The 144,179-nt window shown below is 34.6% G+C and overlaps 6 protein-coding genes and 1 long non-coding RNA gene across 10 annotated transcripts in view; 3 read left to right on the top strand and 4 right to left on the bottom strand.

Moving 5' to 3' along the window:
• Positions 1-5,218: 5,218 nt before the first annotated feature.
• Positions 5,219-5,734, bottom strand: LOC145670219 (uncharacterized). Its single transcript, XM_081738597.1, has one exon. The coding sequence runs from the start codon at positions 5,732-5,734 to the stop codon at positions 5,219-5,221; it is 516 nt and encodes a 171-aa protein (XP_081594723.1).
• Positions 5,735-17,423: 11,689 nt separating this feature from the next.
• Positions 17,424-44,436, top strand: LOC145670540 (uncharacterized). 3 transcript variants are annotated; one of them, XM_081739341.1, is made up of 4 exons: positions 17,424-24,263; positions 28,186-28,345; positions 29,760-29,878; positions 42,243-44,436. In XM_081739341.1, exons 1-4 carry the CDS (start codon positions 24,261-24,263, stop codon positions 42,258-42,260), a joined length of 300 nt encoding a protein of 99 aa, XP_081595467.1. In that variant the 5' UTR covers positions 17,424-24,260; the 3' UTR covers positions 42,261-44,436. The 3 variants fall into 3 exon arrangements, with proteins under 3 accessions (XP_081595467.1, XP_081595468.1, XP_081595466.1); XM_081739342.1 differs by lacking the exon at positions 42,243-44,436 and having other exon boundaries at positions 17,424-20,547; positions 24,089-24,263; XM_081739340.1 differs by lacking the exon at positions 42,243-44,436.
• A 2,194-nt stretch (positions 44,437-46,630) lies between these two features.
• On the bottom strand, positions 46,631-47,104 carry LOC145670220 (zinc finger MYM-type protein 1-like). Its single transcript, XM_081738598.1, has one exon. The coding sequence runs from the start codon at positions 47,102-47,104 to the stop codon at positions 46,631-46,633; it is 474 nt and encodes a 157-aa protein (XP_081594724.1).
• Positions 47,105-47,122: 18 nt separating this feature from the next.
• LOC145670221 (zinc finger MYM-type protein 5-like) lies at positions 47,123-47,875 on the bottom strand. The gene has a single exon (XM_081738599.1). The coding sequence runs from the start codon at positions 47,873-47,875 to the stop codon at positions 47,123-47,125; it is 753 nt and encodes a 250-aa protein (XP_081594725.1).
• Positions 47,876-55,272: 7,397 nt separating this feature from the next.
• Positions 55,273-87,453, top strand: LOC145670541 (uncharacterized). Of its 2 annotated transcripts, none has more exons than XR_014128332.1 (4): positions 55,273-56,791; positions 58,855-58,989; positions 81,986-82,203; positions 83,195-87,453. It is a non-coding gene; the product is annotated as an uncharacterized LOC145670541 (long non-coding RNA). The 2 variants fall into 2 exon arrangements; XR_014128331.1 differs by having other exon boundaries at positions 58,858-58,989.
• A 29,241-nt stretch (positions 87,454-116,694) lies between these two features.
• Positions 116,695-136,608, top strand: LOC145670222 (uncharacterized). The gene is made up of 3 exons (XM_081738601.1): positions 116,695-116,710; positions 120,551-121,508; positions 136,425-136,608. Exons 1-3 carry the CDS (start codon positions 116,695-116,697, stop codon positions 136,606-136,608), a joined length of 1,158 nt encoding a protein of 385 aa, XP_081594727.1.
• Positions 136,609-136,946: 338 nt separating this feature from the next.
• LOC145670542 (uncharacterized) overlaps positions 136,947-144,179 on the bottom strand; it is a 25,617-nt gene continuing 18,384 nt past the window's right edge. Inside the window, exon 2 of the mRNA XM_081739343.1 lies at positions 136,947-139,950. Coding sequence (XP_081595469.1) covers positions 138,588-139,950 — 1,363 coding nt within the window. The 3' untranslated portion in view covers positions 136,947-138,587. The remainder of the gene's footprint in view (positions 139,951-144,179) is intronic.

Consider the following 144,179-nt stretch of genomic DNA (forward strand, 5'->3'; position numbering starts at 1 on the left):
TTTTTGATCTTTGTTTTTATTATTAATGCATGCTTTTCTTCTTTTAATTGTTTCTGGAAGTTCTATATATGATGATCCATTCATTGCTACGTATTTGTTAACTCTTAGCTCGAGATAGTCGACAGAATGCAAAGTCCAACCTGAACCCTTACCTTGAAACTCTTCCATCTCTGCCCTAATTTTTATAGTTCCATTTTTATAATATTCATTTAGATCGGTGAATTGAAGTATAATTTCATTTGACGTTTTAAAATTATATTCTCGAATCTGCTTATCTTTTTTGAAGCTGCATGTGAATGACATATTTACCTTAAGTGCATTAAAATATTTAAATCCATTTTTTATCATACTTCTAACTGGCTTGCTAATTGAACGTAGGAATTTGGAAGGATCTCTATATCCACATGTGTTTTTTATTTTGAAAGTATGTAATCTATATTTAAATGAAGTTTCTTTTAGTTCAACATTTATATTTACTATTTTAGGCTTCGGTTCTTCAAATACGTCTTTTTTTTAAATGGGAACAGTTTTAAAGCTTTCTTCCAACATAATCTCTTAGATCTTGGTTTTTCAAAAATGTCTTCTTGAAAAGGAAATGTTTGGTTAAAGTTTAATCTGTTTTGTTCATCTTCATGTTCAATAAGTTTGTCAATAAGTTCTGCTTTTCTTAATCGGGAATATCCTTTTATTCCCTTTCCTTTACATAAGTTTTTTAATTCAATTACAGTATGTTTAATTAAATTCATTATTATTCTATCACTTTTTATTACATAAAAAATAATTTTAATCATTTTCGTTTTCTAATACAACAGTTAATATTCATGTGACCTAGGAAATCTCAATGTCTATTAGAATATTGTATTAGAACAAGGCTTTCATGGTAATAACCCATCAAAGCTACTATTGATCTAATGGAAATTAATTCATTTTTTAACAATCTAACTCCTCACTATCATTTGTAGACTCAAGTTCTTTGTCACTATTCCAATTTGATTCTGATGTAAATCTTTCTAGTGTCGCATTCTCTTTTTTTAATAACATTTCTTGATCTTTTAATAATATTTGTTTTTCTAGTAGTGCTGTTACGACTTTAAGATCTTGATGAATATGGGTAAGCTTATTTTGTATCAAATCACAATGTGCTTCCATATTTATTATATAGAGGTTTAGCAAAAATGATTATTATTTTTTTAATTAATATACAAAACGAGACTATGGAGAGGAAAACTATTCCCCAACTTAAACAATACTGCAGAGAGAAAGGAATACATGGTTATTCAAAGCTTAGGAAAGCAGAACTAGTAACCTTAATCAACGAGCACAGAAATAAGTCTCTAAGAAACAACTACAACAAATTCACAACAACCAAATGAACAAGCTAAAACAACTGCAGTAAATTCAAAACAACTAACTGAACTTATAAAAGACGTGATTCAAAAATTAAATCCTGAACATATTGTAAATTACTTTCAAAATCCGCTTTGTAGAAATATAGTTATAGATGTACTTAATAGTCGAAATTTTGAAGAATTGAAGCAAATTTCAGAAATAAAGAGCTTATTCAATGACTTTCTACATACTTTCAAAAACAAAGTACATTGGTGTTCAGTTACATTAAACCATAAACTATCACTTTCCTTTATTGAAAGTCATGAAGAACACATCGATTGGGTTAGATTATCAAAAAGAAAAGACTTCCTTAAACATGAAAACATCATTTACAAATATGGTGATAAACTTTCCTGGGACAAATTGTGTGAACCAAAGTATAGATCAAGGTCTTATCCTCATTCAAAACCAAAATTCGTATTAAAACATAAAGAACATACAAGACAACATATTCATTGGGATTACTACACGTACGAATATGCTCAACAAATGATTGAAGATTTTTTTAATGAGTTTAAAGAAGAGATTGATTGGCTTGCGTTCAGTGAAAAAAATAACTGGAAAAAGTATACACAGAAACAAGTTATTAAGTTTTGTACACAATTCAGAGAATACTTACATTGGGATATAATCTCATCATTCAAATTTGTTCAAACTTGCGTTCCTAAGAACCTTTAAAGATAAACTCCGTTGGAATATGGTTTCTAAAAGGTGTTACATTGAAAGAAAGGGACTCACAACCTTCTTGAGCGAATTTATTTCTCTTATCGATTGGCGAGCTATTACACCACAACTAGATGAAACACATGTGAGAAAATACCAAAATAAAGTTTATTGGCCAAAAGTTAGTTTAGATGATAAAAGCGTAAAATTCATTCTCGAGTTTGAAAGAAAAGGCTTAGATTTAAGCAAGATAGTATATACTTGTTGGAATAGGAGGTTCTCTGAAACTTTCTAATTTCGATCAAAGACAAGATCAATATAGTTCAATTCTTAAGCATAAATAAGCATGTTAGCAATCCCCTTAGAAACAAACTAATATTACTATCATCAGGTTTACACTTAATACAAAACTCAGAAGAATGTCCAATATGCAAAGAAACAAAAACTCAGTTGTGTAAAACAACATGCGAACATGTGTTCTGTGTTGAGTGTATGCTTACCTGGTTAGGAAATAATAACACTTGTCCTTTGTGTAGAGCGGTTATACATAACAACGACAACAATAACAACGATATTGAATATTCTGCAGAACTTGATTTTGATAATCCGGATTATTCTAGATATTCTAAAAGTCCTGATATTGATAGCACATTTTTTATGAAGAAGAAGACTGGAATTAGGTTAGTGTAGATTAATGTTAAGTTTTTATGAATAATAATCATAAAAGTTATATTTAAAGCTCTTACGTAGTATTAGATATTAACCGACCATATAAACCATCAATTTTTTTAACCAAATCTTCTGATAGGGATGTCCAAAACTCATTACCCTTACCTTTACGAATATCTAGTACTTGCTGCATTAGGTTAAATAACTTAATACTGTTGGGATCTCTAAACTTTTCGTATATTATCTCATGATTCGGATATTTTTCCTCTGCTTCATTAAGAGGCTTATATAGGCTTCTCTTTTGACATCTGATAGCATAATAAGGGAAAGGATCATTAAGTTTGTTCTTCTTGTATATGATTAGGCAATTATATTTTGAATTATCGTCTGTATATAGTTTTTCAATTTCTTTTAAGCCCTCGTTTTGAATTTTCAATTTCTCCATTGTTTGTTCTATTTTTCTTCTCTCTTTTGCAACTCTTCTTGATCTTCTTGAATTTGTTTAAAGCTAGAAACGAAATAGTCTTAGATAATATCATAGCAGTCTTGTGATATCCATAAAGAAATAGCAAGAAACATTTTTCTATATACATATGTTCCTGAGATAATTGATGTTGTTTCTTTGTCTCCTCCTTTTATTAGATATGTGGAGCCTCAGCCAGAATTCCGGAAGTTGGTTTTCTCTTTATAATACCTTATTAGTTCTTTTGATTGTTTATTTTCTAACCAATGTTTAAATTCTTTACCACCATCATTACATAGTTTTGTAGCATTAAAGTATCCTGTACTCTTATCTATAATCACTTTGAAATCACCAAAAATACCATACCAATAATTGTCTTTAATTTGTTTGTAGCAAATATCGTTTAAACTAAGAGAACTATCCATAGTACCCATATTTATTGTTTAGAAAATAATTTTTAACTTATTTTTCCTCGCTATCTGCAAGTTTTATTTTGTAAGTTGCTTTAATAAAGTTCCTAGAATTAGAAGGATAAAGTTTTTCGTTACTGTATAAGATGAGTTTTCAAAGTAGTCAGAATTCGGTCCACTTAGTTTGTTATTATAATATACTAGCCTTTTATGGAATAATAACCATAAAAGACAACATTTATATTTATATTACAATATTACTTTTATCTATCCAGCTATTATGTGAATCATCAAATCCTAACCATTTAACGTATACTTTGTTACCTTTCTTTCTCAACACCTTCTCCACCAAGTATTCATCTTTGTGTTTCGTCTTTAATAGTTCTGGTTCGTAAAATCTCCCTTGTACATCCTCTTCTTCTAATTCTTTATTTCTATACGTAGGTGGATTAGATGGAATAACTTCGCTAATAACAAATACTTCTGTTGACCAATTAGGTGTATATCCTTTCTCAAATAATCCTTTCGATTTACTTATACGAACATGATCACCTAATTTGTATTTGGGTTTAACACGCTTATATTCTTTCTTATACACTTTCTCCAATATTGTCCACTCATTCTTCTTGTTAACTTCTATAGGCTTCAAACCAATTGTTCTATGCTGCTGATTTTTATATTTGCTAACTAGTGTTGGTAATATTTCTATCCATTTATAATTTCCATGTGTTGTAAACTTCTTCCACATATTTTGTTTAAGTGTTCTATTGAATCTTTCGACAACAGAAGCTTTCTTACCGCTATAGGTTGAGTAATGATTAATCTTATTTACCTCCATCAACTTCTTAAATTCCTTATTGTAAAACTCTTTGCCTTGATCTGTTTGTAAGTTATTAGGTTTTCTAATTTTTAATATTGGTTCAAATGCTTCTGTAACATTTTTACCACTCTTATCTTTAACGGGAACAGCAAAAGCATATTTCGAAAAGACATCAATAATCGTTAGCAAATACTTATAGCCTTTATTTAATTTGGAAACACCTTTTAATACTCCGCTATCCGTTTCTAAAAGATCTGCTTGCCATAAATCATCTATACCTTTAACAATAACACTTAACCTAGGGTAATTCTTTCTGGAAGGTTTGTGAATTTCTTGTATTATGTCTTCTCTAATACCTTTACCTTCCTCTAGTCAATCTTTCTTTTTAACGAATTGAGATTTAGTAACACTACATACAGAACAAATACCTTTCTTTATATATCTCCCATTCTTTGTTCGCTCTATCCTAATGGTATCTTTCTTTGTATCTGTTGATTTCTTACACTTAACACAATACATCCTATCTATTGTATAGAAAATCATTTAAGTTCTCTTTCTATGTACATAATAACAGTTAGTAATTGTCCTTCTTCGAAAGTTGAATTTTTATCTGCTTGAAACGTAATTATATCACCATTTTTAACGTCTAAAAGGAAAGCTTCAACTAAAGTATCGTTCAAAAATATATGTATATAGTATTTACCTAAACTTAATTCCATATACATTATTTTCCCATTATAGAGAAACTTATAACCATTCGATAGATTAAATATTCTAAAAATTGGATCTTTAACATTTTAGTTCTCAATCGACGGCTGATGCATCGAAGACGGGACGTATTTTCGTCGTGCTGCTTTCCTTGACTACATGGTGATGAGGTAAATAATGCCCTTCTCTATCCTTTTCTTCTGGTGGAACTTCTTCTATTACGCCATCATATTTCCATTCATTCAACACCTGTTGATAGTCTTCGTAACGGTTTTCCTTCTTCAACTTAGCAATAAGTGTATTCAATCTTCTTTTGGACATCTCAATATTACTAGGAAGTGTAGGATGTCGTTCTATCCAAGGTAATATTACTTCGTACCTCTTCTCCTCATTAATACCTACGGTCTTATTAAAGTAATTCATTACTGCTTGCTGAGCTTCCAATTTTGTCTTCTTTTCCGCAGAATCTGTGATACCAAGAACATCTAACCGCCATAAATCCGCTATAGATACTTCTTTACAAAACATGGACATCGTTGCCATTGACGAGAATTTAACATCACCACGTACTTTAACTTTGCCCATTAAAACCCAACCAAGCAATGTTTCCATAGCTACCAATCCGGACTTCAACACAATTTTTTTCCCAGTAAAAGTTTTCCTGCAATGTCAGAACCAATTAAAATTTCTATCGCGCCAGGGTTCCTGTCGTAAATTTCTACACCAAATTTTTCTATCTCCTGTATCCAAGGACCTTCAACTACTGACGTCACATTGCTACATATTGTATCTTGGTTCAGCGCTTCAAAATTTCATACATAATCTCCTTTCAGACTATACAAAATAACTTGATAACAACTATGTTCATAAGGTGCAGAAGAAATACCTCCGAAGAGTGCATGCGTAACACTTTCTTTTTTAACAATTTCGTATCCCATTTCCAATGCGGTAGCTGTTCGAATGTACGATCGTTGGGAACCGGTATCAATAATTGGTCTTACCTCCCTTTCTGTCTCTTAACCCCTTACTTTGACAACTAATGTTTGCAAAAACGTTTCAGCATACACGTTATTAGTTAATGTATTTTCAAGAACCGGTTTTGTTACACTTTGTTTCACTGTACTGTCGTTTTCCTTGTTACCTTTTGGTCCCTTGCACATAATGTATGAATGTTACCCCTTGCACTTGGCGCATTTTCATTTTACTCTACATCTACTGCTAACGTGCCCCGGTTTTAAACATTTGAAACAACAACCCTTTGCTTTTAACACCTTTGTTTTTTCCTCAAAAGACCAGTTATGTGCCTTCGAACACTCTTCGGTAACATAAAAATCACTACAAAAAATACATTTCTCTGGGTCACCTTTACAATTTACTAACTCTGCCGCTGTTGGAACAGTTTCTGTGGGACTACTTCGATCCTTCCTTTTCTTTATCGCACTGGAAGTATCTTTCAAATCAAAGCCTGCAACTGCAAGTGCTATCCGCTCTTCACTTTCAACTTCTTTTCTCACAAACAATATTAAGTTTTCCAGTCTATTTTCCACTGTAGATTCTCCATAGTTCGTAGTTCCCCTTTGCCATGCTCGCAAAAGTTCCTCAGGTAAACACGATTCCACTAGTGGGTACAGCATTGCTGCGCATTTCTGTCGTCACTCCTAATGTACTTAATGCTCGTAATTGTGACTCAATTTTGTCGTACAAGGCACTGAGTTCTAATTGCTTATTACTGTTCAAATTCCTTAACACCAGTTTTAAAAGTTTCCTCATATACACTTCTACCAATGTATCTTCACGACCGAAACGTGACTTCAAACCTTCAATCACTTTCGGATAGTTTTCTTCACATAACGGGAAACTTTCAACAAATTGGCGTGCTCTTGAACCGGATAGAGTGACCTGAACTAAATACTGAAATTTGTCACTGTTTGCAATATTCGTGTCCGCATCGATTCGATTGAACTGACTCCAAAACGGTAACCAATTCTTTAAGTCATCATCAAACTTCTTCAATTCATTTACCGGTAACTTAATACCCCGTTTCTTACCTTCTGTCGAAACACTGTCTGTATCACGAGTTGAATTTGATGCATGCTTATCGATCAACTCTTGACCTTTCGTACGAAGACTATAAGGCCCGCTATACATTATAGGATAGATCCTAGGAAATCTCTTACGATTTGTTCTAGAGTCAAAATCTCAACGTGTATGGCAACATATCGCATGTCATTTCCTGTGTTCTGAACGATCCTATGAGATTTCTCTTGTTTAGAGCACGCTCTATTTTAGAAAGAAAATTCGTAAGATTTCGATTTAAGCGACATCAGGTGAGAGAACGTGAAAACAAAACAAGTGAAAACACAACTGATGAGATATCTTCTGATCGTGCAGGTTTACTTTAGGTGTACTACTGGAAATAATTGTTGAAAAATTATAATTTGTCACTGTTTCCTAAATGATTTGCGTTGACCGACATGAAAATATCTTACATAGCATAGATAAAATCCCTTAAGGGGACCATGAAAAGCAATGTTTATAAACTGCAATTCTTTTACGATTTGCGTACAAATACGGGGGCCGGATATATAGTATAAAAACTATAGTGCAAGAAACGCAAACCAAGTTGTTAGGTGGTTTCTGGAAAGTACGAATGCTATCCGGCACTGTTTCTATTCTGTAGAAGAATATCTCGCCTGTAGTAAATAATGTTTAAAATATATATATATTGTATATCTATAATGTAAGGTTTTATTAACTGTTATGTTGTTTTATATCGATGTATGTAAATTAGAATAATGAAAAATTGTACCTTTTTTGTTTTATATAAATTCATACTATTTTAATATTGCATGTAGATTTAAATCTATACATATGTACACATTCAGTGTTCTTATGACGTGTCCAACTCATACGTTCACGTTGTGAACAATTTGTATGAAAAAGGATGAAAATAAATACAATACAATACAATACAATATCTAACCGAGTCATCGCAGGGCGTAGCGGGGGCCGGAGCGTCAGTGAGGGGGTGCGAGCGAAGGAAGCAGGCGCTTCAGTGAATGTAGTGAAAACGAGTGGGTTTTGGCAATGATACGAGTTTGAATAGCACTTGTCATGGTATCATAGTAGTAGCGCTCCACTTGTAAACATAAACTATAGCTTCTGTAAACTATGCAAAAATACACCGGTGATGGAAATTAGTATCACCGGTCATCTTTCATATGCACTCACTTAGGTAAATGTTTCGCAGAAGGGGTCCAGAAGTAGGCAAAACATACAAAAATTTACAGGAGAAGTGGAAAATGCAAGTACTTAGACCTAACACAACCTAACCAAATCTACCTAATGAAATTAACTTACTTAAACTAACCTAATATTAATAGAAGTAAGCCTAATTTTATAGCTTTTTGAAAATTGTACTGGACCCATATACCAATATAATCTAACGTAACATAAGTGTAACTAACCTGAACCAACCTACACTAAACTATTGTGAATAGAAACTACCGAAATTGTAACATTTCTTAGAAAAATTAGCTGGACTCTTTCTGCTAAACATTGTCTCTCACCTATTTTATCCGTCGTTAAAACATTTATAATGATTTTACACTAGTAACCCTAAGTAAACATAAAATACAGCTGTATTATTTTGTATTTAGTTATGTTGCTTGCAAAAAATTTGTTCCTTATAAATATGCCTTTTCATGCAAAGTATTAAATTTTACTTGTAAATCTTCTAAAATGTGGTGCGCCAAAAGTTTACGAGCACCCTTCTGACTTTTATGCTTTTTCCTTTTTTTTTTTTTTTTTAGAGGCATCCAATTTAACAATAGCGCCTGAAATTAATGTCAGTAGGATGTGCAGTCTGGTTAGCATAATAATTCTTCAACTTTGTACTTTTATTAAATAGAACTACCGTTGATAAACGTCATTCTATCAGACAGGAAAACTCTTCACGTGTATGGCACAAAAGGGTAGGATTTCCTACAAGATATGTCATAACATTTTTCCAAAGATAAATCCTAAGATATTTCCTAGGATTGATCTCGTTGTGTATAGCCCGCCTAAAATGTCAGAACATATTTATCTTGTGCTTCTGTTTCCTGAACCAAATCTTCTTCGAATTCTTCTTTTAATAACAGTTCAATGTATTCATTGTGTGCTTCATCAACTGCCCTGTATTTATCCTCCAATAATTCAAAGTTCACTTTAATTTCGTCAATGTTCACATTCGCGGCATTACAACACTGTTCCACATTTTTTGCGATTTTTGTAAATACAGCTCTCGCCACTGTTCTAACTCTTTTAGCTTTCTCCATTATTTAAGTTGTCTCTCAGTCGTGTCACGATCGCCAGATGTTACAATAAAACGTTAATGTTATATTATAGAAGGCAAAAAATACTATTTTTATTCTAACATTAGCACTTGCACTACAGCTGATAGAAAACGAGCGAAGGAACAAAAGAAAAACAAAACTCGGTACAAATGTTGCCATAACAAACCCAACAGGGCGTATCAACGATGGTGGTTACGCGCGTGTGCTACCTTGGTTCGAATTCATTTTGGTTTGTGATCTGATACGATCCCTCCCACGATTTCTGGCCACTATTATACAGGGAGTGGGGTACTTGATCTTTATAACCACTGATTCCACTATTTATATCCCAAGTTCATTGCCCGAACACGAGAATCGAACCCAGGCGGGTTACAAAAATGGCCCACCTAACAGCGACAGAACTCCTGCACCGTTAAACCAAAAGTAGTGATTCATGCTTAGAAACGTAAAGGTAAAAGGTAAGTTTCTGACTCGTGTTTAGAATTTTTATATAGTTGTGCAGAATGGATGAAAGTAATGTTAAGTTACTCTAGGACGCAGTTAATGCAAGTAAAGCTGAAATGCAAACTTTGCACGAGTCATTAGAAACTAAAATTGCTGCTTCTAACAAAGAAATGCAAAATTTACGCGAATCATTAGAAAACAAAATAGAAAGGGTCAACGAATCGTTAGAAAGTAAAATTGTGGAAGTTAGCGAAACAACAAAAAGCAAATCGACGATAAACTTGAGGCACAATTAGAAATAATAAGAAAAGAATGTGTGGGCAGAAATGAACAAATATCTAAGGAAATAGACTAGAAATGCGAGAAGGTAAATGATAAATGCGAGAAAATATGGGGGAAAGCTGTTCAGAACTGTCAAGAACATGAAAATATGTCGATTTGGGAAAATGTGAAGAAAAGGCGGACCGAGCATTTGAAAAATTGCATCGCTCGAGGAGTCTGTAAATAATATTGAAAGTAATTTAGAAAATAAAGAAAAGATGCTAGTGGGATTAAGTGATACGACTCATAAATTAGAAAGAAATGTCACAATATTGCATCGTAGGGTTGATAGTTTGTCAGAGAACACGAATCCTCAAGGTATTGATGTGATAAACATGAATCAGAACATTGCTTTAATAAGCGATATATTGTCAGGTTTAGAAATAAAAGTAGATGAAACTCAAACGAAGTTAACCTCATTAGCTGAGAACGCTACCAGAGAGGGGAGTGAACGCAATTGGCGTACATCAACTATATCGGGTGACGATAGGAGTAGCCATAAGTCAAAATATAGCAAGGAAGAAACCAGTAGTTTCAACCAAACAGATTCTAGTTCCTCGACAGCAAGTGAGATAACAAAATTAAAGAAACGAATTAAAGTAAGAAAATTAGACAGGGGTGACGTGAAAAATGCTAAACGACGAATATTACATCATGGTAACATTGAAATGTTTCCAAAGTTTTCAGGTTTAGAAGATGATGAGTCACCAACTTCGTTTTTAAAACAGTTTAACCTCGCGGCGCACGCTATAGATTTACCTGAATCTCAATATTTAGATGTATTAGGATTTGTTTTTACCGGTAATGCTCGTGAGTGGTAGAAATCAAAATTAGGTACGTTTCGCTCATTTGAATATTTCACTAAAGAATTTAAAGCTCAATTTGCTTCTGAACAAGTTATTGCAAGTAAATTATCAGTATTGCAATATCAAGCGTTTAATCCAAAAACTAATGGTAACGTTACCGATTTTGTTTACAAAAGATTCAACAAGATACGTGGTTTGTCATCTGGTTTACCGGATACTTTTATTGTGAACACGATTAAACAGCTGATACCTATTTCTTACCGACGACAGTTAGCGTTGTTCCCAAATTTAGATTTCAATTCATTTTAACTGCCATACAAAATCTTGAAGCTCTGTATTATGATAGTAGAAATATTAATGACAGGAACAATTTTCATGGTAGAGCTGTACGTGTTAATCAGGTAGATGAAGTGCAGGGCAATTATGAGAAGTCCAACAAAACGGGAAATTATGGTAATGAAAACCGTGAAAATTCACGTAAACGTAAGTTTAAAGGACAAAAAAGGAAGGGAAATCCGAACAAGAAAAGTTTTATTGGAACAAAGGTAAGAATAGCCATACTGGGAATAATGATCGTAATGAGGGCCAAGGTAATAATTGTAGTAACTACGAAGACGATCATGATTATGAAACTTTGAATCAGAATGAAAGAGTTAATTTTGTAAACAGTAACTATGATGAAGTTGTGAACCGAGCACAGCCAATGCCTATATTTGGTCAATCTGCACCACAATTTCCATATTATAGCCTAAGAGTTATGTTCCCACAAAATAAAGATAGAATTTAAACTAATGTTACTCTCCAACGCGAGTGCGGTTGGCAGAGTTGGTAATGTAAATGGTAATTTAGGTACTGAAAGTCGAAATGCGCTCATAAATGATTCGCAATGCGAGCTTGTTGTGATTGGAAAAATGTAGGGAATGTTGTAAGCTGGGCACCGATTCACCTGAGAGTAGTGATGAAGAACAAAAGCTTAATAGTCAATGTAGGTCAGCTGAGATAAAGGTACAGATTTTAAATCAAACAATAGTAGCCTTGTGGGACTCTGGAGCTTCAGCTAGCCTTTTGTCTTTAGAGACATGGAAACGAGTAGCGTCAGTAATCTCCCAGAATCACTTGCGACCAGCTCCACATATTTTGTTGGTGGATTTTTCACGTAAGAAAAAGAAACAGGTGCAATGTGAAACTATATTGTGTATTGAAATAGATAAAATTTGTTTTGACGTAAGTGCGTTAGTTGTCTACGATTTAAATGCTGAATGCTTATTGGGTAGAAATTTCCTTACTCAATCCAAGCCAAAGATAGATTTCTGTAATAGTTCTATTCCGGTTGAAAAAGAAGGGGAAATCGTTAACGTACCTATGTTAGGTGGTCAAGCTGACCATGTCAAAGTTACAAAAATTTTAACTAAAGGTGATGTACAGCAAAAGGTAAATTTTGTGTCTCAAGCTGGTAATGAAACTAATATGAATGTTATTGGCGACAGTGATGATGAATCGGAAATTTTATTTGAGATTAGAAAAGTATATGTAGAATGTCCCACAGTAAATAATTTGTTAAGTGAAAGGTGTAAAAAAGAAAAAGAATGGGTTAATCATGTTATTCTTTCTGACCAAGCTTACGATAAAATTCGAAATTCATGTAGTAATAAAAAAGAAATGAAAGTGCTAAATTTAGAAATCGCCAATGAAGATAAATTTTTGTTTGATTACTATTCACAACAGATTTCAGAGATCGATTGTGAGATCTAAAAATCGCATTGTAAATCGTTAGATAGAGTTGCAGTCTATAATACACTTGATAGCAAAACAGAAAGTGAATTTTTTTCAATTTCAGAAATACGGGAAAGGATAAGAAGAACAACTGTCTGATTTTGAGAAAGAAAAATTGTTCAAATTGTTGTTGAAACAGAAAAATTTTTAACAATATTCCCGGACGTTGTAATAAATTTGAGTATGCTATTGAAGTAGATACTGGTCAACCGTTAGTTAAAAGGCAATATACATTACCATATAAATTTAAAGAACATATTGATTCACAAATTGATGAGTGGTTACGATGTGGTGTAATAGAACCTTGTGTATCAATCTATTCACACCCAATTTTCTGTGTGCCAAAGAAAAATACTAGTAAGATGCGTGTAGTAGTAGATTTGATGGTTTTGAACACACATGTAAAAATAAAACAAAGGTGAACAAGATAGATGATTTGTTGTTAAAGTTTCAGGGTGCAAAGTGTGTATCAAATATTGATTTAGTACGAAGTTACACGCAAGTTCCAATGTCTGAAAATTGTAGAGATTACACAGCATTTTCATGAAACGGAAAAATATATAGATTTACATCCATCCCTTTCGGATACGCAAATGGAGGCGTAGGATTAATGGCTTGTCTTTTGGTTGTGTTAGGTCATGCATTATTTGATAAATTAGTTACGTATATTGAAGATATTTCAGTACCAACTTTTTCTTTTGATGAACAGTTAGAAATTTTGAATTTGTTGTTTACGAAATTAAAAGAAGCTAACATGACTGTATATTTAAAGAAATCTTCATTTTGTAATACGAGTTTTCAATTTCTTGGTTTCGTAGTCACCTAAAGGCGTGAAAAAGGATCCATCATACGTCGAAACAATTCGAACATTGCCACGTACCAAAAATGTAAAGGAACTTAAGCGAGTGTTAGGTTTGTTTGAGTGGTGTTCTAAATTTGTATATCATTTCGCTCATTTACCCAATCCGTTGTTTGAACTTTCGAAAAAGAATAAAATGTGGATTTGGACTGACGAATGTTAGCAAAGTTTTGTTAAGCTGAAAGAATCTTTAGCTGAAGAAGTGTTGTTAAATCACCCGTTGTTAGATCATGATTTTTGTTTAGTGACGGATAGTTCGCTGGTAGCAGTTGGAAGTATATTATTTCAAGAATTCAATGATGAAAAACACATACTTGGTTTTTACAGTAAGACTCTGAATTGTGCACAGCGAAATTTCACTATCACCGAATTAGAGGCGTATGCGATTGTTACAGCAATACGTAAATGGGGACATTTATTATATGGCCACCACGTGAAAGTTTACACAGACCATAACTCATTAGTGTTTTTAAATAAAATTCGCCATTGGAACTCCCGTTTGGCTCGGTGGAGTTTTGAATTACAGGGATTTAATTTAGAAATAAAGCACATTTCGGGGGTGAGAATGTTGCCACTGATGCACTGTCAAGGATAGTTTTCGCCCCTCCTAGTAAAATTTTGGACATAAACAATTTAGAAGTCCTCCCTTCATTCTTCAGAAATCTCACACCAGGAGAGTTAACCGAAAAACAGTAAAATTATTAAATTTTTAGAGAAACCGAACGATCCTTACAGTAAGATTCAAAATAGAAATGTAGAGAAATTCTACAAATTTGGAAACGGAATTTTGTTGTATAAGAACTTTCATTTTCCTAACAGTTGGAGGATCTGCATCCCACCACCTTTAGTAAGTTTGGTAATTGAAGAAATGCATAACAACCGTGCGCATTTCGGATGTGAAAGAACAGTAAGTTTTATCAGTGAAATTTTTTATTGGAAATCTATGCGGCGAGAAGTGATGAATTATATTAATGACTGCCTCTAGTGTAAACGAACTAAAGTTGATACTCGACCCCCAGCTAGAGCTTTAGAAACCATACAGGTGAAAGACCCTAGGAGACTGATTTCAATTGATATCATTGGACCTCTCGTACCATCTCCTTCAAAATGTAAATTTATACTTTAAGTTTTGGACGTTTTTACTCGCTACCTTGTACTTTATCCAATTCGGAACGCTACTAAGAAGTGTGTAGTTAAATGTTCGGAATCATTGTAATTTGTGCATTTAGGAATACCTTCAACTATATTGGCGGACAATGGTAGTTTTATTTCTAAAAATTTCAAGCAGAAAATGGAAGAATATGGCGTTAAAATATTTTATTCCACGCCGTACCATCCAGCGTCGAACGCGGTCGAGAGAATCCATCGGGAGACGAACAGGTTATTCAGATTATTTTGTAAAGATGATCATGGTTCCTGGGAGAAATTCATACCACAAGTTGTGTTACTGAATTATTCTATATCAAGTAGTCTTGGCGCGAGTCCAGCTAGTTTACATTTGAACATTCAGGCTGAAAAACCTATCTTCGAACATTTTGGTATTTTTACGAATGATACAAGTGAAAATGATAATGAAAGTTGGGACAATAAATTGGTAATGGCAGATTTTAAAAGAAAAGAAGTGATTCGAAAGCGAAATGAGAGGTACAACTCATTACAGGAGAGTAAACACAAAATACAGGTGAATGATTTGGTTTTTTTGAAACAGACAAACTTAAGTTCCACAACAGATAAGAAAATTTCAAAATTCTTTAATGTGTTCAAGGGGCCTTATCTTTCTGTGAATAAACCATCAAATTCAGAAAAGGTGTTCGAATTGTTAGATCCTTTAACTGGCAAATCAATTGGCTCGCATTCTGTAGATCGACTTACGGTGTGGAATCCTAAGAAACAAACTCGAAAGATTTGGTTAGGTTTAGCTGTAAAACATAGTTCTGAAAAATATCAGGATGTAATATCAAGTGAATTTAAAATTCAGATTTAGAAAGTAGTGTTGAAACTGTTCTTTGCAACGCACTAACAACAGTACCGGTATGTTTGTCTCAAAGTGTTCAGACGAGAAGTAATAATAAACGAATACACGAAATTTTAGAAAAATTGTTGGATGTTGATTAGTATTTGAATTTTCTGTACTGTAAAAATCTATGCTCATCTGATGTATTGGAATTTGCGTTGGTAAACTTACAAAATCCTTATGTGTTATTGAATGAGCGAGTACAAAGAATGTAAAAAATGTTATTTGATATGATATAAGCAGGCATCTGTGATCAGGGATGTGACTTACAGATGGCCGTTGATATTTTATTTTCCAAAAAAATGGAAAAATCAGCAAAGATATATGCCAAGTCATTGAGATGAGGTTTCCTTCCTATATATTTTGGGTAATATAATATTTCTTTAAAGCTCGGAATAAGCAATTTTGGTAAGTCGTTCTTTATTATTTTAGATTTTAACCTTATATTCTATATTCCGGCCTCATCTCGGGATGGGAAACAAATGATTTATTGTGGGTAGATATCTTCCAAATTTAGCAAGGCAGACCCTGTCGAATGGTCAGAGAGAAGCACAACTGAATTATTAAATTGTAAAAATTTAGCTGTGAATCTTGAATGCGCCGATGAATTTTATTGAATCTCGACAAAACTATATTATTCAACATTGTGTTGAAAATAAAGTTTTTAATATGTAATGTGTTTTAAAAAATTATTTACTAACAAGAAAATTTATTTCATAATCTCATGTTGCCGTATTATTGCATTGTATTTAACGTTAACTAATAAGTTGATATAATGTTTAAATGTTGCATTTTAAATATTTGGAAAATGAAAATAATATATTATTAAAAATTATTTTGAAAATCAGTTATAAGTAAGTACATATACGTATAAAAATGGTTACCTTTGCATTTTATGTTTCATTCTTTTTAAAATGTTGAAAATTTTATATCCAGTGTAATACAATAAGAATGTCTAGTGTAATATGTAATAACAGGAGTCAGACCCAAAAAATGTTGAAATTTTATGATTCATATGTAATGGTAAATGAAATGAAATGAAATCTTTGAGTTTTACGTCCCACGGTTATGCCGGTTAGGCTAAAGGAGACGGTGATTATGAGAGATGAGTGAAATGGTGGAATGATGAAAGTGGGAGGAAACGGGAGAACCCCGAGAAAACCCACGAGCACGGTGTTTGTCCACCACAAAGTTCACTTGGCGGGGGCTGGGATCGAACCCGGGACCCCAAGCACCAAGGGTGAACGCTCTACCACTGAGCCACCGCGCCCCCAATTCATATGTAATGGTGTACGAACTATATAAGTCATTTAGTATGAATAAATATGATATGAAAATTAATTTTATATATATATATATATATATATATATATATATATATATATATATATATATATATATATATATATATATATATATATATATATATATATATATATATAAAATGAAAACATAGCTATAATTAATGTTATTCAATTTGTATTAAAATATTGTGTTATGAACAGATATAATCTTGTACAAAAAAGATCCATTTAAAATGAAAAACCCATCTACGTTTGTGTAAAATGTTACTGAATCATTGTATACCAAGAATTAATACTATAAGAAGGAAGAGGAGTAATAAACAAAATAATATACATTTAACCCTTAACGAGTTTTCGTAACCATTTGGCTACACATGTTTTGATCTTGCCTATTGCGTTTGAAGACTATTATTTTTAGGTATTGTTCCTTGTTGCTATTTGTGTACATGTTTTCCGCAATCCAGAGAAGCTATTGCTTCCTGGTGACAACTCTGGTAAATTTTACGCGGAAGGTAGTCTGTGGATATATTGTTTTGCAAGCAGTGCCGGAAACAGACAGAAAATATAGTGAACCGTTAAGGGTTAAAGAAGAGGAATATTTCAAGATTCCAGGATTCTGATAATCTTCGAGGAAGATCATCGTCCCTCCCGCGCGCCATATATGTAAGCGTGTATTCCCCCTCATTCCCATTCCATTTTAAATTCCTCAGTTAGTCTCATGTGAAGTGGAATAAGGCTCTATATTCGTTGACGCAAACCTTTCAAAATGGTCCTGTTTGTTTTAATGTGCTGGCAACAATTTGCATGGGTGACTTGCATTACATACTTAAGACAGCGGAAAGTGAAATGGCAGCAATCTCCCGAGAAATAATCCTGTGAATTCCAGTGTAATCGAAGTTTAACTTTGCTACTTTTAGCACTTTGGTTTAGTTGTTTGAATGGCAAAAGGGTGTAAAACTCGTCAATATGTATATCACTTGTAAAAGAATATTTCGGATCAATATTTTTAATATTTCTCTTTCTTGCCAACAAGCGTAAGAATACAAACGCTTGGTACTGAAGGCGCGAATGGACACTTCTACACCATGGTATGATGCAAAAGAAAAGATGTAAATGAAGCGTCAAAGAAATCGACGATTAAGTTATTAAACTTTCATGTTATTGTGCTACCCAGTGAATTAATCTTTCATAGAACGAGCGTAATTGTATTACATTTGTATGTTGGGGTAAAACAGTGAAAATACACCAAAATAATTTAACTTGCCAAAAATTAAGGGAGAACACGTTGTGATAATCCATTGTGAACATGTCTGATCGAAAAGAAAAATTAATTTTCGTAGTGATTTATGTCCATATTTATTGCAAAATGATAAAAGTAATGTAATAGACAGATCTGCTTCTTGACTCATTAATTTGTTGTACAGTAAGTAAATCCATTGACAACTACTCAGTCGGAAGATGTAAAATGGAAGTGATTCAGCAAGAGCCTTGAAATCTACACCGGAATGAAAAAAGAAATCTAAAGGATTGCCCTCCTAAAATTTAGATAACCTCCCTTGGATCTTCCGTAATTAAAGTGTTGTGCAAATAAGTGTTTAGTGATTAAAGTGTGCAAAGTAATCGTATATCACCAACCTCATAATAAGCCGGCTCCGACGATGTATCATATTATTTTGAATTAATCCATCATAATTCCTTTATTTTTAACTTTTCATATAAAATTACATGGGCTATAAAATTTATATGAATTGAAATGTATCTATAAAATTTATATTGATGAAACGTACAAGTAAGTATATGCAAAGTGTACAATAATATTGTTTGAGTAAAATTAATCTCGTGTACTTGTTTTGTTTTCAGTTGTTTTATCCAAGTTTCTCACACGAATCCCTACAGGAACGGTTAGGATTAAGTACAAGGATTTATACGAATTCTGCAGATGCGAAGTTGGCGTATCAACGATGGTGGTACGCGCGTGTGCTACCTTGGTTCGAATTCATTTTGGTTTGTGATCTGATGCGATCCCTCCCACGATTTCTGACCACTATTATACAGGGAGTGGGGTACTTGATCGTTATCACCACTGAGTCCACTATTTATATCCCAAGTTCATTGCCCGAACACGAGAATCGAACCCAGGCGGGTTACACTGTGTGTTTTGAGCAAACTTGTCTATACAAAGAGTTATACATAAGTATAAAAGATCAACAATAATAACACAAAACTAAATATGAAATTTCTTAAGAGTAAGATACAATGTATACGAACATCGGGAGGTACAGTACATCAAACTATTATTTTCTATGTGTACCATGGGCTTTAGGAAGTGTAGGGAATTATCGAGGCCTTTTGGTAACAAGGCTATTGCAAAATGCAACCTGTATTTCATGGAGTCACACCCTTATTATCTGTTCCGTGAGTTTCATTCTATTCGAGGTAGTTGTCTGTTGAGTCTTCTGCTCATATTGATCCACAAATTTACAATTGGATTCATTTCAGGTGAGTTTGGAGACCACACGGGTCTTTGAATAGTCATATTCTTGAATCACATATTAACGATTTTTACTCGGTGACATGAAGCATTATCGACCTGAAAAACGAAGTAGTCCATATTTTCTTCAGAAAAGTAATATTTAGCTGTTGTATGAACTTTGCGTACCAGAGTTGGAAGAGATTTTCGTGCATCAAATGATACTTCACATATATCCATTGTTCTGACGTTTTTAGCGGTGAAGCAAACCCATACCATAGCTCAGTAACTGAATATTTGCATCTCTTAAACAAAATTCTTATCAAGTTCCTCATTCGTTCGTATCCACAACTTCACACCACCATCGTTTTCCACTATTCTAAACTTTTTCTCAGGGAGAAAACGACGTGCTTCAGTTGTCATAAGTCCAAGAAGCATATCACCTGTCAAACCTACGTGTTGAAGTCCTCTGTGTTTTTGTCAGTTTCAACTTTGTACGCGGTTTCTTCTTCGTAATATCCTCTTCATATAGTCAACATAATACAGTTATACGAGTAACTTCAGTTTGAGGATCATCTGAAATTATAAAAACGACTTTTGGGGAAATCATTCCTTAATTATGCAGCGCTATTGATTTTATTTGGCGATCTGCTCTGGGCGCCCATGTAACAAAAATGGCTGGGCCAACGTTAAAATATGGTTGCGTTGATTATTGGTGACAAAAGCAACGTTGGTCCGGTGTTATTTACTCCTTTATTTGGAACCAACCAAGTCCCAGTGTTGGCCCAACATCATTTTACGTTGAAACAATAGTTGAATTCAAACAACCTTTTTGCAACAGTGGGCCATTATTGATTTTTGGGCGTATTTTTTTATATATATATAAAATATGTATTAATGGAAAGTAAAACAAATATTAAAACAGAAGAAAACACAATTACGTAATTTAGATATGATATTTTTCAAGATGAAATTATCAGATTTTCACGTCTAGTTCATACTGTGGACGGTAGGAGGCAGGAGTGATTCCTACCCAGAGTGCATCAGGTGAATCGCCAGACGTCCCCCCAGCAATGGATTCCGTTTGCTGGATTTCGGTAAGTTTTCATGCAATTTTATAATTATTTCATGTCATTGTAGATATGTTCAGTAACTTATGCATGCGTAACTTATATATAATAAGTGGTTGTAGTTCAATACGCAATTCAAACTTTCGGCGTACATAAAATCCCGTGTTGTGCTCGCTAGGATTATAAACAAAGCGGCAGGTAATTCTATTGATATATGATTTTCTATAATAGGTGTACGTAAATTTAAAAACGGGTAGAGCAATGTGGGAAGCGTTGTGTTAGCTGGTCCTCCTTCTTCACAGGTTCGTTAAATTTATGTGAGTTTGTTTGAGAAGTGGTAAAATAAACACACATGGTGTCAGTAAAACTTCTAAAACTACCGTGAGCTTAGCACGATATGCGCCGTTAACGCGATTGTACCAAGTAATTTCGGAACAGATTTGCTTTATTGAGTACGAATCTTTAAAAAAATGCGATAATAAATCAGATTAGCTCCTGTTGCATATCGTCGGCTATGGTGCAAATCATCGTTATTTCATTGCTAGTGATGTGCATAGTGCTAAAAAGGGTGGTATGCAGTGTGCGTGTATATGAGCACAAGGGCAAACATAATTTCGGCAATGTGTCCTTGCGCGCAAAAGACAGCGATGGCTATTTTGCAAATTATTGTTATTTCGTTGCTAGTAACGTCCACAGTTCAAAAAGGAGATATAGTGTGTGGAGTTTTGAGTGCAAGGTCACATTGCCAAAAACGTTTATGTGCCCTTGTACTCAAACACACACCCTCTTCATCACCCTTTTTAGCATTGTGGACATTACTAGCACCAAAATAACGACAATTTGTACCATAGCAATGCTGTATGACGAAAGGAGCAATTCTGGCCACTTCTCTCATATATGTAGCTTATGATACAAATCAGTGTTATTTTGGTTGCTAATAAATGGTTGCTAAGAACAGAAAACACAAAGAACAAACCTCAAAAAGGCTGAGGAGAGGTACCCGCGTCTTACGAGCGCACTATACCCAGTCCCGCTACTCCCAAATAGCGCTATTTGGTTATTAATTATGTCCACAACCGTGCAAGCATCAGTAACTACCAATTTGGTGTTAGTTTACAATAGCCTCTTCTCACCCTTGTACAACGCTAGTTGGCGTGAGGCTTTTCAGCGATTGGAGTTGCTGGTTAAAATGATCTACCTTTATTTGATTACCTCAGACAACTCTGTGAACGAGAGAAGATGATTAAGGGTCTTATAAGGGTGGGTCCTTAGAGGGCGGAGACGCGGCAAGGTGATGGACGTGTTTGTGCGCTTTTAATACGTTCCTTTCCTTCCACAATGAAATTATTGATCTTTGTAGGATTATAGACATAAGTAATAACCAAATAACACTATTTGGAAGTATCGGTACCGCGTATATGGCACGCTCGTAACCCCCCCCCCCAAGTGCCTTTATTGAGGTTTGTTCTTCGGGTTTTCTGATCTTAACATTATTAGTAACCAAAATAACATTGATTTGTACCGTAAGTAACATTGTATGAGAGAAGTGGCGGCCATTGTGCACAAGTTGGGGGCCAGTTTTTACGACAGCAATTGTGTTATTTTCTTTACATAATTTGTCATTTCCTTCTATCAAAGTTATCTTAGGATAGGATAGGTTAGGTTAGGTTAGGTTCTGGTTGTTTCACTATTTCCTACTTACCTTCATGATTTGTACAACTGCTCAGTCTCTCTTCCCACATATGTAAGCACGAAATTTAATATTGAAATATTGCACGATATGCCAGATTCGGCAATTTAGGTACTTATTCACGGCTATATCGCGATTCGCTTTCATTTGTTTCTCTTATCTCTCGCTAAATTCGTTTAATTTTTTTTCACAATTCACTGACAGTTGAATTACGATTCAGTGCTATTAACATATTTCTCCTGTAAATCTTTCTATTTTTGGCTAAATTTGGACCCCAACTTTTGCACGAACTCCGAAGCGGCTAACGTCAAATATTACCCAATCGTCTACATTCTAATAATATACCAACAAGAGAGAGAGAGATAATAGCTCCATAAGCAACACTGTATAGGCCTAAGTTACTAATCGTAACAATTACCGCTGACTGTTAACGACCCATTTTCAAGTATATTGGCACCACCGAGTAGCTACTAAGCGTGTCGTACGATAGAACTAATGAAGATTGCGATGTATACAATTAAAGTAAATTCGGCAGTTACGTTATCTGGTCCTCGATACATATTACAGACTTCATGCTAGATAAAGTTAGGTTAGATTGCATAAAAATTGTATAATGTTGATATGAGGTTTTGGGCCTTGTGCTAAATGAAATACCATATTTAATGTCACACACAGTGGGGGGGGGGAGTTTTCACAGGGGTATTCCAAATTACAAAACCCTAAATTGGTCAGGGAATTTCAGAAACATCTCCCGCTTGCCACCCTGTGCTGTATTAACACATGAGATACATAATGTACTAAATTCACTACAGCACCAGTACTACAGTTCAATTTGATATTTATGTCAACAATCCACACACCAAATGAGCTGAACATTTGCGTCGATAAGGACGAGGTTCGCGTGTTAGAAAAATTGAGATACGTGAGTACGCCAGAAATGAAATGATAGGAAGTATGTAAGATTAGTAAGCTCCACATTAGAGAATAATAATGTTCGTATTTCACACAGTTATAAATGAATTTTAAAAATAGGCCTAATTGTTTTGCAAGAACAATTTTTAATTAAATGGACATGTTACAAAATATAGAATGATTTTCTTATCTAAATTCTCCACAAACATAACTGTGAAATACATATGAATTAGAACTGAACTTTTACAAAACAGCTCACTAAATAAAAAGGTTTAAAAATTTGTTTGGTTAATCCATCTTAAAATTTGAGAAAGCTTGGTTGGTTTGTATCAAAAACGTTTGAGCCTATTTCTGTGCGAGAAATGCTTTTTTTTTTCCTTTGTCCATCCATAGTCTAGTCTGAGCTGTTGGGCACAAGTCTATCTACATAAAAGACGGAATTCCCTTGAAATCTCGATTCGTGACAAGTAAACACGACAATTATTTTTTATTGAATCGCATTTCCTGTACGTGAAGTAGCAAAAATCTTATTTAAAAAAGAAGTTTTGAAAAAGAACGCTTTATTCGACAATTTTTCAACCGGATTAATTATTCCCGAAATTCAGAAAACCAGTAATGTAGTAACCCCCATGCCGTAAGAGTCGCTGAAAACCAGTGGGCCACTGACAGGGAAATGGTCGATTCGTCGCCACAGCGACGTATCGAAAAGTATCGCCAGTGGGCCGCTGGCAGCGGAGTTCCGACAAATCGGATAGAGATATGAAGCAGCGGCATAGTGACGGTGCCACCACGTGACAGCGTGTATTTCGTTGCAGTCCGCGCTTCTTCGATTCGCCGAGGAAGGAACGCGTCAACATCGCCGCGTGCATGCGGAAGGAGGACTTCATTTGTTGTTTACATGCGGGTCTCAAGTGTGGCGGGCAAGTGGCAAGATGTCAAATTATTTTCTGTTGTTTTATTTATAAGGAAGAAGATACATTAGCTACTATTCCAAACTGTTGGATATCTGAACACGAAGGAAAAGAAATTGCAAGATGGCCATCATATGTTGGAACAAAACGACGAAGACATATTATATTCCATGATGAACCAGATGAGGGAACATGGGATACCTACGAAGTGGCAGTAAAATACACTGATGGTAAGATTTTTAAATTTACTTCTATACTCGCTAGAGCAAATCGAGGAAAATTGTAAACTTTGCGTAGAATAGGGTTTAGAAATGTACTAAATTGTTTGCAACGTACTAGTAAGACACTAAAAAAAGTTATAGCCTCGAAATAAAAATATGCACATACCTCCTGTATATTATGAATCAAATAAATTCGAAGGGTGTAGATGCCCGACCCCCATATAGGCTACATAGTACTGGCTTTAGGTTAGGCAAATTTTAAAAAGTTTAGTTTACAAATGATAAAATGAACTCCTTTATAATGTGAAGATCATTACCGTAACACATTTAGGCCCTTGTACTTCGAAAACTAATACAATTCGTACTCGTGCATATATGGGGTCAGTTTATTTTACACCCTTGTCAAATAAAAGTGGTCAATGTTCCGTTAAGGGGGTCCAGTGCCTTTGACACCACTTCTATTGATTTTCGTTTGATTACATAATAGAACGTTATATTAGGTTAGGTTAAGTTAGGTCAGGTTAGGTTAGCTTAGCTTAGTTTAAGGGGGTCCAGTGTAGTTCTGGACCCCCTTAACGGAACATGGACCATAAAAGTTAGTTAAAGCTGTTCTAGAACGCAGACCACTTATTATAAACTCATGAAAAGGTTATAATTATGGTTCGCTTGTCTTACGCAGGAGCGTTGACCAATTGGACCTGTGTCTTTCTGTATGCAAGGACTATGAGAATTCCAAAAAAGGTGCTAAACCAAGTGAAACGTGAGTGAAAGGAGAGGATGGAGAGTGTAATTCCCTCCTGTTGCAGCAACCCTTAAAGGGAAGGGGCATTACTCTACCAAATTTTCACACTTTTATTGCATTTTCCGATTTCTTCTTGCAGAGCATGCACTAAATGAGGAGCTAATGCTTAAACAATGAACAAACTTGTGCTAGGTGGCCACTAAAAGTACGAATGCCATCTAACCGAGTCAGTGCAGGAGCGCAGCAGGGCGGCCCGATGGGTACGTCTGCAGGGAGCAGGCGTGTCAGCGAAGGGGGGCATACGCATAAACAAGAATGGAAAAATACATAAAATGTCCGCAATAATTTTCACCTTCAAAAACACTTAAATAATCGAAATAACTCTTACTTTCAAAACGGCTTCACTGGTTTCCAGGGTACAAATGGTCCCCTGCGAGGAGAAATTCGTCTGTTTTGAATTTTTACGTCTTTTCCACACTTCGCATAGTTGATTTTACGTTTCAACATACCATGACGCTGCAAAAACTTTATAATATGGTGCTCTTTATCACACAATTCTTTGTAATAAAATAGTATGTTTGCATTATATTCATCGCAAATTGACCATTGCTAACACGAACAGAACATTCCCGCCGCTTATTTCCACCTTTTTCGCATTCTTGTATTCTTCCCCTTCAGTAAATAGTTACACTTATAATACGTTCACTCCCATTCAAAATGTATTTCAATATGGTATCTAATGGCAGAAATTACTTATATTCATACTCTACTTCGTTTACGAAAAGTGTTTGACATCGTATTTTACCTATAAATTTTGTTTTTGGTAGAACCGTCTGCTCGAGTGAACCCAGGGAATGTTCTAGATCACTGGTCCGCAACACCGTCACAAAATTGCAGTCCGTGCAGTGTTCGTTGAAACTGCTTAAAGTTACCTTTTGGACCTGTAATTTCTACTGTTTTGTTTTGAGTTTTTTTTTTACTTCTTTCTTTCTTCTTGGAACTCTTAATTTTGAATTTCAACATAATGGCGAGTTGCCACAATGTTGTATCTTCATTAATAGCCGATACATTTTTAAGAAAAAATACGTTAGCGCCATTTCCTTAACTTATGTCCGGAGACAGGTAATATCCTCGGATCGTTCTGTAAGAATTCTAGCTTGAAAACAGTTAAAATTACGTTCGTTTGCTTTAGTAATCGTAAAATACAGTTTCTTATAGTGCGAAAAATGGGATTTATGCCCTTGTACTTTAATTACACTTGCATATGTACACAGATAGGGACTCATTCGGACACGAGTGCAGATTTTGTTTAGCCATGATAATGTTATCAGACAAGAATGATTTTTATATTACTGGATTGGCCTTGAAAAGTGCAATTCACAGCAGTCAATACCGGACAGCAATTGTTCGGAATACAGACATGCGTATCGGGCTAATAATATATTTTTTTTTCCGTCAGCAGGCAACAGTGTCCAAATAATGGATATTAGTTTCCAACATACGTTGTGTATTATAACGGTACTTAGGTGCTATGACTGCCGTTATGAAAAGTTAATTATGCATCAGTGGGATGCCTGTCACGTAAATAAAAGATTAAAAGGTTGGTTTTTATATTTTATTATAAAACAGATGATGATGATGGTAAGATGGATGATTAAACTGAAAGATCCGGAGTTCTTTAAACAAAGGGGAAGAATTTAAATTTCTGATTACACCGGTCTACACATTGACCAGAAGGGTCTCGGTTTATGACCGGGTGTCTCGTTAGCTGAAGGCTAGATCGAGACGGGAAAGTTAAAACATGCCAATGCAAGGCTATGCGTAGTCATAGAGTGATGACTTCCTTTTTCCTCAAATGAACCTCTTTGAGAAAACAATTCAAATATGGTTTTGTCTACTCACGTATATCACTGCCTGATGCTGTCCAAGGAACTGGCTACTGATTGCGAATCTGTTATTGCTTTTTGGAACGTTTATGCGACGCACTAACACTTGTCTTGGGTTGACGAGGTCCTTGGTTCAAACCCGCCGGGGAAATTGGATCCTCTTCTTCTTTCCTCAATGGCGTTGCCTCGCAGACTCGCTGATCTCGCTGCTCGGCTTGGAACCTTGTAGTCCTGGGTTCGAACTCGGCTGGCGGCTGTCCTTTGGCGTCTACCTTCAGCGGATCTCGACTGAAACCTTGGAGTCCTTCCTGTAGGTCGTCCTGGGTATAGACGTTCTGGACACTCGGACTGGCCGGATCAGCTACCTGGACCTCTGATTCTTGAATTTACATCCCTGAAGACTGGCGCCGGGTCCTAAGGGTCCTCGCGCAGAGCGACGGCGTTGACACACTATTCACTCGTGTGAAATGGATAAGACTGGACGAGTAAACTTTCTAATTCTGGGCTTATATATGAATAAGCATCCTGGTTTACTCATATAGGTTTTTAATTTTAATCTGGGGAAAGTGTGTTACTGTGACATCTCCGTTTCTATTTCCAGAATAACAGTTTGTACTGAAATCGTACTTGATGTCTACAGCTTCACTCAAGAAATGTGAATTTCTTGATATTCAAAGATGATTGTTAAAATAAACGTATAATTCACTCCATTTTATTCGCATGTTCGCTACAGTATACATCAGTGGATGTATTGTAAAGTGGGTTTCCTCGTAATCTGATACTTAGCGCAATTGCCTTCAGTGCACGTGGTCGCGAGTTGGATTCCCGCTGGGAGCTCACCGTGAATGGAGTGGTTCGAAACCCACTTTAAACTGTAGGTTCACGTCTTATATGGCTCTCGCTGCAAAAAAAGGGGCGAATTTTTGGTGTTGCACTTGCGTAGCTGATTCCACTATAAGAAGTACACGTTCCTCAAATACGAAACTTCATTAATATTTTTGTTCCAGATTTTTGCAAGTAAAAAGTCATTATTTGCATATCTCGTTTATAGAGTTAGAACTTTTTTTTTTTTTTTTTTTTTTTTGCGTCTGCACAGTCTATTTAGTTATTAAGGATTTGGAATTGATACATTACGTCCTCAATGAGTCTTCCTTGTTCTAGGATTTAAAAAAATAATGTGTTTCTCGGCTACTTGCTGAATTAAATTTCTGTTTATAACCTTTCTCTAACATAAGTCAGAAAGTTGATCTGTACCTTACCAGTTTGAATACTTACACTAAAACGTTGTTTGCTTGTGTTTCAGATTCGGTTGTTGACCGCAGTGGGTGGAGAAAATGTGGAACAGTGTCCAAGAAATGCTCTGAGGAAATTGATGACAGACGAAGCAGCTCTGAGAGTTAACATAACTGGCAGTAACGCCAAGTTTTCCTTTGGAAAATCTTTGTTGGCTGAAATTCTTCGAGGTAAGCAAAAAAAAAAAAAAAAGTCTCAAACCATTGTCACATTTTAGTATTAATTACGTCTAGTGTCTGTTAGCAGGTCCTACTGTTGATGGTAGGTAACAAAGAGATTTTTAACTAGCTTCTGCTCTGTCGTACAACAGGAGGGGGAGGGTGAAACTCCCTGTAGAGGGGTAAAAATATAGAAAAACGAGCATTTTTATTAAAAAGTACTTTAATGGATTGTTCTCTGTTATAAGAACCTTATAAATGTGCAAATATAAATTGAAGATTCCGGGATATTGGTTGGGAAGGGGGGGGGGGTATCGGACAAGATGAAGGCAGAAAATGAAAGGGAGTTGCTCGAACAATAGATTTTGATGAATCTGAACGACACTTTCAAAGGTTTATCGCGAGGTCTACTTTTCGAAGAACCTTAATACTAGTAATAGTAACTCGTGTAACGGAATGAGCTTAGTAGCCTACTTCAGTGCCAGCTGTTAACAACTATAAGGTCAACACTGCGTGTCACTATCTGATGGCAAGCGAGCGTACCCATGATAGTTTACAGTCGGGGGAAAATGGGAATTCTCTGAATATACAAGAAAGTTCGGGAGAATTTTTTATTACTGGTTTAGGCTCTGAAAAATTACTTTTTGATGTTGAATGAAGAGTTCGTGGTTGGCAATATATAAATTATTTCCAGAAAAGGTGCATTGCATTTCCTAACACAATACCTGTAGATTGGTACGAATTCTCTTTCTTGTATGTTGTGTTTCGGATACCCTTTATTAGTATACATGGATGAAATTTTGTAATTGTTTGTGTGTTTTCACATAAGACATAAAATAACTACTATAAAGGTTCTTCGAACAGTAGACCTCATGATAAACCTCTTATGACATAAAAAAATCCATTTAAATCGTTTTTAATATTTTTTCTTTTTTCCGCATGTTTGCCCCATAGTTTTTTCTTTTTTTACCCCCTTCTCCTTGTCCGATTTTCTTCTCCAACGAACTTGTACCTAACATAGTTTTGTGAGCATTGATGAAAATATCCTGCAGTATTTTCGAGATTTTACTTTAGCTTTAGTTCCCTTTCAGGGACATTTTCGAGGAGAAAAATAGTAATTGGTTTCTCGTGTTCAAGAAGTACAGCATGGGTAAAAGCATTAAAAGAGCTTTGAAATATGCTTCATCTACCTATTGTACCTATATTAAATCTCTCCTTGATAGTCATCGGTAAGTTCTTTGGACCACTTTTAGCCAATTGCATTTCTGGTGTTATTTTGTCTGAAAAGCTCACTGGAAAGAGAACGAAAATAAAAATGAATACTAGAAAGTGATTATCTTTTACTGTTAGTCAATACTAATATTTTACAGTGCGCCATTTTTGCTCCACTTTTGTACTTCTAAATCAAATTCTCTGCATTTTCCAGATGTTGTCGCCTCAAACTTCCCAGTATATAATGTCACAACACACCGAATTATACACATTACCCAAAGGTGGTTAAAAGGTGCGGTGGACAGGGACGGAGGAAGGGAAAGAAGACGTCAGGTATACTTAAGCAGTATATTTTCTAACTCTTTAGTCTGTAAAACATGCATAGCTCAGAGCAGTAAAATTAGTTACTGGTCTAGTATTTTTAAAACTAGAAACATTTGTCTTATTTTATTCTCCGTTTGGCTCTAAGCTTAGAGTTCTTGTTCACGCTGCATTACATTTAAGCTCTCTGTTCAAATGTTTGTATATAGGAAAAGAGTACTTACGAATATACACACGAAGATATTGGAGCAAGCTTTCGGTATAAGAAACCAGAATCATGCAGACGAAAACCCTTAGGACGTAGAGCCTCAGTTGAGAAGTTCCTTGTACTCTCACCGGGAATGGAACACATGTCTCTCGATTAGCAGTCGGTCACTTTACCGACTAGATTACATGTTAGCCCAAGGTCAGAAAACAGAGATTATAGATTGCTTTATTATTATTTTTTTAAAAATAAAGAAGCTTTTTTGGGGAAGAATTTAAATGTTGGTAACTTAATTTTTTCCTTTGCAAATTTACTGGCTTATAATGTCAATCTTTTTTTTTTTTTCAAAAACTGCCCTATTCAAAGAAAAAAAAACAGCTTTTGGCACAAGGCCGCAAAGGATAGGTAGATTTCTTTCTAGCATGTATTTTATTCATGCGCGACCTATTGCACGGACTTCTCTTGATAGATTGAAATATACAAATACAAGGTTTTCATAAAATCTGGACGGATTTAATTTGCTTATAATTTTCATAAAAATGCTCATAATGAAATCAAATAAAGTGCAAACGATAGCGGAAGGATTAAATTTTTAGTTGGCAACACTGTTAGATAAGCGGCAACTCTGAACACGTTGAGAGAGGGAGAGGGAGGGCATGGCCAATTCTGGTGTGTCGAAAGTTCACCAAAGAGTTCAAAAAGCGGGCACCGACTGAGAGTGCAATCCGAAAGTGGCATGCTAAGTTCTTGGAGAGAGGAAGCGTCCTGGACCGTCCTCGATGTGGGAGGTCGCCAACATCGCCTGCAACAGTGAGCAGGGTAAGGGAAAGCATCATCAACAGCCCACAGAAGTCGATTCCTAGACGGTCCTACGCGAATGTGTGGACGTAAATGGCGCCCTGTTGGAGGTGTGGCGGTGAATGAACTGAGTTGGTGCAGATTACAGGTAAACATTTAATCCTTCCGCTACAGTTTGCACTTTATTTGATTTCAATATGAGCATTTTTATGTAAATTATAAGCGAATTAAATCCGTCCATACTTTATGAAAACCCTGTACTGAGAAAATATCTTCTTCCCTCGCGTCACAGTTTCCCGAGTGGAGATACCTCGGTGGTCGTGTGGTTAAGCGCGTTCGGTTGCTGTTCCCTGGCTGTGGGGCTCGTGGGTTCGATTCTCGCCTTGGGCTTGGGTGTTGCCTAGTGTCGTGGTTGTTCTTGTGGAATGTATTAAGCCGAAATCAGTAATCGGTAATCACAAATCAGTATATGTGGTATGAGTGTGTAAGAAAGGTCGGCGTAAGGTGTGTAAGAATATTAAAAAAAAAAGTGGTCTAAGGCATAGGTTGAGTAATGCAAGGGTCACTAGTTCGATCATCGTTCACGAGAAGATCGCTTTTTTTTTAATTTTGCTTCTTTGAACGGCCGCCACTTTGAAATTTTCTAACGGTTCGTTCTGATTTTCACACACATCTAGTATATTGTTAACCTCGACATTTCGTTCAAATAGGGTGCAGATCGGTTCATAATTGTAAAAAATATGAATTTTTCGAAAGTTCAAATGGCCGCCGTTTTCAAATGTTTCATCCGATCATTGTGGCTAACGAACTCATTAATACGACCAATTTTTGTGCCAAGTTTGGTTTCAATCCGTGAAAAATTGCGGCAGCTAGAGCATTTACAATAAACGTTATATATATATATATATATATATATATATATATATATATATATATATATATATATATATATATACATTGGAACTAAGGGTGGTTTTAGTGTCAGGGAGTCATGATCGGCAAAATATATAGCAATTTTCCGGAAGTGCCGACATGAGAGTCTCTGCAATAGGCTGTAACCGTCCTGAGTTCGTGTCACTGTTCGGGCGAACATTTATTTGTAATCGCCTGGGTGTCAAGTCGCTGTTCGGGCGGCCATTTATTTGTAACCAATCCGTGTAATCCGTTCGCTGTCCGTGGCTCGTGGTACTACCAATAAGTATACTCCTGATACTTTAACTTACCTGGACAGGACGATGAAGGACCTCTCCAAGAAAGGTTACAAACTGTTTCCATAAAGCTCGTCGGTCTCAATAATGAGATGAGCATTAGGCGCCGAGAGGTTCGGGTGTCTCGTCTCGAAAACCTCACGGACGATCAGACGGTCATCCAGACCATAACGCACACAAACATCACTCATACAAACAACGAAAACACACTAGATTAAATAACACTATACTTATTTATTAGAACACTATTTAAAAACAATAACGAAGAGGAATGGACACAAATGTGAACACTAGATAAATATAATAATTTTCGTCGCTGAAATCACGCTTTGCCCTTTTCGGGCAATATAGCCTTATATATATATATATATGATTATAATTCAAATATCACTACAAATGCTTCTCACACACCATTGACACACTTGGGGGGTTAGCACTGGGGAAAAGTTGTCCGGATCGTCCCACGATGAATCCAGTTGTTACGCTGAACAGTCATGCAGCGTAAAGGTGAATCTTCAGCAAGTTAAAAAAAGAAGATCTCCACAGTGGAATACTTATATTGGAGGGCGCGTATATAACTTTTTAAACGCACAAGGTCTGCGGACCTGGGATTTCACTTCTTGGGGCTAGCCGTAAGAAATCGTCCTTCACCGGCTAAATAGCTTGTGCCCCTTCACCAAAAGTCGTATCTGAAGCTCGACATGAGATGCGCGGGTTACGTTTCCAGACCTGGAGTCAAACTCCTTGAGCACCCAAGCTCAAGGTACGGGTTGCGATGGTCAACTGAAAAGTGTTGGCAGTTCATTTCAAAAATCACTCTGTTAACTCACCTGTACGCACATACAAACAGAATATGGAAAACAATTTATGTTAATTTTAGTCAACTGCCCATAATGCACTAGACACGGCGATAACACTGGCGTGAGAAAGTACAGATAACGGACTGCAGAACAACACAGTTGGTGCCACTTTGGCCACTGGGACATCTGGTCAGCCCGTATTTCTCTAATCTATTGTAATGTTTCCATAAGCGATTAAAGAAAGCACTTAATTCAGTTCCCAATAACTATAGAATATATACTGTGCATATAATAAGTCAGGGAGAAACACTGAAATGGTTAGTCACTAACTGAAATGTTCTCAGCAAAAGCAATGTTTGAAATATATATATGAGAAAACGATGAGAGACTTCTTTGTCCAATTGTGTGGGAAAGAAGTAATTCCCACCAAAGAAAGAACTTATATGCGTTGCAGAATAAAGTATAAATCGAAAATAATAATCACTGTCTTCACGAAATATACAGAGTGTCCACAAAAAATCCTTCTATAACCTGGTAGCGGTTATATATGGCGTCTGAAAGTGGAACGACCTGTCAAGTGCACACGTAGACAGGTTGAGAACCCTTGGCCGTTTGACGAAATATGAATAAAATTAGGTTTTTCACCAAAAATTTGAAATCGGTTAGTTGGCAACACTGTAATATGGTGTGAGACTTATGTGCATAGACGATGAATGGTTTTTCACCTGAAAAAGGGCTATTTAAAATAGTTAAGTAACTTGTTTACTCACTACAAAGTGATGAGGTTCCTGCATGAGCAATGTCCAATCCAAGTGTTCCCTAAGGTAATAAGATCCTCTTGAACAATTCGTGCAGTTGGGTTTCCTTATCTTCCGTTTCTTCACATATTGAAACCATGCTGTCTTCCTGTGTGAGTATCCTCCATGGTTCTCCAACGATGAGTTGATGAGGGGGGAAGGGGAGTTTAAAAAAAAAACACTGCTGTGAGAAACGAAGTATGGTTATAACACCTGTATGATAACTTCACTAAAAATGCGCAAAAAGCGTTTGTAGGGCTATTAAAATTCTTACCTTCTTTTTTTAAAACTGTAATATATATATATATATATATATATATATATATATATATATATATATATCTTTCAAACACTTATAAATACTTTTCGTAAAATGTTTAAGTGTTCCATTTCGATCACTTTATTTTGTGTAATATGAGGTAAATATGTTATAGGGCTTTTTAATTCTTACCTTTTTTTTTTTTAATACAAATACTTTTCGTAAAATGTTTAAGTGTTCCGTTTCGATCACTTTATTTTGTGTAATATGAAGTAAATATACACACTCAATAACTATTCAAGAAAACATCGACTTAAAGAAAGAATTATCAAACATTTCAATAAAAATTAGCAAATATACTGATATCTGTATTTAAAATATCAAAATGTGAATGAATAAGCAAATAGCAAAACATGTTAAAGGTACTAAAATATTAAAATTATTGTTAAAGTTTCGATATCACTATAATATGTTGGAAAAATACGAAAATCATTGAAAAAGTAAAATAATTGAAAATGTAAACACATAATGAACTGACAATATACAAACAAAATAAGATTTTCACCTGTATGTCCTTTTTTTTACTGTGCTTCGTGTTGTTTGGCAGAAAAAAAACGAAAAATCGTTTTTCAAAAATAAAAAAAAATAAACTTAAGTGTCAAAAATGACGTTCATAGTGATTCCAAGAAACAAGCATGATTCTGCATATCAAAGAAAATATTGTGATTTCGTTGACATGTATGAAGAAAATTCGGCACGCCATAAGATCAAATGCCATCTGCTCATCGTGAAAATCGAGAATTTAATTCAATAATGCTCAATACAACAAATGGTTTCGTTCTGAAACAAAGTTATTATTAGCTTAGGCCTATAATAATGGTCGTTGTTCACTTCCAAAAACGTAAACATTGTAGGGTTACCAGAATATGTGGGTATTATCTGCAAAAAAAATTATTAATAAAGCGTTGAAAACTATTCAATATTGATCCAAGTTTTTCAAAGGTCTGAATCAAGGAAGTTGACTCACTAGTCCAAACATTCCTGAAAATAAATGGTCATTACGCCATGAATTGACCAAAACCATAGGTGGGAAAAATGTGTAATACTACACGTACTTACACACACAATATGCAATCGTTTCCAACGATGCAAACTAGAAACATGAAAAGGCCTGCAACCATAGGCACTTACAAAATGTTTCTGTACAAAACTGAAATATAAACATTAATATTCAGTAAACTACGCGTATGTTCCCTGGAACATAATATACGTCTTCCACCTAGAAAAGATGTGTAAACACACAAAATACAAATGCTTTCGTAGCATCGTAAAATATGTCTCTATAAGACAAAACACGTGAGACCTATTAAAAGAAAAGCATGAGATACAAACAAGAATATAGTCAACGACATTACAACTTTCTGGTCGGTTTGAAACATCAAGATTAAATTCCCTACAAAACGGTTGTCAGTCCACGACAGTTAAACTTTCTTAGGCATCTTCGCTGCAAAATATTTAAACTGGTATTAATAACGCATTAAAATTCAAAGTCATCGAGCATACGAAATAATTGACAGAAAATAATTTTCATAAATCATTATGGCTTCATGCTATTGGAAAGAAAATAAGTTTATTTTTCGGGATCTATATCGAATTCGAATAGTTTCTAGGACATACTAGAACTAAAATATACTTTTCACAAAATGAATAGAAAACATTACAACACATTAGCATACAAATCCACTTAATAGAATTACGGTTCATAAACATTAAAATATTCACTGAAATGTTACTAGACATCAAAATATACTCAAAAAATCTAACCTGAGAATACGCATACTTAGTTAAGAGTTACTACAAAAATGAAAACGAAAATCTAAGATTAACACTTAAAAAGAAATTTAATATTGATTATAAGTGTAAAGTTTCATATTCTACGCATGAGATTACATACTAAGTTTCAATGACAAATATACAAGTGTACATAAATGAATAACTAAAAATTTTCTCTTCCTGGGCATCTGGATGCATTATTTTAAAAAAAATCTAAAAAGAAATCAAACATTAATCGTAAATAACATGTAGTAACACATTTGAGAATTTCGAAAGTGGGAAGGGATCCTAAAAAGGAATTTAAAATTTTAAAATACTGTAAAATGTATTATAACGCCAAAATATCTTCCCACTAGCTGGGGGTACGGAAATCGCGCCAAGATTTCAAATTGCTTTTAAAATACAATTCCCCTACGTATGTGATACATTAATTATTTACTAAAAAATCTAAATTCAAACATCTGGAATGAAAACAAGAAAAATTAATGACATTAAACTAATAGTAAGTCAGTGATAAGGTTTGCAACACAAATGCACAGCTGACTGCGGTATGAAGTGCTACACGGAGCAAAGACAAAAAGAGGAAAAGAATGAATCAGCTGTGTATCACCCGTTATTCTTCGACATAAGCAGGTGGTCGGAAATACAGCGACTATTTTATCAAAATAAAGAAAGAAAAACGTGTTATCTGCTCTTTGCTGAACAGTTAAAAGCTAGAAGCAAAAATGAATTTTAAAAACAATGCGTAGTTCTCTTTTCGTATCCAGGTATTCTCATCAAAAGCTAAAAGCAAAAAGGAAGAAAATGAATACATGTTTATCGCTTAGAAATGCGTCGCTCTCCTAGAGAAAAATTTGTTCAACACACAAAGTCTTGGTTACTTACTTTTTTTTCTTTTTCTATGATTACTATTTCTACTTTGATAATTACGGTTTGTTCGTCTATTCCTACAATGATTACTACTACGTAAAAAATACTCTTAATGATGTCGCACAAGTTGCGGTTCCTGTCTAGTTTATGATAACTCAGGTTACGTGCCGTGATTTACGACTCCTTTTGTTTCTGTTACTGCCTTTTCGTGTACGATCTTGGTTCTAATTCCCTTTAAATTTCGTATTGTTTAACATATGGTCTTGGTATCTTTGCTTGTTGCAATAACTATAACCTAGTTTGTGCTTTATTACTCTGTGGTTTGTGACAGCTGTTGTTGTGCGCTTACGACCTTTGTCGTCTACGATCATATGTTCGTGGATTTCACTACTTCTGTTACAAGCGGCGTCACTAGATTCTGAATAGATAAAATCGTTGCCAGATTTGTTACGAGGATGGTTTAGACTACCTGTCTCTGGTTGGAGTTCAGATTCCTGCGTTTTCTTTTCATTAGGAGTATTAGTTTCTAGCTCAGGTTTCAATTCCAAAGTTTTGTTTACACTAGGAATATCAGTCACTAACTGAGGCTTAAATTCCGGTGTTTCGTATCCAGTAAGAACATCTGACTGTAACTGGGGTTCACATTCCGGTGTTTTGTTTTCAGCAGTTTCCGTTTGCTGACTATTTTCACGAAACACGTCCCATAAACCGTCTATCTTTTGACCTAACTCACTCTTTAGCTCTCTTTCTAATTTATCAATATTCTCTTTGTTTCTTTGTTCTAATCTAGCTAGGGTTTCTTTATTCTCAGCACGGGACTCTTTACTTTCTTTCTCTAATCTAGCAAAATTCTCTTTAAAAAGTGAACTTATCTTAGTAATCATATCTACTTCCTGTGCCATCTTGAACAAAAATAAACTTGAAAAAACATACAATTAGAATAAAATATTATGTCACAAGATATGATTAAAATCACCTGAAAGAGATTTTTTTTTTTCAGATTACTGGTACTAAGCTGAAAGAAAAATCGTATATTAAAATATTGATCTAATAATTATATTCGAGCACCAACGGTCTCGATTCGGGTCGGTAGTTCGGGCGTCATTTTATTTGTAACCGGCCTGGGTGTCAGGTCCCTGTTGGGGCGCCATTTATTTGTAACCGTCCTGAGTTCGTGTCACTGTTCGGGCGAACATTTATTTGTAATCGCCTGGGTGTCAAGTCGCTGTTCGGGCGGCCATTTATTTGTAACCAATCCGTGTAATCCGTTCGCTGTCCGTGGCTCGTGGTACTACCAATAAGTATACTCCTGATACTTTAACTTACCTGGACAGGACGATGAAGGACCTCTCCAAGAAAGGTTACAAACTGTTTCCATAAAGCTCGTCGGTCTCAATAATGAGATGAGCATTAGGCGCCGAGAGGTTCGGGTGTCTCGTCTCGAAAACCTCACGGACGATCAGATGGTCATCCAGACCATAACGCACACAAACATCACTCATACAAACAACGAAAACACACTAGATTAAATAACACTATACTTATTTATTAGAACACTATTTAAAAACAATAACGAAGAGGAATTTATAAGAAACTACCTAAAAATCAGGGGGAGGGGAGGGGGTACAAAGAAAACTTTCCCTAGTACAAACTAAGAAATTCTTCAAATATCTTTGTTCATGTGTCTGAGACTTTCTAGAACATGCTTAAGAAAGCTCATGTGCACAATTTCTCCTAGTGTGTAGTAAGAAAAGCTTTCTTTTCATCTTCCTGAAATTTCGTTTTTGGGCAATGGTTATTACTATTATTATTATTATTTTAATGCTACGTCCTGGAGGAAGGAGTTACGTAAAGGATTAAAATATTAGATGATGATATGATGCTGATACCGAAAGGTAGCTACATTTTCTTTGTGAGCATATTCATAAAAGGTATTTTCCCTATTTGATTTACCAATTTGCCTTTAGACACCTTTCGTTTTTCTGTATTGTACATATATGCAATTTTAGAAACAGTTTAAAATTTTCCTTTGGTAATAATTGTCCAGCAGTTAGTAAGCGCAGACAACAAAGAAGTATGTATTAAATGAGTCAACGAGACAGATGCACGGGTTTGTATCCTTTTTTTCACAGAATACCTTCTAATTTTTCAATACCACAGGGATAGTCTGAATCCTGGTTAGCCATCTGTAGTTCAATCAGTGGCGGCTCGTGGAATTTAAAAGTGGTGGGGCACATCCAAAACACCTGCATACTAGGGCGTCATATATATATATATATATATATATATCACATCAATAATCTACTACACGCTATATTGTAGGTTATAGGTCTTGGTGGGCCTAATTCTTTTGCTAAAATACGATCTTGATAATCTAGATTTTTAGTTCGTAAGTATCTTACCTGATTCATCTCACATGAATTATGACACTACACAAAATAAGCACACTACACTGACACTGACTAGGCCGGAATAAGCGCTAATAAGACCATAGTTTAAAAAAAAAAAGCCCGCTCACCAGTGTCCGCGGTGTCTATTTCATTGTTAAGGGGATGGCAGTTTCATTCGGTCGGGTGCAAGCCATCGCGAACACATTTTAAAGCAGGTTAAAGGTTGCCATGTTATGAACAATTGTTAAGATGGGGGGGGGGGAGAAAAGAAAAAAACTACTGCAACAGTAAACGACTACTAAATTTCTAACAGAAAACAGAGTGACCATTCTCTTGAATCCTGCCATCGTTGAAGATCAGTAGCGTGATATTCAGGGACGTATTTAACATTTTTGCCGCCTTCGAGCCATTATAAAAATACCGCCCCGTCAATAACAATAAATTAAATACCAGTATAGAAATTGTGAGACAGTTGCTGATTATGAAACGAAGTTGATGAGATCAGCCAAGTTCATGAATAATAATACAACATTGAAACATTCAAATTTCTTGCGTTGGCGGCTCGGTTGACATGTTTGAAAACTGTAGGTAATTCTGGAAGTTTATCAACAATCAAGGGCTCCCATCAGGGGCAAGGTGGGGCGCTCGCCCCCCTAGAGGAAATTGTACTTCGGAATATCAAAAACCCAATAGAATTTTTACATTAGTTACAGCAAAATTTGAACCCATATTTGAAATGTCGCTTATACTTGCCCCCTCCCTTGGAAACCACAATATGGGCGCCCTTGTCAACAATGGAAATGTTTTAAAATTACGATAAAAGAATAAGGTGTCAGCAATACGAGAGGGGAAATAATTGATGTAAATTAATAACTGGATTGTTAATTACTTACTTCTTGCCAAGCAGATTCTTCTTCTTTTTGATATTTACAAATGCAATAATCCCGTGTCATACCGCCATAACTATGCAAAATAAATAAATACATGAAATGTCCAAAGCTGGTATTTAAAAAAATGGTCTCAGAAAACACGCCGTCCCAGGCCATGACCCATGTTGGCCCATGTGTAAAAACGCCCCTGATTGATATTTTCGGTAACGAATTATTTATTTGTTTTCAACAACAATTTGTTTCAACTACTATAAGTCCATTTCCTTCAATTATGTGTGGTTTCTTAATTACTTTTCTGGGAAACATTATATGCGTAAAGTGTAGCTCACTATTTGAAAATACGATTGCAGATGCCGATTGGTAACTTATGCGTGTAAATTTTAGGTAAATGTATTGTAAATGAACTCCACCATGGTGGCAACCCTTAATATGTCATTCGCTACACTCGGAAAGGCCAAGCATAAACCTTTTCCATCCCCAAATTCTGAAAATGGCTTGACCCTCCTTCCCCCTTCCCCCTCCATACGTTCCCCTCTGTACAGAGTTGAGTTTCCTTGTCGCGACCTTCTTACCTCTGTATGTTCCATAAGACAGAGCACAGCGCCTCATGCGACAGGTCTCAACATTACTGTGCCCATTTTCAATGGACATAGCCATAACATCCCCTGCCACCCTGATGATAGGGCTACTGTCAAAGCATTGAGATTGTAAGTCCGCAGCCAAAAAACAACCGGCGCTGTGTTGTCAAGTTTCGTCTATCCTACGAGAGCGCATAACCACAGCCTCCTTCACTCGCAAACACGGTTGTGGCAGAACAAATACAAACATTACAAAAGAAAAAAAGAAAAAAAGAAAAAAGCTTCTGTTAATGTATTAGTACGGATTTAATAATTGCAGTCAGTTCTATTTAGATCATGAATGGCAGGGCACGTGACTGGGTGCCCCTTAAACAGATCCGCCGCTGAGTTCAATGTATTGTTGGTGTTCGTGACCAATCATGCAGGATGTAGAAGAAAGATAGATTAACTCAGAGTCATCACTATTTATATGTACTGGGATATTTTCCTAAGAATGACATAATTTTAATATAATTTTAATTCGATGTATAATAATAAATCACAGCCATATTCGATCCACTACTGGATGAGGCCTCTCCCCAGAGGGAGGAATTGGTTCACTGCTCCCACGCTGACCAGACGGGTTGGGAGAGGAGAGCCGAAGCTTTCATTGTGATCGTCACTATCTTCATTCATAGCAGCTCCCCAATTGCGTTACGATGCTGGGTGGGCACCGTTCCAGACCCACGCCTTGGAAACCATCGCAGCGCCTGGGATCGAACCCGGGAGCCCTAAGTCCGTAGTCAGCGATGCTAACCACTAGACCACCGGGACGGTCTCTCTCTCTCTCTTTCTGAGAGAAAAAGAGAGATTCTCACCATTCGGTTTATTTGATAATATATTTTTAGTAGTTTTACTGCTTAAGCACCAGGTTGTAATTGAAAACTCAAAATGTACTGTTTCCTGAGAAAATGGCTTCTAATCTTGCTAAATGTCTAAGTTTCTCAGAGCTTTACTTAGTTTCACCAAATCAGTGTTGAAACACTCCTTACAATTTTTTTTTCTTAATACTACATTCTTAATCATTGCAGAGGAAAAATAGCCTTTTCTGAAGTACCCATGCACGATAGAACTGTACAAACCTCAGTCCTGTTCTTAAAGGTTGTAAAGCAATTTCAGAAATGTCCAACAAACATTTAATAATACTATTTTAGCCCTAACTACTTTCCAACACTTAAAATTGTAACAATACATTTCTGATACAAAAATGACAATTTGATTGCGAAAATAAGACAAGTAAATTCAGCATTGTTAATAAAATTAACTTTTGCAGCAACTCCAGTAAAATCTTATGATTTAGCACCAGTGACACCATGATTTGAAAGGGCCCATGGTGTAACAAATGAGGGCACTTATCCAATTTGCCAACCCTTTTTAACATTATTTTTCATTTCTTCGTGATTGAGATATTACAAGTATTAGTTTTTATTCCGATGTGGACTCCCATCTTTCCGTATACGTATACGTCCATGTAACGGCATTCTATCCTATTTGTTCTAGAGTCTGCAGCACTTGCTGCCAGTGCTGCTGGCTTAAGTGTGGGTTTCAGACTTGTTTGAATCAACTTTTATTCCCTTAGATGATTTAAAGAAAAAGTTCTAATACACAGAAATTGCAAATATCTGGTCTTGCACGAAATTTGTTGCTAAACTATCCTTAATGGAATCTAGAGTTAATGTGTAATAGAAGCATTTATATTTCTTTTACAGAAAAAAAACTCCTATTGAGTACAGATGCCTAAAAGTCACCACCGTGTTTTATCTTCAACTGCATACAAAAGAATAAAGAGAGAGGTCAACCGACAGTTTGAAGATATAGTGGCAAATGTTGAACTCTCTAGGAATAATGAATCAGACAGTACCATTGTTTGTGACAAAGATGATTTTCATTCCGTACAAGAAAACAGCACATGTACAACAGCACGTGAAGTCAGTGTTAGTGACATCGTGAAGTCGTTTTATTTTGGCATATTTAAAGTAAGAGAGCTTTCAAAACTTTCAGTGTTTCAGGTTGAGAATAATGTAAAGAAATGTGTTATTTTGCCTACAGACTGCAACAGCTTTGTATGCATTCCAATGTGTCATGAAATGTAAATGTAAAGGTATTATTGACAATTGGACTTTAAGGTGTTGTCATCATTGCGTACAAAAATAGCTTAATTGTACTGAAATACTATAGTGGATGGATGTACTTTGCTCACAATATGTACAGATTTACGTGTCTAGAATGCGCATTTTTTTTTTTAAGATAGCGAGATGCGTGCTATATACAGAGTGATTCGAACAGCGTTGTCCTAACGCGTTTTTTTCTATATTCCATATGTTTAACATGCAGATTTCGACATGTTTCACTACAGATGACATGTACCATTGGTTTAGATCTGCTTTTGTCTCGACGTTTGCTTAAAATTATGTTTAATTCCGGTTAATACTAAATCTTAACATTATTCAATTTCGTGTGGGGTTATTTCTCTTTCTCGCGTTCATGCACTACTCTGAACATCGTTTTTAACATTTGGACTATAGTTTTGAATTTTGGCATTACACAGGAAATTACAAAAAGCATTATACGTTCTTAAAACAAATGGAAAGCACTGGTATTTTAAACAATGCTGCGCGATATATATTCAAGATACAATTTGTTTTTCCGACTTTACCGTAGCACAGCCAGATAGGCATATGCATGCATATGCACGTTCTACACCCGTAAATCTTGTATTATTTTTTCAGTCGTAAAGGGCCCTGCCCTTTTCTTATGGAAAATGGATCTCGGTCAATTTATTATTTCTAACTGTGCCACTGTTCCCACCCACCTGGAAAACCGGGAAAAGTCAGGGAATTCACCTTATTCGTGAAAAGTCCTGGAAAAGTCAGGGAATTCCATGAAAATCTGACAAAACCTGAAAAAGTCAGGGAATTTCAATATGAGTTTATAACTTTCAAATCTAATTTTTAACGTTTTATAATGCTAAGCAGGAATTCCTTCTGGTTCATCGCAAGACGAGCCAGTAGTTTAACATTTTTTTAAATGATGTTACGGCATTTAAACGATGAATATAAATGTACATGCATAGTATACCTCTGGTCCGAAGAAATAAAGTTGCTTTTTTACATTATCTGTAACCCTGGAAATTTATAAATTGTGTCCTGGAAAACCTACAAAAGTCAGAGAATTCGTGCTTGCCAAATCAGTGGAAACCCTGTATGCACAAACGAAAGGTCTTGATGTGTAGGTAAAACGTCTCTATGGGCACAAATCTCTAACAATTATATTTCTCGAGTTATGTGGGTTTAAAGTCACGCGATGTCGTGAAAACCGCGTGATACATTATTCGTCAAAAAAACTACGTCGGAGGATACAGAGCCAATTAGTCAATGACATCAAATCTAGCAGAAACTCATAATGGCATTGGCTAACTGGCATTCGATCCCCTCGAAACTGCATTTTCGCGAATAATGCATCACGCGGATTGTCGAAGTAGCTTGTAGTTCACGATGCGATCACAGACGTTGCGCAGTCCCTCGTCTGTGGCCGTATTGTGAACTGCAAGCACTTAGACTAGGTCAGTCCACTCATGGGCACATTACAGTCTTATTTCACGCGGTTTTTATGACATCACGTAAATGTAAACCCATATAACTCGAGAAATATAATATTTAGAAATTCGTGCCCATGCAGTCTTTTTATCTACACTTCTAGGCCTTTCGTTTGCGCATAGTTAGAAATAATTTGACCGAGAGCCATTTTCCATAAGAAAAGGGCGGGGTCCTTAGAATTAAGCACATATATTTTCCTTGTGATATAGCTTGAAAATATTGACCATTTGCACTTTTCTTTAGATTTCCTCTTGTTTTGTGTTTATAAATAAGCGTTTGTTTGAATAAAGTGAGATTTTAGTTTTAATTACTTTTTTTGGTTCTTTCCAGATTTTATGCCTTCGTATATTTACTTTAAAATTCATTATTAACTTCTGTAACACTCTCGTACTGATGCACAATCAATGCATTGTTTTCTAATAAGGCTAGTTCAATTTGCCACACAAATGGATGTGAGAACTGGTGGTTCATAAGTACAGGATCTCTCATAATTTATATTTACAGTTTGTGCACTTTAGTCTCTACAGTCAAACATTCCAGCAGGTAATAGCTTACCGACATGTATATCTTAAATCTAAAATCGAATGATGTGTGTCACGATTGAAAAGGGTTTATTTTTTTAACTCTGCTTGGCAACACATGTCTTAATTCTTATCTCCTTGATGTATTTTTTACACTTATTTGTTGCTTCAACCAAGATCAGTTAAAGAAGTTTAATTGTTGAAACTTTGCATTCAAAAATAAGAGCAGAAGTAAAAAAAAATATATATATAAAAATGAAACATCAGACAATAAAAGCAAAATATAACCTTGTGAAATTCACCATGTCTGACAATTTTTGCATTCTCGGTTGACATTTTTATCGACAGCGACGAATTATATTTTAGAGTAAAAAATACATTCGTGAGATAGAAATATGCAGGAGCGACGGAGGAACGCCTATATAGGTTCATTTTTGTCTTTATTGGATCTTTTTAATTGGTGTCCAACAATTCCCCAATATCCTGAATAGTATAAATAATAATTGAATTATATTTTGCTTCAAATTATGTGAAATTCTTTGTTTATCGTTAATAATTGTCAAAACTCCTTCGTCAGTTTCAGAGGCGGCCTTAGTAGTATGCGGGGCCCCGGGCGGGGGGGTTCGTTAGGCGAAGCCCCCCCCGAAGCCAGGAAACATAGGTGAAATTTTTGAGGGGGTAAGGGGTTCTTATGGCATGGGGGTCGATATAACTTACGACATTAATGGTTCGGAAACATTTTACATGCATGCAAGATCAACAAACTAGAACACATAATAAAACTATCACTGACTCACGAAGCAGCTGCTTTGACGGTCACAGACGGAAGTCCACTTTCTGGTTTTTCGCTGTGCAAAATCGTTGATAAGGTCCTCGTAGTCCATTGTTGAGGCAACTTCCTTTTCGATGGACAAAATAGCTAAACCGCACAATCTGCCTTGCGACATTGTTGATCATAGATAGTTTTTGATAAGTTTCAACTTCGAAAAACTTCTTTCCGCGCTGGAAACTGTAACAGGAATTGTCAACATAATTCTGTATGCAATAACGATGTTGGGAAATGAAACTCGAATGGGCCAAACGTACTGAAGACACTCTTGGGCGGCATTGATGTTATCAGGAAGCATTTTTCGAAAAATCTTCAATTCTGCGCACAAGTCAATTCCATCCAAATCGCGTGAATCTTCTACGCGTAACATGTTGTCCAAATCCATGCAACACTTTAACAAATGATCATCGTTCAATGACCGCAAACCCTTCAAGTTGTATAGAAATCCAAAGATTGAAGCATACTCTTCCAGTTGTTCGAATCTTTTTTCCATTGAGGTAAGTGGTTGATCCACTATTCATAAGAAATATCCTGTTCTGAAGGACTCCTCCGACTAAGATGTTTCTTCGTCGTTACCCTCATAATCGAATTGTTTTTTCTTGCATCTGACTCTTCGTTCCTTGAATTTCTGAGCTACATTCATTTCGGACACAATTTCCTTTGCTGCGATCATAGCATCGGAGAATCCGGTTTGCCGGTACTTTTTCAAGAAAGTAACAAGGCCTTTGATTTGCTGTATTGCCACATCGAGCTGCATGTCAGCTAATTGCAGAGTTTTGCTGACAGCAATCACAGCAAATAAAATGTCATACCATATGATTAAGCTCAGAATAAACTCGAAGCTTTCGAGCTCATAATTTTCAAGACATTCGGCTTCACTTTTTACTAGCGGATCATTGGCGGTATCTGCGACAGTCGACAGTGCCTCCCTGACTTCTTTCGTCTGATAACGCAGCGCTTTCACACTTTCCAGGCGGCACTCCCACCGCGTTTCTGAAAGTGATTTTGTAGTCATGAAAGGCACGGTTTCCTCCAAAATTGTCCACGTTTTAGCCGAGGCAGCAAAGCATTTATATATTCTCTGTATGACACCAAAAAACGTCACTGCTTGGGAGTTGCAATTAGCCCTGTCTCCTAAAACAATGTTCAAATTATGACAGCCACACGGAGTGTAAAATGCTCGACTGTTCATGCGAAGAATGTGCGCTTGAACTCCTTGGTGTTTTCCCTTCATGTTCGCACCCCTGGCCACGGCAATCGGCGATGTCCAGACCGAGGTTCGGCAGTGCGGCAAGCAGAGCTTCAGACAACCCCTTTCCTGTTGCGTTGTCCACATCCAGAAATTCGATGAAGTGCTCCACCACCTTCACTTCCGGATCTGATACGTCCACAAAACGCAATATTATGGACATCTGCTCTTTGTGGCCAACATCAGGCGTGCAGTCAAGGATGACGGCAAAATATTTAGCAAGTTTCACTTTATCAATAATTTTCCCCTTTACTTCTGACGCCATCAGATCGATAAGCTCGTTTTGGATCCTATGCCCGAGGTAATGGTCGTGAGCCTCGTCGTTCTTAATTCGGCGGAGATGTTCTTGCATGGTTGGATCGAATTTGGCCAGCATCTCACCTAAGCCTAAAAACTAACCATTGATCGGCGCATAAAGTTTCTCCGTTCTCCCACGAAATGCGCTGTTGTTTTCGGCAAGGTACTGTACAATCGCTAGAATTCTTGTTAACACTGCGCGCCAATTCTTTTCTTTTCTAATTCGTTCTAGCATCATGTTATCTATTGCTCTACCATTGGACATTCTCCGAGCTAATTCCAACCACGCTGTCATGCACTTAACGTGATTTACAGAAACTTCGTGGTGCTGAAGTTTATCGCCAAGATGCTTCCAGTCGCAGCAGCCTTCGTTTGCTAACTGGCCTCTAGTAGCTGTCGTGCCAAACAACTTACAAGGAAAGCAAAATACTCTGTCTCTGATCTTCGAATAACTTAGCCATCGCCTATCCACTGTTTCTCCGTTCGGCATCCTCCGTGTAAAGAAATTGTTCGAAAAATGTATGTTACCTTCGTCCTTTGGGTATTCACAGTAACTTAGCCTGATTGGACCCTTCTCCACTAACATGTCACGCACTTCACTGTTAATATGTTTCCAATTACCTGGATCGTATATGTCCTCGAACAGTGTGCTCGTCGTTTGAAGAGTGTCAGAAGTATGCAGAGGAATGGTCGCACTTTCACAGGAGAGGTCACTTTCTGGGTCTGTTGCAACAACGTTGTCCCCAGAAAATTGCACCAGGTTTTCATTGTTGCTTGTGGGACAACAGGGCGTAGAAACAGTTTTGTTGCCGGCTAGTTTGTTTTCTTCGTCGGACGCAAAACTTGGCATCACAACCTGGTCTGTCGCATCACACCGGTCGCTCAGTCACAGACAAACCATCATCCGTGTTCTCAAGTTTTTGGTGTTGATCCGCTGATTTTACCGCTACAACAAACTTGTCCAAAGATCCCTTTTGCTTCTGAATGAAATCTTTATATTTCCGTTTCTTGGCTTTCGCAGACCCACTTTCGTATTTACGGAATTTGTCTCTGTCTCTACCACTCATGATGGTCACTTATTCTTTGCCCAATAAACGAATAATCGGAAGACACCCACGCACTAATCATAATATTACGTATCCACATCTCACTACGACTGCGCGGTCCGAATTCCGAAGCCAAACTGAGGTGCTACACAAGGCGTGCAATAGGAGCTATTTCTTGGAAGCGATGACTCAGAGGTGTCCGTAGCAACAGGACCACTCTTCTGATCCAAAAGCAACAAACAACATGACTTCTCACTCTATTTCGACAACAAAGAAAAGTTGAGATAATGCCATTTAGAGCCACGTGCATGGTATTAGCGTCGCCTTGTTTGCTGACCCATTGTTAATCCGAAACTCAAGGGCGTAATAATTACGATACTTTAAAACTAAAAATTTCATGCTAAACGCTTTCATAGTAATGGCGTAGATTTTGGGAATTTAAGGCTTCTAAAAGTAAAATATTGAGTAAGAAGTTCTGGTTTATGTAAACTGGTTTCCGAAGAAATTCACCACACCGTATTATTAGCCAAAGTATTCACTTTAACTCTAAGCTACGGTACATTAGAATGTTGCAGAGGCCCCGCATATTTGAGCTGACTGTGACAAGAGAATATTATATCGCGGGGCCTGGGGCGGGTGCCCCAGTCGCCACCCCCAAAGACCGCCTGTGGTCAGTTTGTTGTCCACGTCCTCGTCCCACTTGCCATTTGTCCGCCTCCTTAATTTTCCACCAATTAGCAGGAGGCTTCTGCCAACACAGAATACTGTACTTTGTAGCCCAAAATGCCTGATGTGATTTAATTTGTTAAACAATAACTATACTAAGAATAAAAAGAGAATTGCTTGTTCTTAATGCAATTGTTCTATGCTTATAAATGTTTATTCAAATGCACTTTCTCCCATTTTTATTCATAGAGATTTTGACTCAAAATCTGCAGAAACGGAATGAAGCAATTGATATTCCTGCAGATTTTGAGCCAAGGCTGTGAAACCTCTATAAATAAAAATGAGAGAAAGTGCATTTAAATACCCATTACTTCAAGAACAAGCAATTACTTCTTTTTATTCTAAGCTATGGTTACAATAATTCAATCACATCAGGCAATTTTTGGGCTACTACATACGGTGTTCCATGTTGGCAGAAAAAGGATCTGCTAATTGGTGGAACACAGACGTTTCGTCGCGGCGGGACCGCCGATTTCTGTCACTGATGGGCCAGCCAACAGTAAAATTGAAAAAACGGAAACCGGGCCGCCCGCGAGCGTCGCCACTGACCCACCAACTTCTAGCGACGCGTCGCTGGTGGGCCATCCAACTGTAACATAACAAAAATATATAAGCGGGCCGCTGGCGATTATCGCGGCGGGACCACCGATTTCTGTCGCTGGTGGGCCACCCACCAGTAAAATTGGAAAAACGGCCACTGGGTCGTACGCGAGCGTCGCTTCCGGGCCACCACTTCTTAGCGACGTGTCGCAGGCAGCCCATCAGTGGCCCACCGGCGTTTACGGCATGGGGACTTGTGTCCTCGGTGGTTTAGTGAATAAGATCGTGGGCTTCTAGTCAAGGGGTGCCCGGTTCGATTTCCGTTGGGGACAGGGAGTTCGGATCTCTCGTTAAACTGAAAGTCCCGTCCTTAGAACGTCATCATCCCATGGAAGCCAATGGCAAATCACCATGTGTTCACCTTTCGCAGGGACATTGCCCCCGAAAGACCTGCCTTCCGGCAGAATACCACATTATCATCAGAAGTAAATTAAATTATCGAAATGTTAAGAATAAAGAATGACATTAAAATACTGCAAATAAGTTAAATCAGAAGAATTTCAAAAAGGACATTTCTCGCTTTTCTACAGGTCTTTGCAAGAGAAAACAACAACTATTCGAGAAACAGTACTGTCCTGTGAAAATCAGTACGTCTGGCCACTCTACTCTAATCACAACCGCCCTCCCCCTGTAACCACCTACAGAATGCCCAATTTGTTTTAAATTTGGTTTCCGCACCTAAAAAACATGCCCATTGGGTTTATCTGCCCAATTTATTACAGTTCAACTACATGTATTCAGAAAAGTTAAGGTACCGAATAAAGTAACCGTACTAGAGTTATTTTCTCTTATCATAGGTTAAGCTCATTTTAATAGTGTACCCCGTGGATGAGTGTATCGCTTGTCACTTTGTAACCAAGGGTCTTGGGTTCGATTCCCGACGGCGGCACAAGTGTTTCAGACCCCACTTAAGCTGTAGTCCCATCTTTAGGACGTCATCATACCACGGATGGCAATGGCAAACTTCCATTGGTTCACATTGTCCAAGGACCTTCGGCTCAAAGGACCGCCTTTGGGCAAAACACCACATCTTCATCAGGCTTTTTCGGGACTTTTATAAATTGTGCAAGTGTCCAAAAGTTAGATGTTGGAAAATTTTGAAAATTGTTGTATAGAATCATCTTAGCACATACATGTTACGGTTAAAAAGTTAAAAAGGTGAATTTTAGTATGTTTTAGTGTTTTTTTTTAAATTTATTTTTACATGTATAGAAGTAGCATATACATATTTCATATTGTTGACATTTTGTGTCAAACAAAATGTCTCGTGCCAGAAAATTTCTTAAGTTTGAAGAGGTTTTGGGCATTCTAAGAAAATCTCACTTCTTTCCGAAAAAGAAAACATTAGAAACGGGATTCAGTGTCCTCAAAATTCAATATCTCCTATAGAATACTAGTAACCTAAAACTCACAATTTGCTCCACGACTGTAAGCTTAATGAGTAATAAGAAAAGTACTGTAGGGTTGCTGAGGAATATATATATAGAAAAATCCGCGTTTTTGCGTACACCTTAAGTTCATGAAACCAGAAATAAAGACCATGCTAGTTAGCTCTGTTGAATTCCTATTCGGGAGATAATGAGTTTGATTCCTACGGCCGACGATCCTAACCGGGTTTTCCAGAGTTTCTCTCAGTCCTATCAGGCAAATGGTGAGATGGTACTTGTCAAATAGCACTGGTCGGCCCCTTTTTGTAGTTAATGGTGTAAAATGGCATTAAGGCATATCTCGTGTTTGTTAAATTAATTAAATCAGGTGGTATGATTTTTCATTATATTTCTTCCTAACCACCCATAACACCAATGGACTCACATATTTAGACTCTATCTGGTTTAAATGTGTAAATAAAGTTCAGGTATGCAGGAAAATATCCCCCGTCCCTGTTTCATCCTCCATAAAAAGTTCAATCAGCGTTCCCACTGATCTGAGAAAGTCGCGCAATTTGAAGTCCGGATTTATATTTCTCAAACCGTTTTTACAGCGTTATTTTGCTACAGCAGGTTTTTCTTTTGATTCGTCTTGCGACGAGCCAAAGGTTTCATATTTCCACTTTAAATTAAATGTAACGGCATCTTAACGCCAAGTACACATGTACAGATACAACTGTACTTGTATAATCAAATTTTGCTCGGAAAAATAGACCTGTTTTTTTTTAAAGTCCTGGAATTGTGCAAATAGTGACCTGGAAAAGTCAGGGAGTTCGCGGTGGACAAATCAAATAACTGGGAACGCTGACTATTATATACACTGATATTTTAATTATCGTCTGTTTTTCATTAAATATCGAAGTTTGGAATTTGATATATATATATATATATATAAAACAATAAATATATATATGAGGATGTAAAGACATATTTTTGTACTTTTCAATGTATACATTTCTAATTTTTGGTGCAAATCCGGGGTCTAGTTTTCACAACCTGGAAATGATTGTCTAAATATGTCATTATTAGATAAGTTCGTTTGAGCAATGTAAGTTGTAGCACCTGGCGATTAGATATATGATGCGGCTCGTGCCATTTTATGATAGGTTTAGTAGCACTAGTTTGGCCATCACTGGGATAGATGTATGTTTTCAGTTCGGTTAGGTTCTGAAGCTAGATACCGGTTTGAACTCTCTCCCTTCGAACTGATCATAAATTAATCGAAAGTGATTTCAGATTTACTAAAATGATAATGACAATCATTAATGTATTTGATTGTTTCAGTGTACTAGGTAGGTTCCAGAGCAACACCTTTAAAGAGGAAAATGAAATTGTCGTATCATCTTGTTGAGTTTAAAGAAGACAGTTGCGGAGGTGTCGGGATCGTACACGAGTCTTGGCTGACTCCCAGGAAAAGAGACACGTAGTGGCCACCTCGCACGTTAATCTTTAAATATAATAAACTCTTAGCGGAGAATAGTAGGTCTACGGAAGATTGGGCTCTACACACAACCTCTACATAGATTGGCCTCTACACAGATTTTTTTTTTTATCACACAGGCTTGTTCTCGTTATCTTTGTCAGCGATATGGAAAAACAAAATGTAGATGTTATTGAAAAAAATGTTAGTTTGTTTAATGAGATAATATTAACGCGATAATCTTCGTAGCTGATCTTCGAGTCCCCCCTATGCCCTTCTTTTGTGGCCGAAGTTTAATGTTCAGTTGATATTCAAATTTGTAGAGAATGAAACGTAATAGCCCATTACCGGGTTCTGTTCGTGCGTATTTGTTATTTTCTTTATGATTGAAAGAGTTTTATTGTTAAATGTATAGGAGGCATTTCATACGAATTCACCAGAGGCATGTTGCTTCGTAGTCAGATTTGGCTGATATTTATATTACTGAAAGCTAGTGTTAAATAGGTAACAGAAATGCAATATGAAATTATTCTATAAATATACCACATTGACTTGACACCTATTCTTCCGTTTCAGGCGCTGCTATCGGCTGAAGAAATTCCACTCTCTTTCGCTAAGATTCTCTCGCTTAGCAATAGCTGAACCCTTATTGCCTCAACGCGTGGGTGTGTCGGGGTGTGAGCTTTAGTTCGCATTTTTGCCACGGCTCAAGACATTTTGGCAGCACAATAACAGATACTGCAGAAAATACAGGGTGTTCAAAAAGTGATGAATCTTCCCGAATTGGTCGTTTCTAAAACACACCCAAGAACAGGAAAAGAAACACATCTCAAAAACTATATTTGGACAATTATATAATGATTTTGGTTTTATTTGAAAGCAAAAAACTTCCAGTTTTACGTCCCACGCATATGCGGGATAGGCTAAAGGAGACGGCATATTTAAAAGCGAATGATCTATGTAAACTAAAAATGGAGTTTTTGCACGTCAAATCCCAAAAATCCGAGAAAAATATTGAGCAATATACTAAAAATATTGCCCCAAATTACTTCCGAAGTGAGACCTTTTTTACTGGTGAATCCCGGGTGGTAGAACAAAATAATTTAGTACATCACATTATCTAGACATACACAATAACATACACAAAACAACAGATAAAAAAATTAAAAAGGTAATCTCTCTATTAACTGTTCTTGAAATTTCTAAATGCGAAAGCAGATCACGGGTTAAATATTATGAGTAAATTAACAACATTCTAAAACAATATATCATGAGCCGTCAAGAAAAATGTATATCAAACCGTGAAAATATAGGGCAAAAACGAAGCCTGGGGTCCGTCCGGACCCCAGGTATGTGTTATTAGGTTAAAAAGTACCTTTTGAAATATTCAAGGTCAAATATTATGTTACATGGCACGGATAACAAAATCCTGTTTAATATCATTATGTTTATTTTTTAATGAAAGAGTAATGTTTTGGCTTTAAAATAATCCCTACACGCCGTTTGTGCCGTACCTATAGCCAAAGTTATGCAAAGTTTTCTTCGGCCTTGCATGTTAAAATTTACTTAACATTTCAAGGTTGGCAACTCTGCAACATGAAAATTGTACGTTACTGGGAGTTGTTATTTTGGAAATACTCTTCTCTCATCAAGTACTTATTATATCCAAATGTCATGAAATTTGGAGATGGCGAGGTTGAAAAGTATATTTTTTTGTGATTTGTAATGGTAGTTCAAGCCACGGAATGCACTCTGTCTGTGTATGTAAATGCCATCAAAAAGTCAAGTGGATGAAGCAAGCCACCCACATATAAGATTATAATGGTATACTCGATATATTAGTTCCAGAGAGACGAAAAAAATGGTCTTCGTTGAAATATGGACAAAACTTGTGCTTCAGACTGCAACCACGTAAGGGTATAGTAAAATTATAATAATTTCATTCTTTAGAAATAATACATTTTTAATTTCTTGATATGTCATTGTGTATGTCTTATAATGTGATGTACTAAATTACTTTGTTCTACCATCTGGGATTCACCATTAAAAAAGTTCTCTCTTCGGATGTATTTTAGGGTACTATTTTTTGTATAATGCTGAAGATTTTTCTCGGATTTTTGGGATTGGCTTACACAGATCATTCGCTTTCAAATAAAACCCAAATCATTATAACTGTCCAAACAGTTTTTGAGATCTGCTTCTTTTCCTTTTTTTGGGTGTGTTTATAATTTTGAAGATGCATCACTTTTCTGAACACCCTGTATTTTCTGCAGTATCTGTTAGAATAATTTCATATTGCATGTCTGTTACCTATTTAACACTAGCTTTCAGTAATATAAATATCAGCCAAATCTGTGACTATGAAGCAACATGCCTCTGGTGAATTCGTATGGAATGCTTCCTATACATTTAACAATAAAACTCTTTCAATACTCTGTGATTACTATAGATATTCAAGGTATAAGTGAAGCGATTTCCACGAAGTAGGAAAAAATCGTAACGGATACAATTGTTTAAAGTGTTATGGAGTTGAAATCTCTTGCTGGATGGAAAAATTAATGTATATTGAATTAGCTAATACTTAGAGTAAAAGCATATTCCTATAAGTCACATTAAATAGGCTACTTTTCGATTTTAATTAGTTTCCAGTCGAGTGTAATAGGAAATTATACCCGTTTCAATTAATCGTTTTGCGTTCAAATTCGTTTAGTCAGGATGAGCGAACAAAATGCAGATATAACAAGTCTCATCGAGTTGTCTCCTTGTATGTCTTGGAAACTTACGTTAGTGTGTGTTTCTTGTTTATGTTATATATATGAATTGTTGCTTTCTGTTTTTTTACTTTTCCTTTCTATCGAAGTTTCTGGTCTCCCGTTTCAAAACGTCCACGACTTTCTGTAGTCGTAAACTCTGTTTGAAAGGTGTCAATGTTCTTCCTCATGAACAAAGCCTTAAATTCACAATCACCGTGTATGTGTGTGTGTGTGGGGGGGGGGGAGTTTCGCCTAAGGATTGTATCACTCACCGTATTGACTTGTCTGTGAGATACCATCCTTCGGCGAACCTTCCCCCATACACGATGATTGTGAAAGAACATTGAAAATTTTCAAAAAGAGTCTACGGCTGCAGAAAGTCGTGGACGTGTTTTAAAACGGGACACTAGAAAGTCAATAGAAAGGAAAACTACAAAGCAAAGAAAGCAAGATGTGTGTGAAGGAACAGCCGCAATGTTAGATGGCTGCACTAGTCTCGTATACAACTAATGTGTTTTGGGTTTTCTGGTGCTTCCACAAAAGTGCACACCCCTTATGTACCGGTAGCAGTGGCTTCCGCTTAAATTGTCTGATTTTCACATACGTTGCAGCCTACGACGAGTACAACAAAAGTTGTCATGGGCGCAAGCTCTGGAAAATTCATATGCGCGCGTTACAGCGCCTCAAGTTTACATATGGCCAAAATATGGTTTAGGTCAAATCGCTTTGTTTTTTATTGGCCTTCGCCGGCCAGGTTGGCTTTTTTGTTAAATGATTTTTAAATTCGACAAGCTCTACAACATATGTGAAAACAATCTTATTCCAACTGAAGTTTACATGAACACGAGCGTGCTGTAGCGCGCGCATATGAGTTTTCGGAGCTTCCAGGTGTCGATTGCTACAACATATGTGAAAATCAAGTGATTTACACTTCAGCCACATGTAAACTCGAGCGCGATGTAGCGCGCACATATGAGTTTTCAGAGCTTGCGCCAGTGACTTTTAAAGTACTCGTCATTGTCTACAACATTTGTAAAAATGAAGCGATTTGACCGATGCCACATTTCGGCCATGTTTAAGCTTTAAGCGCACTGTAGTGCTCGCAGGTCATGTGTAATGCAAATGAGAGTTTTTCAGAGCTTGCGCCCATGACAACTGTTAATGTACTCGTCATGGACACCAACATATGGGAAAAGCAGCAAATATAACCAAAAGCCAGTGCTCCACACAGGGTGTGCGGACTACTGGCTGATTTCAAACATTCAACAAAACCATTTCAAGGTGTCAATTTGTGCCGAATGTTTATTTTTGATTCACAAGTAAAATTGCTTTATTGTTATACAGAGAAGCTCCAGCTTGTTATCAAACTTAATCTAACCTTTTAAAGACGTCGAATATCCAAATTCGGCAGCGATCGACACCTGAATTTACTCCCCAGCTCTGAAAATATGAACACTGTAGTATCATATTTGTTCTGATAGCGAAACACTTGAAAGTATTTCAAACGTTTTTCACACCTCTGAATTTCATTACCGTCTTCAGATGACCTGGTCAAGGCAAGAAGAAAGCTGGTACAAGCCCAGGATGAATCGAATCTAGAAACTGATAACGAAATTACAGGGCGACCTCAGAGGAAGAAAAAGCGTCCGAGTAGATTAATTAGTGATGATGGTGATGATAGTGAGGATGAATTTTATGTAAGAGGGCAATGTCGTACGAATTGCAGGAATTCATCACTAAGTTTACCTTAACCGCCTCGTTCATTACCATCAGAACCAGCTTCATGTGATGCAGGTGTGTATTTTTTATATTCTCTTAATTAGTGCCGGCCATTGTGTTGTTTGTCTGTGTGTTCTGCCGAATGCATGAACTGATTCGAATGAAATTTTTACAGATTGTTTATTGTTCAAAGTACAGGTCAGGCTCGTTGGCGAAGTACATCGGACAGTGGGGTGAAACCCTGTTCTGAAAGGACAAAAATGTATGAAAAACAATAATTTTGTATTAAACACAAATTTAATGCACTGTCTTCTGTTAGAACAACATTATAAATGTGCACACACACTTTGGAGACTCCAGGTATCTGTGTGGACGGGAGGGAGGCTAAATCAAAGAAGGGGAGGGGGTGGAACCCCCTTAAAGGGCAAAAATGTAGAAAAGCAAGAAAAAAATAATTTAAAACGAATTTAATGGACTATTCCAGGGACCTTTGGATCAAAGGCCTGCCTTCGGGCAGAACACCAATCATCAACTTCGTTATAGGAATCTTATAAATGTGCAAACATACTTTGGAGATTCCACGCTGCTGGTTGGGGGTGGGGTTGGAGGGTGCAAAGGAATACTCGAAAAATGAATCCGAATAACATTTTTAGAGATTAATAGCGAGGTCTACTGTTAAAATAACCTTCATACTAGTTAGATTTGAGCACAGTTGCATACAGGGTGCAGTTTCCTGCCGTTTGTGATCAAATATTCAATTTTGACGATAAGTCTTTCCTTTTTTACCTGTGCAGCATGACTGATTTGTGCAGCTGAAAGTGCATTGTAAGGACATCTAAAATGTGCCAGGGTTTATCCCCGGTCCTGTCACATAGTTTCCACTCTTTAAAATTAATATCTGCACCATACAGAGTATTGGCACAAAAAAAAAGAGACTAAAGCAATGCTATTTATAAAACACACACCCTTACATGACAAGTCAGTGCGTCTGATTAAGGTCTTGTTACAAATTGCATCTTGTCAAGTAAAGTATTTTTGGGAATAAATAAAATTGCTTTCGTCATATATGTTTGTTTTTAGTGAATAATATTTCAAAGTGGTATACAAGTTCACTCAGAGTCGCTCCGTGCAGAGTCCACACTTTATTATTGTTAAAATTGAGTTTGTTTACCTATATGCATACATTGACGAAACAAATCTTCGTGTCATTTCAAACTGCGTTAACGTAGATACAACTATAGAAAAGCAGAGTGGAACTGAAATTTAAAGCTGCTGAAATTGTAAACATTATTCATTGTATGCCAATAGGCAGATTTCTTCAGGAATATACCTGTTGCAGAGACCCTCATGTCTGAAATTCCGGAAAATTTCTAAACAGTTTCTTTGATCACATCCGCACACAAAAACTTTGCTTGTGAACGACATAGCGGCTACAATTTTGAAACGGGTTAAAACCAAACTTGGCTCAAAAGTCGGTTTGTAAAATATTTCAGATAATATAATTAGTATACTCATACTTTGTGTCCAACACTTTTAATCCGGATAAGTTCATTAGCCAGAATAATCAGATGGCAAATTTCAAAATGGCGGCCATTCAAACAAAAAAAAAAATTCTAATTTTCATGATTATTACCCAAACAGAACCAAATTTAGCTGGAGTGTTTGTAATATGTGAGTTGACCAAGATAGTCACAATGATCCATCAAAAAAAGTCCAAAATAGTTGGCATTTAATTGTCTAAAAAACATGTGTGCCGCAATTACGAACGTTTCGGAACCAAATTTTGACCAAAAATTGATAGTTGCAGTACAATATGTTGGTTGAGTGTTAAACTTAGAATAATTCTTTAAAAAAAATGGCTGCCACGTGTACTTGTTACAACAGATTGGGACCAAAGTTTGTACAAAAAATTAGATATTTACGATATCTGAGTTGAATCTGAAAATCGGCATGATTCAACAAACTGCTTTGAAAGTAGAGGTCGTTTGAAATGTTAAAAGAATCTACCTGTTCTTTGCGGCCCTATTCCAAAAATCGTATTTTTTAATGTATGACGGTGAATATGATCTAAATATTTTGAATAATCTGCGAAAGTTTTCATTTGAATTTAATTTTTTTATTCATTTTTTTTTTCTCAGCAGAAGTTACAGAAGGTCGACCAAGTTCAGATGGAAATACATCACCTGACAATCAGCTGTTAGAAGGCGGAACATCAAGAATAATTTCGAACTCGACCTATCCACAGTCGTCCACAGTCTCGGAATGCTCGTGCAGTAAGTTACTTTGATTGATTATAATATTGCATTTTTGCCAATTTTTTTTTTCGTGTTGTTTACATATTAAAATTTGGAGTTATACGTTCGTTTTAACCATCGCAGCTATGCAACGCGGGACCGAATGAATAACTTTGGATTCCAACCACCCTCAGAACTTTAATGAAGTAACAGTTCATGAAGTGACAGATTTGTTCTTACGTTTCTCCACCATTTTATTTTGCCTGAACAGAAGCTGAATTACAAAGCATTCCCATTATTCATGGCAATGAAATTGCAATTATGTACCCACGCCTCCAAAAGAGCATATCCATCTTATTCTGTACATGATCTAACATCAGACAACCAACCATGAGTGAATGATATGAGGTTTAAGAATTACAAAGGCTTTAGAAGATATTTTGTCATTCTGAAACCCTGAAACCGCCCACTATGGTTTGTTGTCTAATATTAAAGAATGTGCAGAATAAGGATGCATTTGCTCTTCTGGAAGTCTGAGTACAAACTCAACTATATTGGCTGGCACAATGACACGCTGGTGACTCCATGTAAATAGTCCGTTTCCTTTAATCTTAATTTAGTTTTCCCTGAGTTTCTTTTGCTTCATGCCTGATGAAAGACATAGCTCTGTTCGAAAAATCCCTTCTAAAGTTTTAATTGTTAAAAGTAGTTGTGGTACATGCCAGTTCAGGCAAATTAACACGTATCTACATTAGGTAGGCATTTTCGTGTTTTTTCAGCTTGATCTGAATATAGGCTCACCTAGTTGGTAGGTATTACAAGAATGTAATAGTGTAATTAAAACAAAGAGACACACTTGATAAGTATATAAACACTGGAGGATAATAAAAATCACTTAAATATCTGGAGAAATAAAACTTCCCGTAGTTATCTTTTTTTTTTCCTTCTACTTTCGACTTTTAGAGAATAGTCGTGTAGTACAAAGTAACGTAGTACAATTTTAACATATATGAATACTGTACTATATGTTATTTTACATTAAATATTTACAATGTAAAATACATGTTATTAACTTCTCAGTACCTTTGTTTAAGAAAACATTTTCTGGGGTTGGACGTAGGGCCAACATATTCACATGATTGTGGACGTAACTTAATGTCAAGGGTTTCAGTAAAAATCAAGTATTTACCAAGATGTGAGTAGGAGTAAATTAAAAATTACTTATTTCTTTTGTACTTCAGATTTATTTTATTTATTTACACACTCCTTTTCTTTTTATTTTAAAATACAAAAACCCTAGATATACTTAGGTCCAGGGACGTAGCCAGAGTTCTGAGTTTGGGGGTTCCATATTTGCAAATGAAATAACATATAAATATAGTGTGTTTCAAAACAACACGGGCAACGTTTGGAAGGTAATTCCTGACCAAGATAGGACGAAAAGTATAGACCAACCTGGGTGCGCAAATGCTTCCTTTCGGAGTTATAGGTACCCGAAAACATTAAAAAAAGAAAAAAAAAAGACTTTAAAGGTCCATACCTCCGAAACTATGAGACCTACCGTAGTCGGGTCAAGACTTCACTTAGAAACTAATATGTGCCCTATCCAAATATCCAAGTTTCACAATTTTCTGGTACTTCCACAAGTTTTATAGAGGTAGTTGGTGAGTACTTCAAATTATATGTAAGTTGCCAAACTCACTCTATACAAGTTGTTTCGTGAGTACCTCAGGATTCTGAAACATGTACTTTTGGATAGTGAAATACTACCCGATAGTGGATCTCTTCGGAATACTAACGGAAACCAGGAAACCTTTCATAATACTATTATCTCGCTTTTCTCTGCGCTTTAGTTGATTAAAACATTCTACACCATTTGTGTGTCAAACTCCAATGCTTCAGTGTAGAGACCCAATGAATTTTCTTCTGTTCTAAGTTCTTTTATGGCTCCAAGAACCGAATAAATAGGTAGCTGGGCGTCTGTTAGGATAATATCTTCTCCTTGTAGAAAATTATTCAGGCCACTAATAATTCCCACAATCTTGCTAAAAACAATCAAGCATGAAACAGTTGCGAATGATTTCAGTTTGTTCGCAATACAATCAGCTTTAGTAGTCTTCTTAGCATCCTTACCCTCTAATGCAGAGATTATAGCTCCATAATTCTTTTTCACAACGTTCAGTGAATAAATACCGGTATGTGAAGACCAACGAATGTCTGAAAGGCCAGGTATACTGGATTGCTCCAAACTTAACGCTGTCTGAGCTTGCTTTATCGTCTATAAGCTTTTACACAGAGAAACAATTATGTAAAGTCTGCAATAAATCAAAAAGGTATTTGCTCGTTCAAACGAACACACTTTTACAATTATTAAATATTATTAAATTTAACTGGTGCACATAGCGATTGATATACAGTGCGAGGGGATGAGAATTCCGAAATAACTTTTGCACATCACCTATGTGGCCTCTCATAACGCTCGCCTCATCGTAAGCTTGCCCAATGCATTTTGAATCCTTATTAACACCTACAGAAGCCAAAGTTTCGATAATTGCATTCCATATTGTGCCAGAGCCTGTATTTTTATGTAGCAGAGCCCGTAATTCAATGATTAATTTTATGTATATTTTGAAATATCAGATTTTTTAAAGATTTTAATTTTGTTTGGTGAAGGGAGAAAAACAATGAAATAATTTATGTCAATCTAAATATTCTTACTAAGGCAATTTTCACGAAATTTGTACGATTGTTTTGTCAGCTTTTTAAAATCTTTAAAGCACATTGTTCGCTGTCTGCGAATTCAGGAACTGAATTCAGAAAGTGTGTTAGTAAAAGCAATCTACAGAATTTACTAAGTTGCAATTGTATAATTATTGTGAACAAGAAAACACATTCACGAGTATGTAGAAATTGTCTAGAATCATGAGAAAAGAGCATTCCAAGTATTGCAGTTGTTGTTCGCGACACAAGGAAGCGACCTCGTTTTCCGAAGAAAGAAGGGCACAAGTGCCTGACGTCAGTGGACACAGTCAAATTCCTTGGGACAAGATTTGAACAAAAACAGAGGACGAGAGGTCTCGAGAGACAGAAGGAGACTCAGCTAGGAGATGCAGTAAGCCAGACTGAGAAGTTGGAGAAGTTGAGACTGGAGTCTCAAATCGTTTACGTTGAGCGAACTAACGTTGGTGTTAGTTATCAAGTACATTGGACACAGAGCTTAACCAGATCATCGTCACCAATGACTGCAGTGGTTTAACCAGCGAGACACAATCCCGAAAAGATATCAACTTGGTGATATCTACTATCCAGAGACCAGACCAGGAGAGGACCACCGAGGTCCACCAACTGAAGTAGAACCCAAGGTATGTGTAACCTTAATAACAGTGATCAATCGCTCAATGCTTGGTATGCGTTGCTCTTCTGGCAAACCTTCTAGATACCCGAATTTTAACATCACATTTTACACAGCAACACAAGTTATGAGAAATATAACCATCAAACATTAATTCGATATCTGAGTTGTCATTTCTTGGTAATTTCCTATAAAGACATGGTTCAATCAATAACCTCTCGCTTGGTAATTATCAATGTTCCCACTCACTCTAGATGGTGAGTGGAAGGTGATCTTCTCAGTTCAACATCTTCATCCCTGTTTTAAAGACACGAACTGAGGAGGTTGTCATGCTGGAGATGCTATTGGTTCGTTCTCATTATTTTATAAATAATATAAATAGTAAATAAACATAAATAATTAAAACCCGCCCACCCTTACCGATGTCATGGTTAAGTACAATTTAGATTTAATATATTATAACGCAGTGCTATGGTAGTATTAAGCCATCGCAATAACATAGAAAGAGATTTTGAAAGATCAGTAGTTACGAGTTCTTTTCTCTGTTGAGAGACGTAGCGTATAGTTATGCGTTATAGTTATATTATCCCAAGTCATGGTAATTTATAGCGTTCACGAAACGAAATTCAGTTTGTTTTGGTGTGGTTTACAAGAGTTACCATCTCATCCACTCTTGTTAATTTAGACGTTTAAATACAAAAGTAACGTAAAATAATAATTGGTAAATTAATTTAATGAATGAAGCAAGCTAGTACGCTGTGTGAATCGTTGACAGCTGTGGCACAGAGTTGCGGCTGATATAATCTACGAGCGTTGCCGATCGTCACCGACGGTACACGAAAGCACAGAGAGAGAGAGGATTTGTATTCCATCCTTCGCGACGAGTCGAGGTCGAGCGCGAGCAGCGAAAATGAATGAAAACTTAAAATTAGTTTCATTAGATAGCTACAATAATTGGAATATAGGTTAAAATCCACCCACCCGCTCTAAATTTAAGTATTATTGTTAGTAGTAGCATTAATTTAGTAAATATGCTTTCATTAAAAAATAATCATAGGGTGCACTATCCTCTTTTGAAGGATAATGGGAAAACTGCAACAATGTTTTCCAAGCCAAGATATTATCAAGGTGTTCTAAAACATTTCATGGAGTTCAATCCTACATAAAATGAAGACAAAGAAATAATATTCAGAAGTAACGTGCTAGGTATAATATACAATCATTATTATATGATTGAGTTTTGTGACAAAATCTTTAGTGTCGATGAGTTAGTAGAGTTGGGTTTCAGACGGCATTTCATGTCTGTGATAACGAACACACTAGTGCGTGAATCCATATTTTTCGCTATTAAGAACGAACAGCTGAAATACAAAATTTTTGCGTTATTCACTTCTGGTGCTAGCCAGGAAAGAGTGAACGAAAGGTTAGAACGTTTCAGGTATAAATTTGATTGTACTCAAGCAATTAGAATATCACAGTTTGTAACGACACTAGCGCAAATTGAGAAGCAAGCGAAGGTTGTTATTTCGAGTGATAAATCATAATTAGATTTGGTAGCTTTTGCTACATTTTTTAAACAAAGGACACCGTGGTTGTCGTAGTGAATATGAGCTAAGCATGAGAATCATATTGTATATAGTTATGTAGTATTTTTATCATTAATATGTAGTTATATAAATTAGGAATATATATATAGGGTAATATTAGGAATATTTCGAGTTATTAGTATTTTGTGTAATATTATTATTTATATTATTATAATTAGAGATTAGGTTTCAAGGGATAAGTAGAATTATAAAGTTAATAAGTAAATAGGTTAAGAAGTTAATGTGTTAGTAGTATTAGTGTTATTATTGATAATCAAAGTGTAGAAAGTCTGAAATTGATGATTAGATAAATTTGGATTATGTCTCGAGGACATATACACAGATATAAATATAGATGTTAGAAAATTGGTATATTAGAAGTAACATGGATTTTTTAAAGATAAAGAGTAGATTTAGAAAATAGAAAAAAGTGAATATGGAGAAGAAAACTGAAAATAAACTGAATGATTTTTGCTATCAGAATAAGATCAGGGAAAATAGAATGAAGTGAGGCAAGAATGAAAACAAATAATAGAAGACAATGAATGATGGAAATTTATGTGAAGTTAAGGCTAGATAAGAAAATTAAAATTAGAGAAACATTGAGATTTGGCGAACCTTTCAATAGGGGAAACTCTAATTAGGAAGGCAATCCCATTCTCGCCGATTTGAAAATGGGCGATTACCAAAACGTCGACGAGAATATTTTGTTTAGGAAGTCACATAAGTCTTCCCTGACAATTTCAGAAGAAACACAAGAGATGACTCGTTTGTCACGTGAAAAGCAGTGAACAATTTTTTTTGTAGGTGATATCTTTCCTTTTTAGCCTAGGTCCTAGAGAATACGGAATTAAGTTTAAATTTAGAGTTGTTACTGATTATTTTTAGTATCCTAGCGTGTAATCGTAGGATAAAGTTAATGAGTTTAAATACGAGAATATGTATTATTTTCTTTTAATTTTATATATTTTTTTTATTAATATCTAGTAAGATCTAGAATAGGGTAAGTAATAGCTAGAATAGAGGTCTATTTTAGTGGATTGCTGATGTTATAAGTAAGTAAATCTAGCGTTAGTTTTCATAGATTTTTATATGGATGGAAGGAAGTGAAGAAATAGAGAAGGATTCGGAAGGAATGTGATTAGATAGAAGGGAACTAGAAATAAAATAGATTATGTAAGATAAGTGTTGATAGCAAACAAATAGATAAATAGAATAAGAATAGACGAATAGTAGATTAGTAGATACCTGAAGTAGACGTAAAGTAAATAAAGTATAAACATAAATAGAGAGAAGAATGAAGAAAATAGATAATAAATAAATAAATAATAGATAAGAGATAATAATAGATATAATAGAAGAAATATAGTACTATAGAAGAAATAAGCGATATATATAGAGAAGATATAGCATGCTATGAAGAATATAAAGAATATACGACGAATATATAGTGAATGTATAGTGAATATAAGCGCATATGTAGTGAGAATATAAGTTAAGATGAATATAGATATAGTACAGAGGGGGAAAAAGAGATTTAGATTTGGGGATAAAAGACAGACGAGTAGGTTCTGTAAGAGTAGATCCCTAAACAAGAAAGAACATTTAGAGATGGATAGAAATATCGTAGTGTAATGACCGAATATAGAATCCACTCACAAGCTAGGCCTTGTTGGCAAATTTTTAATAATAATAGTAATAAGTTTAATTATAATAATATTATAATGATAATAATAAAAATAATATAAATATATAAAAAAGTAATGATAAATAACGCGCGAGTATGTAATTTACAATTTTAAATTCAAGATTATGTCTTTAACCAAAGGGAATTTGTTTTTGGTTGGCCACCAGGGCAATGAACTTGGGTAAAATAATGATTATCACAATGTTCACGATTGCGATGAACTTACGTAAAACACTGATTACGACTATATTTAGATTAATTAGACATTAAGTTTAGTATTATAATTTTGTCACGAATTTATTTGAGAAAAAAAAGAGAGGAAGAGAAAAATAAGTATGAAGAAGAATCGGATTTTCTTTTAAATTTTAAATCAACATATCAGACTTTTATGATTTTATATATTTTAGTAGGTAGTAAATGTGATAACTGGAAACAATTCTCGATTAGGATGGACGGCTAGTCGAGCAGCCGTTTGACAACCAAGGCTCTATCGAATCTTGCGTAAATTGAGGATTCCATCGATTTCTTACCCCTGAATCTTAAACGGGTTTTGATTTCAGTTATCTAGCGATAGGTAGATAAAGAAATAGTTGATATTATTGTAAGTTAGGATAATTAGTTAAATACTTGTAAACATATATACATATACACATTTAAATATAAATACATTGTACATATCCTTGTAGTTGTAGATTATTGTTGTTATCCATATTGTTTATTTTTAAGAAAGTCACTGTCACTATCCACCACTTATTTCACGTAAAGCCAGATTGAGCATAGCTTTCCGAAGCAATAGCGTTGGTTACGAATTTAAGGTAACACTAATAACACCACAAATAATGGGTTAGATGTTGAGCACCATGAAATGAAAACGGGACACGTCACCGATTGTCAATCGAACATTTTTGTGATAAATCCCGAGAAACTTGCAAAAAGTGAACGCACGATTGACGCCGACAGGGAATCTTTCTTCCCCTGCGACGTTATGATTCTTTAAAACGCAAAAACTACCTTAAAAAATTAACTTAAATTTTCATTGTGTTTGAACACCGTGTTAACTTTCCAGCGAGACGACGCCCAAATGGAACAAGAAGCGGATGTTTGAATTAACCTTGATTCAAAATCGCTGAATTTGCGATTCTCAACCTAAGTCATCCGCTTAGTTGCAAACTGCCTAAAGGAGAATTTTATTCTCTAGAATTTAAAATATAGTGTATATTTTTTTTAATGAAGAAATTTATGAAGTAGTGATACTCTTTTGTGTACTTCATAGTATCACATAAGTGTACATAATGTTCTTATTAGTGTGGAAGTTTCGTTTTCAAACAAAAAGTGAATAAAGTGTGATAAAAAGTGGTGAATAAAACTTTGGGTGTACAGTCAAATAATGTTTGAGTTGGCAAGGTTGTGCACTACACCAATGGAAAATTTTACTTGTCACTTGGTAACAAAAAACTTAATTGCACATTATAAGAACAATCTCATCTGCAATTAACACAGAATAGTTCATTTGTTCTAATTTTTGTTTTACTCACTAGATGGAGTGAGTATACACATTTAGCTTTGTATCTTGTATATTATATTTTACCAAAATCAAATGATTAAATATTAATAGATTAAGTTAATTTTGGGGATTTGGAAATGGATTAATCAAGTTATGAATATTTATTTATGTTATATATATATATATATATATATATATATATATATATATTATTTTGGTTAACGTTATATTTTAATTTCAAGTTATGTTTTTATATTTTTATATATCTACAGGGTGTTTGATGTAACAACGATCTCCTATGAGATCTAATTTGTTAGCGTAGCTAACAAGATTTCAAAGAGGGGCATGTAACAGAGCCTGTATTTTTATGTAGCACAGCCCGTAATTCAATGATTAATTTTATGTATATTTTGAAATATCAGATTTATTAAAGATTTTAATTTTGTTTGGTAAAGGGAGAAAAACAATGAAATAATTTATGTCAATCCAAATATTCTTACTAAGGCAATTTTCACGAAATTTGTACGATTGTTTTGTCAGCTTTTTAAAATCTTTAAAGCACATTGTTCGCTGTCTGCGAATTCAGGAACTGAATTCAGAAAATGTGTTAGTAAAAGCAATCTACAGAATTTACTAAGTTGCAATTGTATAATTATTGTGAACAAGAAAACACATTCACGAGTATGTAGAAATTGTCTAGAATCATGAGAAAAGAGCATTCCAAGTATTGCAGTTGTTGTTCGCGACACAAGGAAGCGACCTCGTTTTCCGAAGAAAGAAGGGCACAAGTGCCTGACGTCAGTTGACACAGTCAAATTCCTTGGGACAAGATTTGAACAAAAACAGAGGACGAGAGGTCTCGAGAGACAGAAGGAGACTCAGCTAGGAGATGCAGTAAGCCAGACTGAGAAGTTGGAGAAGTTGAGACTGGAGTCTCAAATCGTTTACGTTGAGCGAACTAACGTTGGTGTTAGTTATCAAGTACATTGGACACAGAGCTTAACCAGATCATCGTCACCAATGACTGCAGTGTCTTAACCAGCGAGACACAATCCCGAAAATATATCAACTTGGTGATATCTACTATCCAGAGACCAGACCAGGAGAGGACCACCGAGGTCCACCAACTGAAGTAGAACCCAAGGTATGTGTAACCTTAATAACAGTGATCAATCGCTCAATGCTTGATATGCGTTGCTCTTCTGGCAAACCTTCTAGATACCCGAATTTTAACATCACATTTTACACAGCAACACAAGTTATGAGAAATATAACCATCAAACATTAATTCGATATCTGAGTTGTCATTTCTTGGTAATTTCCTATAAAGACATGGTTCAATCAATAACCTCTCGCTTGGTAATTGTCAATGTTCCCTCTCATTCTAGATGGTGAGTGGAAGGTGATCTTCTCAGTTCAACATCTTCATCCCTGTTTTAAAGACACGAACTGAGGAGGTTGTCATGCTGGAGATGCTATTGGTTCGTTCTCATTATTTTATAAATAATATAAATAGTAAATAAACATAAATAATTAAAACCCGCCCACCCTTACCGATGTCATGGTTAAGTACAATTTAGATTTAATATATTATAACGCAGTGCTATGGTAGTATTAAGCCATCGCAATAACATAGAAAGAGATTTTGAAAGATCAGTAGTTACGAGTTCTTTTCTCTGTTGAGAGACGTAGCGTATAGTTATGCGTTATAGTTATATTATCCCAAGTCATGGTAATTTATAGCGTTCACGAAACGAAATTCAGTTTGTTTTGGTGTGGTTTACAAGAGTTACCATCTCATCCACTCTTGTTAATTTAGACGTTTAAATACAAAAGTAACGTAAAATAATAATTGGTAAATTAATTTAATGAATGAAGCAAGCTAGTACGCTGTGTGAATCGTTGACAGCTGTGGCACAGAGTTGCGGCTGATATAATCTACGAGCGTTGCCGATCGTCACCGACGGTACACGAAAGCACAGAGAGAGAGAGGATTTGTATTCCATCCTTCGCGACGAGTCGAGGTCGAGCGCGAGCAGCGAAAATGAATGAAAACTTAAAATTAGTTTCATTAGATAGCTACAATAATTGGAATATAGGTTAAAATCCACCCACCCGCTCTAAATTTAAGTATTATTGTTAGTAGTAGCATTAATTTAGTAAATATGCTTTCATTAAAAAATAATCATAGGGTGCACTATCCTCTTTTGAAGGATAATGGGAAAACTGCAACAATGTTTTCCAAGCCAAGATATTATCAAGGTGTTCTAAAACATTTCATGGAGTTCAATCCTACATAAAATGAAGACAAAGAAATAATATTCAGAAGTAACGTGCTAGGTATAATATACAATCATTATTATATGATTGAGTTTTGTGACAAAATCTTTAGTGTCGATGAGTTAGTAGAGTTGGGTTTCAGACGGCATTTCATGTCTGTGATAACGAACACACTAGTGCGTGAATCCATATTTTTCGCTATTAAGAACGAACAGCTGAAATACAAAATTTTTGCGTTATTCACTTCTGGTGCTAGCCAGGAAAGAGTGAACGAAAGGTTAGAACGTTTCAGGTATAAATTTGATTGTACTCAAGCAATTAGAATATCACAGTTTGTAACGACACTAGCGCAAATTGAGAAGCAAGCGAAGGTTGTTATTTCGAGTGATAAATCATAATTAGATTTGGTAGGTTTTGCTACATTTTTTAAACAAAGGATACCGTGGTTGTCGTAGTGAATATGAGCTAAGCATGAGAATCATATTGTATATAGTTATGTAGTATTTTTATCATTAATATGTAGTTATATAAATTAGGAATATATATATATAGGGTAATATTAGGAATATTTCGAGTTATTAGTATTTTGTGTAATATTATTATTTATATTATTATAATTAGAGATTAGGTTTCAAGGGACAAGTAGAATTATAAAGTTAATAAGTAAATAGGTTAAGAAGTTAATGTGTTAGTAGTATTAGTGTTATTATTGATAATCAAAGTGTAGAAAGTCTGAAATTGATGATTAGATAAATTTGGATTATGTCTCGAGGACATATACACAGATATAAATATAGATGTTAGAAAATTGGTATATTAGAAGTAACATGGATTTTTTAAAGATAAAGAGTAGATTTAGAAAATAGAAAAAAGTGAATATGGAGAAGAAAACTGAAAATAAACTGAATGATTTTTGCTATCAGAATAAGATCAGGGAAAATAGAATGAAGTGAGGCAAGAATGAAAACAAATAATAGAAGACAATGAATGATGGAAATTTATGTGAAGTTAAGGCTAGATAAGAAAATTAAAATTAGAGAAACATTGAGATTTGGCGAACCTTTCAATAGGGGAAACTCTAATTAGGAAGGAAATCCCATTCTCGCCGAGTTGAAAATGGGCGATTACCAAAACGTCGACGAGAATATTTTGTTTAGGAAGTCACATAAGTCTTCCCTGACAATTTCAGAAGAAACACAAGAGATGACTCGTTTGTCACGTGAAAAGCAGTGAACAATTTTTTTTGTAGGTGATATCTTTCCTTTTTAGCCTAGGTCCTAGAGAATACGGAATTAAGTTTAAATTTAGAGTTCTTACTGATTATTTTTAGTATCCTAGCGTGTAATCGTAGGATAAAGTTAATGAGTTTAAATACGAGAATATTTATTATTTTCTTTTAATTTTATATATTTTTTTTATTAATATCTAGTAAGATCTAGAATAGGGTAAGTAATAGCTAGAATAGAGGTCTATTTTAGTGGATTGCTGATGTTATAAGTAAGTAAATCTAGCGTTAGTTTTCATAGATTTTTATATGGATGGAAGGAAGTGAAGAAATAGAGAAGGATTCGGAAGGAATGTGATTAGATAGAAGGGAACTAGAAATAAAATAGATTATGTAAGATAAGTGTTGATATCAAACAAATAGATAAATAGAATAAGAATAGACGAATAGTAGATTAGTAGATACCTGAAGTAGACGTAAAGTAAATAAAGCATAAACATAAATAGAGAGAAGAATGAAGAAAATAGATAATAAATAAATAAATAATAGATAAGAGATAATAATAGATATAATAGAAGAAATATAGTACTATAGAAGAAATAAGCGATATATATAGAGAAGATATAGCATGCTATGAAGAATATAAAGAATATACGACGAATATATAGTGAATGTATAGTGAATATAAGCGCATATATAGTGAGAATATAAGTTAAGATGAATATAGATATAGTACAGAGGGGGAAAAAGAGATTTAGATTTGGGGATAAAAGACAGACGAGTAGGTTCTGTAAGAGTAGATCCCTAAACAAGAAAGAACATTTAGAGATGGATAGAAATATCGTAGTGTAATGACCGAATATAGAATCCACTCACAAGCTAGGCCTTGTTGGCAAATTTTTAATAATAATAGTAATAAGTTTAATTATAATAATATTATAATGATAATAATAAAAATAATATAAATATATAAAAAGTAATGATAAATAACGCGCGAGTATGTAATTTACAATTTTAAATTCAAGATTATGTCTTTAACCAAAGGGAATTTGTTTTTGGTTGGCCACCAGGGCAATGAACTTGGGTAAAATAATGATTATCACAATGTTCACGATTGCGATGAACTTACGTAAAACACTGATTACGACTATATTTAGATTAATTAGACATTAAGTTTAGTATTATAATTTTGTCACGAATTTATTTGAGAAAAAAAAGAGAGGAAGAGAAAAATAAGTATGAAGAAGAATCGGATTTTCTTTTAAATTTTAAATCAACATATCAGACTTTTATGATTTTATATATTTTAGTAGGTAGTAAATGTGATAACTGGAAACAATTCTCGATTAGGATGGACGGCTAGTCGAGCAGCCGTTTGACAACCAAGGCTCTATCGAATCTTGCGTAAATTGAGGATTCCATCGATTTCTTACCCCTGAATCTTAAACGGGTTTTGATTTCAGTTATCTAGCGATAGGTAGATAAAGAAATAGTTGATATTATTGTAAGTTAGGATAATTAGTTAAATACTTGTAAACATATATACATATACACATTTAAATATAAATACATTGTACATATCCTTGTAGTTGTAGATTATTGTTGTTATCCATATTGTTTATTTTTAAGAAAGTCACTGTCACTATCCACCACTTATTTCACGTAAAGCCAGATTGAGCATAGCTTTCCGAAGCAATAGCGTTGGTTACGAATTTAAGGTAACACTAATAACACCACAAATAATGGGTTAGATGTTGAGCACCATGAAATGAAAACGGGACACGTCACCGATTGTCAATCGAACATTTTTGTGATAAATCCCGAGAAACTTGCAAAAAGTGAACGCACGATTGACGCCGACAGGGAATCTTTCTTCCCCTGCGACGTTATGATTCTTTAAAACGCAAAAACTACCTTAAAAAATTAACTTAAATTTTCATTGTGTTTGAACACCGTGTTAACTTTCCAGCGAGACGACGCCCAAATGGAACAAGAAGCGGATGTTTGAATTAACCTTGATTCAAAATCGCTGAATTTGCGATTCTCAACCTAAGTCATCCGCTTAGTTGCAAACTGCCTAAAGGAGAATTTTATTCTCTAGAATTTAAAATATAGTGTATATTTTTTTTAATGAAGAAATTTATGAAGTAGTGATACTCTTTTGTGTACTTCATAGTATCACATAAGTGTACATAATGTTCTTATTAGTGTGGAAGTTTCGTTTTCAAACAAAAAGTGAATAAAGTGTGATAAAAAGTGGTGAATAAAACTTTGGGTGTACAGTCAAATAATGTTTGAGTTGGCAAGGTTGTGCACTACACCAATGGAAAATTTTACTTGTCACTTGGTAACAAAAAACTTAATTGCACATTATAAGAACAATCTCATCTGCAATTAACACAGAATAGTTCATTTGTTCTAATTTTTGTTTTACTCACTAGATGGAGTGAGTATACACATTTAGCTTTGTATCTTGTATATTATATTTTACCAAAATCAAATGATTAAATATTAATAGATTAAGTTAATTTTGGGGATTTGGAAATGGATTAATCAAGTTATGAATATTTATTTATGTTATATATATATATATATATATATATATATATATATATATATATATATATATATATATATATATATATATATATATATATATATTTTGGTTAACGTTATATTTTAATTTCAAGTTATGTTTTTATATTTTTATATATCTACAGGGTGTTTGATGTAACAACGATCTCCTATGAGATCTAATTTGTTAGCGTAGCTAACAAGATTTCAAAGAGGGGCATGTAACAGAGCCTGTATTTTTATGTAGCACAGCCCGTAATTCAATGATTAATTTTATGTATATTTTGAAATATCAGATTTATTAAAGATTTTAATTTTGTTTGGTAAAGGGAGAAAAACAATGAAATAATTTATGTCAATCCAAATATTCTTACTAAGGCAATTTTCACGAAATTTGTACGATTGTTTTGTCAGCTTTTTAAAATCTTTAAAGCACATTGTTCGCTGTCTGCGAATTCAGGAACTGAATTCAGAAAATGTGTTAGTAAAAGCAATCTACAGAATTTACTAAGTTGCAATTGTATAATTATTGTGAACAAGAAAACACATTCACGAGTATGTAGAAATTGTCTAGAATCATGAGAAAAGAGCATTCCAAGTATTGCAGTTGTTGTTCGCGACACAAGGAAGCGACCTCGTTTTCCGAAGAAAGAAGGGCACAAGTGCCTGACGTCAGTTGACACAGTCAAATTCCTTGGGACAAGATTTGAACAAAAACAGAGGACGAGAGGTCTCGAGAGACAGAAGGAGACTCAGCTAGGAGATGCAGTAAGCCAGACTGAGAAGTTGGAGAAGTTGAGACTGGAGTCTCAAATCGTTTACGTTGAGCGAACTAACGTTGGTGTTAGTTATCAAGTACATTGGACACAGAGCTTAACCAGATCATCGTCACCAATGACTGCAGTGTCTTAACCAGCGAGACACAATCCCGAAAATATATCAACTTGGTGATATCTACTATCCAGAGACCAGACCAGGAGAGGACCACCGAGGTCCACCAACTGAAGTAGAACCCAAGGTATGTGTAACCTTAATAACAGTGATCAATCGCTCAATGCTTGATATGCGTTGCTCTTCTGGCAAACCTTCTAGATACCCGAATTTTAACATCACATTTTACACAGCAACACAAGTTATGAGAAATATAACCATCAAACATTAATTCGATATCTGAGTTGTCATTTCTTGGTAATTTCCTATAAAGACATGGTTCAATCAATAACCTCTCGCTTGGTAATTGTCAATGTTCCCTCTCATTCTAGATGGTGAGTGGAAGGTGATCTTCTCAGTTCAACATCTTCATCCCTGTTTTAAAGACACGAACTGAGGAGGTTGTCATGCTGGAGATGCTATTGGTTCGTTCTCATTATTTTATAAATAATATAAATAGTAAATAAACATAAATAATTAAAACCCGCCCACCCTTACCGATGTCATGGTTAAGTACAATTTAGATTTAATATATTATAACGCAGTGCTATGGTAGTATTAAGCCATCGCAATAACATAGAAAGAGATTTTGAAAGATCAGTAGTTACGAGTTCTTTTCTCTGTTGAGAGACGTAGCGTATAGTTATGCGTTATAGTTATATTATCCCAAGTCATGGTAATTTATAGCGTTCACGAAACGAAATTCAGTTTGTTTTGGTGTGGTTTACAAGAGTTACCATCTCATCCACTCTTGTTAATTTAGACGTTTAAATACAAAAGTAACGTAAAATAATAATTGGTAAATTAATTTAATGAATGAAGCAAGCTAGTACGCTGTGTGAATCGTTGACAGCTGTGGCACAGAGTTGCGGCTGATATAATCTACGAGCGTTGCCGATCGTCACCGACGGTACACGAAAGCACAGAGAGAGAGAGGATTTGTATTCCATCCTTCGCGACGAGTCGAGGTCGAGCGCGAGCAGCGAAAATGAATGAAAACTTAAAATTAGTTTCATTAGATAGCTACAATAATTGGAATATAGGTTAAAATCCACCCACCCGCTCTAAATTTAAGTATTATTGTTAGTAGTAGCATTAATTTAGTAAATATGCTTTCATTAAAAAATAATCATAGGGTGCACTATCCTCTTTTGAAGGATAATGGGAAAACTGCAACAATGTTTTCCAAGCCAAGATATTATCAAGGTGTTCTAAAACATTTCATGGAGTTCAATCCTACATAAAATGAAGACAAAGAAATAATATTCAGAAGTAACGTGCTAGGTATAATATACAATCATTATTATATGATTGAGTTTTGTGACAAAATCTTTAGTGTCGATGAGTTAGTAGAGTTGGGTTTCAGACGGCATTTCATGTCTGTGATAACGAACACACTAGTGCGTGAATCCATATTTTTCGCTATTAAGAACGAACAGCTGAAATACAAAATTTTTGCGTTATTCACTTCTGGTGCTAGCCAGGAAAGAGTGAACGAAAGGTTAGAACGTTTCAGGTATAAATTTGATTGTACTCAAGCAATTAGAATATCACAGTTTGTAACGACACTAGCGCAAATTGAGAAGCAAGCGAAGGTTGTTATTTCGAGTGATAAATCATAATTAGATTTGGTAGGTTTTGCTACATTTTTTAAACAAAGGATACCGTGGTTGTCGTAGTGAATATGAGCTAAGCATGAGAATCATATTGTATATAGTTATGTAGTATTTTTATCATTAATATGTAGTTATATAAATTAGGAATATATATATATAGGGTAATATTAGGAATATTTCGAGTTATTAGTATTTTGTGTAATATTATTATTTATATTATTATAATTAGAGATTAGGTTTCAAGGGACAAGTAGAATTATAAAGTTAATAAGTAAATAGGTTAAGAAGTTAATGTGTTAGTAGTATTAGTGTTATTATTGATAATCAAAGTGTAGAAAGTCTGAAATTGATGATTAGATAAATTTGGATTATGTCTCGAGGACATATACACAGATATAAATATAGATGTTAGAAAATTGGTATATTAGAAGTAACATGGATTTTTTAAAGATAAAGAGTAGATTTAGAAAATAGAAAAAAGTGAATATGGAGAAGAAAACTGAAAATAAACTGAATGATTTTTGCTATCAGAATAAGATCAGGGAAAATAGAATGAAGTGAGGCAAGAATGAAAACAAATAATAGAAGACAATGAATGATGGAAATTTATGTGAAGTTAAGGCTAGATAAGAAAATTAAAATTAGAGAAACATTGAGATTTGGCGAACCTTTCAATAGGGGAAACTCTAATTAGGAAGGCAATCCCATTCTCGCCGATTTGAAAATGGGCGATTACCAAAACGTCGACGAGAATATTTTGTTTAGGAAGTCACATAAGTCTTCCCTGACAATTTCAGAAGAAACACAAGAGATGACTCGTTTGTCACGTGAAAAGCAGTGAACAATTTTTTTTGTAGGTGATATCTTTCCTTTTTAGCCTAGGTCCTAGAGAATACGGAATTAAGTTTAAATTTAGAGTTGTTACTGATTATTTTTAGTATCCTAGCGTGTAATCGTAGGATAAAGTTAATGAGTTTAAATACGAGAATATGTATTATTTTCTTTTAATTTTATATATTTTTTTATTAATATCTAGTAAGATCTAGAATAGGGTAAGTAATAGCTAGAATAGAGGTCTATTTTAGTGGATTGCTGATGTTATAAGTAAGTAAATCTAGCGTTAGTTTTCATAGATTTTTATATGGATGGAAGGAAGTGAAGAAATAGAGAAGGATTCGGAAGGAATGTGATTAGATAGAAGGGAACTAGAAATAAAATAGATTATGTAAGATAAGTGTTGATAGCAAACAAATAGATAAATAGAATAAGAATAGACGAATAGTAGATTAGTAGATACCTGAAGTAGACGTAAAGTAAATAAAGTATAAACATAAATAGAGAGAAGAATGAAGAAAATAGATAATAAATAAATAAATAATAGATAAGAGATAATAATAGATATAATAGAAGAAATATAGTACTATAGAAGAAATAAGCGATATATATAGAGAAGATATAGCATGCTATGAAGAATATAAAGAATATACGACGAATATATAGTGAATGTATAGTGAATATAAGCGCATATGTAGTGAGAATATAAGTTAAGATGAATATAGATATAGTACAGAGGGGGAAAAAGAGATTTAGATTTGGGGATAAAAGACAGACGAGTAGGTTCTGTAAGAGTAGATCCCTAAACAAGAAAGAACATTTAGAGATGGATAGAAATATCGTAGTGTAATGACCGAATATAGAATCCACTCACAAGCTAGGCCTTGTTGGCAAATTTTTAATAATAATAGTAATAAGTTTAATTATAATAATATTATAATGATAATAATAAAAATAATATAAATATATAAAAAAGTAATGATAAATAACGCGCGAGTATGTAATTTACAATTTTAAATTCAAGATTATGTCTTGAACCAAAGGGAATTTGTTTTTGGTTGGCCACCAGGGCAATGAACTTGGGTAAAATAATGATTATCACAATGTTCACGATTGCGATGAACTTACGTAAAACACTGATTATGACGATATTTAGATTAATTAGACATTAAGTTTAGTATTATAATTTTGTCACGAATTTATTTGAGAAAAAAAAGAGAGGAAAAGAAAAATAAGTATGAAGAAGAATCGGATTTTCTTTTAAATTTTAAATCAACATATCAGACTTTTATGATTTTATATATTTTAGTAGGTAGTATATGTGATAACTGGAAACAATTCTCGATTAGGATGGACGGCTAGTCGAGCAGCCGTTTGACAACCAAGGCTCTATCGAATCTTGCGTAAATTGAGGATTCCATCGATTTCTTACCCCTGAATCTTAAACGGGTTTTGATTTCAGTTATCTAGCGATAGGTAGATAAAGAAATAGTTGATATTATTGTAAGTTAGGATAATTAGTTAAATACTTGTAAACATATATACATATACACATTTAAATATAAATACATTGTACATATCCTTGTAGTTGTAGATTATTGTTGTTATCCATATTGTTTATTTTTAAGAAAGTCACTGTCACTATCCACCACTTATTTCACGTAAAGCCAGATTGAGCATAGCTTTCCGAAGCAATAGCGTTGGTTACGAATTTAAGGTAACACTAATAACACCACAAATAATGGGTTAGATGTTGAGCACCATGAAATGAAAACGGGACACGTCACCGATTGTCAATCGAACATTTTTGTGATAAATCCCGAGAAACTTGCAAAACGTGAACGCACGATTGACGCCGACAGGGAATCTTTCTTCCCCTGCGACGTTATGATTCTTTAAAACGCAAAAACTACCTTAAAAAATTAACTTAAATTTTCATTGTGTTTGAACACCGTGTTAACTTTCCAGCGAGACGACGCCCAAATGGAACAAGAAGCGGATGTTTGAATTAACCTTGATTCAAAATCGCTGAATTTGCGTTTCTCAACCTAAGTCATCCGCTTAGTTGCAAACTGCCTAAAGGAGAATTTTATTCTCTAGAATTGAAAATATAGTGTATATTTTTTTTAGTGAAGAAATTTATGAAGTAGTGATACTCTTTTGTGTACTTCATAGTATCACATAAGTGTACATAATGTTCTTATTAGTGTGGAAGTTTCGTTTTCAAACAAAAAGTGAATAAAGTGTGATAAAAAAGTGGTGAATAAAACTTTGGGTGTACAGTCAAATAATGTTTGAGTTGGCAAGGTTGTGCACTACACCAATGGAAAATTTTACTTGTCACTTGGTAACAAAAAGCTTAATTGCACATTATTAGAACAATCTCATCTGCAATTAACACACAATAGTTCATTTGTTCTAATTTTTGTTTTACTCACTAGATGGAGTGAGTATACACATTTAGCTTTCTATCTTGTATATTATATTTTACCAAAATCAAATGATTAAATATTAATAGATTAAGTTAATTTTGGGGATTCGGAAATTGATTAATCAAGTTATGAATATTTATTTATGTTGTTATATATATATATATATATATATATATATATATATATATATATATATATATATATATATATATTATTTTGGTTAACGTTATATTTTAATTTCAAGTTATGTTTTTATATTTTTATATATCTACAGGGTGTTTGATGTAACAACGATCTCCTATGAGATCTAATTTGTTAGCGTAGCTAACAAGGTTTCAAAGAGGGGCATGTAACAGAGCCTGTATTTTTATGTAGCAGAGCCCGTAATTCAATGATTAATTTTATGTATATTTTGAAATATCAGATTTATTAAAGATTTTAATTTTGTTTGGTGAAGGGAGAAAAACAATGAAATAATTTATGTCAATCTAAATATTTTTACTAAGGCAATTTCACGAAATTTGTACGATTGTTTTGTCAGCTTTTTAAAATCATTAAAGCACATTGTTCGCTGTCTGCGAATTCAGGAACTGAATTCAGAAAATGTGTTAGTAAAAGCAATCTACAGAATTTACTAAGTTGCAATTGTATAATTATTTTGAACAAGAAAACACATTCACGGGTATGTAGAAATTGTCTAGAATCATGAGATCAGAGCATTCCAAGTATTGCAGTTGTTGTTCGCGACACAAGGAAGCGACCTCGTTTTCCGAAGAAAGAAGGGCACAAGTGCCTGACGTCAGTTGACACAGTCAAATTCCTTGGGACAAGATTTGAACAAAAACAGAGGAGAGGTCTCGAGAGACAGAAAGAGACTCAGCTAGGAGACGCAGTAAGCCAGACTGAGAAGTTGGAGAAGTTGAGACTGGAGTCTCAAATCGTTTACGTTGAGCGAACTAACGTTGGTGTTAGTTATCAAGTACATTGGACACAGAGCTTAACCAGATCATCGTCACCAATGACTACAGTGTCTTAACCAGCGAGGCACAATCCCGAAAAGATATCAACTTGGTGATATCTACTATCCAGAGACCAGACCAGGAGAGGACCACACAGGACCACCAACTGAAGTAGAACCCAAGGTATGTGTAACCTTAATAACAGTGATCAATCGCTCAATGCTTGGTATGCGTTGCTCTTCTGGCAAACCTTCTAGATACCCGAATTTGAACATCACATTTTACACAGCAACACAAGTTATGAGAAATATAACCATCAAACATTAATTCGATATCTGAGTTGTCATTTCTTGGTAATTTCCTATAAAGACATGGTTCAATCAATAACCTCTCGCTTGGTAATTGTCAATGTTCCCACTCACTCTAGATGGTGAGTGGAAGGTGATCTTCTCAGTTCAACATCTTCTTCCCCGTTTTAAAGACACGAACTGAGGAGGTTGTCAATATATATTCAGCATGTATCTCAATTTTCAAAAAGTGCTCTACCGGTTTAGAATTTTTCACATATCTCACGCAAACACTAAGTTGTTCAGAAACATTAACATTTTGTGTTTCATCAGCTATAACACTGAACTTTCCAGCGGCATTCAGTTCACTTACAATGACATTGATGATTTCCTCACCGCACCATAAGATATCTTCATTTTGAATTTCTGGGGACAAATAAGTGGTATTCCCTGGCGCTGCATATGCTTTAAAAAGGGCCAAAACGTCGTAACAATTCGAATATTTGCTAGAAATTCTGTTTATTTAAACTGTTGTCATTTTCATCTTTGCCTCGTAAAGCCAATCCCTGTCGAACTAAATGTATCAGAATCGTCACTATACGTTTTAAGCACTCGCGACGGACAGTTATTACTTCTCTAGATGCGTGGTTTTGTAGATCAAAAATCTCTCCAGTTTCTGTGGACCTCTGAAAACAAATCATTCACATGAATGTTTTGTTGTGAGGTGCTAGCAACTTCCTTAGCTTCTTCCTTATCAACAGTGTCCGAATGAATATTTTCCTCAGCAACAACATGCACCTTATCAGTTTCGCTGCAGGTACTCCTCAAGTGTTTTTCAGTTTTCCATGTGAAATAAAATATCCATATTAAACTTAATTTCAAGAACACATAGGCCTACATAGCAAACTTAACACTGCGCATTCCACATTCAGTAAGAAAATAGACTCTTTCCCGCTCAGCCTGTTGCCAGCGCCAGTACATACTGTATAGGGGTATAAATAGTTTCTCATCTGTTTAGCCAGAATCGTTGTTAAATATAATAAATATACAAAAGTAAATATGCACTCAATACCTTCTAGTAAAACAATTAAAATATAAAGTACTATGTTGCAAAACTCTGCAATGGTGGAGAGGGATCCTCGTAGGCTTTGAGTCGAATCGACCTTTCAGTTTTTTTTAGTTGGTTATAAAAAGTGCAATCGTACAGATTTTTTGCCCTTAGTACCTCAAGGTGACTATAAGGCTGGAATCACTCTAAGGGCTGGAAGAACCCCCCAATGTTAACGAAAATGACGCCCAGGCCCCAAAGTTACTGATCTCATACTCTTATTACCATTCACTTAACGTTTAAGAAATAGCCTGTAAATGGATTTTAAAAAAATAACCTTTTCTTAGAAGTATGAATCATTTCAGTTTACTATGGATAATTTTTTCATTTATTGTCGGATAAAAAAATGTAATATATTTTTTTAAAAAATATTTGGGAGGGCAAGCCAAGATTTGGGGAGGCTGGTGCCCCCTCGTGCGCCTCCTTAGCTACGTCCCTGCTTAGGTCACTTATTCCCAATTTAAACGGCAAATGATGTGTTTATGGTTTTCTGGCGCTTCGGCCTACCGTCCCTTCCCACCGCCTACCTTTTCTAACAAGTATTTTCTTTCATCCAAAAATTCATACACGTCATGCTTAAACACAACAAGAACATAATATTTGAGAGTAATTGTTACAAAAATTTGAGTATTAATTTTCTCTCATTTTGTTTTCATTCTAGGCTTTGCAGTAGTTACAAGACACCTTGCAGAAATGAAAAATATGCTAATAGATTTAAGCAATGATGTTTGTTTACTGAAGGACCAATTAAAAACGGCAAATTCTACATCGCCTGCAAAAGTGAACTTACCGGAAAACTGCACAATTCCATGTACATCAGTAAAAGACGTGTTAAACTTGGAAGAATGGCTTCAAGTACGTGATAATGCAACGACGCTGGTAAGCTTGTGTTCTAAATAATAGTATATTTGCATTTTTACGCTAATTTTGTTTCCGTGCATCAATATTTAAAAATTGAATTAAGGAGACAAATTAAATATCATTCAAGCTGTCTACTTTAATGAACATCTTGCCAATTTTAGATACTTTATTCATTCCGGAATATCGTAAATTGTTTATGTAGGAAGATATTTCTAGTTTTTCCTTGGGAGGGGGGATCACAGAATTCAGAGTCAAAATATATTTTTTTTTTATTTTAGGCAACTGTGGATGAACACAGGGGAAGGAAAGGGCTTGTTAGATCTTGGGAAGAAGTCGTAATAAGACCTATTTATGTAAAGGTAACAGTGCAGTAGGCAGAAACAGACCTGCAACTAAACTGCCCGTCATTTCTATCTTACACCCTTCCTTGTCCCGTGTTAACCCAAAGTTGATTAAAAAGAAAGAATAAAAATCGAATGTGGATTCTTCAAGGGATCCTACCGGCGAAAGGAGCCCCCCACCCTTCAATGAAAAGAGGCCAATTCAGTACGTTTGAAATATTGAAGAGGACTTCATTTAGTTAATTAGTAGAGTGAATTTAAGAATCAGTTATAGTTGGGTGGAAGGATACCTAAAAGATTTGAAACCAAGGGGATAGGGACTCAAATTTCCCATTTTTACTTTTGACCTTTCTTCTTTAGTTAATTACAACCCAATATTATGATGTGAGGCCGTTAAAATTACTATTTCTATGTGGTGAGTGCTCAGATTTTATTTCATTGTGTAGAATCGTAATTTTTTAAAATCAACTATCATTAAGACAATGGTTTTATTTTCAGTCACGCCAGTCTGTTACATAGAACATTGTAGTAAGTTTGCGTGTTCATATTTCAAGTGTTTTCGAACCGTTACTGAAGTACGGATAATAAAGAATTGATGTAATCTATTGGTTTTATTTGTAGTATATCTAGTATTGTTCTGTTGACTTCACAAATTATTTTCATTTCAGGGGCTGTGCGTCTTAATGGAATAGCCAGGAAAGCAACAGACCAGGAAATAAAAGAAAGGATTCAGAACTGGTTCCACTGGGGAAGAGATAGAAATGGAGGAAGAGAACGAAGGCGTACGTCATCCAGTTTCCAAGAGACACAAGAGGAGACTAATCGAGAAGGAGGAATGGACCATTCTTGAGGCATTGCGTTCATCTGTAAAACAGGTTGCAGGATGTTCTACGAATTTTGTGAACTTTCACTCAGGTACAAGTGTTGCTAGTAATGTAAATATTTACAGTCCTTGTACAACAAGCGCTGAAACAACTTTTATATTTACAAACAGTAGTGAGAGAATTAATGTTGTAACTTCTATAGTTGCAAACAGTAGTGAGAACGGAAGTGTGGATGCACCACATCATTCATTTTGTGTGCCTTCAGTGAAAGATCAGCTCATCACCTGGTCTAAAACCTTTAATATACCTAATAATGCAACAACGGCACTTTTGAAGATTCTGAAACCTCATTTTCCTGATTTGCCTACAAATGCTAGGACGCTTTTGCAAACTTTCATGCATTCTAATTAGGGACTTCTGTAATGAATCCCTGTATTACTGTCTTCCTTATTGTAACATGGACCATTTTTATTAGAATTATGAGTTTACAGATCGACGGTATTTTGCTGCTACCTTATATCTGAAAAAACATTCCTTCGAAAAGAAGATATGACAGTTCTAATCAGATCCGATCAGAAACTTCATCCAAGTTCGTCAGCCTTAAAAAAGCAGTAAGATGTAAGATGGATGAGCGAAAGTTTCTTGGCGACCTGTTAGAGAAAGTTAGGAAGTTGCCGAGAGGTGGCAAGATTGATGATATTCGGGTTTTAGGATTGACGATGGTGTGAGACCTCGCGCCAACTTCCAAAGTTTCTATCACATGTTTTCGCCAAGAGCTTTGCTCATCCATCCTCCGTCTTACCACTATTCTGAGCCTGACGAACTTAGCTGAAGTTTTGGTATCTCTGATGTTTTTGATCGGATCTGACAGTGTTTTGACGTAACGTCCTTGACATATGTGTAACCCATTACACTTCATAGTACGGTTAGTTGCTTAAAGCTCACTGAAACACTTTTCACATGTTAGTGCAGAAACATTTGCATAAAGTTTACAAAATATTGTGATACGACCTACCTCATATTTCATAATTTTTTCAATACTCGGGACGTTATAAAGAACCTTTGTGCAAAATTTCAACTCTCTAGCTAACTGGGAGGACTCTAACAATGAGAGTCAGTTAGTCAATGACTACGTGAGTGGGCGAAAAAAAGCTGATTTCAGAGGTCCACAACTCAGACATGGTTTATGCTACAAACATGCAATTTTGCACATTTGTGCATAACTACCATATCACCCAAACTTCATAAGCTCATTTTCCCGTCTTTAACATCGATTAGTTTTTACGGGCCCTCGAAATCAACGATTTCGCGATAAACTCTGGTTCGTGTATAACTTGATTTTGGTAGCTGTACATTTCTTGGTGCGCTTGGATGGGTATGCGATGCCGCGCATGTTGATTAATGTTCCTTAGATAGTTTTATTGTATTTCAGGAGAGAAAGTTAGTTAGAGCAAAGATACAGATCCAGGTTTAAAAATTTTAAATCTAATTTTCTGAGATATAAAGTGGCTGCAAAGTACCGTTGATGTATGATCTCCAAAGTGAATTCAGTTAACGTTTGAAGAGTTGAAAAATAGCAGGTGTGTACTGAGTGGCAAACCCTAGAAATATACGTCATTAATTTTGGTGCTAACCCAACGTTCAGATCCACGTAAAAAATTACATGTGCAAAATTTTTCGGTTGTTTTCCACAACTATCTTCTACTACTCTCATAAGGGAAGCTCAGGTGGGAAGCCTGCACTTTCTTTATGACAGCCGGAGAATGTGTGAAGTAACCGAAAAACTTTGTCCAAGTAACTTTCTTACGTGGATCTGAACTTTAGGCTTAGCACCAAAATTAATGACGTTGCAAAATGCCTCTTTCTGTATGTTAAAAAAAAAGCTTTTGTTTTCGTTGTGAAATCATGACTAAGGCTTTTCACTTCGATGAGACACGTTTGGTTTTGGAGCTATACAGCTGCTGTCTGTTTTTCAGAATCTGGTTTTAACGGTATTTCAAGAGAAAAAAAAAATTGTGAACAGAGAAGACCACTGAATTCTTTTAGAAAGGACGCTAATAATGAGTGTCCCAAACTTCACGCAAGAATTAATTTTGGCATAAAATACATATTTATACTTAAAACTTGATTTTATTTATTTATTTATTCATTTATAAACTATACAGTATACGGTTATGCATGGAACAACACATCGGGTAAATAGCCTCCACATACGCAAACTGTTGAAATTTTCCATGACCATTGTAAATGAATCTGGCTGATTTTCGTTCAAATAGCGTTCATTTTCCTTGAAGTACTACGCTTGTTGGCATTCCAAGGCGTTAATTCGATTTTCTGAACTACAAATGCAACGATTTTGTTGATTAACAAAACCCTCAAAGTGTAATCGGCGATAAGGCTCATTTTCAGCTTAAGTCAAAATGTAACAATTACTTTTTGCGTGAATTTTAGGACACTTTCGTATCAACCATACAGGAGACATATTTTGATCCAAGCCTGTAGTACAGTATTAATTAGGGATGGGAAATTTTACTTTCTAGATTCCGGAAAATAAAATAGAAAATTTCGAATGTCGGAAAAATCTTAACTTTGAAAAAAACAAACAAAAAACGGATGTTTAGAAAATAATCCAGTTTTTTTCCTCCCACGGTCGAGAGTCAACACGTTGAGTTAATGTGTTTAGCCAACCTCCAGTTTTTTTGGTGTATGTGTGTGTTAGAGCAATGGAAAACCAGCTTTTGGAAAGTACGACAATTCCCCACACGACCAATTTAATAAATAGACATAAGAAATGATATTTTTTTTAAAAAAAAGCTTTCAGTTTGTAAACACTGCTCAAAGTTTTGGTCCAACTTGAATCCGCGTGTTGTGGGCTTGTTGCTCTTTAGCTTAAACCGCCGCAGTCGGATAGGGACAAGCGATTTTACTAAACAGGAAATATTGGGGCGCGTCACCTGGACAATTACATCATTGTTGTCGCCTTCCGTCTTCTGCTACTCAAGCCAACCCGAATAAAACAAGTGGCTGCCTGACACTGTCAAAAGCTCTGTCGCTGATTTAAGCAAAACGCGGAAATTTTATATTTTATATTTCGGTCGCATCTGCTTCTACTTTCCGTATGTTGGATATATCACCGATGGGATACACGGATGCGTCGGACGGCCCGAAATACATTGTTAGGTAACTTGTAAATGGCCTAGCATAGCAGAAGCCGGAAGGTGCATGCAATGATGCCATTGGCTAGATGGCCCGCGCCATAATATCCCGCCAAAACATGGCTTATCCGCTCCCGCTCCCATTTGGCTGTGACGGTGAGCTCAAGAGCACCACGCGGATTAAAACAAAAATCAGAATCTCGAAACCCAGACTGCTTCTTTCATCTAAGTACGGATTTTTTTGAAAAACGGATTTCGGAAATGTTTGGCCTAGTATTAATGCCTTGAATGTATTTCTTTTTTTTTTTTCAGTTTTGTGATGTATCATTCTTGTCTAAATCGTATCAGTATTTAATAAGAAATAGAAAGTATTTAATATTTTCTTGGTATGCCATAGCAGAGTTCTGTGCCCTCTTGCATAATTGTGGAACGTTTCATGTATCTATACAGGTAGTTTCTATGAGTGTAATATAAAGTTATTTTCCAAATAAGACTCTTTTTATTCCTTGTTTGCACGAATTGTTTTCACGTTGTTTCAATACTTATCAGGAAACCTTTCTCGCATTTGAGAATTTAAAAAATAAAAATGAGACCATCCGTATAATCTTTTCAAATATTGTAAAATGACAAAATATCACATTGTTATTTGTAGTAAAGTTATTTATTATACAATTATCGTAGAACATTATAGTTTTAGGACATCTGAGTAATAAGCAAAATGTATATAGTTATCACTAAAACGAAAATGTAAATGGTTATCAATGAAAGAAACAAATGTTTTCATTGGTTATCCGAATAAGCGTAATGGCCTTCAAAGCATAACTATAGCTTTTAAAGGATTGTTTAACATGTTATACTAATTGTACGATAATTTGACACCATATATAAATTACATTGTGTGTATGTGTATATATGTTTTTTTCCTTCAAACTTTTGAATAAAAAACTGTCCGCTCAAATATACCTCTTTGATTTTCTTCTGGTCCTTGAAGTCCTTTCACCAGTCATGTGTGAAATATGACTGGCTTTTTTTGTTTTTTTTACAAACTGCCGAGGATGGTAGCTCCCTTGGTCGCAACAGGAGAATAACGGCATTGTACCTTGTGCAGGACCAGACAATAGTGACGCAGCCAGTGGTGTACGGGTAGGAAGCCTGCTTGCCAAGTGGCATTAGGCTAGGTCGAGCGTAACCACGAACCCTTCTCCGGCAGGGTCTCCTCAGTCCCACCTGGGGAATGCCCGGATGCTGAGTTGTGCAAATCCAGAGCCGCGCTACCTTCCCTCATCCTTGTCCCTATATCGGCCTAAGCATTGACATCTAAAGGTTATAAGTAAAGTTCAACTTCACTAGGAAAGAAAAGTTGAACTTTATTTATGACCTTTAGATATCAATGCTTAGGCCGATATAGGAGGGACAAGAATGTGGGAAGGTAGCGCGGCTCTGGATTTGCACATCTCAGCATCCGGGTATTCCCCAGGTGGGACTGAGGAAACCCAGAGAAAGCCCTACCGGAGAAAGGTTCGTGGTTACGCTCGACGTAGCCGATTGCCACTTGGCAAGCAGGCTTCCTACCCGTACACCACTGGCTGCGTCAGTATTGTCTGGTTCTGTACAAGGTACAATGCCGTTATTCTCCTATTGCGATAAAGGAAGCTACCATCCCCGCCATCCAGTCCATGTTGGTTGAAATATCATTGTTACCTATCGCTGGCCCAACGTGGGACCAACGTTGATAACTGGTTGGAAGTTGAATAATGGTTGTGTCATAATTTGTATTGTCGTTGGCCCAACGTCGATCTATAGTTGATAAATAGTTTACGTTCATTAACGTTTGTGCTATCATGTGTCCTGTCGTTGGCCCAACGTCGATATATGGTTGATGTGCACTAACGGTTGTGTTATCGTTTCTATTGTCGTTGGCCCAACGTCGATATATGGTTGATATGTGTATAAAGTTGAATAATGGTTGTAATTACGGTTGACTTTTCGTTGGTCCAACGTTGTAAAATGCTAACCCTTGTCAAACGGTTGATCTTTTGTTGGCCCAACGTTGACATAAACATTAACGGGTGAAACGTGGTTGAACAAATGAATCGGTGAGTTGAAAAAGGTACTCATTCCAAAAATATAAACTTTCGGAAAACTAAGAAAAACTGTTTTGTGAGAAAGCTAATTGTTCTACCAAAACATTTACTATTGTCAATTTGTGTCGTTTAGTGTAGCAAAACTATTGCACATAGTACCTGTACATATTTTTTATATATATACCATATAATTTGTAAAAATGTTTAGGAATATGTTCCTTTTTCAACCCAATGTTTTTAAATGCACAATACTTTATCCCAATTAGTGGATTATGTTAAACAGGTTTCAGAAATAAGTAATATTATTCAATATTTGTATAAAGGCAAACAAATGTATTTCAAAACTGTTAGCTACACATATTGACAAAAATTACAATGTTTTCCGATAAAACAATGGTTATTGTTGAATTTTTCAGAGTAGACAATCGTCAATCATCTTGATCTAGCGGATCAGCAGCTGCTTGATCGAAAAACATTATAAAAACATGTTCCCTTTCAGTTAGACCATCATTAGTATTTTTTATGTGATTAAAACACACCGAGCTGCGAAAAAATGCTGAGATAATAATATTAAAATGATTTTTTTTACTTTGCCATTACAAATCAGTCTTTTTTGTTACATACACGGTCAAATGTCACAACCTACCATAAAATGTCTGTAATAAAGATAGCAATACTTAGGTTAGGTTAGGTTATATTGTATTATGAAGTTAAGTGTTATATTCAGACTGTAGTTAGGATAGATAAGTTCAGGTAAAATGAAAATAGTCTGAACTAATTTACAAAATATAAAATACTGAATATAATATTTACATGTTTTTGATGTCATTAAGCGTGTTTGATTTAATTTTCATCTTCAGGACTTCACAAGTACTGCAGACACCGACCTGACATCTGCCAATTGGTAACCAAAGTTTTTCTTGAAATATTCTAAATAAAACTCATACTTAATTACATTCTTCAAGTCAGGACATTTTTCTATGAAAAGTTCATGTATTAGGCTGAGCATCGAGATATATGGTTGCTGTAAACGTGTAATGTGCAACATATTTATAAAATTAATCAATATGTTCATGTATTTTAACTAGATGTGAGGCAGGAATAGCATTAGAACGGTGTTCCTGTTTACTTCTAATGTCAATAGGGAATTTCCAAGAAGCCAAAATATTTGTCAATCTAATAACAACTTTGTGTGACGCCGCATGAAGGTTTATGTACGCATTACGACATACTTCAACTCTGCTCGTCCCTTTCATGGCAAATTATTTGAAAGAGGACTCGTATTGCTTTTGGTTTTGATTTGATGGTCTGACCCTTGCAATCTCATGGCTCTCAATTAGGCTCACTAATAATGTGTCCTAGGTCTGCCACTATATAGGGTTTTAATAATGTTCTCCTTTTCCTCAATAGAAAAACTATCCATGCATTTTCTCACAGCTTGGGCCGGTTGTTTTGGCTGGAACAAAAACGCCTGCTGAAGTTAAAAACTCCTCACCTCAACGCCTTGCTAACTTTTCCATCTTCCGTACACATTTTTCTTTGTTAAGTCTACCCTTTTTAAGGCTTGGTTCACCAGTGTCACTGTCTGTTTCGGATATTGTTACTAGGTTAAAGCAAAGAAACACTTAACTTCACTACACTACTTCTCGCAATGATCTTCACTTTCCACTTTAAACACAACCAACATAACCTTAAACAACAGCTCACCTGTTAAGTTATAACACATAATTGTGCACTAGCGCTGTGGCGAGTGCCGCCGACACTAGCATGGCTGTGAGTTGAAGAAGGGACATATTCCTGGAATATGTTCCTTCTTTAACTCAATCGCATCTACATACTTTTGGCTAGCTCATTTGCAATAGTGAAATATGTTTCTTCTTCTACTCTATGGATGTAGATACGTCCAAAGAAAAAAATGGCTATCGCAGTTTAATTTGTGATATTTTTGGAATATGTACGTTTTTCAACTCACCCATTCAAATGGTTGACGCGACATCAACGGTTGGGAAATTGTTGAAAAACTGTTGTTTTCTTCGTGGGACCAACGTTGAGATATGGTGCGTTGGCCCAACAAACGCAAAGAGGACGTTCCCAACCATCGTTTCAACGGTTGATAATTTTTGATGTCAATATTGGGCCAAACATTTTTGGTAACATGGGTTTGCAAGAGTTTGCGCCACCTCCATTGTTGCATTTTTTGCAAACTGCAACTCTTCCAAAATTCATGTCCTTTTCCTATACTTCTTTTTCAAATGAGATAAAGATCTCTTACTAATTCTAATAATTTCGTAGAGCTTTTTTGTTTTGGAGTTAACAGAGACTTTCTTGTCCAACCAATAGTAGCCAAAATTGATTTTCTTTTACTAGCAGGCATGGACGAAGCATTATCTCCTTCATGCGAAGGAGTTAACACTTGACGTTCTTCATAACACTGATCTGAAGTCGAAGACAAAGGTTGAAAGTTGACATCTGAAGAAGTGGTAGGATCAGAAGGAAAAAGTTCAATGGAGCATTTGGGTCGTTGCTGGGACAGAGAACTCTTAGACTGTGAGGTAACATGAGGACTAGACTGGAGTAAGAAAGGAACACAGTAGTTGTGATCAAGGAAAACAACAGAAAAGTCTGCTTCAGAAGAACAACTTGACTGCTTTTCTATTTCTTCACTTGCTGAAAGGCTGTACTCACTGGAGCATGCTGAGCTGGTTGGTTCTGCAACATAATCACTTCTGCATACAGTATCTACCATCGGTAGAGCACCATTAATGAGACAGTGCCTACTTGGAGACTTAAACGGAGTGTCATCGAAGTGATTTGCATACATGTATGCGTTTCTGACAGCCTTTCCTATCCAGCGAGGATTCTTCGCTGCCTCTATCCATTTTTGACACCTGTCAAAATAAAGAGAAACAAAATATGGTAAGTGGTTAAAACGTCACGGTAAATGGCTAATTACAAATACTTTTGTTACTTGTAATATCATTACAATCTCGAAATATGAAACAAGCCAAAACTTGCTATTATCATTTTAATTTATCACACGAAATGCACCCTGTGTAACTGTTCCAAATTATAAGATTATTAATCTATTTCTGACTCCCTTTGTTGATCTGAGTACCCAAAGCAAATAATTAAAGAATCTTCATTCAAATTGATATGTACGAGATGCATCTCGTAAATATCCAGATAATCCAAACACGTGAGTTTGCCAAAGGGAGCGTACACTTGTTGGTGGAAGCTTCAAATTTCAGCTATTCTCTCGTCATGTTATCAAGATATCAGACGGTTGACAAGCTCACCCAATTACACCAGCCAAAATTTAGACCTAACTTAGTATCAAGTAAGTTTCACATTTTTTGCACTATTCAAGAGGATCATACTCGATAAAATATTTTTCCACTACTAGCAATAACTGATACATAGGTCTCCGCTCATCCCGATACTAGGTGTATATCATCACTTTTCATCGGAAAAGTTGATAGATCTAAAATTATAACAAAGTTCTCGAAAGAATCAGAGACTAGTCAACAAAACAGAGCTCCCGAAATATAGAAGCTTAAAGTCCGATAGTTATATGGAACTGTATAAAAATAACGAACAACAGTTACTGAAATTTTGTGAAAGACACGGTATGCTGAACAGGCGAAAACTCTATGGTAAATCTGGAAATGAATTGAAAATACAAAAGAGGAAAACAATATATTTTCAGTGTGGGAAAAAGGTAAGGAAACACCACGAAACTCTTTTACACGATTTTCTTCTTGAAATTAGAAAATCTTACAAGCCTCAATTTTGATGGTAAGTGACTTCTAACTCAACAGAAATGAATTTCTGTACAGTGTACAAACTGTATTGTATGTCAACATGTGAAGCGTTGCAAGTATGAAAACATGACAAGTGCTATTGAAATGTTTATGATTGCCAAAACCCACATTTTGTCGCTACCCTCGCTTACGCGTATACCCACCGTTGAAGACGCACCTTCTCCCTTCGGACACCTGTGCACGGACCCACAAACTTCGCTCTGCCCTGACTCGATTAGATAACATTCGTGCTTTTAGTGGTCACCTAGCACAGGTTGGTCTGTTTTTGCACTAGTTTTTATGCCCATTACGTAATGTGATGTAACTTAACGTAATCCAAGCAAATATAACCGAATGCAGTACATTTTGGTGCTTCTTTTCAGTTTTTAAATTGGTGCGGCGATACGGCACTAATGCCCCATTTCAAATTGCAGATCACGTTTCATATAGCTTCGGTACTGAAAAAGATGCTGAACTTCAAGCCAACCAAATTAAGATTCTCTATTGGTGCACCTATTCTAACTTGCATTTTGAAGATGAAAGGACCTGTTTTATATTTCCAAACCTTTAAGCTTACATTTACATTAATCTTTAATCTACTCTGCCTTATACAAACATAGGTTTAACTTTATAATGCCGTTCCAACTGGTACACTCACATAAAAACAACAAATTACACTCTATTAATTAAAAAAAAAAATGGTCAAAAGGTGCCTAATCTTAGCTAACACATTTCTACTCCCACTGTACTTATCCCCAGCTTACTCTACTCTACCCCTCTACTATATCCTTTTAAAGCGTGCCTACTTATCGATGCGCAGCTGGAGCGTGTATTGTAAAGTGTACCCAAACCGCTTAACCCTTTTAACATATTTCGTAGTTTTTACTACGAAATGATAGTGTCTTCAAAATTCGATTAAAAGATAACTAAGAAAGCTATTTAGTTCCTATTATTTTTATTTTACAAGATACGAGGCATTGAAGAAAGCCTTGGAAGGGTCTATACGCTTCCGAGCGTCGGAACATAGGGGGTTATAAAGTCATCACTTTACAAATTCCTTTTTTTTAGTGAGGTCTAACTTCAACATTTTTTGGTGAACTTCTCTTTAATTCTAGATTTCTGAAGTTTTACAGGAACAATCACTGGACCCTTTAGTTTCTATCTGAATTTTTTCGGATCTCTTCGTAACACAGAAGGGGGGTTCAGAGGGGCTAAATGGTAAAAGAGGGATATTTCTTGACCAAAAATCCCATTTTCGCGATTATTGCTCCGCTCGGGTACGTAATAGGGACATCTGAGCGGTACTTTCTGAAATCTACTCGATCCTGAACAAAATGACGTATGAATCTTTATTCTACGATGATTCGGGACGTGTTAGTTTTTTTTTTTTTTTTTTACATAATATCCTTTTTGTTACTACTGTCATTTGGAGCGTTTTGCGAGCTTTTCCCGCCCTTAGTATTGAAGAAAGGTGATTGGTATTTGTCACAAGTAATTACTACGAGAAGTACTATTTTTTCAAGTGATTTCCAGATCTGTATGCTTATCCAGGGCCGCGCCAGATGGCTTCAAAATGGGGAAACGGGATTTTTCACAAGAAAATACTTATTTCCAATTTTTCCCTTTTCAGGTACGTCCGAGGACATGTGAGTGGTAATGACTGAAAGCCTTCTCTATTCTGAAGAGAACGACGTATGAATCATCATTCTACAACAATTAGGAACGTGTCAGGAAATTTTTAAAGTTTCTATAGGATCTTTGGCAAATTCTGGGGATATTCGCAGACGATGGAAATAGTTTTTCCCGCCCTTAGTCTTGAAGATAGGAGATTGGTAGTTGTCACAAGTTATTAGTACTACAAGTACTATTCTTGCAAGTGATTTGCAGATCTGTACGTTTACCCAGGGCCGAACCAGAGGACCAGTTATTGTTCTGAAGTGGAAAAATTGTGTTAAAATATTAAATTGTTCGCACTAAATATCTTAAGTCTAGGCACAAGTCACAATCAAAAGTAACATTTAAAGCAGTAATAGCACGTGTATTCAATGAAATTAGTACACAAAACGGGAGTTCGACAGTCAACCAAACCGCAATCACGCACAGAAATACAGCATTTGCTATTCCCGCTAAAACGATAAAGATGGATTGATACCTTCTGAAACAAGAGAATAGCGATATGCGAGAGTGAGCGATACTAACGACAAAAAATTTCACTTGAACAAAATCTGAACTAAAACAGTATACATCCCGGTTCTATTTGAGTTTCCAGGGGCTGGATTTGCTAGACCATTGCTTTTGAATGCTTGGACTATTGTCTACACTTTCTAGACTGTGCTTAGTGATGGGAAAATTACCGGGAAGATATTTTTCGGGAATATTCTCGGGAAAAATTCCCAAAATGGGAATATTCCGGGAATTTATTTGCAATTACAAAAAGTGTATTCTATTACTATATTACGCATTACAAAGTTAAATTCACTTTTTGTCATAGCGTATTATTACTTTTGTCTCCAGAGGATTCTTCAAAATGTATACTAGGTTATCTTTGTATTAGGTTAGTTTTACTAGTAATGGAAGTTTTTTTTTGTACGTGGGAAATTTCAATATTGTGAATATTAAAAAAAACATTCGAAAATAAAACTGTTGTAATTATTCATGAAAATTAATAGTCTGCACCCATTTCATTTATGTGCCTTTAGTCGTTTACTCCTGGTTGTGAATTAATTACAGAACTTTTACAATTGCATACACATATACCATCATTAAGGCTCTTGAATGAAACTGAGTTATTAATGTGCTCTTTGATCTGGTGAAATTTTGTTTATTTTAACCAAATTACTTCTTAAAAGAAAGAGCAGAAGGCAAATTTCAATAATACTCTTGCACTAAGACATATAATATATTCAATGATAGACGTTAATATAAACTTTATGTACAAAATTTTGTATGTAAACAACTTACTATTTTCTAGTGCGATAAATTATCTATATATCTATATATATAAAAGAGAACGTACAATTCTTTGTCCGCTCATCACGCTAATACGGCTGAACCAATTTCTTTCATTTTTGGGGGGTTATTAGGATTTGGACCCTAGATGGTTTTTATCATATCACTTTAATTTTTAATTACCAGTGTCTTGAGATAATTGACCATTCAGGTGTCCACAAATCCTTTGTTAGTTCATCATAGGTAAAAATAAACGTATTTATATGCAACCCGCATGACCGTGTCACTCGGCGGGTTAACATAAATGACAGGCGATATACAGCGGAAAATAGCTTGAATCTTCTGTTTAAAATTTTTTAATTGATTTGCTTATTTTTAGAGACACTTTTACAATATGCCAGCACCGGGATGACCGCAGCGAAGCGGGGCGGGTTAACATAAATGACAGGCGATATAATGTTAAGATTTACTGCAATCTTCTATGGTTTTTATCATATCACTTGAAAGCGAAAAAGTAAAAATTATCTAAGTAACAAAGTTTATTGCGTTCCGGGGTGACCGCAGCGAAGCGGGGTGAACGCTGCTAGTATATATAAAAGAGAACGTACAAAATCCTTTGTCCGCTCATCACGCTAATACGGCTGAACCAATTTCTTTCATTTTTGGGGGGTTATTAGGATTTGGACCCTAGATGGTTTTTATCATATCACTTTAATTTTTAATTACCAGTGTCTTGAGATAATTGACCATTCAAGTGTCCATAACGTACAAATCCTTTGTTATTAGTTCATCATAGGTAAAAATAAACGTATTTATATGCAACCCGCATGACCGTGTCACTCGGCGGGTTAACATAAATGACAGGCGATATACAGCGGAAAATAGCTTGAATCTTCTGTTTAAAATTTTTTAATTGATTTGCTTATTTTTACAGACACTTTTACAATATGCCAGCACCGGGATGACCGCAGCGAAGCGGGGCGGGTTAACATAAATGACAGGCGATATAATGTTAAGATTTACTGCAATCTTCTATGGTTTTTATCATATCACTTGAAAGCGAAAAAGTAAAAATTATCTAAGTAACAAAGTTTATTGCGTTCCGGGGTGACCGCAGCGAAGCGGGGTGAACGCTGCTAGTATATATATAAAATGAAAGTGACTATACTTGTAACTTAACAACTCTTGAAATGCCACACTGATCTCGATAAAAAAAAAAATTCAACATAGAGAGGTTCGGACCTGGCTTGGATTTTACCATTTCACTTTGAAGGTATAACTTCGAGGAGGGAAGTGCGGATATATATTGAAAATTACCCATCTTAGTGTCGAACCCATAGTTTTCGGGGTTTCTGAGATGAACGGTAACACTTCTGATGCTGTTAAATAAAATTTCAGCCCCGCAACTTAGGGGAGGGGGAAAGGGAAATATATAAAAAAATGATCGAAAACGACCCATATTAGTGTCGAATCCATACTTTTTTGGAGTTGCTTTGATGAACAGTAACCTTCCGATGCCGTTTAAATTCAAATTCAGGCCTGCAACTTGGGCATATAAACGTTACTGAAAATGGACGATATTAGTGTCAAATCCGTAGTTTCGGGGTCGCTGAGATTAGCAGTGACATTTTCGATGGCGTTTAAGTCCAAATACATCCCAGCAGCTTGGGGGCGGGGAGATATATAAATATGGTCTAAAATGAACGATATTAGTGTCGAATCCATATTTTTTGCAATCGCTGAAATGAACAGTCGACGCCGTTTAAATCACATTTCATGCTCGTAACTTGGGGGCGGGGGAGAGAGGATGTATATAATGATCGAAAATGACCGATATTCGTATCGAATCCATGGTTTTTCGGGGCCTGAGATGAACATTAACATTTCTGATACTATTGAAATCCAAATTCAGTGCCGCAACTTGGGAGAGGGAAAAGCGGTGAATATATAAAAATGATCAAAAATAGCTTATATTAGTGTGGAATTCATAGTTTTTGGGGTCCCTAACTTCATTGGTGACAGTTTTGGTGCCCTTTATGTCCAAAATGAAACGTATTCTCCCCGTGCGAGAAACGGGTATTCTCTTAGTCTTTAATAATAAGGAACGGAAGTTTCACATATTAAATTTTTCAATATATTTGTCGCTGCTCAAATTTACGCACTTGTCTGGTGTATGTGTGTGTATGTAAATAAGATCATATCTCTTTTTCAGGTTGTCCGAAAAATATACAAAAAATAAAGAGGGATTTTTATCAGATACCAAAAAACTAAAAAGTAAAATTAAAAGCTATTGCTTTAATTATTTTTCCTGCTAGCGAAATACGTTGTATATATGCTGCAGACACGTTACAGAAAATAAGATTAGCACCAGGCGAAGAAATAGTTTTTAAATTATATTTTCCGTGTTTTGTAAATATTTCTGAACAAAACATTTTTTTAGTGGGTTCAAAATTTCCGGAAATTTTACACAGTACAAGGAAGATACTTATCTCCATAAGATATTTGATTTTAAGATACTGGTATTAACTGAAATGATTTTGGTCCTGTTATTTTAACACTTTCCTGCCATAAAACGGCAACTCTATAAGATTACTTAAGATAATTTAAATGCGTCTATATTAATTAATCTAACTAGGATTATATTTTAGTATCTTTTGTAGGCATAACTCCATTCTATCACGGTGCTAACTTTAAAGGAGTGGTGCAAATATATTTAGTGTCAAAAATTTCCCTATTCTAATTCAAGAAACGTAAATACTCAATGACCTTAACTGTAAAGTATTAACTATAAAATAGTTTTCATTTTAAAAGCATAATGTACTAAAATATTCGAAAATTTCAAGTTTCCCAATCTTTCCCAGCTCGGGAAAAACGGTAAGAACTGTTTTTTCCCAAATTTCCGGTTTTTTCCAGATCTTTACAACACTAGCCTAGAGCATGATAACAAATATAAGATTGATATAATCAATGTTATGAATTTTAATTTGATTAGGGAGAAAAAAATTAATTGTCTTTCTTCAGTTTAAAATATATCACTTGGCCAACAGTTTGTTACGAAACATATGAGCTGTGGTGAACGCCCGCTCAACTTTTCTTTAAAAAACAACGCTGAATTGATATTTATCTCACTCGTAAGAAAACTGTTTGTTGTTGTGAACTTCTAGGAATGCAGTCTCATCTTATCAACAAATGTTCAAGTTCTTTGCTGCACATCGTTTCCAGCTGAGTGTTTTAAACCAAATTGAAAACTTGAAATTACCGTTTGTAATATAAAATTAATAGCATAACTAAAACCACTGTATATGCACTATTTATGTCACCAATAATGTAAATAATGACCCTCTACATATTTACACTGCACCACACTGATTAGTATGAATAGAAAATATTGTGTAAATAATATGCATACACTACACTGTAAAACAATAACTATTTAAATAGATAGCTATTCTTATTCCGCGGATAACAACAGTATCGCAGTCTGCTGCAAGATCTGAGTCACTATGTCAGTAGTTTCCTTTGACTTAAATGACACCGATCCGTCGGTGTTTTTGAATTACCATAATATTGAAATGTTTATTTATGTTTACTAACGAATAAAATGCAGGAGTCATCTAGCTCAAAACTGATGCCACATTGTATAAGCAAAATGCAAAATTCTAGGACGTTCGGTGTTGTGACACAAGTGTTCTATGTGTTGGTGTATGTGTTAATAGTTATTTACTGTGTAATGACAATATTATTGTGTTTGTGTTATATTTTCAATAGAAATCGACAGCAAAAGGTACTTTGATCTATTTATGTTTTCTTATAAATATCTATGTTCTGAACGGTGATCTGAATATTTGATTCAAATCAATTGATCCATGAATCTATCAATCTATACCTAATTAATCAGTTTATGTTCAATCAATCAAATCAATATTCTATCCATCAAATCAATATTCAATCAATTAAATGAATACCTAATCAATAAATTGATATCCAATCAATAAATTAATAGTCAATCAATAAATGAATAGTCAATGAAAAAATTATAATTAATCACTAGGTCGATAGCTAACCAATTGATTTTTTAATTAATGTTGAATTAAAGTGAATATGCTCAAAACTGATTATTTATCCAGTATATATGTTAACATGTTGTTAAACTAGGCTAGTTTCAGTAATGGTGTTAGTCAGTCTTAAACTGCATCCATACCCGAAACATTGATCTTAGTGTCAGTATTATTTATTTTTAGTTATTAAATAATCATTAATCATGAAGTTATGACTTATCTGTCATAATAGTCGTAATAGTCATAATAAGATAATTCTTATTGATCTATGTGAGTCATTTAGCTAGTTCTCTAGTTAGTTATTTCATTACTTAGCGCGCTTAGTCTATTTCGGAATAATTAATGTCTATAACCATGAAAGTATTTATTTACTAAATCTCTAATGCGAATGTGATATCTCTAAGTGATGCTTTGCATTACACTGTAATTGACCAGATTTTATTTTAATATCTCACTCGTTGATATGCTATTCTTCAGTGGTGCTTTGCACTACACTATTATAGATCATATCAGGTTTCACAAACTCTCGGAATTTGGAAATACTCTACGTTGCTTTGCATTGTTTTCTTTGACCCAAAATCATTTTCTTTCACTACTCTACCTACTAATATATACACTTCATCTTTCATTATTCTTCGATGTCTTTATGTATATATATATAACATTAACTCGAGCACTAGTATATTATTAATATTTTGTATTGAACTATATTCATATAACTAACTTGCATGCATAAATAATTAATAATCTCGTGTACACGTATCATTTAAATAATAACTCTCTTACTTATAAAACTATAAATGTCTCATTTAGTATTGTAATATCGTGGTATTATTCTTCGTCTTATCCTGTAAATAAATATCTGTCTTGTTTCTGTTAAGTACGTCACTTTATTGAGAATTCATTGTCGACATCTATGTATATTTCCAATACGTGAGTACCAGTTTGAATTAATATTATTTCCTCTATTAGGAAAATCTAAACTTCATATTGAATTATAAAATAATTTATTAATTAATTTTTCTTGACCAATAATAAAGAATAGAACAGTACCAAGAGGGTGTTAAGATTTTGCCTAAACTATATTAAAGGAATACATTATGTATTAATTTGTTACCAAACGAACATAAGAACGAAAACGAATACCATCAGAAAGGAACATGTTGAATAGTAGTCTGAAACTAGAGAATACAAGATCTAGGAACGCTGATGATGCTATAATTACCATTGTCCTTATAAGTTTCACTTCTACCTTAAAAACACATACGTACAGGCCCGTAGCCAGCCCGAAAATGTAAGGGGGGCCAAATGGAAGTTAGGGGGGCCGATCCACAAATATTAGTTCATCCCATATTATAGTTCATTTGCAAGCCTACCGTGAAAATTTTATAGGGGGCCAGTAAAAATTTAGGGGGAGCGGCCCCCCTAGATCCCCCTGGATACGGGCTGCATACGTAAGGTTATATTATTTATAATTATGAATCGATTGGTTCCCATTAAAATTAAGATATTATGACATTATCACTTACATTTATTTCAAAGAAAACTTGTACAAAGTTAAATGCAACACCAAAGAAAAAGTTACATTGTGTATTGTGTGAAGATTTGTGCAGTTAATGAATACTTTCTATTCTTAAAATATTATGTAACATTACAATGTTTTTTTCTTTTTTTCATAAAACTCATACAGCAGTGAAACAGATACATTAAAAACGAAAGTTATACTACACAAAAACTTAGTATATATTTACGGAACACTTTTGGATGGAAAAGGAATGCGGACTAGTTAAAGAATGGAAAAATCAAGACTTACTTCTAGACTGTTTTGTAAGCCTGGCCCAAAAGTAGCTATATAGTCCTGTATGTTTTATATATGTAGGTCTGTATACGTAATTTTGGGCCACTCTGTGTATGTTTAAAAACCCTCATTAGATATTATTTCTTCTGCGGCATATAATAGGGAACTGTTGTGAAATTACACTAAATGAAACACAATATATGTAGAAAAATAGAGGCAATGTTTCAATGAACCCTTGTCTTCTTCATGCATTTTTATTTTAATTCCGACCAAGATGCAATTATCGGTCTTTTTAACATATTTTGATCCAATAAATTTAAAGTTCCTTGAATTAGCATTATAGAGTTCTTTAACGATAATCACTCCTTACTCTTCTAAAGGTTATGCTAGAACATCTGAACGACGTGTCCCCATTCTAAGAAAAATGGTGTTATTTGCCGACGTTTTCCACTTCTGTTGATTTGAACAAATCAGTTACTGAATCATGAGAGAAAAATTTCTTTAAAACCTAGTTTAAAGTTAGCTCTTAAGTCTCCAGTAATTTTTGAGTGTTAACTTAAAAAGCACACGCATAAACATGATGACAAGGGTTCACTGAAATGTGCATTATTTGCCTACAATTGGGTACTTAATTCAATATAATTTCAATGAAGTATTCGTATACATCCTGTTCCATCATTAAGTATTTATGTACTTAGGACGCTTAACTCATTACATTTCAACCTGCCTTAGGCACAATGATGGCTGAAAATTTCCAACTTTAGCTACAATTTATTATGGAATTTGTAACACACAAAACAAATCTAACTTTATGGAAATATAAAATTTCACTTCTTACATATAAAAAACGTGAAACAACATTATATGCCAAGGAATGACTGTTCACATGAAAGGCCTTCGAAGTGTAACATATAACGTACCATCATTGTGAATAGTTTACGTATTGGGAATGAGTGTCAGAAGTTTTCAGCTCGTAGCGAAAACGATTCACTCGTTTTGTGAACCTCAAACGCAAAAAAGTGAACATCAAAATCAATAGTTTCAAAAATCGAACAGAAAAGAAACACCTGCTCATCATTAGATACTACTATTTCTAGTATCTGCGCGAACACAGATAGAAAAAATGTAATATCAAGATCAAATGTCACAGCAGACTTAATCAATTTAGCACCCTTTAACTTTACCCGTCGTACATAAAATAAATCTAACTATGTAATTGAAACTAAATTAATCTTGAATGATCTGGCTAGTTCCCTCTTTAACTGTTACTTTCCTTCCATATGCAACGTGAGTTACGCGTGAGGAGCTATTTGAAAAAAGAAAACCGTTTACCATTAGATTACTTCTTATTGCAATGGTTTCCATATCTTTATTCTGCTGCAAGACGTCCTAGCTGCAATTTTTGAAATTGGGTGCTCGAAGAAGAATAGACATTAGATTGAGAGGTGGAAGCCTCGGCTGAATGCATTCTATTCAAATGTTTTCTAAGATCAGCTATCGTTGTAAAGGTAAAATGTCGACAGCATGTTTCTTCACCACAGTCAAATTCACTGGAAGTAACTAATTTCGGGCATGCATTTCGAACGTGTTTTATCAGCATGGAAACTGATGCAAATGTCAGTGAAAATCCGCAGCACCTGTACATGTTGCCTTGTATGAATGAAACATGAAATACTTTACTCTAAAGGATCTATCACAATGTGTAACAAATAGATATACATATTCTATGTAACATATAAAACCTACAAAATATTAGTTAACACACTGAACGATCATGTTGGAAAAGAAGTAATAGGATATATGAAACAAAACTTCACTCGGGGAATTAACTTAAAATCCCAATGTGACCAAGTAAGTTTTTTACGGACTGATTGGGACGATCATATGGCGTAACGATGTGGTAGAGTGTGCTCTGCGCAACTAACCGTATGTGATTCGCTTCATAGCTGTAACTTGCTCCTGTTGCTTGGAAAATCTTGAACGTAATGTCCACGGCCTCTAGTAATGTTCCTACCTTGTAGCATATACTGTCTACGCAGCAAAATGCACACACTGGTTATTCTCCAACAACGATGACTTGCGGTTAAAATGTCCTCCCCCAACTGGTATAACATTTTCTTTCTTGCTAGTATAGCTGGTTGTACTTGTGATTCTGCAAACACGTGCAGAATATTTTATTCCTGAAGGCTTCTTTTATTTCACGTCCTGAAGGCTTCCACAGCGTCTTCTCATGACATTTTCTAGCCGGAGAAACATGCAACACATATGGCAAGAGAAGAAGTGCTACTGAGTAGCTGGTACCAGAGTCATCTTCTGAAAATAATAAAAACAGAAAAATCAATAGCTTCTGATTTCTATTGCGTGAACGGCTTGAAAATCACGTATAAAAAGAACATTTGATACATTTGATATACATCATCACACGTGAGTGTATCATTCTTAGAAATGTTTTAAAAGGCGAAAATATTACAGGGTGGTCAAAAACCTGGGAACATCCTAATAATTCTCAAACGCTGCAAAATATGGTCAAATAAACAATATGGGTGTGTAATAGAAGTGGGGAAAAGTTTTAAGGATAAAAAAATCATGCTTGAGATTGTGCAGAGCTAGAGAAAATGATGTAAACAGCAGTAGGCCTATTAAGGTAGCATTTTAGGAATGGGTACTTTCGGTCACATGTCGCGTTTTTTCTTTGTGTGTGTGTGTGTGTTCACTCATTACCTGGCCTCAGTGATTCGTACTTTCTTGGTGCATTGTTGGTGAGTGAACATGTGTGACCTCCCCGACTTACAAAGATGGGAGATTGTTAGTGTTCACCTAGTTACCTAATCTCTTGAAATTCCCTTGATCCCATTGTTGCTGTATACAAAATTGACTAGCAAGGTGTATGTAAGTACACCTAGTGGTTCAGATATTGTTTTATACACGAGATGAAATCTTTCAGGACGACATGGCGCCGTGTTAAACATCTAGAAATGTGAAAGCATAGTTCCCAACTTCACTTGCTACACTAGGGACCACAGTGAGTTAGTGGTATAGCGCCCACTTGTGGCGCATGAGGTTCCTACTCTGATCATGATTGTTGTACTTTCCTCACCTCCAAAAGTACTAAAATATACTTCAAACTCGATCGAACTTTACTCTACAGCACTGCAGGCTTCATCAACGTGCCTAATAGCTTAGAAATTATAGTTACCTATATACCAGAACATATAATATTTTTTACAAATACGTATAATGGTTTATCCCAAGTGAAACTGGCTTGAGCAGTTGCTGCTCATAAATTTATGAAGAGATGAACAGTAGCAAACAGTAATATATTGTACTAGAGTACAAATATAAATTGCCAGGCTGGCTATGTACAGAAAAAAAACTAACTGCACTGGCACATTTTTAACAATGTAATGAAAAGTCCTTTGCCATAGTAATTAAGACAATCATCTTTAAGCATTCGCACAATTACTTTTTGTTGACAAAGAAAGGAACGACTACATTTAAAAGAAATAAAGTAAATGAAATGTTATCTTAGAACCAAGACTATATCATCCTATTTATGGCGCACTGGTGTACCTTTTTTAAAGAAAGATTTTTCAGGAGAGCGATTTAAAGGTTTTGCATTCTGATTATTTATTGCTCTTTGGATTTTAAAGTTCTAACAATGATTTTCTCATGTGTGTACTTAAAGAACTCTTTTTAATAAACATATTAAATTTAATAAATGCATTTCCTCGAAGAGTCTTATCTGGAGTTACGAGAATTATACAAACACGTCTGATCGAGATAAATTTTGTTATAGCTCAAGATTGGGATAAATCAGTTAGACAGGCTTCTAGAGCTTGGAGAAACGAACACAGTAGTAGTTGTAACTCAAAAATAGATTTGTTTAAGACACTACGTCAGTTCGCCACAAATAAGACGATATAGACTTAATAGTATAGAAAACAACTTAACAGTACACTGTGTATTTACAGAGTGGGACATTTATAATGTCCAATCGTGATAACGGAATAACCAAAAGAGAAAAAGAAGCGAAACTTTCCACTAAGCAACTATATGAAGGGGGGACACCTACTTATGTGTTGGAAAACACCATTGAATGAACAGTGTTGCAAACCCGACATAAAATTACATTTTTTCAAATAGCGTGAGGTTATTACAAATTTTAAATCTACGTATACTGATGTACGAAAGTTAGAAATGTTCTGAATGTTTGTTCTAGTTTCTGAATGCTTTTCCTTCAATCATATATCTAATACCAAGTAATGCCTAGCTACGAACATTTAAATGTAAATATATAAAATCTGGATTTTTCTAAACATCGAACTAGTACCAACGGCTGCAGAATGAGCTCGATAACAACAGGGTTGAAGAAAATATTTTCACAGCCAAAAGCCAAACCTCGATTCAGGTATAGTGAATATGATGGGCAACTACATACTTAATGCTACCCATGGATTAAAAAAAAGAAATATATCATACATTTTTAAATTATTATTTGCGGGCCTAATTAAATACATTCAGGGGCTGGCCCGCCGGCTGCCATTTGGAACCCACTGAGGAGGATGTTACGGTTTTCAAATATACACAGAATTTATCGGTAGCTTAAGATACAGTCTGACCATTTAAAATTCTCACGTGTTCCTAAATGGAAAAACATTTAAATATATTCTGTTCGGGATTTTGTGATTTTTATTATTCTTATTAAATAGATTTTAAATTCTAAACAAATTTGTAACATACGTCTTTATATACACGAAAATAGACGGATTTTATTCCTCAGATCAGATGAGGCAGTCCACGTTGTAAAACAAACGAAGTGGAGAAGACAGATTAAAAAAAGGACACTCATATATTAAAATAAATTGAATTTTTAGTTTTACCTCCCACGTGTATGCCAGCTAGGCTAGGGACGGTGATGATGAGAAAAGAAATAAATGGTGGGATTAAGAAAGAGGGAGAAAATGGGAGAACCCCGAGGAATCTCACGCACACGGTGTTTGTCCACCACAAAGTTAACTTGGCGGGAGCAGGGTTTGAATCTGGAACCCCATGCACGAGAGGTGAACGCTCTAGCACTGAGCCACCGCGGCCCCTCATATATCATATTAGTCACATATGAAAGATATATGACTTACTGTTAATTTTTTCCCTCTCCCACAGTAAATTATTAGCGGAAGGGAATTTTCTTCCAAACTTTTTAAGTGGAGGAGTTTCCCCAATCTTTTCAGGATTTCTCACCGTGGTGCAAGCTATGAGCCCACTTGGGCAGAGCTAATAAACTTCACTTGTATGGATTGAAGTAAGCAATTTCGATATCATTCTGGAGCACCTTACAACAGGGTGTCTATTAGAGTTGACTCGGAAATTTACAATATTTCCAGCGTCCTGCTCCGAAAACTTTCAGTTCACTGCGCTAAACGTAAAAAAGCATAGGTGACTGCCATACACAACTGCACACTATGATATTCATTAAAATAATGCATAAACAGCAGTGGGTGAAAATCGAAAGAAAAAAGTGAGTGTTTTCTGGATGTTATTCCTTCCAGAATACCTGTCGTAATTCGCGTATGGTATGTTGCTGTTAGTTCCCATGTTAATTTTTTCAATTAAAGACGTAAGTGGTATATAAATTTTCAACATTACACATTCAAATTTGTTTCGAAATCTTTGCTTCTTCTTACCTTTAATCAAATGTATTTTCCTCTTGAACTGATCATCTCTCGACGCTCTACCCTTCCCAACTGCCAGTTTAATAATGTTGCTATGTAGCTGGGGGAGGCAATTATCCTTTCTAGGATACAGGAAACTGAAATCTTGAAGCAACTAAAATAAAGGAAGGAAAGAACATTATGCAAAACATACGAATATAATATTAAGAATCAGGCTTATTTAAAAAAGTAAATATTACATATATATGAGCAGTGAGACAGTTTCAATATACAAACTATAGTTACATGTCGTGGTCCAAATGAATGTACGGATGATTATGTATTGCTGCTTCCATCAGTATGGGAAAATGGCCTCATTTTTGCTGTATATATGTACTAATTTAGCAAGTATGATATATAGTCACGTTTACCCTAATTTGATTCCACATTTCTTGAAGAAAAAGACCTAGGACTACAACTAAATTGTCGTGATTCAACTCAGGGGAGTCATTTAGGGGGCAGGGATGGGCATTTGCACCCTCTGAGTTTGAGATGTATATAGATTTTATCAATAGAATAATACTAAATCAGTGAAAACGCGAAATTTTACTTATATTATGGGGTCTTGCCCCCCAATCAAAAACTGAAATGACGCTCCTGATTCAGCTATCCAAAGGTAATCAATCTTGAGTAATTTTCTCCTCTAAGTGAATTGATTCAAATCACCTTTACACACTATTTTTCAATATTTTTACAGCAAAGGGGGAATGTCTCTCTAATATGAATGAAAACTAGAGCACACTTCGCATTTATAAAGAGATTTCCATTACTTTTTAAGAAAGACCAGTAACAGCACAACAAAAAGCCATGAATATTTCGGTCATTGTTTTTACATTATTTCCTATTTACTGATACAAAGGAGTTGTGTAACCTTTCCCAGGAACATACTCGTATAAGCCAGGATGTTCCTAATTTAGCAATGATCTACTTAAACCACATTCAACATACTGTCTATACCAGCGTTTCCCAACCGGTGTGCCGCGAATGAGCCGCTGGTGTGCCGCGAGGAAATCGAAACAAAATTATTAATTCTATAGCAATCAAATGGTACAGAAATATTGACCTAGTTAAAATTGACTTTCTTCGCTTTTATTCATGGTAGGTACAAAACTAAATGGGCCACCCAAATTTATTTCTTCGTTTATTTGAGTATTATAAAATTCTGAGTTAGTTAAAATGCTCCTAGTTGCTACAAAATTTAAATGCTCATTCAAAAGTTATCCCTTCGTAAATAGTACAAAATGGTATAGTACTTCTGAGTCAGTTAAAATGGTCCTTTTTCGCTTTTTCTAGTTAGTACAAATTTATTCCTTTGTTTATTTAAATAGTACAAAATGGTATAAAATACTCAGCTAGATAATATGGATGTTAATTTTTTCTGGTGGGTATAAAACGTAGAACACTTAAATTTATTCTTTCGTTAATTGGAGTGGTACAAAGGTACATAAATTTTGAGTCCTTTTTTGCTTTTTCTGGTTAGTACAAGTTTATTCCTTTGTTTATTAAAAATTTTAAAATGGTATAAAATGCTGAGTTAGTTAAACAGGCATTTCTCGTTGGTATAAAAGTAGAACACCCACATTTATTCGTTCGCTTATTTGAGCAGTACAAAGGTTATACATAAATTCTGAGTCCATTTTCGCTTTTTCTGGTTAGTACAAATTTATCCCTTCGTTTGTTTAAATAGTACAACATGCTCTAGAAATTCTGAGCTAGATAAAAATGGCATTTCTCGTTGGTACAAAATTGAATAGACCATTCAAATATATTCCTTCGTTTATTTAAATAGTACAAAATATAAAATTTTCAGCTAGTTAAAATGGACCTTCTTCGCTTTTTTAGACTAGCACAAAAAGGTACATAAATTCTGAGCTAGTTAAAAGGGCATTTCTCCTTGGTAGAAAATTGAATAGGTCACTCAAATTTATCCCTTCGTTTGTTTGAATAGTACAAGACGATATAGTTAAAATGGCATATCTTTACTTTCTTTCTTCTTAGTGCAAAAATAAATACTCCATCCAAATTTATTTTTGCGTTTATTTAAATAGCTCAAAAAGGTACAGAAATTCTGTGCTAGTTAAAATTGAGTTTCTTTGATTTCCTTCTCGTTAATACAAAAGTAAATAAGCCACTCAATTTATTCCTTCTTCACTTTTTTCTTACTTGGTACAAAATTCAATAGGTCACACATATTTATCCGTTACTCTGTTTACGAGTTATTTGACCTTTTGACCTCAATAGTCAATATTGTGTTAGCTGATGACCTAGGAAACGTCATCTCTATATGTGGCTTCGTTTACGAGTTATTCGATTTTAAATATTTGACCTTTTGACCTCGATGGTAGGTACTTTAGGGTCATGTGGTAGTTGATGACCTATTGCTAAATGTGAAAATAGTATCTCAATACTTTGCTTCGTTTACAGGTCATTCGGGTTTAAATATTTGACCTCAATGGTCAGTACTTCTGGGACATGTAATAGTTGGCAACCTATTACTAAACGTGGAAACAACACCTCAATATATTGCTTCGTTTACGAGTTATTTGACCTTTGATCTCGATGGATAGTACTTTAACGACATGTAGTACTAGATGAATATTTGAGTAATTTCTGCTATTTTACATAGAGGATAAAAGGGAACGCATACACTCCTGCTAATGGATCGTGTTCTCTGCTATTTTAAATAGGGGAGTGTAATCTGTGCGATGTTAAATAGTGGTTAAAACTAGGTCATACTCATTAATCAACTCTGCTATGTTAAAAATACTTCTAGCCTTTCTAAAATATGCGTTTGTAATCTCTGTGTTCATTGTCTTACGTAATTTTTGCTATGTTAAAATATGGGTTGAAAAAAGTAATCATAAAAGAGAACGAGTACATCCCCAGGCTATATTAAACAATTGGCCGTAGGGGTTGCGAAACGTGTTCGTAGTCTTTTGTAATTACTACTATGTTACATACGAGATGGAAAATGTGTTCATAGTATTTTAATAGCTCTGCTATGTTCGTAATTTTATGTAATTTCTGCAATGTTAAGTAGGCGGTTGGGAAAATGTAATATGTACTATGTTAAATAGTCGTTGAAAGAAGCCATATTCTTTTATTTGTTCTGGTACATGTTCGCAGTCTGCTATGTTAAAATAGGGGTTGAAAAAATAAGCCATACTCTTTTATTAGCTATGCTACGTGTTCGTAGTCTTATGTTAAACATGGCTGGGAAATGTAAATGTAATTTCTGCTATGTTAAAATAGGGGTTGAAAAAGTGGTCATAAAAGAGAACGAGTACACCCCAAGGAGATGTGAAATTGGGAGCAGAGTCGTGTTCGTTAATTAATTGTAAAGTCTCTTTTGGTGAACTTTTAGGCTTAGTAGATAACACTTTCAATTGTGTCAAAATGCTGGCAAGTTCAGACAAAAGTCCAGGTAGCATATCTTTAAGATTACTTAGGCTATATCGTAAAGAAAATCGAAATACTGGCTGTGATGTTTAAGTTGCTGAAACCTTTCTCTTAAAGCTAACACAATTAAGCCTATGTCTTGAACTTTGTAATAAAAATCCATCCTATATCTTGTTTGTGGATCTTCAATAGTTTCATCCTCTGCCTCGTATTGAAACTCCTTTGACCTCGATTGTCATTATTTTTGGAACTTGTAGTAGTTGATGATCAATTACTAAATGTGGAAACACCACCTCAATATGTGGCTCCGTTTCCGAGTTATTAGGTTTTAAGTATTTTGACCTTTGACCTCGATGGTCAGTATTTTTGGAAAATGTAGTTGTTGCTAAATGTGGAAACACCACCTCAATATGTTGCTTCGTCTACGAGTTTGACCTTTGTTCACGATGGCCAGTAGTTTGGGGACATGCTTGTGTCATTTCTGCTATGTTAAATTAGGGGTTGAGAACGAAATCTGTGCTACGTTAAAATAGGGTGCAGAATGTGTTCATAATGTTATGTAATCTCTGCTATGTTAAAATAGGGGGTTGAACGAATACAGCCCTGTTATGTTAAATAGTTGTGTGTTCGTAATATACGTTACACAGGTATTCATTGTCCGCTATGTTTATAGTTAAAATAGGGGTTGAAAAATGCTCATAAAAGGGAATGAATACAGCCCTGTCATGTATTCTCTGCTCTGCTATGTGTTCGTAGTCTTATGTTATTTCTGTTATGCTAAAATAGGGGTTGGAAAAAGAGAACGAGTACACCCCTAAAAATGCTCATAAAAGGAAACGAGTACACCCCCAAAACTGGAGGTCGTAAAAGACCATGGCTGGACGGTTCAGGATGTTCGATTTCTTTTGTAATTTCTGCTATGTTAAAATAAGGGTTGGAAACGAATACATCCCTGCTATGTTACGTAGTCTTATGTATTATCTGCTCTGTTATGTGTTCGTAGACTCCATGTATTCTCTGCTATGGTAAAATGTTCAAATAGGGGTTGAAAAAGTGATCATAAAAGAGAACGAATACACCCCTAAAATGCTCATAAAAGGAAACGAATACATCCCTGCTATGTTTCGTAGTCTTATGTATTATCTGCTTTGCTATGTGTTCGTAGTCTCCATGTATTCTCTGCTATGGTAAAATGTTCAAATAGAGGTTGAAAAAGTGATCATAAAAGAGAACGAATACACCCCTAAAAATGCTCATAAAAGGAAACGAATACATCCATGCTATGTTACGTAGTCTTATGTATTATCTGCTCTGCTATGTGTTCGTAGTCTCCATGTATTCTCTGCTATGGTAAAATGTCCTAATAGGGGTTGAAAAAGTGATCATAAAAGAGAACGAATACACCCCTAAAATGCTCATAAAAGGAAACGAATACATCCCTGCTATGTTACGTATTATCTGCTCTAATATGTTCGTAGTCTCCATCTTCTATGGTAAAATAAGGGGTGGAAAAGTGATCATAAAAGGGAACAAGTCCACCACTTAAAATGTACTCATAAAAGAGAACGAGTAGAACCCCTAAAAAGTGCTCATAAAAGGGAACAAATACACCCCAAATTGAAGGTCGTAAAAGACCGTGGGTGGACGGTTCAAGGTGTTCAATTTCCCACGGGCTCCTGAATTGAGCTACTATGAGGCAGATCGATCATTTTTCTACTACTAGTACACGTACGAGCCATTGTAAGTGGCATGAAAATCAAGGTGAAGAATGTTGCGAGCTTCGTGCTGAACGTGTAATATTCATGGTTGCCCAAAAGATGAACGTTTTGAAGAGTGCGGGTGACAAATACTAATAGTTTATGAATATAAAGAAATTGATTAGTCTCAGGTGAAGTCTTACTTTTTCGATTTTCAACATAATGAGTCAGACTATTCATGGCTTTGGATTAATTGTTTTAACAAAAGAGACACTGACCAAAGCTTAATACTTTACTTTATTTTAAATTATAATTTGTTACTGTTTCGGATATCTAGCATATCCTTCTTCAGACACAGATTAATTTCGATCGTGTCTGAAGAAGGATATGCTAGATATCCGAAACAGTAACAAATTATAATTTAAAATAAAGTAAAGTATTAAGATTTGGTCAGTGTCTCTTTTGTTAAAATAATGAGTCAATAGTGGTACTACAAGTTTCGGCTTGAATTATTCTGGAGCAAGCCGAGACTTACACTTCTAGCTGTATGTCGGAGGCAGGAATTGATACCAAGTGTTGTAGATTGGAACTTGTTGCAGATTCGGACAGCTTTTCATAGAAAGAGGAAAACTGTGCACCTCTTCGTAGGATAACAGCTTCATAGGATGCACCTGTTAGTAGGATGTTCTTTGTATTCTTAACAGCGTTTACCTTGGAGAGGAATTGGTTGTAATGAGCAGGATTGTTCAAATCGGCGTCTATTCTTTAAAATGAAGTTTTGTTTATGCAAAAGGTCGTTGATAGTATCCTGTGATGTTCTCATAATTCGAACTATGTAAGTTTGCCCCTGATTGTTCCGAATACGGATGCATTTTTAAAGGTGTATCCCACTTCAGGAAGTTCAGCTTATATATCAAGTGTTATAGATGGAGGGACCCCTCGTACTACTATTGACATGGTATGTGGCTGAGGTTGCTAATGTCGGATGTTGTTGAGAGAAGTTAAATTTGCAGTTTTCCTGAACATTTCAAAACTGGATTGTCACGAATTATTTTGCGAAGTCTGCCGACTATGATTTAATGATGAATCCATTTTTTGTTTCTACCATTTGCGAAATATCTTTGGGTTGCCGATACTGGAGAAGTTACAGTACTTCGAACTAAAGTACTTTGGATTGTAGTTTTCCTGTAGCAAGCTGTAGACAGGCTGCAGAGGAGGATAAGCCGGTTGGAGTCAGAGTCGGAGCTCGAGATGCTATGTGCATTTGTATGCTTTTTAAATGGCTTTGAACTCGTTGATGCTTGGTGGTAGCCACTAATTGGAGAACGAGAACTTGTTTCAGTGTATGCTCTCTCTCGTCGATTTCTCCGCATCTCGTTTAACTTCAAACGAATAAATGAAATGCAATTTTGAGTTTTACGTCCAACGGATATTCCGGCTAGGTTAAGGGAAACAGTGATGATGAGCAATGAATGAAATTGTAGAATGAAGAAAGTGGGAAGAAATTGGAGAACTGAGGAAACCCACACACCCGGTGTTTGTCTACAACAAAGTTAACTTGGCGGGAGAAGGGTTTGGACCCGTGACCACATCCATCAGAGGTGAACGCTTTACAACTGAGCCACTCCGGCAATTTTATCTTCAAAGGATGTATGAAAGACTTTCCATCGTCAATTATCATATGCGACAAAATAACCGAACTGAAACAGTATCCAAAACTATGAGATGAGATCAGGATAAGAGTGAAAATGACCATAATGATGATCAAAAATTATACTACTTGTGTACTCCAGCCTGCTTCCGCTCGTGAAATCTCTCAATTTCTTGCAACCTGTCGTCTTTTAATGAATTAGCATCACTGTGCGCCCACACGAGTGTAATAAACATAGCCTAAACTTGGCAGCTACGCCTCACTACATGTGCGCTAGCTGCCAAAGTATGCGAATGCACTACTTTTTACCGGCCAGCCAAAGTGGCTAGCAACCTATGAGAAGGCTACGCCCTCTGCAACGTGAGTGATGAAAATGAATTTACGTACAAAATGTAAGTGGTGGTCTGTGCTCTATCGAAATTTTATAATTATACGGTATAACAACTAACAAAAAATCAAAAAGAAAAGAAAAAATGGGCCTGAGGAACTTTCATCCTTAGCATTATGAAGTAGATAAACATATATAAACACAACTTAATATAGACAGATAAATTCAATAGAAATGCAATACAATTTGAGAAAACGAAAAATTTGTAAAGTGATAGCGAGGATGGAGAATGAGGTGAGGTGCGAATCACAAGTTAACACATGGGCATTGTTAATCAGACAAATGAATGCGTCTTTTGCGTAGGGTCATCTCTATGTGATGATGGGAACCGGGGAAGCCAAACCGAGCAGAAAGTGATTACTGTGCAGGATATGATGGATGAAAGAGTGGAAGATGCTAATGAATAACATTATCAGATATAACCTTTAGCCCCAGATTAGTCCCAATTCGTGACTTTTTTAAAAATTATTTATAAACAACTGCAACAAGAGTTTTCTTAATTGGTATGTTAGCAACTTTGGATGAGACACTTGTCGGTTTCCGGGGAAGATGTGAATTTCGTATTTATATGCCTAAAAGACCTCCAAAATATGGAATTAAAATTTTTACTCTAGTTGGGGAAGCATTATACTACACAACAAATATGAAAGTGTACATGGGGACCCAACCAGAAGGTCCGTTCCAGATAGATAACAAAGCTGAGGAAGTAGTAAAGAAATTGTGTCAACTGATTTATGGTTCATCTCGCAAAGTGACCTTTGACAATAAACGGTTTACAAGCTGCAATTTGGTTAAATCAATGGATTGGGACAATAAGTTAACAATCATAGGGACAAATCGTAAAAACAAGAAAGAGTTGCCCCCGCGTTTGTGAATGCCAAAAGGAGGAAAGAATACAGTAGTGTATTTGGTTTTCATTAGAACTGTACCACTGTCTCCTACGCATCTAAGAAAAATCGGTGTTTAGTGCTGATCTCAAGTACGCACAATCACATCAAATTAGATGAGAATACCGGAGATAACAGGAAGCCAGAGATCGTCACATTTTACAATGATACTAAAGGTGGGGTGGACACAGTAGACCAGATACGTACTGAATACGGCGAAGACAGAAACACTACACGATGGGCAATGACGCTATTTTATCACTTCTAAAATGTAGAACCGATCAATGGTAATGTTATACATTCAGCGAACACAGCGACTAAATTCCAACAGCGAAAATACGTAAAGCAGCTAGGAAAAGTTGACTGAAACAGAGAGCACTGAATAAACGAAATCCCACAGAGCTTCGAAAATCGGAGGCAAAGTTGTTTGGATTGACTCTAGAAGAAGATGCTTCTGTACCTCCTCAAGTAGGAAAACGAGGACGATGTTACATGTATAAACACAGTAAGACCATATATTTTGCCAAAAGTGTTCTAAGTGGATTTGCCTAAGTGACGCAAAAATGATGTGTGGAGACTGCTGCAGAATCGAAACGTGAATTTCCCTATGTGTAATATACGGCTATTAGGAGAAATCCTGGCTTACTTCTTTCTAGTTGATAAATATTTTATTTTGAGTGCCGGTTTTTAACCAATAAAATAGTCACTTAGGTATCGAACTAAATTATAACAAGAAAAATATTGCTTCAATAAAAATGAATGTACAGTTTCGTTTAAAGCGTATCCACTGTCTGGTGTTTGTATTTACTATTGTAAATATAATAAAAATTTAGATCCTAGTTCAAACTTATCAGGCAAAAATTTTCCTGGGTCCAGGAGGCAAAATGTTACCATTCATGAAATTTTTTCACATTACCACTGTAAGGTTAAGAACGATGAATCTCACGAGGTTAAAGTGTAGTGACAGAGGGTAAACGTTAAGGACAAGAAGTATGCTGATAGCGATTTGGTGTGGGGTCTAAAGTGAGGTACCATATATTGCATGAATAAAGGGTGATGAGTTTGCAAGCGTTTGTTGATATAGGTGAGATTTAGTTTCTCGATATAGTACTGTAATATGGGGATATTTATGCGTTGGTATAGCTCCAGAGTGGGACTAGGTAATCGGACAAGGAAAGCTATGTGGAAAACTTTTGGTTAGAGGATAAAAAGTTTTTGATAGATTTTGGATGGTGCGGCTATCCATACCGTAAATCTGTATGTTAAGTTTGGCAGTAATAAATCTTTGTATGTACTTAGAATCGTCTATGCAGAGAGTTCAAAAAGATGGCATCAAACCGTAGAAAAGTTAAAGTTCCTGCTCCTGCTTCGGGAAAAATATTTGTGCTATCTCTGTGCTTTATTATTTCCATTGTGAACCCAGTAGTAAGGTTACGGCTAGAGTCTGCGTTCGACAGTATCTCCAGTTGGAAATGGAGTGAAATATCGTTATCATTTATTGCTACAGAACACTCAATTAATATAATTTCAATGTTCAACACAGATGGCAAGAAATGAGTAAGAGTGACTTTGAAAACGTGATTCCACGCTAGAGGTGTGTGCCAAATCAGGTGCTCCATATTCTGCGTTTAATGTGATGTACAGAAGAATGCTGCTCAAAAGTGCAATGAACATAAAACCACCTTAAACTATACTATCAAAATATGGAAAGCATTAAAAACAATATTACGGACTGTGCCGTAAATATGACTGTTTAGTAGTGAGTGAAACATGTCTGAAAGTATCGGTAAGGAACGGTGGAATGCCGTTTCTCAACCAATTCTCTACATAGAAAAACGACCGCAAGACCATAGAGGCAGATTGTTTGTAGTATTAAAATAAATGGGGCAGCAGAGTCGTACGTGACTGTGAAAGTATTTGAGCAGAGGTAAGTCTATCCAAAAAAGTAGGGGATAAATGTATGTTCTAGCGCACTTTCACCCCCACCCCTCAATAACATAGCACACCCCTGCTTCCAAATATCTTCTAATCTACCCCCTAATAATTTTTAACACTTTTTATCTCCCAAATAACTTCTATCACATCTCAAATAACTTCTATCTTACTCATAATAACTTCTAATTCATTCAATTACTAAATCTAGTTACAAAAAATCACTAAATATGGTTAAAAAATAAAAAATCACTAAATCTAGTTATAAAAATCACTAAATCTAGTAAAATAAAATTAAAAAACACTTTTATGATATTACCATAAAAGTTAACTAAATTCTACATAATTACATAATAGTTACAAATTAGTATATTGATAGTTACAAGTTCGGATATTGATTATGGAATCTTCTGCTAACCTCGTTCTCAATAGGAAACAATGACTTCTTAAACTCTGTCCACTGATCATAATTCAAGCTGAATAGACAACCGTTAATATCAAAAACAACTTGAACTTCGGTCTGCACATTTTTCACAATTACATTGAAATTATTAGTAAGTATAAATTTCTTTGGAGGATCCATTCTATTCACTCCATTTTTTACTTCTGACGACATATTTTTGATCATTTTTATTATTTTTTGGATTCACATACAGAACTCAACAGTTGGATAGTTATCTTTTAAACCAGTGTATTTGATTTTTATTCCATCTTTAACGATTTCATCAATCATTTTATCTGTTAAGTGTTTCGTAAATCTAGGTGGAAGAAATACCTTAAACTCTCCACATTCAACTAAAATGCTCTTTCAAACTTAGTTTTAATCTTTTCCATTTTCACAATCTTATATTCTGTATTTAATTCTAATTCTCTTAATCCAATAACCTGTTTTTGTTCAAGACTTCCAAGTTTATTTAAAAGTTCAATATGACTCGCCATCGTATTTATTTTATAGAATTTTTTTCTAATAATCTCGAATTTCGTTAAGTATGTCATTGATTCTGTTAACAATATCTCTTACATTTTCATCTGTTAATTCACCATTCATGAGCTTAATTACATTAAGCTAATCTTTAAACAACCCAATTCGATTCACCATATTTTTATAATATTCTTTCTTTGAAGCTATATTAAACCGTGTTGATAGACCAGTAATAACAGCAGAAGCCGAAGCAAATGCAGTTGTAATAATTGAATACACTGTAACAGGAATAAATACATTGATGAACCCTGTAGAAGCTGATAATAGAATTGATAACGTAATAAGAGTAATATAAACACATTTTATTCTCTTAAACTTCCTTTTGTTTTTCATTAATAACTTCTCAAGATTTAATATAGTATCTTCAATTAACGCAATTAAATTCTCACGTCGAATGTTATTTGGAATAGTCATTATATTAAATAAGTTTTTATGATATTATCATAAAAACACTTACAAACTAAACAAATCTAATAAACATATAATTGATTTATATCTTCTCAATTATTTTTTTCTTTCTCAACATCATACTCTAAATTTTTTTTACCAATCATAACAACATAGCAAATTGTTTTATCTAGTACATCGCTTTCAAAATTAACAGTCAGTTTCAAATTAGTTCTATCACTTACAGTTACTGATTTATGCTTGCTTGTGTTAATTACGAACATTGGTCTATTTTCTAAAAATTCTTTAGGATAATAAAACATCTCAGTATTTTCAATTGTAGCTCGCTTATATACCGTATACATTTCATAAACTTTCAAATACTTATGTTTTGCAAAATCTAAGTTTAAAGATTCTAATGGGAAAGATTCATTTCTAGAATTACGAAAATTGATATTCTGAACTTTACAATGATCAAAATAGCTTGAATCTCTTTCTTGATTATCATTTCTATCAGTTTGGAAAAAGGCAATCACAAAATTAGGCATATCAAATTCACTTGAGTTAAATTGTGTGGTTAAATCGAATTCTAAATGCTTTCCACTAACTGATTTCTGCAAACATTGATACGTGTTAAATGAAATAGGAATCTTACCTTCTTTTAACATATTAGATCTCAACAAGGTGGCATAGTTAGGTTCATAATTAACAATAGGCATTCTTAACTCCATATTTGTAATCTTAATTTTACCTGGATGTGGTTGATCATTCTCATATGTTCCATCCTGCTTTTTTGTTTTCCAAATAGCAAATGCATTATCATCAGAACCACTTCTTTTAAATGTATATTTCAAACCTCCTTTCCACATAATATCTTTAAAATCTGAACAAAATCCTGGCAAAAGTCTGAGTAAAAACACTATTTCTTCATCTGTTCTTGCCCATGTAATTCCTTGCCATCCACATTCATCATAATGATTTGCCTCTGGTTTTGAAATCGTACATGTGTTTACAGCTGTTGAAGTTAAACCAGGATAATCAATAATATCTAATATCTCTCCATGCATACTAACCTGAATTTGAGAAAACAAATGTGGGAAGAAATTATTAATAAGTCTAATATTTTGACCAGTAGTATATTCTCCATCAGCATCTCTACCTCTAATTTCAAAAGTTACATAAATATCAGCATAATAAGGATGCAACTCTATCCATCACGACTCTGGAACTCACTAAAGAAATAATAAACACTTCTGACCAGAGTATATACACTTGTTTATTAAAAACTAAATTCTAGTGTAACAGTTTCAACAACGTAACGTTGTCTTCATCAGACACTAACTGAAAGAGATATCTTAGAGCGCAGTTATATATACTAAAAGTGAAAGTCCTTGTGTGCATGGGAAGCCACCTGGGTCGGACTTCCCCGGGCGTCATCTTCCGGCCACCTGCCCTGACTTAATTACCCTCCCACCTGTGTTATTCTTTTCCAGACACACCTGTTGTTTATCCTGACCAATTGCCTTAAAACATTTTCTCTTAATCTACCTCCGATGCTTATTAGAAATAAATAACAGACTATACTACATACAACTGATTATAAATACAGCAATACAAATATATATATATATAGACATAAAAATAAACTATAAAATATAACAATATATAAAACTCTATATAACTATATACAATATTAAACTATAACAATATATATACTATTAAATATATGAATATAAATTATATATAAAAATGTTCAATCTTGTTTTTTCCTTTCAATTTGTTCTAATAATTTATCCCATAGATCATGTATTAACAGTCCACTTGTCCAGTTCATTAATTTGTCACTTTTCTCTTTCTTTATTCTTCGTGCTTCCTTCCATTTTCTTATCATTGGTCTATTCTCCTTTTCTAGCCCCTTTACACCTTCCCAATCTATATCATGTCCCGTTTCTTTAACATGTTTATATATGGCATTGTTTTCTCTCTTAAGTCTCACATCATCCCTATGTTGTTTAATTCTCTCCCGAAGTTTTTTCCCTGTTTCCCCTATGTATATCATATCACAATCCTTACACGTCACTTTATACACTACACCTTCATCTTTCTCACATATTTCCTTCGTTCTACTTTTCGCTTTCTTGATCATTTCCAAAATTCTTCTTCCTCCTTTTCTGTACGTCTTCACACCACCTCTTCTAAGTAAGTTCTTTAGTACTTCTGTCTTCTCCCCGATGCTCTCTATCCCGTGCCATTTGTTCTCCTCCTCTTCTTTTCTCTCCTTTCTCCTTCCTTTCCTTCTTTCCTCTTCAATTCTGTTCTTCATAGGAGAGAAGAAGATTAAGGATGAGGTACTCAAGGAAGTGGTGGAGAATGGAAGAAGAAAAGGGTTTAAAAAGTGGGTAAAGGAAGAAGGAAGGATTCCAAAGATGAAAGGATTCCCGAAGATTCACAAGGAAGAGATTAAGCTAAGGCCAGTGTTGGACTGTAGAGGAAACTGTCTAGAACCATTGGAAGAAGAGTTAAGAAAAATAGCAGAAGAGATACGGATAGGTCAAGAGAGTCATCGAGTAAAGAATACGGAGGAAGTGAAAAGAATGTTAGAATGTATAGGAAATAAGAAGGAGAAAACAATTATGTTTAGTATTGACGTTAAAGCAATGTTTCCGAGTATAAAGAGGGATTACATAGTGAAAGTCATAGAAGATGAGATGAAAGGGAGAGAAATAAGAGACTGGAAGAAAGAGAAGATAGTGAAAGCCTTGAGAGTAATATGGGACAATAGTTTTTGTACGATAGGGAACAAACTAGTCAAGATCAAGGAAGGACTGAGTATAGGTTCAAGATTAAGCCCAGTGTTGTCAGAATTGGTGATGAACAGATGGGAGCAGAAAGTGATAGAAGAAGGTGGAAACAACCTAATATTGTTTTGCAGATACGTGGATGACTGTTTGGGAGTATGGAGAGGAACAAAGAGACAACTGGAAAAATTCGTAAAGAAGGTTGAAGATGAAGAAAAAGGGATAAGACTGGAAATGGAAGTGGAGAACAACATTATAAACTTCCTGGACATGACTATAGAGAGAAAAGATGGACGATTTACAACAAGATGGTATAGGAAAGAATGTGCAGCAGGAGTTTATTGCCACGAAAGAAGTGATGTGGATTACAGCACCAAAAAAAACTTCATAAGGAATATGGAGAGAAGAATAGAAGAAATAGATACTGAAGAGGAGAAAAAGGAGGAGGACATAGAGAAGTTCCACAGTTTACTAGAGCAGAACGGGTACAACAGACAGAAGTTAAGGAAGAACAGAATTGAAGAGGAAAGAAGGAAAGGAAGGAGAAAGGAGAGAAAAGAAGAGGAGGAGAACAAATGGCACGGGATAGAGAGCATCGGGGAGAAGACAGAAGTACTAAAGAACTTACTTAGAAGAGGTGGTGTGAAGACGTACAGAAAAGGAGGAAGAAGAATTTTGGAAATGATCAAGAAAGCGAAAAGTAGAACGAAGGAAATATGTGAGAAAGATGAAGGTGTAGTGTATAAAGTGACGTGTAAGGATTGTGATATGATATACATAGGGGAAACAGGGAAAAAACTTCGGGAGAGAATTAAACAACATAGGGATGATGTGAGACTTAAGAGAGAAAACAATGCCATATATAAACATGTTAAAGAAACGGGACATGATATAGATTGGGAAGGTGTAAAGGGGCTAGAAAAGGAGAATAGACCAATGATAAGAAAATGGAAGGAAGCACGAAGAATAAAGAAAGAGAAAAGTGACAAATTAATGAACTGGACAAGTGGACTGTTAATACATGATCTATGGGATAAATTATTAGAACAAATTGAAAGGGAAAAAACAAGATTGAACATTTTTATATATAATTTATATTCATATATTTAATAGTATATATATTGTTATAGTTTAATATTGTATATAGTTATATAGAGTTTTATATATTGTTATATTTTATAGTTTATTTTTATGTCTATATATATATATATATATTTGTATTGCTGTATTTATAATCAGTTGTATGTAGTATAGTCTGTTATTTATTTCTAATAGGCATCGGAGGTAGATTAAGAGAAAATGTTTTAAGGCAATTGGTCAGGATAAACAACAGGTGTGTCTGGAAAAGAATAACACAGGTGGGAGGGTAATTAAGTCAGGGCAGGTGGCCGGAAGATGACGCCCGGGGAAGTCCGACCCAGGTGGCTTCCCATGCACACAAGGACTTTCACTTTTAGTATATATAACTGCGCTCTAAGATATCTCTTTCAGTTAGTGTCTGATGAAGACAACGTTACGTTGTTGAAACTGTTACACTAGAATTTAGTTTTTAATAAACAAGTGTATATACTCTGGTCAGAAGTGTTTATTATTTCTATAATAAGGATGTATGAAACCATCACCCACGTCAATATCTAATTCAATAGACCTGTTTGGCTTATTTAAATTCTCGATTGTTTTTTGATTAAGTTTAAAAGATTGTAATTCATATGATTCTATCTTATCCATATTTATTATAAAAAATATTTATAATCGTCTTATGAATTAAGCCCATAAAATAAACCCATAAAAACTTAAATATAACTTCTCCAAATATCCTTATTCCTATTCACCTGACTAATAATTTCTGAAAAACTATACCCATCTGTAAACATTTTTAACACTGTAATGAATAAATGTCCAAAAATTACTTCGTTAAATTGTTGTATACGGCTGCTATTGTACTCTATATTATGACCAAGGTATTTTACGAGTGTTTTTGGTGGATTACCTCCAAATGAATCAAACACATACTTTCTATTTCCTTTTTTCCAATAACAAATCCAATGCGTTCCTATATTTTTAGACGTATCAAAATTAACAATACCACACTCATTCTTCCTTGGTTGTTTAGGCAATTCATCACTCATAAATACACCTCTAAAGTTTCTTATCTTAAGTTTTTTAACAAGTTGTATTAGGTCTAAATTACTTAAAGGTTTAATTTCTTCTTTTTCTTTACTGTTTTGGAGTTTACGTTTTTTGAAAGCTTACCACCTTGTTTTTCTTCCATTGCTAGGTTATGTCGCTTTTGTTCCTCTAATTCCGTTTTATTCTTTTTTGCATCATCTACAGTCTTAGCAATAGCAGCCGCACCTCCAGCAACAGAACCTATAGCACCTACTAAAGCTAAAATCGTTGGAATAGTAAATATAAAACCACCATAATGAACTTTATTATCATTTGCCTTCATTTCTTTGTTTATTTTCTTAAGTTGTGGTATAGAGAGATAGAGACATACATTGTCCTTTACTTAGTTTTGCTTCCTTTTGTTTAAGTTGTTTGTTAGTTAAAATGTGATCTATATTTAATTGTTTAAGTTCCTGATTAGGAATCGTAAATGTAAAACCTTTTAACTGCATATTTATTATATAATTAAAAGCTTTTTATGAAAAATTTCCATAAAAAGTACATATAAACCTAAATCTAAAAAATACTTATAAACCTAATCTTACTTTCATTACTTATAAACCTAAACCAAATCTTACTTTTGTATTCATCACTAAAGCAGTTCCAAGAGCAGGTAGTTTTTCAGTTATTAAATTAGCATCTTTAGCAAAAACTCTTTCCCAAGCTTTATTTTCTAATTCCTTATCTGCAATATGTCTTGATTCTGTATCTTTATTATCCCTATAGTATATATCATGTTCTTTACAAGCCTCATCTAATTTGTTAATACCTTCATCACCTCTTTCTAATCTTTCTTGAAGTTTTGTACCCGGACCGCAAAATCTAAATCCTGGAATATGCAACTCAAATGGAAGTTTATTAATCAAATCATTTACTAATCCTTTTCCATACGTTTCACTAATCCAAAATTTTGGTGGCAGCGTATTCAATATCTTTATCAAATAACCTATACCTTTTGGATCATTAGGAATAAATTGTGCAAGTTTAGAATTAATCATATCCATAATACCTACTTTCTCATTATAAAAGTTATCATTTCCAGATTTTTCTTCCCCAATCAGATTTTGTTGGTTTTATATATTCATCCCAAATAGGTTTGATAATTTCTTTATATTTTTTACCTTTACTAGATTTTTGTTTTCTTGTACTTGGATCATTATTATGAAATGCAACACTAGAATCAATTACTATTTGTTTATATTTTTCTAGATCATCATCATTATAATTTGTTGGATTATGTTTTGTCAATAATTCCCATAAACCTTCTGTTCCTGTATAATGTCGATTATTAATAACTAAATCATCACCATGAATTTTTACTTCTGCATTTCCTATCATATGTATAATTTTCCCATCTTCATCATATGGTTGTATTCCAAAACTTTTATCATCTCTAGTTGCATAATATCTTGAGGCAATCTTACCAAAATGAGTTGTTGCTAAAGATTCTATTCCTTCTACTTTATATTTAATTTGTTTTTTCATGTGTTTTATTTCTTCTGTTATAGGCGTATCACTTTCATTTATAGGACTATCATACATAGGCGGTGTTTCTAATAAGCTTGAATCCACTCTCGTACTTTTATACACAACTGGAACTAACTCTTGAATTAGATTTTTATTTTCGTCTGCTACTTTTGATATATCTTGCCCTAAATCTTTAATTGCATCAATAACAGGCTGATCTTGTTCTTTAAATTTTTCATACTTACTTCGATTACTTTGTTTAATTTCCTTAAATCTTTTAATAAGTTCTTCTTTTAACTTAATATACTTCTTAGCTTTATTAACATCCATTTATTATATAAAGAAAAAATAAAAACATAACATAACATAACATATACGTTCACCTGCATTCATGTACGTTTTGTTTACACTTTTAGAAATTCTTTAATTTTATTTCTATATTTACCATTATTCACCTTCCTAGTCATATCTATTGTTAAGAAACCATGTTCTTCACTCCAACACTTGCTACATAATAATTGTAATTTTTCAAACGACATATCAGATGCAACAAATTCATCATATATATGTTTTAAATTTACATTATCCTGTCTAAATATACAAATAAAGTTTAAGTTGTCCCTAATTAATTGTTTTGGCACTTTAGAATATGTTTGTCCAAGATAGAAACAGTTCAAACCCTTATGACGACCTCGAGTAAAATATTCTCTAACGTGGTTTTATTCTTCTAATATGAAATCATCAAATACTACCACAGAATAGTCCTCACATTCATCTAATGGAATAATCTCTTCATTGTTTCCTTTTACTATTGCTACTGTATCTTTAATATTGCGTTCTATATCTCGAAAAAGTTGTATTAAGTGTTGGTATTTAGGTTGATTTAAACTTTTAGAATATATATAAACATTTGCATATTTTAACCATTTAGGTGCTAACAAAAAATTATCAATCATTAACGTCGTTTTACCACAACCATTAGGCCCAACTTTAAACATCTTATATCATCAGGTAACAACTCACCAATCCTCTTTCTCTTCGCCGTTTCTTCTGTTAACCTTACTTTAATATCCCAATTATCCATATTAGTTATTTATTATATAATAAATGAAGATATTTAATTTAAATGGCTATTCATCTGTATTAAACATGTCATTGCATTACCCATTTGAAAACGATTTAGAAGTAGCAGTTGCAGGATTTTACACAACATACTTAACTCCAAACATTACAGAAAAGAACAATAAATTAACATTCTGTAGTAGTGACTCAAAATTTACAAAACAATTCATAGTTCAACCTGGTCAATATAATTTAAAGGAATTAGAAGAATATATTAAATCAAACCTTCCATATAAGAACAATGCTTCTGAAGTTATTAAAATTACCGAGGACAGAAAGACCAATAGAGTTAAAATATTTAGCAGTTTGTGTGATATAACCTTAGATACCATTAATACTGTATTAGGTTTTAGTGAGAAGAACTTGGCTAAAAAAGTAGAACATGTTGGAGATAAGCCACCAAGGTTTCATCTGTTTGATACTATAAATATTCACTGTGATTTAGCAGAAGGTATGATTTTAAAACATAATGACACAACACACAACGAAACAGACTTAATTGCAACATTTAGAACAAATGCAGAGTTTAGAGAACCAATTATATATGAACCTAATGAAAAGATATTTTTCCCAATGCATCACAATAAATTTAATAATTTGAAAGTTTCAATTAAAGATGAGAATGGTGATTTGATTGATTTTGGTGGAGCTCGTATAACTGTTTTACTTGCTGTTAAATAACTCAAATTATTATATAATAAATATGGATATTTTTGGTAATATTAAAAGTAAGGTAAGTGATATTAGTGAAGAGCAGCTGAAACAGTTAAGGTATTTAGATAATGTTGTTAAGAATGAAGAATTTGAAAAATATAAAAGAGAAAATCAATCCACACATCAAAATTTAATGAGTCGTACAAATTTTAAATCTGAACTAAATAAAATTTTCACAACAATTTATAGATCGTGGATTGATTTTACACAAAAAAGATTAGTTAATATAACTAATGGTGTTGATCAACAAGATGCTATTACGTTAAACCAGCTCGAGTCAGTGAAAAACGATATTAACAACCAATTAGAAAGTGATAGAAACAAATTTGAAGATGTATTAAAATCATTACAAGACACACATATAAAGAAAGATGATATTGAGGTTTTAAAAGGTGAATATATGGAAGAATTTAAAAAGACCAATAATAATGTTACTCTTCTATTTAAAGCAAAAGTTCCTGTTTCAGAATTTAATCAATATAAGTCAGAAATATCATCCCAATTAAATACACTTACAACAAAACAAGATTTCCAAATGATGAAAAAGGAAAGTTTTAATCTAATTATGCAAAAAGAAACTATAAATTTATTATGTCGATTGAGTACTAGAAATGTTCCAAATCCAATCTTCAGAATATTTAATTTATCTAGTGATTATGAGTTTCTCTACAATGGAAAAATAATGCATATGGAATTAAGTTTGGATAGATACTTTTTAGATATATTTTTGAACAATACTTTAGTGGTAAATTTGCCATTAAACATTAAAAAGGGTGATAAAATTATGTTTCAAGCACAAAAAAATTCAGCTATGGAAGAAGGAAAATTATTGGAAGTTATTATGTATATAGAAAGAGAACCTTAATTATTTTCTTTTAATAAATAATGATGTATTGTGTTAAGTGTAAGAAATCAACAGATACAAAAATAGATAACATTAGAATAGAACAGACAAAGAATGAGAGATATGTTAAGAAAGGTATATGTGTTGTATGTGGTACTAATAAATCTCAATTCATTAAAAAGCCCGATTGACTATATGAAGGTGAAGGTATTAGAGAAGACATTATAGAAGAAATTCATAAACCATCTGGAAAAAATTATCCTAGGTTAAGTGTTATTGTTAAAGGTATAGATGATTTATGGCAAGCAGATCTTGTGGAAATGGATAGTGGTGTGTTAAAAGGTATTTCCAAAATCAATAAAGGGTATAAGTATTTGCTAACGATTATAGATGTGTTTTCAAAATATGCATTTGCTGTTCCTGTTAAAGATAAGAGTGGTAAGAATGTTACAGAAGCATTTGAATCAGTGTTAAAAGTAAGAAAACCTAATAATTTACAAACAGATCAAGGGAAAGAGTTTTACAATAAAGAATTTGAAGATTTGATGGGGAAAAACAATATTAACCATTACTCAACATATAGTGGTAAAAAAGCTTCTGTTGTTGAAAGATTTAACAAAACACTTAAACAAAATATGTGGAAGAAATTTACTGTTCAAGGTAATTATAAGTGGTAAAAATATTGCAAGGTTTGGTTGACGAATATAATAACAAAGTACATAGAACAATTGGCATGAAACCTGTAGAAGTGAATAAGAAAAATGAGCATGTGATATTGAAAAAAGTATATAAGAAAGAATATAAGTCTGTTAAGTTAAAGTATAAGATTGGTGATTATGTTCGTATAAGTAAAATTAAAGGTTTGTTTGAAAAAGGATATACACCAAATTGGTCAGCAGAAGTGTTTGTTATCAATGAGGTTATACCATCTAATCCACCAACATATAAAATTAAAGATTTAAACAATGAAGAAGTTAGAGGAAGATTTTATGAACCAGAATTATTGAAAACTAAATATAAGGATGAGTATTTGGTTGAAAAAATATTGAGAAAGAAAGGTAATAAAGTGTTTGTTAAATGGTTAGGGTTTGATGATTCACATAATAGTTGGATAGATAAGAGTAATGTAATATTATAAATGTTATATTTTATGATTATTTCATAAAAGGTATAAATTGTTTATTAAATGGTTAGGGTTTAATAATTTGCATAATAATTAATTAAATAAAAGTAATATAATATTATAAATGTTATAAATATAGTATAATAGTTCACATAATAATTAAATAATATACTATTATAAATGTTATATTTTATGGTTTAATAGTTCACATAATAGTTTGATAAGATAAGGAAAATGTTGTAGTGTAAATTTAATGTGTTTAACTTTTATGAATACTTTCATTAAAGGTAATAAAGTGTTTGTTAAATAATTAGGGTTTAATAATTGCATAATAATTAAATAAATAAAAGTAATATAATAATATAAATGTTATTTCATTAAAGGTAATAAAGTGTTTGTTAAATAATTAGGGTTTAATAATTGCATAATAATTAAATAAATAAAAGTAATATAATAATATAAATGTTATTTCATTAAAGGTAATAAAGTGTTTATTAAATAATTAGGGTTTAATAATTGCATAATAATTAAATAAATAAAAGTAATATAATAATTTAAATGTTATTTCATTAAAGGTAAATAGGATAAGAAGGTAAATGATAATTATGATGATGAGTGAGTTTATGAAAATGATTCAGTTTTATCATATTAATAATGACTTTGATGGGGGATCCCATAAAAGCCCTATACTAACACAACACACTAATATATGTAGACAATGGCAGGAGTGTACAAGTATTAGCAGTTGTGTTAGGAAAAATAAGTATGCTAATGTTGGTATATATAACATCAAAAAAATATGAAAATGAACTAAAAAAATTGGTAAATATATAAATAAACGATACAGTATTTTTTCATATAAGATGAGTATAAATAATGTTAATTTTACTGGTGAGGAGATGAAAGAGATGTCGATTACAAAACTAAAACTAATATGTAAAGTCAAGAAAATCCGTAACTATAGTTCTTTAAATAAGAGTGAATTAATCAAAAAAATCGAACAATATCAAAATGAACCAGATGAATTGAAAGTTATATACACAATGAAAGTTGATGAAATAAAAAACCATTGTAAAAGGAAAGGAATAAAAGGTTATTCTAAATGAAGAAAGGCTGAACTTATTGACCGTATTAAAAAATATGAAGATGAACAAAACAGATCACAAATTAGAAACATATTTCCATTTAAACAAGATGTTTTTGAAGAATCGAAACCACAACGAATACCAATTAAAGTAGAAACAAAGGAAACAGCAATACAGAAACGATTACAAACTATCACAATTGAAAACATAGGAGGATATAAAGATCCAGTGAAGTTTTTAAATATAAGTGGGAAAGTAGTTATTAACAAAATCAAGGAAGAATTAAAGCACCACCCATTAAAAGTCAACCTTGTATTCATTTGTGATTATATTAAAGATAAAGAAGTACAAGAACGCAATTTTAAAACTATGAATGAAAGAATATTACAATCAACTGACTTAGATGAATATATAACCCATGCTAAACAAAAACTATGTAGAGAGATGGAGGAATTTCAAGGTAGGGGATCAGGATGGACATTACATTAAATTAAACATTTAGAAATCAGACTAAATAAATATGTACCATTACGAGCTTCTTCCTACATTGACCTTCCTAAACCAATTAAAGACAAGAAAGCAGTAATTAATGTTCAAAATAAAGATAATAAATGTTTCTTATATTCTATTGCAAGTTATTTAAAACCAGCAGAAAAAGATCCTCAACGACCTTCACACTATACAGAAATTGTGGATAAATTACAAAATAAATATTTGAATGGTATTGAATTTCCTGTACAATTAAAAGATATAGTAAAGTTTGAAAAGAGAAGTAGCATATCCATTAACGTGTATAGTTATGATGATAAATATAATATATACCCACTTCAAATTACAAAAAATAAGCAGGACAAACACGTTAATTTATTATATGTAAAAGATGAAAATAATAGTCATTTTTGTTGGATAAAGGATTTATCGAGATTAATAAGAAGTCAAGTAACAAAACATACTGAAAAATTATACTTTTGTGATAGGTGTTTAACAAGACGTTTTAGAAATGAGATGCAATTACAACAACATGAACTATATTGTAAGGAGCATGAATCTGTTAGAATAGAAATTCCAAAACCATATGACAATCAAATACAGTTCCAAAATTATAATAGATCAGTTAGAGTACCATTTGCGATATATGCCGATTTTGAATGTATGTTATGTAAAATGGAAGTAGACCATAATTGTTCTAAAACTGTGAAGTATCAAAAGCATTTACCAATGAGTTTCTGTTATTATATCAAATACTCAAATAGTGTGTATAAAAGTCCTGTTAGTTATATTGGTTTAGATGCTGCAAAGGTGTTTGTGGAGAAGTTAAAACAAGAAGCAATAGAAATAAAGAAAATATATAACAAAAATTTGAAATGAATGGTCTAACTAAAGATGAAGAAAATAGATATAATAATTCCAATAGTTGTCATATATGTGAGAGAAACTTGAATGATTTACTACCAGCAATTGAAAAACAAATAAATATGTTAAATAAGAAAATACAATTCGCTAAAGATAATGATAGCATGATTGAAAAGTTAGAAGAATGGAAACATGAATTAGGAAAATGTTTAAAGGATATAAATAAAAATAAGGCAAAAGTAAGAGATCATGATCATTTAACGGGGAAGTTTAGAGGTGCAGCTCACAGTTATTGTAACTTAAGCTATCGAAATCCTAATTTTATTCCAGTATTTATTCACAACTTAAGTGGTTATGATACTCACCTGTTTGTTAAAGAACTTGCTTATGATAAGAATGAAATAAAACTAATTGCAAATAATGAGGAAAAATATATAACATACTCAAAATATGTGAAGGTTGATAAAAAGTATGGAATTAATTTACGATTTCTAGATTCATTTAGGTTTATGCCAAGGAGTTTAGCAGAACTAGCAAATAACCTTACAAAAGAACAATATAGAGAAACGTCAAAGTACTTCCCTAATGATTTGTTAGATTTAGTAATTAAAAAAGGTGTGTACCCATATGATTATATTGACTCAATTGAAAGATTAGAAGAAACAAAACTACCTTCAAAAGAAATGTTCTTTAATAAACTTACTAAAACCTACATCAGTGATGAAGATTATGAGCATGCGAAAAATGTTTGGAAGTCATTCAATATTAAAAATCTAGGTGAATATACAAAACTTTATAACAAGACAGATGTATTAATATTAGCTGATGTATTTGAAAGTTTTAGAGATGTGTGTTTAAAAGCATATGGTTTAGATCCTGCTTGGTATTTCACTGCTCCTGGTTTATCGTGGGATTCAATGTTAAAGATGACTAAGATCAAACTAGAAATGTTAACTGATTATGAGAAAATATTAATGATAGAAAAAGGTATAAGAGGTGGAATTTCACAATGTAGTAAAAGATATGTAGAAGCAAATAATAAGTATATGAAAAATTATAACAAAGACGAACCTTCAAAGTATTTAGCTTATCTAGATGCAAACAATTTATATGGATGGGCTATGAGTCAGTACATGCCTTACAAAGACTTTAAATGGGTTCAACCTTACATAAATATAATGAATATTCCAGATGATTCAGAAACTGGCTACATATTAGAAGTTGATTTAGAATATCCAGAATACTTACATGATAAACATACAGATCTACCATTAGCTCCAGAAAATATGTGTCCACCAGGATCGAAACATTCAAAATTATTAACAACGTTTTAGAATAAAGAAAGATATGTTATTCACTACAGAAACTTAAAATTGTATATGTCACTTGGGATGATATTAAAGAAAATTCATAGAGTATTGGAGTTCAAGCAATCAAACTGGTTAAAGGAATATATTGATCTAAATACAAATATATGAGTACAAAAGCTAAGAATGATTACAAGTTAATGATATACATTACTTTTTACAAGTTAATGAACAATAGTGTATTTGGTAAAACAATGGAAAACATTAGAAAGAGACCATCTATTACCTTAGAATGTGATCCAATGAGGGTGGAAAAGTTAATAGCGAAACCCAACTTTGATTACAGAACAATATTTACTGAAGATTTGTGTGCGATACATATGAAAAAAGAAAAATTGACCTTCAACAAACCTATATATGTTGGTATGAGTGTGCTAGATTTGTCAAAACTATTAATGTATGACTTCCATTACAACATTATGAAACCTAAATATGATATTGATATAGGGTTATGTTATATGGATACTGATAGTTTTATATATGAAATTGAGACAGATGACTTCTACAAAGACTTAAAAGAAATGGTTGATTTATTTGATACAAGTGAATATGGAAAGGATAATCAATATGGAATACCATTAGTAAACAAGAAAGTATTAGGAAAGATGAAGGATGAAAACAATGGTAAAATAATGACAGAATTTATTGGGTTAAGATCAAAGATGTATGCATTTAAAGTTGAAAATAAAGAGAAGAAAAAAGCAAAAGGAATAACAAAATGTGTAGTAGCAAAAGAGTGACAATTTGATGATTATAAACAAACCCTATTCAATGATGTGAAAACATATAAAAATATAAATGTAATTCGAAGTTGTAAGCGTGATGTGTGTACCATAGCTGTAAATAAGTTAGCATTAGATTCGAATGATGACAAAAGATATATACTAGAGGGTGGTATAAGTACATTAGCTTGGGGGCATTATAAGATATAGTTAAAATGTATTTATGTATAGTTTAGTTTTAGGTAAAATTTAATTAACTTTTATGTATAGTTTAGTTTTAGGTAAAATTTAATTAACTTTTATGTATAGTTTAGTTTTAGGTAAAATTTAATTAACTTTTATGTATAGTTTAGTTTTAGGTAAAATTTAATTAACTTTTATGTATAGTTTAGTTTTAGGTAAAATTTAATTAACTTTTATGTGTGATGTAGTTGATAGGTGTTAGTGAGTAATTATGTATAGTTTAGTTTTAAGTAAAATTTATATTTTTAAGTCATAAAAGTTGTTTTTATAATTTTATCCTTAGACATAGACAACCTATAACGTGTTAGGAAAAAAATATAAGAAAATAGAAACCATTTACCGTTTGAATTTTGAAAATCGGTTAATATTTGATGAAGTTGCAGCAAGTTCAATATTTCGGGAATTTTTTACGGGTTTATTTTTGAGTTTTCGGGAAAATGTTATTCTCTAAAAAAGTCTTAAAATTTTATTCGAATTATGGTAGTATTTTTATTTTTTCGATTTGTTGAAATTTTGTAGAGATATTGAAAAAGGAAAACATATCCTGTGGGTTATGCAACCATCTATGCATTTTAAAAAATTGGTTATGTTATTAGTATTCATTTGCCGTTTGAATTTTTGAAATCGGTTAATTAGGGGCCGAGGTGTTAAATAATAACGTTATTTGGGGGTGGGACTGCAAGTGTTGCCAACTCATTTTTAACAATTATCATATTTATTAGTAATGGGGTCAATTCATCCCTATATGTTTTAAAGCGATATCTTGAAAAATTAAAATCCTGGAACGTTCCGAAAAAATATATTGAGTTGGAGACACTGCATGGTAAAACATTAGTTTCATTGGCGGGTTTATTTAAACAGTTTCTCGTTCATGCTAGCTAAGTAACACGGAAAGTTTTTTAATTTGCATAGTTGAAGTTGTCCGATCAAAAATTTTCATGAGCGACGATTGTGAATCAAGAAATCGAAGACAGACACTCCGGCAAAGGTTTCATCTGGGTTAATGCTGGCGGAGTTGCTTCTAAAAAAAAAAGAAAATATGTTGTTGCTGCTCCGGTTGACTGAAGAGAATGTGAGTGTGGATGAGTGTATGATGATGTAAGCAAGTCACGTTCCCATGTTAAGAAAGAAAGAAAAAGAGAGAGGATATATAAATCTAAATACATACATGTATGCTGTTGCTTCTCTCAAGCAAACTGAATTGTAAATGTGTGTGTGTGTGCACAAACCTGTGCTGTGTTGGGTTGTATAAATACAGGCGGCAAAATGCTAAATTCGTTATATTTTATCCGATTTTGATAATTCAAACGACATTTAAAAGAGTATGTATCAGAGTTGAAAATGCAATTGTTCATTCTTGTTAAATGTTGTTAGATTTAGTGATTCTTTTTTGTTTTTGTAACTAGATTTAGTGATTTTTTGTAACCAGATTTAATGATTTTTGAAGTCAAAACCGGTTATAACCAGATTTAGTGATTTTTGAAGTCAAAACCGGTTATAACCAGATTTTTGTAACCAGATTTAGTGATTTTTTGTTTTTGTAACTAGATTTAATGATTTTTTTGGTTTTTGTAACTAGATTTAGTGACTTTTTTGTAACTAGATTTAGTAATTGAATGAATTAGAAGTTATTATGAGTAAGATAGAAGTTAATTGAGATGTGATAGAAGTTATTTGGGGGATAAAAGTGTTAAAAATTATTAGGGGGTAGATTAGAAGATATTTGGAAGCAGGGGTGTGCTATGTTATTGAGGGGTGTGGGTGAAAGTGCGCTAGAACATACATTTATCCCCTACTCAAAAACAAGCTTCGTCGGGTGTTTCTGCAGACCATATAAGAACATTCCTCAAAGTTTACTTGAAACGTGCCACAAGTCATTTCCAGATGTTGTCACAAGGTGACAAAGTTGCTCATTTTAGTGACTATAACTTGGGCTTAGATATGGGTCTACAGTAAACATGGGATAACATCAGACACAAATGACATCCCTTTGTCGAATATTCTACTCAAGCACTCGATTTGGGATTGTACAATTTTAATAACGCGCATAAAAATAATAGCTTAGATTATGTCATCTCTATTTTTCCGACAGAATGCGTCATCTCATATAAAGAGTTCCTTCTCCCAGACAGCGTGTTCCCCAATCCCTATCTTACTCCCAACCCCAGAAACCAGCAATGGAACTTAAAAAGAAAGTTTGTACCTGACTGAAGAAAAGGCGCTTTGGGTAAAATTTGTAAAATACAACAGGTGTTACAGTGGACACTTTTACTAGATGGAACAATAGACGAGGCACTGGATTCTTTCGCTCATGTTTTTAATGCAACAATAAATATTTTGTACTGTTCAAAAAGAAAAAAAAACAATGAAATTTAAAACAAGACACGGCGAACAGAGTCGCCAACCATTACGAAATAAAAAAAAAGCTTTGGGAACTGTGATGTGCATTTCCAAATGAATACATATCTTAAAAGAATTTCTGATATAGAACTTAATATAAAAACGCTAGTGAGATGCAGCAAATACCTAGACTAAATTTCAAAAAAATCAGATACCAGCATCAACAACACTAAACAATTTTGGTATCTTATCAGATCTTGGTCTAAAACTTTTAACATACCTCTTGTAAAGTACAATGATGTATAAGGTGCACAAGTTGAAGGAAGAACAGAAAATTGTAATGAATTCTTTTGTAATAAATTCTCAACTACATAATCAACGTACTTCCCTGTTCAATCCGTTTACTGGTCCACTATATCTCATTTATCTATTACTCTTCCAGAGGTGAGTTACTCTTATTTTCTCTCCGGCCTGAGTGCCTCTGGCCAGGACAAAATGAACTAGACATTTCTCCGTTCGACATCATAATTATTTCTTTTCCACTTTCGCTCATTTTTAATAAATGTTTTAAAAAACCTGTTTTCCCTGTCCTTAGAAAACAGCCTGTTTACCTCCCACTTCTAAATGTGGATTAGAAAGTTATGTGTCATCCTAAGGCAATATCTCGCTAGTTTGAAACATATCAACCCTCTGCGAGAAAATTATGAAAGACATTACTTCCCGTTCAGTACAATCTCAAAGTTGGTAGTGGAGGGTGGACGGCCAATCTGCCGACAGAGGGAACCAAAACGTGATTTTTTTCTTGTTTCGCCTTTACATAAAAATGTAAATAAAAGTTTCATGATTTTTCAGCCGCTGTTTCGCTTTTGACTGCCCTAACATCAAAAATAATACAAGACCATATCTGTCCGAGTTAGTATTAGAACTAATAAATGAAAACCTGAAATCTACTCCTAAAATATCAACTTTGCAAAAAAAATTGCTAGTGTGCTTGGCACAATACAGAAAACAAACTACAGATGATGAACCAGTGTAACCATTCCGAGGATATACTTGCTACATCTGCGGGTAAAGGGAAAACAACAGAACTCGCCTTGAATGTAATGATTGTGAAAAAAAACATGTTCAAAAAGCAGTCAGCAGTTACGACTACTTGCAATACATGCCTACCATCTCAGAAAGAGGACAGTGACGTGGATGTTGATTAACTTTGAACCTGCCTTGAGTCTACATATTGTGGAAAAACAAATGCGAAAGGCACTCAATCATTACTGCTTCCTGCAATAAATATCAGCATTATCACAACAAGCTCAGTGACATGGATGTTTATTAGGTTAGATGGTATTTTTTTGGTTTTCTTTAGTGTGTTCACTCATATTTAGCGCTGTTGTAATTTACCTTAAACGCATACTTTTGGTCAACAATGATTTGTCTTTACTAAACCTAAATGCTTCAAAACATACAATCTGCATCATGCACTTCTTATAAACTTTTCTTATAAAAGAGTGAAAAGTTGGTAAGTCAGTATACCCAACAACTTCTGAGCACACAATAAAGAATAGGTAAGGAATACGAAACATAAGTAGAAACTTTATTTTCAACAACCCACATGCACATTCACTTTACATCATCATCCCACGCTTCAGAAACGACTGTGAGCGAGGAGGAATAGAACATACTGTGTGACGGACTTTTGGTACACACCCTCTTTCCGAACATACAACACCAATTCCGGAGAAGTCATTAACACTTTGGATAAGAGTGCCATTAATGTCGCTTTGAAATCAAAGACGTCAACAACTGGAGTGCAATCATGTTCGCTATTATTAGTGAGTCATTTTTTGAAACATACACCCTTAATACGATTTTAACCTAAAGTTTGTCTGATCAGTTTAATCGATTTGGAAGGGACGAGGACATGATTTTTTGATCGCTTCTCATCTTCAATTTGTCCAGTTTCTGTGAGTGAGCATGAAAGAATGTTCTGGAAACGGGTAATATAAATATATGCGGTGAAAACGGATCTGCGCAACCATGTATCGGCTAGCAAGATGCAGCCAAAATGCAGATGGTCCAGAAAGTCCTAGTGTTGGAATAGACATGGAACATGTTTTTCCGCTGGATGTACACTTGTAGCTGTTGAGGAAGGTGCACCCCAATTATCGGTGTCCCTAACTCCCTTACATATAAGAAGTCTCAGGAAGGAGTATATTTGGAGATATAATCTTTATATAAATATTTACTTGTGAAATCGTCACTCGAATTTTCCGGGGCGTCAGCCATCTGTTCACTATGCAGCAATCCCTGTGGCGTCAAAGCAGAAGCACTGTTCGTAGGGTAGATATGGAACCAATTTCCCGTAACATCTGCTCTCAAATTACGAACTTAACATCTTGTCTTCCAAAACTCATATTCCATTACAAGGGACAGGTAGGACATTGCAAGGGCTTAAGGTGGTCTGATTCCTATAACATTTAATTCTATTGTAGACGTTTTTAGCAGGGTATTTATAGTGCACTTAACATTCCTTCCAAAAACTGACTTAACAATTTGTGAATGCGTCAAATTCTTTTTTATATACTATGCCTACTTACATGTCTTACCAAAGCTGAATCGAAACTAAATCCTCCTGAACACCCTACGCTTGTCTTTCGTTATTGAACTGTGTGCTTCAACATGCGATTTGCCAAATGTGAACTGCCAGTAAATGGTCTTTCTACAGTCTCCGCGCGTGTGGGACTTTTGTCCTGTGTGGAATAGCATTTAACTTGATATATTTGAACCTTGAGTAAATGCAATGCTACGCTGTTTGGTTTTTCACTTGTGCATTGAAATGCCTTGCAAGGTTTGAGCGTAGACTATATCCTTCTCCACATTATTCACGGGTGACGTTTTGGTCCTGCGTGGCTCAACACGTATGAACGTTGAATAAATTCCATTCCAGGATCTTTGCACGAGTGAGATTTTGCTCCTGTGTGGATATGTCCAACCAAACTTGAACGTCGAATAAACGGCTTACCACAGTCTTGGCATGTGCGATGTATTTCTCCTGCATGCATTATCGTGTCTAGCCAAAGTTGAACGTCGATTAAATGCCCTGCCACACTCTTGGCATGTGTAACTTTTTTCTCCTGTGTGGATTAATTTGTGTGTAGTCAAAGTTGAACGTCGATTAAATGCCTTGCCACACTCTTGGCAAGTGTGAGGTTTTTTTCCTGAGTGGATTAAGATGTGTGTAGCCAAAGTTGAACGTTGATTAAAACTTTTGCCACACGTGTGGCAAATGTAAGGTCTTTCTTTTGTGTGGATTAACATGTGTTTAGCCAAGTTTAAACTTAAACTAAATGACCGTTCACGGTCTTGGCAAATGTAAGGTTTCTCTCTAGAGTGGATAAAGATGTGTCTAGCCAAAGCTGAACGTCGATTAAATGCCTTTCCACACTCTTGGCACTTGTGACGTTTCTCTTTGGAGTGGATTAACATATGTCTAGTCAAACTTGAACGTCGAACAAATGACTTACCACAATCTTTGCATGTGTGATAATTTTCTCCTGTATGGATTGACATGTGTGTAGCCAGAGTTAAACGTCGATTAAACGCCTTACCACACTCTTGGCATGTGTAACTTTTTTCTCCTGTGTGGATTAAAATGTGTGTAGCCAAAGTTGAACGTCGATTAAATGCCTTGCCACACTCTTGGCAAGTATGAGGTTTCTCTCCTGTGTGGATTACCGTGTGTCTAACCAAATTTGAACGTTGACTAAATGCCTTACCACACTCTTGGCACTTGTGACATTTCTCTTTTGAGTGGATTAACATGTGTCTAGTCAAACTTGAACGTCGAATAAATGACTTACCACAATCTTTGCATGTGTGATAATTTTCTCCTGTATGGATTGACATGTGTCTAGCCAAACATGAACGTCGATTAAATGCCTTACCACACTCTTGGCATGTGTAACTCTTTTCCCCTGTGTGGATTAATATGTGTCTAGCCAAAGCTAGAAGTCGATTAAATGCCTTACCACACTCTTGGCAGGTGTGTAGTTTTCCTCTTGTATGAATTTCCATGTGCGTAGTCAAACTTGAAAATACACTAAACTCCATTCCACATTCTCCGCAGATGTGGGATTTTTCACCTATAAGCACTAACTTACCGCTTGACGAAGTTGAACTTTGATTAAAGCGTTTATCACTCTTTTGGTACGTATGACGCTTTTCATTTTCCTCTGGCAGCATATGTCTTGACAAACGTGATCGATGAAATCCTTTGCCAAACTGCATCGCAGTATGTGATTCCACATCTGAATGAGAAATTGCTTCCTTTAATGTAATAAACGTATCCTCTTCTCCGTGGGAAGCTAATACCTTATAGCGCCTGTAACAAATTCAACAAACAAGGAAATGTGAATGGAGATAATTAAGTAGCAACAAAAAAATTCATCATTTGCTATATTTCATGAGAAGATTATGCTTTATTTGTTTTATTACATAAAATATTAAGAAAAAATAAATGGAGTACCACAGAGAAGTCTCCATATCTCTCTATTCTCGAAATAAGAAGGTGTAGTTTGTTTCACGATATCAAATTGAACCATCATTTATATCGTGGGGATCATAAGTCTTTGACCAGGTAATGGCACCTGCTTTGAAACAAATGCATATTATGAGAATTAAATCTCTTATTTATAGTTTCATGTGTAGAAAAAAACAAACTTGCGATCCAAAGGTTTAAGAGCAAGTCAACTTATTAATATAAAGTGTACCGAAGATCATTCAATTATATCATCATAAGTGGAACATGAAAGGCTTTTTGAAACGAAGAAATAAAATAATATAAAACATTACAATCTGAGGCAGAGAAACTGAACGTAACCGAAAAAAAGACGAATCATTTACAGCGTAGTGATCGTGGTTCAGTGGTCTAGATGGTTGACCAGTAATCTAGAGGTTCTTCGATCGAATACACGTCCAGCATTTTTTTTTTTTTTATTTTAGGAAATTTGAGGGCGATTGATCGGAGATAACACACGCTTTATTACATTCAAATATTTGAATACTCGTTAGTTTCAACACTTGAACTATCAAATTTTCAGGAATAATACTAGCAATAATAACAATTATCTCGAAGAATTAAAAACTTATTATCGCTCAGGTCATACCATTACAAGCAGAAACATGATATTAGGCAAAAAAAGATTTCGGTTTAGTGTAATGTTGCCCATAAAAAGACAACTTTCTCAACTCGATTCTAAAACAAACAAAACCAAATCGGGATTAGACTTATCATTTTAATTCTAGACGGGACAAGGTTAAGTCACACTATCGTCATGATTTGGAGATGAGAACGGAAACGTGACGAAAAGTATCGTAAATATTTCTCATCTTATCTCGACTCTCGAAATTGTGCTTCTTTAAGCAACAATTGCGCTGTAGACTGAATTTTATATATTATTTTGTTACTTTGTATTTCAGAACTCACTGAATTACGGTCTGTGTGTATATTTTTGTTGCAAAGCTTTCATAATTACATCTGCAAACTCCACAACTTAGTTTATTACATGCTTTAGTGTTCAATTATATTAATTTCTTTTTATTACAGTTAATTTCCTGAAAACGTACAGTAGAATTCTTTCTACACGAAATATTAGCGAAAAGTTTTCGTTTAAATTTGAGTAGCTGTAGAGGTGTTTCAGGAAGGTACGGAACCCCTTCCACGAAAACCTGCTTTTGAGTAAGTTTTGACAAATTTTAGGGCAACTTAGAAACTTTTAATATTATTATTATTATTATTACTGAAGTGTTGTAAATTTAATGGTACAACCTGTTCCACCCTGCTCTCGCCAAGTGGACATTGTGCTGAACAAACAACGTGTTCATAGGTTTTCTCCGTGTTCTGCCTCCTGCCACTTTCTTTATTCCAATATTTCTTTCTTTCTCATCATCGATGTCTTCTGTAGCTTAGCCGGCATAATTATTACTTAAAGACAAATTTTCTTACGGCTCTTGTCAGTTCAGAATCCCTACTTTCTACACGACATATGCCTCGAAACGTTCCGTTATAACACTTAATTAGTTGTAGGAAAACTTTCCGTTATAGCATTTAGCTAGTTGTAGGGAAACTTTAAGTTATGACATTTAGTTAGTTGTAGGAACGTATGGAGAGGGTATGTGCTGTTGGTCCTGACACTTCTCTCCAATCCTGACTATTTTGTAACGTCTTGCTTACGCTACGGGCGATTTTTCAGGCTTTAATACAATGTGTCCTCATACGGAATTTGTTATCTATATTATTATTATTATTACTATTATTATTATTGTTCTTATTACTGAATATTTGAGACTACAAAATTACGTCCTACTGCAATGCAAAAAAACATACTGATGTTACAAAAATGAAAATATATTCTTTAGACGCTATATAAGGATGAATTGAGTTATGACAGATACTTTGCAAAGAAAAGATAGGAAAAATGTGTCAGCTACTCGATAATGTGAAAAACGAACCTTCGGAAGCCTTAACAGAAGCTAAGTAGGATTTGTCTTCATCACAATACCCTTTCGAAGTAACACCCTTTCTTTGGGTAAAAGCCATTGGATTATGTTATATTGATATATTCTCAAAATATAAAAAAAGAATAATTATTATTTATCATTTTTTCTTGAACGAATATATGGAACGTGTTGTAAATGCCGAACGAAAATACTATTATTATTTCTAGTAAGAGTGAAGGAACACATAGTAACAATTACACAATGACGTTCCAGGCAAATTTGTGGCTCATTCTAGTACTAAAGAATGACCCGTTTGTATTCATGAATTGTTTGCGAAACAAGCGAAGTTTTCAGATAGTAGAAATCAAGTTTGTAGACTGTGAAGTCATGTAATTACTTCTTGAAGGAAGTCGTTTCAACTCTTACTTTTAAGAACGAGAGAAGTTGACATTTCTTCATTTTATTATACACCAGAAATATGAGAATTCTAAACTATATTTTTTTCTGAATATCCTCGGAGAATTGAACCGCGGACCCCTAACACACGAAGCGAATGCTCAAGCCACTACCCTAAGACCGCTCTTTGAAGTAAAAGTCAAGAATCACTCGTCTATATAGGAAATTGCAAACGTTTACGATTCCAATATTTTATTATCCATGAATCACTGATTTTGGTCATGATGAAATAGTGCAGTCCAGAGAATTCAAGATTAAATTTTAAAAAGACCGAAAGTATCTATGCAACTCATCTCTATTAAATTTGGTTGTTCTCGTTTTACAGGTAATTTAAATAACCATGAACGACAAGGACACGAACAAGGATTCTTCGAGGGCATTTTATATTTCAAAGGCTTTCTCATCGGGAATCAAAAGTGAGACCCCGCCTACTAAACAATCTAATGGGTGGAGTGCCTGGTTTGTTCCCAAGGCAAGTAAGATTGAGACAAACAACATAGTGCTCGTGGGTTTTCTCGGGACACTTCCAATTCGTGATTCCACCAATCCGTCCATCATAATTAACTTGCTTCAATCATAGTCTTCCTTAACCTAACTGGTATAATCGTTGGGCATTAAGCGATTTCATTTTCAAGCTGTTAACCCAAATCAATCCGAATCGAAAACCAGTTGTATTTTCTGTTGCTTACTAACGTTTTCTCACAAAACAATATGTAGAAAAAGTCATGGAAAATCATAATTGCATTCAGAAATGAAACAGCACACTAGAAATACCTTAACCTCAAATGTAACCATTACATATCGTTTGGTACTTTCCAAAATATGTACGGATATTCTGAAAAGTGCCACAATTGGAGTCAGTCATTGAGTCGGTGGGTAAGTCGATCGTTAGTCAACAGCACACGACCCACTGCGACCCACCGCCACCATGACCCACTACAACCCATAACTCACCATGACCCAAAGTATGTATTTTCTGCACACGAATCTACATATATGACTGATTTAATTATCATACTCTGCATTTGTTTCAAAGCAGTTGCCATTACCTGGTAAAAGATTTATGACCGTCATTATAAATACGATATCAGAGTTAACTCAGGTACATACAAAAATACTTATATTGTGCTATGTGGGATAAACATTTCATTATTATAAGTGAAAATAGAGACCCGTTGTCACTAACATTATTTATATGTCGTTACTTTTTGTGTCAGAAAATTTAAAAATCAGAAGAGCATTATGCAATTGCAGCTACAAGAAACTGTCAGCATGATTACAAAGAAACAAAGGGACGATATAACAACTTTTAAAATTTTGCACAAGATACTTGATTTCAATAAGTATACCAATTTCTAGTTGCGTTTTTATATAGTCTGATACCTTGAGATAGTAAAATTTGCGTACATTGATATGTAGCAACGTAGCTACATCTGATACATTCTAATAAAATAAATACATTTGAGAAGCATAGTTTTCAAGTTACTGTAATCTTTATGTACCTATTTAAATACATAATATAATGATTCCAGAATTTCACGTTAAGGTAATATGGACAACCATTAGCACCTTCGTTACTCTTAGATTATTACTAGTGATTTTAGATTTTAGATTTGTGCTCTCAACATAGAATTTATCATAACCTACTGTAATGCT

The sequence above is a fragment of the Thermobia domestica genome, chromosome 14 (genome assembly GCF_964235325.1).
Source record: "Thermobia domestica chromosome 14, izTheDome1.hap1.1, whole genome shotgun sequence".
NCBI classification, from domain to species: domain Eukaryota; kingdom Metazoa; phylum Arthropoda; class Insecta; order Zygentoma; family Lepismatidae; genus Thermobia; species Thermobia domestica.

Coding starts and splice junctions, on each gene's coding strand:
- LOC145670219 (XM_081738597.1), bottom strand. CDS start 5,734: ATGGAAACATTGCTTGGTTGGGTTTTAATGGGCAAAGTTAAAGTACGT.
- LOC145670222 (XM_081738601.1), top strand. Junction 121,509..136,424: donor AGTTTACTAGAGCAGAACGG/GTACAACAGACA, acceptor ATGATTTTTCAG/CCGCTGTTTCGCTTTTGACT.
- LOC145670221 (XM_081738599.1), bottom strand. CDS start 47,875: ATGCCAAGTTTTGCGTCCGACGAAGAAAACAAACTAGCCGGCAACAAA.
- LOC145670220 (XM_081738598.1), bottom strand. CDS start 47,104: ATGCTGGCCAAATTCGATCCAACCATGCAAGAACATCTCCGCCGAATT.
- LOC145670540 (XM_081739340.1), top strand. CDS start 23,990: ATGCGGAAGGAGGACTTCATTTGTTGTTTACATGCGGGTCTCAAGTGT. Junction 24,264..28,185: donor GGCAGTAAAATACACTGATG/GTAAGATTTTTA, acceptor CTTGTGTTTCAG/ATTCGGTTGTTGACCGCAGT.